We start from the raw sequence: 143,335 nt of genomic DNA, 5'->3' as shown, positions 1-143,335 counted from the left end.
TACGTTCTTATGTGTGGGGCAGTGATGCTCTGCATTCTTGGTGCTTGGGTGGGGGCACAGTGGAAGGGCTTCTAGACACACTGGTGGACCTCCTGATGGCACTTGGGTTTTTTGGCCACTGTGTGACACAGAGTGTTGGACTGGATGGGCCATTGGCCTGATCCAACATGGCTTCTCTTATGTAACACGGAGTGTTGGACTGGATGGGCCATTGGCCTGATCCAACATGGCTTCTCTTATGTTCTTATGTTCAAAGCAGAGCATCACTCGTGCCCCCAAAAGTCCCTCCCAGGCACACCAGGAACAGAAGATATGAAACAGATTTCCCCCTCTTTTGTTTCCACCTGTACTGTCATAATCCTAGGCAGGGCCAGTGTCGGCGAGGTAGGCAGTCATAAGAACATAAGAGAAGCCATGTTAGATCAGGCCAATGGCCCATCCAGTCCAACACTCTGCGTCACATAAGAACATAAGAGAAGCCCTGTTGGATCAGGCCAATGGCCCATCCAGTCCAACACTCTGTGTCACATAAGAACATAAAAGAAGCCCTGTTGGATCAGGCCAGTGGCCCATCCAGCCCAACACTCTGTGTCACATAAGAACAGAAGAGAAGCCTTGTTGGATCAGGCCAATGGCCCCTCCAATCCAACACTCTGTGTCACACAAGAACATAAGAGAAGCCCTGTTGAATCAGACCAATGGCCCTTCCAGTCCAACGCTCTGTGTCACATAAGAGAAGCCATGTTGGATCAGGCCAATGGCCCATCCAGTCCAACACTCTGGGTCACACAGTGGCAAAAAAAAAAATATATATATATATATATATATATATATATATATATATATATATATATACATACACACACACACACACACTGTGGCTAATAGCCACTGATGGACCTCTGCTCCATAAGTACTTCTTTCTCTACTTTCTCCATCCCATGCATTATCTTGTAAACTTCTATCATGTCACCCCTCAGTCGACGTTTCTCCAAGCTAAAGAGCCCTAAGCGTTTCAACCTTTCTTCATAGGGAAAGTGCTCCAGCCCTTTAATCATTCTAGTTGCCCTTTTCTGAACTTTCTCCAATGCTATAATATCCTTTTTGAGGTGTGGTGACCAGAACTGCACACAGTACTCCAAATGAGACCGCACCATCGATTTATACAGGGGCATTATGATACTGGCTGATTTGTTTTCAATTCCCTTCCTAATAATTGCCAGCTTGGCATCGGCCTTTTTTATTGCAAACGCACACTGGTCATCTGGGGCGCCACCTCACTGTGGGGTGCGGGTGGGCACCCCCTCCCTGCCCCACTTGCCCCGACACTTCCCCGTCCCTGCTGGCGCCACTTCCCTCCCCATCCCTGCTCATGCCACTTCAGATACTCCCTTTGAAGAGAGAGAGGGCTGGGCAAGGGGCAGGGAGGGGAGCGGCCTTGCTGGCTGGGCAGCTGCCGCCTGCATCCTTCTTCCTTCGGCCCAAATCGGCCTGAAGGAAGGACGCAGGCGGCAGCTGCTCGGCCAGCAAAGTGCGCCATCATGGTGATGTCACTTAAAGGTGATGTCATTGTGCCACGCACGCAAAGCACACATAATTAGAGGCGGGGGGTTCTGCCTGGCGCAGCAGAACCCCTGGCACCAGGTCTGATCCTAGGCCTCATGAGGCCTACAGGCTCTAAGGAAGCCTGTGTCAGAGATAGCTACAGGGCCTATATTTCCCAGGATCCCTCCAATCTGCTCACCCAACTGGGTGGGCAGAGGTTTAGGAGGGAAAACTTGCCCAGTGATGGACAGAGGTGTGGGACCTAGGAAGAAAGAATCAATCGGCCTGCCTGTAGAGGGAGGGAGGGTGTTCTCTCTGGAGAGGCTGCAGTCAGGAGGGTTCCCTCACCCAAGGGGTGGTGAGTCTATCAGCATTAGAGGAAGGGAACGTTTAGTTATTTGCATCAGGGCTGTTATTTCCTTTGCATCACCTTTACTGTTTCTACATTTCAGTGTTGCACTAATAATTAAAATCACTTGTTGTTTTGAGCACTTAGAATAAACTTATTCTTGTTATACTGCTTGGGTCCTCACGTCTCTTTGGTCATGGATAGGTGTTTTGTTGAGCAGGAAGACAGGGGTTGAATGGGAGCTCTGGGCTCTCCCAGACAGACTCGTGCGGGAGTGGTGGCAGCCGGCTGAAGGCCTCTCTAGGTCCCCTGCTTGTGACAAGAGCCCAATTCTACTCCTATCTTGAAAGCAGAGATTTGCCACACAACATTCCCCCCCCCCCCCCGACGCCTCCAGCAGGCAGCGTCCTCCCACAATTACTCACCTGACCAAAGAGAAAAGCTTCCAAATTCCAGCTTCTGCTTCACATCTTTGATCCCTGCCTTGTGGGTTCCAGACATCCCTGGTTGGGGGCTTGGAGGAACCACAGCGGAGGTTGCTGCCTTGATGCTCCCAGCAGCCTCTCCTGTGCTTATCTGCGCACTTGATCCTTCCTCCGAAGAAGAGACCGCTTTGTCCTCCCTTGTCGCAGCCTCCTGACTGACAGAGGCAAGGCCGAAGGGAGCCGCTGGAAAAGCAGCGGGAGGCAGGCTCATGCCTTTTTGGAGTCCGCCACCTGTCGCTCTGCTAGACTGGAGCACGTGATTGAGAATCCCCTTCCTTATATCTTCCAAAAATATGTCAAGGCCAGCATGAGTCAGATTAGCTTCATCAAGGTACAACCTGGGGTCCTCGGATATTATTCTAGTATGTCTAATCACATTGCCCCCCAGGTTTCTGATACAGTCCCCCATTGCTTCGCCTATGGTGATCCGCCGGAACTTTTCATATCTACGCCGAGAGTCCTCTGGACAATTCTCTCTGGAAGGGAGAGGCACTCCAGACTTCCCCACCTGTTTGTTCATTACTGTCTGTTTGACGTGTTTTTCTTGTCCATGCCTGGGGCTCTGAGGGATGAGCTCCGACCAGATCACTCTGACTCGGGGGAAAAGTTTTCTAAGCAAGAACAACTCTCTGTTTACTCTGTCGATTAAGCCAGCTTTGTAGGTGCGTGCTAAATCCTTCTCCCCCAGATGAATGATCAACACATTCGGGGCCTGACATCGAGTCACTAGATTCTGTAAGAAGGGCAGGAGTTGAATCCACTTCAGTTTTTCCTGCCCGTGCCACTCCAGAACGGCTCTATGTTCCAGGCCCAGCTGGGAGCCTGCAGCTGTGCAAGACGCCCGCTTCTGGGCCGAGACGACAATGGAGTCGCCACAGATCCATACTTGAGGCTTCCAGAGGCTTCCAGGATGATCAGAGCTGTGTCCAAAGCTTCCTGCAGAAAAATTAGGAAAGGGAAACGAGGGTAGTAAATCAGCAGCGACTGTAAACTCAAGGTTAAGATCTGCTTATCAGTTGTTTCTGAAGGCAACACACTGTCTCAGCCTGGGCCCCAAAACAGCACTTGCGCAGCCATCCTCAAAAACTGTGAAGCTTTTTTCCTCTTCCTGCCTTCAGTACAGCACTGGCTGAGACAAGGCTTACTTATTAAAACGTTTAATAAGCTGCCTTCCCTTGTGATTAAAAGAGCTTTTCAATAGTAGTTAAAAACACGTCCGCTTAAAACCAAAATAGCAAATCCAAAATCTCTCCCCGCTCCCACCTTAAAAGATGCCCACCAATTTGAACTCCCTCAAAAGTCCTGGCAACCTGAGAAATGCCCTTAGAATCATAGAGGTGGAAGGGACCTCCAGGGTCATCTAATCCAACCCGCTGCACAATGCAGAAACTCACAAACACCTCCCCCTAAATTCACAGGATCCTCATTGCTGTCAGATGGCCATCCAGCCTGTCTAAAAACCTCCAAGGGAGGAGAGCCCACCAACTCCCGAGGAAGCCTGTTCCACTGAGGAACCGCTCTAACGATCAGAAAGTTCTTCCTAATAGAATCCTAGCATTGGAAGGAACCTCCAGGGTCATCTAGTCCAACCCCCTGCACAATGCAGGAAACTCAAAAATCCCTCCCCCTAAATTCACAGGATCCTCATTACTGTCAGATGGCCATCTAGCCTCTGTTTAAAAACCTCCAAGGGAGGAGAGCCCACCACCTCCCGAGAAAGCCTGTTCCACTGAGGAACCGCTCTAATGGTCAGGAAGTTCTTCCTAATGTTGAGCCAGAAACTCTTCTGATTTAATTTCAACCCACTGATTTTGATCCTACCTTCTGGGGCCGCAGAAAACAATTCCACACCATCCTCAACATGACAGACCTTCAAGTACTCGAAGATGGTGATCATACCATCTTTCAGCCAACTCCTCTCGAGGCTAAACTTGCCCAGCTCCTTCAATCTTTCTTCCTAGGACTTGGTCTCCAGATCCCTCACCATCTTCGTCGCCCTCCTCTGGACTCTCAAAGAAATGCGTTGAGAGCCACGCAATACGTGTGAAAGAGCCAGACAGTGGCCCCCAAGTCACAGTTCGGTCTCCCCTCCTCTAATGTAACTATCAGTACCTTAGTTAAAATTTACAAATAAAAGTCTCCATCAAAAAAAAAAAAGAATATTATTAAAACAGCTGTTTTTTTTTAGAAATTCCCTTAATTAAATTATTCCAAATAGTTTTAAAATCTTTCTTTTTTCTCCCCTGAATTAATCTAGTCTTGTTTGTTAATTTCCCAGTGCTGCCATTTCCCTTCATTTAGTGCGCCACCTATGTAAGGAAATCTGTTCAGCATCCTTCCAAGAGTGGGTTGGTTGTGCACCTCATGCTGCTTGAGGGCACTTCACAGCCTCCCTTTGTGGGGAGGGGGGCTCACCTTGGCTGCTCAGAAGTTGGTCTTTTCTGAGCTGTTTGAGGAGCAGCTGGTGGAGTTTGCCATTGAAGTGATCCTGAGCCTGGACAGCTGATAAAAGCTGGACGCCGCACATCTTACACAGCTTCTTCTCCCACTTGGTGTGCTGCTCCGGTGGACATCCTAGGACGTAAGAAGAAAATGATGAGATTGGATTTATATCCCGCCCTATACTCTGAATCTCAGAGTCTCAGAGCAGCTCACAATCTCCTTTACCTCCCCCTCCCAACAGACACCCTGTGAGGTGAGTGGGGCTGAAAGAGCTCTTACAGCTGCTGTCCTTTCAAGGACAACTCCTACAATGAGAGCCAGTTTGGTGTCGTGGTTAAGTGCGCGGACTCTTATCTGGGAGAACCGGCTTCGATTCCCCACTCCTCCACTTGAATCTGCTGGAATGGACTCGGGTCAGCCATAGCTCTGGCACAGGTTGTCCTTGAAAGGGCAGCTGCTGTGAGAGCCCTCTCCTGCCCCACCCACCTCACAGGGTGTGTTGTGGGAGAGGAAGGTAAAGGAGATTGTGAGCTGCTCTGAGACTCTTCGGAGTGGAGGGCGGGATATAAATCCAATATCTTCTTCATCTTCTTCTATTATCTATTAATTATTCTGTTGCCCCTTGGTTGTCTAAGTAGGCGCAAGGGATCATAATCAGACTGTGTTGTTATTGTTTCACATTGTAAACATTTATAAAAAATAAAGATAATAGAATCATAGAGTTGGAAGGGACCTCCAGGGTCATCTAGTCCAACCCCCTGCACAATGCAGGAAACTTACAAACACCTCCCCCTAAATTCACAGGATTTGTATGTACCATGAAGGTGAAGCAGAAAGAAATGGGGTCTTTCTTCTTCCCTTTGTGTCTGCTCCTCAGAAACCCAAACACATCCCTAAGGCCTGGCCCAAAGACATCTAGCAAATCTTCTCCCTCTGGTGGAAAACAGAAGATGCTTACTCTCTGCGTGACATAAAAGCAATCCTTTCCCTCATATTCCAATAAAGTCTTCTGGCCTGCAAAGTTTGCAGGTGGAAGGGCACAGGGACGCAAAAAGGTGAACGACAAGTTCTCTGTGGCCTTACAAAAAAAATAGGTTGCTTATCTGTAACTGATGATCTTCAAGTGGTCATCTGTGCAGTCCCACGCATGGGTTTGTGCTCAGTCATGATCCCTATCTCGGAGACTCCAATAGCTAGCCGCAAGCTTTTTTGGCATGCTCTTCCCAACACTCTGTGGAGTAGGCTTTGACTGCACATGCCTGGAGCGAGGGAAAGGCGCTCCTCCCACCCATAAGAACATAAGAGAAGCCATGTTAGATCAGGCCAATGGCCCATCCAGTCCAACATTCTGTGTCACACAGTGGCCAAATATATACACACACACACACACACACACTGTGGCTAATAGCCACTGATGGACCTCTGCTCCATATTTTTATCTAAACCCCTCTTGAAGCTGGCCATGCTTGTGGCCGCCACCACCTCCTGTGGCAGTGAGTTCCATGTGTTAATCACCCTTTGGGTGAAGAAGTACTTCCTTTTATCCGTTTTAACATCTCTGCTCAGCAATTTCATCGAGTGCCCATGAGTTCTTGTATTGTGAGAAAGGGAGAAAAGTACTTCTTTCTCTACTTTCTCCATCCCATGCATTATCTTGTAAACCTCTATCATGTCACCCCGCAGTCGACGTTTCTGTTTGTGGCCTATGGTCACGTTTCGCAGTCGAAGCTAAAGAGCCACTGCTGCTGAATCCAGCAAGGATTACCAGGAAACAAGAGCCAGCTGTGGGGAAAGCTGGGTGGGCGTGTGTGATTGCACAGACGACCACTCGAAGATCATCAGTTACAGGTAAGCAGCCTGTTTATCTTCATTGTGATCTCTGTGCAGTCCCACACATGGGTGATTAACGAGCTGTAACATATGGATGGAGGGTGCTGGCAACCAAAGCGTATGTAGTACATTACCTGCCAGCACTTACCTGGACAGGGACAATGGAAGACAGAGAGAAGCACTGCCTGGCCAAAAGAGCCAGCTTCAAGAGGAGACTGGATAAACATCTGGAGCAGAAGTCCACCAGTGGCTATTAGCCACAGCATATTGTTGGAACTCTGTCTGGAGCAAGTGATGCTCTGTATTCTTGTGCTTGGGGCAACAGCGGGAGAGTTTTTAGTGTCCTAGCCCCACTAGTGGACCTCCTAATGGCACTTGGTTTTTTTGGCCACTCTGTGTCACAGAGTGTTGGACTGGGTGGGTCATTGGCCTGATCCAATATGGCTTCTCTTATGTTCTTAAGAGGCATCTCGTCTGGCACACACATCCAGTGCACAATGCAATACGAAGGTAGAAAGGGAGGACCAGGTGGCAACTAAGCAAATGCCCTCCAAAGAAACACCTTCTTAAAAAGCAGACAAGGTGGCAATCGCTCTCGTAGAATGAGCTTTGGAAACCATCGTTAGGGGTTGCTTGGCCAGTTTGTAGAGAAGTTGAATAGCTGAGGTGACCCACTCGGAGAAATGCCGGGTGGAAATTTGGAAGCCCTGTTGAAGTTGACCATAGGCCACAAACAGGTTAGGGTCCTTATGGAAGGGTTGTGTACGGGAGAGGTAAAAGGCAAGAACCTTTCCGATGTCTAAGTTGTGCAGGGCCTTCTGGTTCTGGAAAGAAAGTCAGGAGTGTGGTTGATTTGGAAATGAAAAGTAGAGATCACCTTCAGAAAAAAATGCAGGATCTGGTCAGAGGACGACTTTGTTCTTATGGGAAATCATGTAGGGTGGATCAAAGCATGAGGGACAAACTCCTGGAAGGAACAACCGGCACAGTGTGCCCATCCACTGGAGCATGGAATGCTAAAATGGCCAAGTCCAGAATCCTTGAAGACAGGATGTATTGGAGGATGTCCAGAAGCTGGATAGATTCTGGAGGGAGACAGTAGTGAGCAGCAGCATATATGGAGAAGAACTTCCACTTCAGTAGATAAGAACGGCGAGTGGGCAGCTTTCTGGCATTCAGCAGAACTTGTTGGACTGAAGGGGGTATAGTCATCAAAGGCTCCTTAGAAAGCTCGAGAGTCATGGAGTAAAAGGACAGGTCCTCTTGTGGATCAAAAACTGGCTAATTAATAGGAAGAAGAGAGTAAGTATAAATGGACAGTCTTCGCAGTGGAGGATGGTAAGCAGTGGAGTGCTGCAGGGCTCGGTACTGGGTCCCATGCTCTTTAACTTGTTCATAAATGATTTGGAGTTGAGAGTAAGCAGTGAAGTGGCCAAGTTTACGGATGACACTAAATTGTTCAGGGTGGTGAGAACCAGAGAGGATTGTGAGGAACTCCAAAGGGATCTGTTGAGGCTGGGTGAGTGGGCGTCAACGTGGCAGAAAAGGTTCAATGTGGCCAAGTGCAAAGTAATGCACATTGGGGCCAAGAATCCCAGCTGCAAATACAAGTTGATGGGGTGTGAACTGGCAGAGACTGACCAAGAGACAGATCTTTGGGTCGTGGTAGATAACGCACTGAAAATGTCAAGACAGTGTGCGATTGCAATAAAAAAGGCCAACGCCATGCTGGGAATAATTAGGAAGGGAATTGAAAACAAATCAGCCAGTATCATAATGCCCCTGTATAAATCGATGGTGCGGTCTCATTTGGAATACTGTGTGCAATTCTGGTCACCGCACCTCAAAAAGGATATTATAGCATTGGAAAAAGTGCAAAAAAGTGCAACTAGAATGATTACATGTTTGGAACACCTTCCCTATTAAGAAAGGTTAAAATGCTTGGGGTTCTTTAGCTTGGAGAAACGTCGACTGCGGGGTGTATGATAGAGGTTTAGAAGATTATGCATGGGATGGAGAAGGAAGAGAAAGAAGTCCTTTTCTCCCTTTCTCACAATACAAGAACTCGTGGGCATTCAATGAAATTGCTGAGCAGTTGGGTTAGAACGGATAAAAGGAGGTACTTCTTCACCCAAAGGGTGATTATATGTGGAATTCACTGCCACAGGAGGTGGTGGTAGCTACAAGCATAGCCAGCTTCAAGAGGGGGTTAGATAAAAATATGGAGCACAGGTCCATCAGTGGCTATTAGCCACAGTGTGTATGTGTGTGTGTGTGTGTGTGTGTGTGTGTGTGTGTGTAAATTTTTGGCCACTGTGTGATACAGAGTGTTGGACTGGATGGGCCTTTGGCCTGATCCAACATGGCTTCTCTTATGTTCTTATGGTCGAATTCACCAGGCTGTGAGGCCAAGCACAGTTGGACTGCGATGCCGTATTTCTCCCTGTGCTGTGTCAGGAGGTCTGTAGCTGAAGGCTACCAACGGTAGGTCTGATGAGACAGACGCAGGAGTGTGGGGAACGAAGGTTGCCTGGGTCACCAAGGTGTGATCAGTTCGTTCCATCTTGCGTTATCTTTCGGAGAAATCGGGTGATTAGAGATTGGTGGTGAAAGGCAGCGGAGAGGAACAGACCAGTGCTGGAGAAAGGCATCTTGTGGGCCCTGGCTGTAGAACAGCACACATTTGGAGATGTCTTTGGAGGCAAAGACATCTATTGAAGGGTTGCCGAAGGATGCAAAAATGCGACAGAGATGTGTAGGGTTGACAGACCACTCATGGTCATTCAGTGATGACCAGCTCATGGAGTCTGCCAATGTGTTTTCTACACCGGGAAGATGCACAGCTGTAAGGAAAATGCGAAGTCAGATACACCAGTCTCAGAGAGAGAGAGCCACATGACAGAAACGAGCAGAGACAGGGCCTCCCTGCTTGTTGACACAGAAGACTCTGGCCATGTTGTCAGAGGTGACCTGGACATGCTGGCCACAAAGCGAAGGGAGGAACTTGCAAAGCGCTCAGCACACTGCTATCAGTTCTAGGCAGTTGATGTGGAGAGTGCGCTCTGCAGCAGACCACTGATCCTGCATGATTAGGTTGTTGAAGAGGGCTTCCCAACCCCACTTGGAAGTGTCGGTGGCCAGAACCACTGTGGGCGATGAGAGGGTGAAAGGCATCCCTTGAAGGAGGCTGGACTGCACCGCTGAGGGTGAAATGTGAGGACAAACCAAAGCTGGAAGGAATGCATGTGCATACAGGAGAACCACGGAACTGCAATGGTAGCTGCTATCAAGCCCAGAAGTAGATAAATTACCAGAGCAGGCTGCCTGGGGAAGCTGACGGCAGCTGAAGTCAAGAGTCTGGATTTGAGCACACCTGTCAAGTGGAAGGAAAGCCATGTGTTGCCTGGTGCAAAGACGGGCACCTATGAACTGCAGGTCTTGTGTGGGTTCCAGCAGGGACTTGGGGAGATTGACACAAAGACCCAGGGATTCGAGAAGGATCAGAGTTGAATTGATGTCCACCCGAAGCTGCTCTAGGGAATGGGAAACAATCAACCAGTCATCTATGCACGAATAAATTGAAACGCGCCACAGACGGAAGGGTGCTGCGACAACTTCCATGCATTTTGTGACTACACGGGGTGCTGCGGACAGGCCAGATGGTGAGCCATGTTGGTTTCCCACAGTGAGGTGAAGAAACTCCCGATGCTGAGGATGGATGGTAATATGAAAACAGGGATCCTGGAGATCCAGGGTTGCTAGACGAGAGTCCTGCGGAATGAGGGGGAGCACGGACTGGACGGTGACCATTCTAAATTTTTTGTGAGGAATGTTTGTTTGTTCAGCTTGCGGAGGTCCATGATTGGCCGCTTGCCTCCATCCCTCTTTGGCACTATGAAGTATCAGGAGTAGAACCCTGTGTGATGATGATGAGGCAGAACTGCTCTCTTTTGGAGGAGAGACTGAGCCTCAGTCTTCAGAAAGAGGGATGGAGGAGTTACTACAAATCAATGGCGGTGTGGCACAGCAGCAAACTCTATGGCATATCCTACTCGAACGATGGTTAACACCCAAACGTCCGTTGTTGTTCTCTCCCAGGCTGGTAGGAAAGGAGATAGCCTCATGTCTGTAGAAGGCGTGAGGTGAGTTGGAGTCCGGCACAGAGGTTGAGGGTCAGAGTCAAAGAGACTGCTTAGATGATGGGGTGGGTTTTTTGGGAGGTTGAGAGCTAGGCTTCTGTTGGTGCCCTCGCTAGGAGGAAGAAGTCCTGTGTCACCAGTAATCTACTTGCTTTGCAGATCGTGGGCGCTTGGGAATAGGAAGGTCACCAAGGCTGAGAGCGGGTGGAGGACCGAGGGAGAGATTGCTTAACTCCCAGGCGCTTTGCCTGTTTTCGGCCATCATCAACTGATGTCAAGAGCTCAACAGTGGAGGTATGGAATAGGCCCTGACCATAAAATGGAAGGCCCTCAGCTTTTAGCTTAATGTCAGGCTGTAAGTTAGTGCAGCAGAGCCAAGCATGGCGACAGAGGGCTACAGATGTCGCAAGCGCCCTAGAAGACAGGAGACGGTGTGTCAAATGGAATTTATTTGTTGTTTACCGAGTCGAGCTAATTCAGATACTACGCTGGAAGCAGTCTTCCGAGAAGCATCGCGACGGCCTGAGTTTAACAGCATGAATCGGTTTGCTAAGTTGTAGGTATATTACAACACTGAGAAGCCACAGTTATACAATGATAAGTAAAGAACAATGCAAACCATGTAGCACAAGAAACGAGCTTATATTAACATATACAACATATAATAGTCCATTACTAATTCAGAAGGGGAAAAAATCCCATTTGCTGTAGACCTAATGGTTGTCAATTGCCGAGCAAACCTTCCTCTAAGGCGCCATTATAGTTTAATGAATCCAGTCCTAGTAATTGGCAAACAAGCCTTCTTCGTAAAATATCATTGTAGACCCAAAGAAGGAAAAAAACGGTACTGGTTTCAGTTTATCAGTCAAAAGTAATAATTCAACTTCTCATGGCTTCCTGCTGTTGAGAAAGATTCAACAGTAAAGAATATAACAACTCATCCCGACAGCAAAAAATTTCCATGACCAAACCCATACTCACCCAAGCTCTCAAACAGAATGATACATAAGCTCTCAAACAGAATAAACACGTTAATGGAAGCACCAGTTCTATCCCGTTCTGGGACTAACGTTCCATTATTTTATCACCAGTATATGCTTCTCCAAACATACCTTGTAGTCACTATTACATTTATTCTGCTGTAACACATCACACCTGGGGACTAATTAATTTTTAAAAGGGCACTGCTATATTAACTTAACATTTGTTTTTTAACATTTTTAATAGTTACTGAAATACATTTTACAGTAAACATTTATTTTTACACATTTTATAGAAGAAGAAGAAGTAGAATTGCAGATTTATACCCCGCCCTTCTCTCTGAAAGAGACTCAGAGCCGCTTACAATCTCTCATATCTTCTCCCCCCACAACAAACACCCTGTGAGGTGGGTGAGGCTGAGAGGGCTCTCACAGCAGCTGCCCTTTCAAGGACAACCTCTGCCAGAGCTAAGGCTGACCCAAGGCCATTCTAACAGGTGTAAGTGGAGAAGTGACAGTGAGGGATGGTGGCTCAGTGGTAGAGCATCTGCTTTCTAAACAGAAGGTTCCAGGTTCAATCCCTGGTATCTCCAACAAAAAAGGGTCCAGGCAAATAGGTGTGAAAAACCTCCGCTTGAGACCCTGGAGAGCTGCTGCCAGTCTCAATAGACAATACTGACTTTGATGGACCCAGGAGGGTCTGATTCAGTAGAAGGCAGCTTCATATGTTCAGACATCCATATATATATATATATGTTCAGAGTGGGGAATCAAACCCGGTTCTCCCAGATAAGAGAGCTCTGGCTGACACAAGGCCATTCCAGCAGGTGTAAGTGGAGGAATGGGGAATCAAACCCGGTTCTCCCAGATAAGAGAGCTATGGCTGACCCAAGGCCATTCCAGCAGGTGCAAGTGGAAGAGTGGGGAATCAAACCCGGTACTCCCAGATAAGAGAGCTCTGGCTGACCCAAGGCCATTCCAGCAGGTGCAAGTGGAGGAGTGGGGAATCAAACCCGGTTCTCCCAGATAAGAGAGCTCTGGCTGACCCAAGGCCATTCCAGCAGCTACAAGTGGAGGAGTGGGGAATCAAACCCGGTTCTCCCAGATAAGAGAGCTCTGGCTGACCCAAGGCCATTCCAGCAGCTGCAAGCGGAGGAGTGGGGAATCCAACCCGGTTCTCCCAGATAAGAGAGCTCTGGCTGACCCAAGGCCATTCTAGCAGATGTAAGTGGAGGAGTGTGGAATCCAACCCGGTTCTCCCAGATAAGAGTCCACACACTTAACCACTACACCAAACTGTCATAGAAACCTATTTTACAACATAACAACATGTTAAAAAACGTGTCATAAGAAGTTCCATAGCTTGATTCAAGCCTAACGGGGTCATGGTTTGAAGGGTGTGGGTCCAGTAACACGCAAAATGTAATAAATGCTTCTGGATATCTATCTGGACATATGGGTGAGCCTCAAATTTCTCCAAAACCAAAAATTTAAAATCGTTAGGTGAATGGTTTGCTTCCACAAAGTGCTGACTGAAAGGAACGTCAGCTTTTTGAGTTTTAAGGCGGAACCTATGTTCACAAATGTGTGCACATACTGTTCTAATAGACGAGCCTACGTAAAGCTTGGAACATCCACGTTTTATTAACTAAATTATCCGTTTAGTTCCACATGTTTTATTAACCAAATTATCCGTTTAGTTCCACGTGTCATAGTTGTAGCTATAAGCAGATAAATATGCCAGGTAATAATTTAAGAGTTCCTGGGGGCAAATCGGCTTGAACCAAGTCATGGACAACATCAGAGACCTTGGGAGAATCTGCCAGGAGAGTAAGATGGAGAGCTTCAGCCATGCTGGTAGTCAGGTCTACGTACACTTTAGAACCCTCTGATGGAAACAGTCTGACCGGCTTAGTAACATCGGAACCAGGTGATCCAGGAGGAGATGCTGTACGCTCGGTGTTGAAGTTGGAAGAGCTTGAACAATTCGGCTCTGATGAAGCACGACTTCGAGGAGGGGGTCATAGGGTGGTCAAAGCCTTCGAGAAGTTCGTCTCTAAGAGGTAGATCAGATTGAGCAGGAAGATGTGTGTGATCAACGGTGGGCATAACCACAGGAGTATACCAAGATAGAGGACAAGATCAAGAACCAATTATCTGCAAGGCAACAGAACCATGTGGCACATGCAAGCGCGGGTCCTGGAGGAGCGGAGAACGATCTCAGTACTGAGGTGAGGCAGGGGAGAATAGCAATCCCTATAATGAGGGTATTGATGACTTTCATAGGATGGAGACTTTGGGTATTGATAGTAATGGTGTCTATGATAGGTTCGAGGTGACAGAGATCTCGAAACCAAAGAGATGGTGTAATGGCATTGACAAGAATCATGTCGGGTTCAAGAGAAGGAGCAGTGCAAAGGCTGACAAGAAGCTTGTCTGATGTCTCAGAAAGTGTCAGGCCCCAAAGCGTCCTTCTCTCAGGTTTGAGGTTGGCAACCGTGTTCAATATGTGGGTCCAATTCAAGGATGTCGAACGGCAGGTAGCAGGTATTGAAGGTAATCTCAAGGGGAGTCTAACGACCTCAGATTGTTGAAGTGGTAAATTCGAAATGATGACCACAGGAGGAGTAAGTTCAGGAGGCGAGAAAGGCGCAGATGAAGCCGATGTCGACTCTGGTAGAGGTTTCCAAGTCGAAGCCAAGGGACCAGTTTGGTAGCTGGAGCGCTAGGTGTCGATTACGATACAGAAGGTCTCACACAGATCGAATCCGAGGAAACATGGTGCTTATTAAATCCGACAACTGATGAGTCAGAGTGGGGTCAAGATTTTTCAGCGGATTTTTTAGTCGAGTTGGACTTATGCTTCTTTGGAGCTGGAAAACTGATACAGCAGCTGACACAGTCGAGTCTCCCGCCTTGGGTGGGGGAGCTGGCGAAGGACGGGAAAATGATTTTTCTAACAGGTGACTCTAGAGCCTGGAAGTCCTGTTCTCGCGTGCCTGTGTCACAAAGCTTGCACAGTGGGCACAAGTATCAACATGATCAGCTAGATTATGCATGGGATGGAGAAAGTAGAGAAAGAAGTCCTTTTCTCTCTTTCTCACAATACAAGAACTCGTGGGCATTCAATGAAATTGCTGAGCAGTCGGGTTAGAACGGATAAAAGGAGGTACTTCTTCACCCAAAGGGTGATTAACACGTAGAATTCACTGCCACAGCGTATTGTTGGAACTTTCAGTCTGGGGCAGTGATGCTCTGTATTCTTGGTGCTTTGGGGGGGGGGCACAGTGGAAGGGGTTCTAGCCCCACTGATGGACCTCCTGATGGCACTTGGGGGGTTTTGGCCACTGTGTGACACAGAGTGTTGGACTGAATGGGCCATTGGCCTGATCCAACAGGGCTTCTCTTATGTGACACAGAGTGATGGACTGGATGGGCCATTGGCCTGATCCAACATGGCTTCTCTTATGTTCTTCTGTGACACAGAGTGTTGGACTGGATGGGCCATTGGCCTGATCCAACATGGCTTCTCTTATGTGTCACAGAGTGTTGGACTGGATGGGCCACTGGCCTGATCCAACAGGGCTTCTCTTATGTTCTTATGTGACACAGAGTGTTGGACTGGATGGGCCACTGGCCTGATCCAACACGGCTTCTCTTATGTTCTTATGTTCTAATAAAAGACAGTAGGAGTGCCCATCGGTAGAAGGAATCTTAGCCCGACACCTCTGACACTTTCTGAAAGTAGTTTTCCCTTCCATACGCTCCCAGCGGGGGGGGGGGGGGGAGAGGCTGGGGGGGGGGAAAGGCCAGGGAAGACTAAAAGTTAGAAAGTCTTTTTGTTGTTGTTTTTCAGCTGAAGGAAGAAGAAAAAGGATCGACTATAGCAGGAACGAGGACAAAGAGAAAACAGCGAGGCTGAGGAGAAAACAAAGGAGCAGGGCAACGAGGCATGCACTGAAAGAGCGGTGGTTGGGAAGAAACTGAGCGGGAGGAGCACCTTTCCCTCGCTCCAGCCATGCGCGGTCAAAGCCTGCTCCCCAGAGCGTTGGGGAAAGTGCACCAAAAAAGCTTGTGGCTAACTATTGGAGTCTTTGATGTAGGGATCCTGACTGAGCACAGACTCATGTGTGGGACTGCACAGGGACCACGATGTCGATCGTGGAAAGTCCACTGCTTTACTTGCCACTGGAGAAGCCAAACAAAATACTTTTCAGGCCTGCAAAAACGGGGCCACACCTACACACGAGAAAATCTAATTATGAGAATTAGTGTCAGTCTGGTCTTTGGTTATCTCCCTCAGCAGCCCATGATGGAAATCTCACCAGCCAAATTCAGGGACAGCGAGCACATAAACAACACCATTACGCAAATAAAGAAAAGAAAAAAAATCTCACTTGAATTGGAAGGAAGTGTTCCAAATATGTGTTTCTGCCCCATCATCTGCATCTTCTCCTCGTGGCTCAGATAAGAAGCCAGCTGGGAGCGCATAGCAGACGTTCCTGTGCTGCTTGGAATTACAGAAGTTTCCTCGGAAGACGACGACACCACGTGATCCCCTTGGATTTCAACCTCCCGGCTCTTGGAGGCCAGGCTCGTAAAGCTGGCTAAAGGGGCAAATGAAAAGATGTTTCTGCCTTCCTTGAGCCCGCCAGTGGCTGCTCCGCTAGACTGGAGCACATGGGCACAAATTGTGTTCTTTATGTCCTCCCAAAATAGGTCAAAGCCAAAATGAGACAAACCACTCCCATACACATTCAACACTGGGAAGGTGTTTGTAGCTTCCGCATGCTTGATCACCAAGCCCCCGAAGTCGGAGATAAAGCCCCCCACAACCGAGTTCGCCGCCCGCACCGCCTCCTTCGTTTTCCAAGCGTTTCTTTCTGCAGGGCGGATGTTCTGCGGCAGCATCTCTGACCACATCAGTCTGACTCTGGGGAAGACTTCTTTCAGTAAGGCCACTTCTTTCTTGATTATTCTACTCAACTCAGTCCACGGAGTGCCCAGGAACTCCCTCTCACCCAGATGAACGATCAACACGTCTGGAGCCTGACCCTGAGCTGCCAGCTTCTGTAAGGTGGGCACCAGCTGAGTCCAGGCCAGGCCTTCCTGCCCGTGCCACTCCAGAACGATGCTCTCCTGCAGCCAGTCCAATTGCCCCAGGCTCCTCTTCTGCAAGTCCCATTTCTGGGCAGAGACTACCAGAGAGTCTCCGCAAATCCACACTCGAGGCTTAGCAGCTTGCTCACAAGTCGCTGCAGAGAATTAAAGGGAGGGGGAAAAGATTAACTTCACACTGGGAGTCCAAGGGGCACAGACAGGCATGCGCCTGACTCGAGGCCTGCGGAGGCAAAGCGGAGCATCGCCTGGGCCCTCAAACAACCAGACGCAGGCAAAGTCAGGGAGTGAGAAAAGAAGGGGACAGTTTCTTTGTGGCACTAGATGGCCCAGGCGAGGAGCCCGATTCTGCCAGATACGGGGAGCTACGGAAGGTCAGTCCTGGTCAGGATATGGATGGGAGACGACCAAAGGACGAACAGGGTTGCTACGCAGAGGCACGGATCATCAACATGCCTTGAAAAGCCTCTGGAGTTGCCGCAAGCTGGCTGTGACTGGGCGGCATTCCCACCCTCGGTCTAACAGGCCTGACCTGGATCCCCCGTCTAGCTGAATCGCTTCAGTTTTGGGAAGCTAAAGAGGGCTAGTACTTGGATGGGAGACCACCAGGGAAGGCCAGAGGCAGGCAATGGCAAGCCACCTCTGCTGGCATCTCGCCTTCCAAACCCCACGAGGGGAAGCCAGAAGTCAGCTCCGACATCACCACCCCTGTTCAATCCAACGACAAGAAAGATGGCAAACTCGGTTAACGACGTTACTTCTACATCAGAATAGTAGGCGTGCCGCCCTCCACACCTGCAAAACCTATTAGGAGCTAGAAAAAAACACGACCAAGAGACTGTTCGGAATCTTTCTTAAGCATTTTAAAAGGGGAAAGGCAAACCTCCACATTCACACCCCTCTGCAGAACGTAGCTTCAGATTTGCACGAGGAACATGCACAGAATGCTAAACATATTTGCACTAATTCTAATTAAAGAGCATATACTGCACTAAATGTGGAACCTGCATTAACGTACATGAAATAGCACTTTTCTATGAGCCACAGGCCCACAGTGGTCTTAGCGTTAAGCCCTTCTGAACAAAGAAAGATCTAATTCTACTAAGGACATTACATATCACAAAGCCCTTTTTCTCTAGCCAAAGCCACATCCTGTTCTTTAAACAGCCTTTGAAAAGGAAAACATTCTCTCAACCTCCGGAGAGACCCCAGCCTGGGAGGCCATAACGAAGGCAGAGGTTCTGCTTTTTGCACATTTTCTAGAATTGGGCCAAATATCCACACAATAAACAAGATAGAAAACTGCAGATGCCAGATTTAGGGAAACAGGAATTGGGGGGTCCAGATCAAAAGACCCCAAAGGGAATTATTTCATCCTGGGTGATCTTTCATTTCTAAAATTGGAGATGGGGTTCATCTGACCAGCAGGCACAATGAAGGGCCAAAAGCAACAACTCTGAGGACAATCATCAGGCCGGCCTTTGTTAATAGAAATGTCTAGATATGATGGTTTTATGAAGATGGCTTTAAGGAACACTGGGGGGAAAGTTTGTCAGAAGAGAGATTGTTTTCCTTCCATATCGATACGAAAACAAATAAAGGAGCTGCAGAGCTTATCACTTAACACCCTAGTTGTTGCGTCTTTTAACTGGATCTGACGGGCTCTTTTGTCTTGTACGTCACCTCCATGAGGATATCCACAACTCCCCCCTCTACACAAACAACACAAAAAAGCATAGCAACAATTGATCACCTGGAGAAGGAGGAAGCTTTCCAGCTACCGGCTTCTGCTCTACATCCCGGTTCTTGGCCTTGCAGGGTCCAGATGTTCCTGCCTGGGGACTGGGACTGGCCCCAGCAGAGGTTTCTGCCTTGCTTCTCACAGGCTGGGAGCTCCCAGCAGCCTCTGCTGACAGGTGAATGAAATAGTGAGAAAAAGAACCAAAGAATTCCTTGGTGGCATTCAGTTCAACACTGACCAAGATGCTGAACCTGACTGACACTGTTAGGTGCAGATCAGAATTACACGGATGCTTTCTCCACGCCTGAACAGTCTACTCGGAGCTAGAAACATCAAGAGACTGCTGTGTATCTCCGTTAAGCATTTTATAAAGGGAAGGCAAATGATCAAAAGGATGAGTGCAAACCCCCACAAGCATATCCCCCTACAAATCCTCACATGCATATCCAGCTACAACTCTCCCCTCTATGCACAAACCACAAAAAACACACACATCAACAATTACTCACCTGGGCAAGCAGGAACCCTTCCAGCTGCTGGCTTCTGAGGTACATCCTGGTTCTTGCCCTTGCAGGGTCCAGATGCTGCTGCCTGGGGACTTGGCCTGACCCCATCAGAGGTTTCTGCCTTGCTGCTCACAGGCTGAGAGCTCCCAGCAGCCTCTCCTGGCAGGCAAACAAAAGAATGAACCAAGAATTCCTTTGCAGCATTCAGTTCAACGCTGATCAAGGCGCTAAATTTGCCTGACACTGTTAGCTGCAGATCAGAATTACAGGTATGCTCTCTCCACACCTGTAAAGTCTATTGAGAGTTAGAAACACCCAGCGACTGCTCTCTATCTCTGCTTAGCATTTTACAAGGCGACTGGGGATATAAGAAAGGGCCACAAGAACGAAGCACTGATGCAACCCTTCCTGCCCTCCTCATGATCTGCCGAAGTTCACAGAATCAGCATTGCTGTCAGATGGCCATGTAGTCTCTGCTTAAAACCTTCAAAGGAGAGTCCACCACCTCCCAAAGAAGCCTGTTCCACTGAGGAACCACTCTGTCAGAAAGTTCTTCCTAATGCTGAGTTGGAAACTCTTCTGATTTAATCTCAACCAGCTGGTTCTGGTCCAACCTTCTGGGCCAAGAGAAAACAACTCCGCACTATCCTCTACATCAGGGGTCCCCAAGCCCTGGGCCGGGGACTGGTAGTGGGCCGCCGCCTGTTGTCCACGGGCCACGCAACCTCGCCGCTCCCCCCATCCCACCCCGTGGGCCTCCTCCCTCCCGTTTCCTCCTCTCTCCTCCGCCCTCTGCACAGCCTCCCCGCCTCCTCCCCCATCCCACCGATCAGCTGATCGGCCGGGAAAGCCGCTGCAGCAGCTTCTAGCATGCTGCCCTTGCCTCCTCCTCAAGTGGGAAAGAGGCAAGGGCGGTGTCGCTCGCAGCTGCTGCTGGCCACCAGTCGCCCTTCCATTCCCTTCCTGTCCCTTTGCCACCCACCCCCCTGCGCTTGGCTCTTCAGCCACGGCGTGCCTGCCTCCTCCTCTGTCATCTCTTTCACTTCCCTTCCTGTTGCCTCCCCCCCAATCCGCCAGCCACAGTGTGTCTGCTTCCTCAGCTGCCATTGGCTGTGGCGGTTTTTCCCCTGCAGCTGTTTGGCGGGGGGGGGGGTTCCCTGGGAGGACTTCACCACCCCTTCTTCAGCCTTAAAATGGAGAAAACGGTGGGGGGAGGTGACGAGGCTGCATGGGGGGGCGAGGGAGGGAGGAGGAAAATGGGAGAGGAAAACAGGAGGGAGGAGGCGCCGCAGGGGAGGAGGCCGAATTGGGTCCCCCCACCCTGCCTGCTCTGGGCCGTGGTCAGCAGGCTGGCCCTAGGGCCAAAAAGGTTGGGGACCACTGCTCTACATGACAGCCCTTCAAGTGCGTGAAGATGATGATCACATGATCTCTGAGTCTTCTCCACCCCAGGCTATACATACTCAGCTCTTTCAACCTTTCCTTGGAAGACTTGGTCTCCAGACCCTTCACCATCTTCGTCGCCCTCCTTTGAATACGTTCCATCCTTTCTATATCCTTCCTAAATTGTGGTGCCCCAAACTAGGTGAAGTTTAACCAGAGCAGAGCAAAGCAATACTATCACTTTGCATGATCTGGACACTACGCATCTGTTGACACAGCCCAAAACTGTATTTGTCTTTCTTGCTGCTGCACCACACTGCTGAGTCATGTTCAGTGTTCTCATATTCTACTACGACTGCTAGATTAAGGACAGCAGTGGTTAAAAACCCGCGCATTGCATATCCGTCTATGTGCACATCTACAACCCACCCCTCTACACACACACCACAAAAACCCCCACATCAACATTTACTCACTTGGGCAAGGAGGAACCCTTCCAGCTGCCGGCTTCTGGGATACATCCCAGTTCTTGGTCTTGCAAGGCCCAGGTGTTCCTGGCTGGGGACTGGGACTGGCCACAGCAGAGCTTTTTGCCTTGATGCTCCCAGGCTGGGAACTCCCAGCAGCCTTTCCTGCAGTTGTCTGCATGCTTGATGCGTTCTTGGAAGATGAGACCACTTTGTCTTTCTGTGTTGCAACCTTATGGCCAGTGGGAGCTGCTGGAAAAGAAGATGGAGATAACTTCTTGGCTTTGTTGAGCTGGCCACTCGCTTTTCTGGCAGGCTGGCGAAGGTGAGCAAGAATCCCATCCTTTATATCTTCCAAAAATATGTCAAGTCCAGCATCCGACAGGTTCGCGTTATCAGTATACAACTCCGGGTCTTCAGATGAAAGTCTAGGGTGTTGAATTACACCACCTCCCTGGCTTTTCAAATACTCTCCTAAAACAGTGTTCAGCTTTTTCAGCTGCTTCTCTCTTTTTACCCCGTGCCAGATTCCCTGTGGTATCATCTCTGACCAAATCACTTTGACTTGGGGGGGAAACTCCCTAAGCAGCAGCAATATTCTCTTCACAGAACTAAATACTCCAAACTCCATGGTATGCATTAAATCATCTCCGCGCAGATGAAAGGCAAACACATCTGGGGCCTGACCCTGAGCTGCCAAATTCTGTATCACAGGCACAAGCATTGTCCAAGTCATGTTTTCTTGCCCATGCCACTCCAGAACTACTGATTTCTCCAAGCCCAGCTGCAAGCCTACTGTGGTGCTGGATGCCCGTTTCTCGGCTGACACCACCAGTGAGTCCCCATAAATACATACACGAGGCTTAGCAACTTGTCCAGGGGTGCCTGCAGAAAATTAAAAGGAAACAAAAGTTAATCTGGGTACCCTGACCAGGATAGCCCAGGCAAGCCCCATCTCGTCGTAAGAACATAAATGAAGCCATGTTGGATCAGGCCTGTGGCCCCTCCAGTCCAACACTCTGTGTCACGTAAGAACATAAGAGAAGCCATGTTGGATCAGGCCAATGGCCCCTCCAGTTCAACACTCTGTGTCACATAAGAACATAAGAGAAGCCCTGTTGGATCAGGCCAATGGCCCATCCAGTCCAACACTCTGTGTCACATAAGAACATAAGAGAAGCCCTGTTGGATCAGGCCAATGGCCCATCCAGTCCAACACTCTGTGTCACATAAGAGAAGCCATGTTGGATCAGGCCTCTGGCCCATCCAGTCCAACACTGTGTTACACAGTGGCCAAAAAACCCAGGTGCCATCAGGAGGTCCATTACTGGGGCCAGGACACTAGAAGCCCTCCCACTCTTGCCCCCCCACAAAGCACCAAGGATACAGAGCATCATTTGCCCCAGACAGACATCTACACCCTGTGGCTAATATCCCGTTAGACCTCCGCTCCATATGCTTATCCAATCGCCTCTTGAAGCTGCCTATGCTTGTAGCTCCCACCACCTCCTGATATTATCCACATCCTCAAGCTCCACAAGCCAAAAGATATCCATAAGAACGTAAGAGAAGCCCCGTTGGATCAGGCCAATGGCCCCTCCAGTCCAACACTCTGCGTCACATAAGAACATAAGAGAAGCCTTGCTGGATCAGGCCAATGGCCCATCCAGTCCAACACTCTGTGTCACATAAGAACATAAGAGAAGCCCTGCTGGATCAGGCCAATGGCCCATCCAGTCCAACACTCTGTGTCACACAGTGGCCAAAAACCCAGGTGCCATCAGGAGGTCCATCAGTGGGGCAAGGACACTAATAATAATAATAATAATAATAATATTTTATTTTTATATCCCGCCCTCCCCGCCAGGCGGGCTCAGGGCGGCTAACAGGCACGGGAATCCCATGATTCTTATTGGACAGTATAACAGACATGGGAGTCCCATGATTCATAAAACATAATAATTTGACATTAATTACAAATAGTTATTTAAAATACATAAAAACAAATAAAATATAATAAGATATATTAAGGTAGGTGCTAGAATGATGTAATCCAGATGTATTTAGGATGGCTAAATATCTGTTCATTCGTTGATCCGGTTCTATATCAATTCAATTACCACATGTTGTCTCAAATGCCAACTGAAAGAGAAATGTTTTGCAAGCCCTGCGGAATTGGTTCAGGTCCCGCAGGGCTCGCACCATCTCTGGTAGATCGTTCCACCAACGAGGGGCTATCACCGAGAAGGCCTGCTCCCTAGTGGCCTTCAACCTAACTTCTCTTGGCCCAGGGATTGTTAGTAAGTTCTGGGAACCAGATCTCAGTGCTCTCCGGGGTACATACGGGGAGAGGCGGTCCTTTAGGTAGGCAGGTCCTCGGCCATATAGGACTTTAAAGGTGATAACCAGCACCTTATATCGGACACGGTAGACAACCGGCAGCCAGTGCAAATTACGCAGCCCAGGCCGTGCAGGCTCCCACCGTGGTAGTCCCTCCAACAGCCTGGCCGCCGCGTTCTGGACTACCTGAAGCCTCCGTGTCCGGTACAAGGGCAGCCCCATGTAGAGGGCATTGCAGTAGTCTAACCTCGAAGTGACCGTTGCGTGGATCACAGTTGCTAGGTCGGCGCGCTCCAGGAAGGGAGCCAACTGCCTCGCCCTCTTAAGATGAAAGAAGGCGGATCTAGCAGTGGCAGCTACTTGGGCCTCCATTGATAGGGAGGACTCCAGTAGCACTCCCAGGCTCTTGACTTTGCGCACCGGTACCAGTGGCGCCCCGTCGAAGGCCGGTAGAATAGTCTCCCCTCCTGGCTCGCCACGGCCCATGCAAAGGACCTCAGTCTTCGCCGGATTCAACTTCAGCCCGCTCAGCCTGAGCCAGTCAGCCACGGCTCGTAGTGCCCGGTCCAGGTTTGCTGGGACATCACCAGTCCGGTCGTCCATCAATAGATAGAGCTGGGTGTCATCTGCATATTGATGGCAACCCAGCCCATTCCTCCGTGCAATCTGGGCAAGGGGACGCATAAAGATGTTAAACAGCATCGGGGAGAGAACTGCTCCCTGAGGCACTCCACAATGAAGTGGGTATCTCTGAGACAGCTCCCCCCCAATTGCCACCCTTTGTCCCCGACCTTCAAGAAAGGAGGAGAGCCACTGTAAGGCTAGCCCCCGAATTCCTGCGTCGGCGAGGCGACGGGTCAGCAGCCGGTGGTCGACCATATCGAACGCCGCCGATAGGTCTAACAGCAGCAATACTGCCGAGCCGCCTCGATCCAGTTGCCGTCGGAGGTCATCCATGAGGGCGACCAGGACTGTTTCTGTCCCATGGCCCGGGCGGAAGCCGGACTGGCATGGGTCTAGGACGGAAGCGTCCTCCAGGAATTCCTGCAACTGCGCTGCCACGGCCCTCTCAATAATCTTGCCCAAAAAAGGCAGATTTGAGACCGGCCGGTAGTGTGCCAATTCGGCCGGGTCTGATGACGGTTTTTTCAAGAGAGGGCGGACCAATGCCTCTTTCAGAGGTGTTGGAAAGGCACCTTCTGAAAGGGATCGATTTATAATATCCCGTATAGGATATCTTAGTTCCTCCTGGCAGGCCTTAATTAGCCAGGAGGGGCAAGGGTCCAGATCGCAAGTCGTGGAACGTGCAGTGGCAAGAATTCTGTCGACTTCGTCCAAGCTGAGCGGGTCGAAGCAATCCAGAGTTGAATCAGAAGACACGCATTGGGCTTCGAGTCCACTTACTGCCTCCAAATTGGCGGGGCAGTCCTGGCGGAGCGATTGGACCTTATCCGCAAAAAATTTCGCAAAAGCCTCACAGCCAATTTCCAATTCCTTAGCTTTAGAATTGCCTTGAGGCAATGTAGTCAAATTCTGAATTATTCTAAATAATTGGGCTGGGCGCGAATTTGCAGATGCAATCCTAGCTGCAAAGTATGTTTTCTTTGCAGCCTTGATTGCCATCTCATAGGATTTCATAAACTTCCTATAAGATGTTCTAGTCGCCTCGTCACGAGTGCGTCGCCATTGCCTCTCTAGCCGTCTAAGGCCTTGTTTCAGCTGGCGTAATTCCGGGGTGTACCACGGAGCCAGCTTAATCCGAGGTCGCAGAGGGCGCCGAGGTGCGATCTCCTCGATGGCCCCAGAGAGCCGGCTATTCCAGGTCTCTATCAGGCCATCAAGAGAGTCACCAGAGGGCCAGGAGTCCCGCAGGGCCATCTGGAACCGTTCCGGGTCCATTTGGCTCCGCGGGCGAGCCATAATCGGCTCCTCGCCTAAACAGGTTTGGGGGGGCATATTTACACGGGCCTTGAGGGCGAAGTGATCCGACCATGGCACAACCTCTGTGGTTATATCGCTCACTACAATCCCGGCCGCGAAGATCAGGTCTAACATGTGCCCGGCCTGGTGGGTGGGGGTTACAACAAATTGAGAGAGTCCCAGTGTCGCCATGGAAGACACTAGGTCCATCGCCTGGCTGGAGGACGGGTCATCGGCATGGACGTTGAAGTCACCCAGGATTATCAACCTTGGGTGCTCCAGCGCCCAGCCTGTCGCCGCCTCAAGCAGGGACGGCAAGGCGTTGGCCGGTGCGTTAGGCGTACGGTACACCAGCCAAATCGCCAACCCCTCTTCATCCCCCCACGCCAGTCCGGCACATTCAATGCCCTCAATCTTTGGGGCCGGGAGCGCCCTAAAGGAGTAAGCCTCCCGTGCAAATAATGCCACTCCTCCCCCCCGCCCGCTAGTCCGCGATTGATGGAAGACCGAGTAACCTGGGGGAGCTGTTTGCGAGAGGGCCACTGTATCGCCCTCCCGGATCCAGGTCTCGGTCACGCAAGCCAGGTCCGCATTCTGCTCGAGCATGAACTCTCGGAGAATTGAGGTCTTGTTATTAATGGACCTGGCGTTGCATAACACCAATGACGGAGGCGGGTTACTCCTGGTCCTGCTACCTGTCACCCTTGGGATGGGCCGCAGACTGGAGGGGGGCCGAGCACCGACTTGTCTCTGTCCACCTCCCTTATAATATCTGCTCCCACCGCCATACCTCCCCCTCCCCAGGAGCACCGGAATCCCTGAGCCAGCCATTCCTCGCTGGCAGCAGCTGCAATGAAACCGTTATCAGGCTGGCAGCCAATTACACACCTTCCTCACTCCGTCTAATTAGACCCCAATTCCAATTAACCCAAAATCCCCTCCAGTTCCCTATATATATTTGATAAAAACTTATTCTAAGAGCAATTAATTTACCCCTCCCCAATTCCTATCAATTTGCTAAATGTTTGTATAATCTAATTCAAATATATAATAATCAATCTATGAGTTAATTAGTAATAAATTACCAACTATTCAGTTCCGGAGTGGGTTGGCAGATCTTAAAGTGCAATGTGAGTGCAGTTTTGTGGGTTAGCAGCCACCGATAGATATACAGATCACAGTCAATAGTCGGCTAGTCAGTGCAGAGTAAAGTAAAGCGCGCAGTGCAAGGTCCAGGGCCAGATGTCCGTGGTTTGCCCAGTCATGTAGATGCGCCAGATATTTCTGAAAAAATTGCAGGCTCCGGGTGCACATAAGGTCTCGTGGTTGGGGCTTATTCGTTGTTTCTCGCGCCGGCTGGTGAGCCCGTGGTGGGTGGAAGCCCCCCCCGTACTCCCCGCCGCGCCTTAAAGCCCCTCCTGTGTGCCTATACGGCCAGTTATTGGTTTCAAGTAGCGGCACCCGGGTCACCCGCATCAAGGCGCTCTCTTGGGCGTCAGCCTCCTCGTCGCTTCGGGACTCCTCCCGCTGCTCCCGCTCTGCAAGCGTCAGGGGTCTCCCACTGCACGCGTCAGGGTCTCGTTGTACTCGCCCCGCTCTCCGCTCTCCACTCCACTCTGTCTGTCCGGCTCTCCCCGCACTCGTCTCCGCTCGGGCGCTCAGCCGCCGGGTCACCAGGCCCCTGGACCGCGATGTCGATTTTGACCTGGCCTGTGCGTCCTCGTCGCTGCCGCGAACCGCCGCAGTCCACTCCGCCGCCTCGGTTGTACTCGCGGTCAGGTAGGCCGCGCGGTCCGCGCTCGGTTTGTTGTTCTTGGGAGCGTCGGCGTCGGTAGCTCTCAGTAACCTCCAGTTTTCTGCAGTCTCTGATGTCTCCTTCCTCGCCAGCATCCAATATTAGCCGGCCAGGGATTTTTCGTAGTGGCTGGTGGATAGTAGAACCCGATACTCGGGAGCTCTAGCACCTGAGCTCCTTCCTAGGTCGCCATCTTAGTCAAGAACCATGACTTTACAATTAGGGGGAGGGATGACAATACAAAGGTTCTGGGAAAGAAAGGAGGTGGAATTATATTGCCACCCATCAGCTTGGGTACCCCTGGGGTTCAGCCACCCTGGGCAGCTGCCTAGGCACTAGAAGCCCTCCCACTGTTGCCTCCCAAACACCAAGAATACAGAGCATCACTGCCCCGGACATAAGAGAAGCCATGCTGGATCAGGCCAATGGCCCATCCAGTCCAACACTCTGCGTCACACAGTGGTCAAAAAACCCAGGTGCCATCAGGAGGTCCATCAGTGGGGCCAGGACACTAGAAGCCCTCCCACTGTTGCCTCCCAAGCACCAAGAACACAGAGCATCACTGCCCCAGACAGAGAGTTCCAGTGGCTAATAGCCATTGATGGACCTGTGCTCCATATTTTTATCTAAACCCTTCTTGAAGGTGGCTATACTTGGGGCCGCCACCACCTCTTGTGGCAGTGAATTCCACATGTTCATCACCCTTTGGGTGAAGAAGGACTTCCTTTTATCCGTTTTAACCTGTCTGCTCAGCAATTTCATCGAATGCCCACGAGTTCTTGTCTTGTGAGAAAGGGAGAAAAGCACTTCTTTCTCTACTTTCTCTGTCCCATGTAGAATCCTATAAACCTTGTCAGATCTCAGAAGCTAAGCAGGGTCGACTCTGACAAGTGCCTGGATGGGAAACCTCCTTGGAATACCAGAGGCAGGAGGGCAGGGGCAGACTTCATCCAGCCACCTCTGAATATTCTCCAGGCTCCCAGTAGGGAGGGGCTAGTCACCAGAAGTCACCATGAGTTCCAGGTGCAGACACACATTCAAGCAGACACAGAAACACATACGTGCACACACACACACACACACACTACAAAAACAAAAAAGGTTAAGCTGGGGGCAAAAGCTGAAGCTTCTGAAAGAGATGCCAAAATGCAGGCAAGTGATTCACAGCCTCTGACTGCCGAGCAGCGCACCACTCTGTGCCTACCTGCCTTTCGTCTGGTCTGCTACGTGTTGGTTTTCTTCCTGGCCACCTGGAAATCATGTTGCTTTTAAATCTGGAAAGTCTGCTCCCAGATATTTTGGGAGTATCGTCGTGTCGCAAAGTGTTGGACTCGACTGTGTGACTGAACAACAGCACCGTGTGTTAAACCACCTGCCCTGTGTTTGTATGCATTGTGGGGCAGATTAATTAAACCAACTGCATTTGACTACAAGTAGGGCAACCCCAGTAACTTCCTCCTGCAGAGCCCTGTGATACAACTAATAGTTCTTGGGAATGAAAGAAAAGCAACATCTGTATAAATGCAGGAAGCAGTCTTACAGCAAGTGACCACTGGTCTATCAAGGTCAGTATCATTTATTATGACAAAAATCACATGGGTATCTCATTTCCCCCCTCCTGTACTATTTTCCTTCCCTTTCCCTGAAAGTCCTCCACAGCCTCTCCTTCAGACTCCCTTCCCGAAAACAGGGGTTGTGGGGACAAGGGGACGTATCCCACACTTTCCACAGTGAACACAGAAGCAAAAAAGCTACTGAGCTAGTCTGCCGTCTCCCCATCTTCCTTTAGCAAGCCCTTTATTTACAGAAAAGAGCCCCGTGGCGCAGAGTGGTAAAGCTGCAGTACTGCAGTCGGAGCCCTCTGCTCACGACCTGAGTTCGATCTCATCGGAAGCTGGGTTCAGGTAGCTGGCTCGAGGTCGTCTCAGCCTTCCATCCTTCCGAGGTCAGTAAAATGAGTACCCAGCTTGCTGGGGGGAAAGTGTAGATGGCTGGGGAAGGCAATGGCAAGCCACCCCGTAAAAAGTCTGCCATGAAAACATTGTGAAAGCAACGTCACCCCAGAGTCGGAAACGACTGGTCCTTGCACAGGGGACGACCTTGACCTTTTTTACAGAAGAGCTGTGGCTGAGTTGCAGGGCATCTGCTTGGAATGTAGAAGATCCCAGGTATAATCCCTGGCATCTTCCATTAAATGATCTGCCAGCAGGTAATGTGAAAGACCTTTGCTTAAGGCCCTGGAGAGCTGCTGCCTGTCTGAGAAGACAATACTGATTTTGACGGACCGAGGGTCTGTTTCAGCAAGGCAGTTACGTGTGAATTCCTTTGGCACCCAAAAGCCCCACTGCTTCCCTGGGTGGCTTCCTGCTCCGGATATATTTTTAAAACTGTTGTTTGTCTCGATTCTCTTGGCAACCTACTCCTCAAAAATCTCTTTTTGCACACCTAATTATGGACTTGCATTTGTTTTGCCAGAGCCTGTGGTCCCTCCTGCTCAATGCATTGAGGCAGGCCTTGCACTTTTTACAGCTTCCTTGACTTGTGTTGTTACCTAAGCAGGCCTTCCTTTAGACCTGGCAGTGCCCTCCCTAACCTCTTTTGGGGCTTCAACCAGTGTGGTTTTAAATAACATCAACGGTGCATAATTTACCAGTCACCTGGGGGATCACAATCATCCCAAGGTCACTCCAAAAAAGTGCAGTCTTGCATGTGCTGTGGAACCTAGGGAGGTCTCACAAGACACACATGCCTTCAGGCAGCTGGTTCTACAAGACAGGGGCCCCTACAGCGAAGGTACTCGCTCCTGTTGACTCAAGGCAGACCACTTGAGAGCCTTCAATAAATTCCGAGATGATTGAAGATGGGGAGAATCGTGCTGGGAGAGGGCAGCCCCGAAGGTATGATGGTCCTAGGCTACAATATTTGATGAAGCTATTGACTGATAAAATGAAGAAGAAGAAGATATTGGATTTATATCCCGCCCTCCACTCCAAAGAGTCTCAGAGTGGTTCACAATCTCCTTTACCTTCCTCCCCCACAACAGACACCCTGTGAGGTGGGTGGGGCTGGAGAGGGCTCTCACAGCAGCTGCCCTTTCAAGGACAACCTCTGCCAGAGCAATGGCTGACCCAGGGCCATGCTAGCAGCTGCAAGTGGAGGAGTGGGGAATCCAACCCGGTTCTCCCAGATAAGAATCCGCACTCTTAACCACTACACCAAACTGGTTCTCCAGTAATGACAGTACTGAAAGACACTCCTATTGCAGAACAGTCTTCATTTACATGTACAAATATACCACCGTCTTGCAAAAAAAGGGGGGGGGGGACCCCCAGCTGCTCACCTGAGGAAGGAAGAACGCTCCCAGGGACCAGTTCCAGCTCAGCATCTTGGCTCCTTGCTTCGCTGCTTGGACCAGTGCCTTGCTGGGGGCTGGGAACCCCCAAGCTTTTGTCCTCTGCCTCACCACTCACAGCAGTGCCTGGGCTGGGGACAGGGTCTCCCACAGGCAGGCTCTCTGCCTCCCTGTTTCCAGCAGTGCCTTCTTCATCCAGGCTACAACTTGCCGCACCGTCGTTCTCCGACTTGCCACTCACAGCAGTGCCTTCCTCGGGGCAGGCAACCACCACACCTCGGTTCTCTGCTCCGCCGCTTGCAGCAGCGCCTTGGTGGGGGGGAAGAACCATCACACTGCCATTCCCTGCCTTGTTGCTTGATGCGACGCCTTGCTCAGGCGACTGGTCTGCTACGTGTTGGTTCTCTTCCTGGCCCATTGCAGCAGCACCCTGCTGGGCGGACGGACTCCCTGGACTTTCACCCTTAACCTTGCTGCTGTTAGCGGAGCCTTGCTGGTGACTTAGGCCCACCACACCTTGGTTCTCTGACTTGCCATTCACAGCAGTGCATTGGTGGGGGGAATTACTCAGCACACTGTCATTCGCTGCCTTGCTCCTTGATTCACTGTCTTGCTCAGGCGACTGGTCTGCTACATGAAGGTCCTCCTCCTGACCACTTGCAGCAGTGCCCTGGTGGACGCCTGGACTCGCCGCTCCTTCGTTCTTTCCCTTGCTGCACGAAGACTTGCTTTCCTTAGGGCACGGATCTGCCTTGTGTTTGTGCTTTGCTTTACGGCTCACAGAGGTGCTCTTCTTGGGACAAGAACTCCCCAGACGTTCATGCTTAGCCTTGGTGCTCTTAGCAGCGCCTTTCTGGTGACTTGGACCCGCCCCGCTTTGGAGCTTGGCCTTCCTGCTCACAGAATGAGCCTGCTGGAGGTTTGGATCTCTTGTGCTTGAGCTGTCTTGTGTTGTTGATGCTTCTCTGGAATCTAAGACAGCTGTAATGACCTGCGTTGCCACCCGCTGGATCATGGAGAGAAGGTCAGAAGACACAGCAGACGCGCTTGTCATGCCGGCAGCAATCTGTGCAGAGCTCTTTCCATCTCCTGCTCCTTCAGCCTGAAGCTGCGCCATGGCCTGAAGGACGCTTTTTTCTGTGAGGGAAGCCAATGCCGAGCGCCCAGGCTCTTCATGTGACCGTCCTTCCGGCACCAGCTTATCACACGTCTGCTTTTGGCTTTGTGTCCCATCAGCAGGCAGCTTCTGGTGTGGTGTATCTTTCCTTCTCTGCTCCAAATCGTCACGTCCCTTTTCCTGGCAGTCTGCACTACTGGGAGTCTGCTTTTGTTCATCATACCCTTTTCTGGAACAAGGTGACTTGGCATGTCGTTCCTCTGCAGGCAAAGCAAGGGTAGAATTAGAAAAACCCCAACCAACAGGTGGTTAACCTCGCCCAGAGCTCAACAGCGCAACCCAACACAGAGTTGCTCCGACCAATGGTTTTGATGGCAGCAACTCTGCATGTGGCAGAACTGCCAGTCACCTGCTCTCTACTGTGGAGGGAGACCCCTCTCCACAAAGCATGAGGAGGGAAAGGTCAGGCGTTCAGGATTTGAGGGATTGCGTGCTGCCACCTTTTCTTGCACCCCCCACTCAGGGTTTACATATTCCCTGGGTGGCTTTGATATTCTTATCAAACTTTTCAAGGCAGCTAGCCCACGAACTGTGGCCATGTTAAAGCCATCCATGTAAGAACATAAGAACATAAGAGAAGCCATGTTGGATCAGGCCAATGGCCCATCAAGTCCAACACTCTGTGTCACACAGTGGCAAAAAATTTTATATACACACACACTGTGGCTAATAGCCACTGATGGACCTGTGCTCCATATTTTTATCTAAACCCCTCTTGAAGGTGGCTATACTTGTGGCCGCCACCACCTCCTGTGGCAGTGAATTCCACATGTTAATCACCCTTTGGGTAAAGAAGTACTTCCTTTTATCCGTTTTAACCTTTCTGCTCAGCAATTTCATCGAATGCCCGTGAGTTCTTGTATTGTGAGAAAGGGAGAAAAGTACTCCTTTCTCTACTTTCTCCATCCCATGCATTATCTTGTAAACCTCTATCATGTCACCCCACAGTCGACGTTTCTCCAAGCTAAAGAGTCCCAAGCGTTTCAACCTTTCTTCATAGGGAAAGTGCTCCAGCCCTTTAATCATTCTAGTTGCCCTTCTCTGGACTTTCTCCAATGCTATAATATCCTTTTTGAGGTGTATGCCAACAGCACGCCAGGGAAGGGGCCAGTGGTTAGCCCCTGTAGTGTCCGAGCAGGGAAGGGGGGAAGACATGACTGCTGAGGAAAGCCTTTAAAAGTCAAAGCAGCAGAGGGTGCCTGAGCTCAATCTCCCGGGCAGAATGTGCCTGAGCACTGGCAGCAGGCAGAAAGAGAGAGAATTAGGGAGGAAGAAAAACCACCATGCTGTCAAGCGTGCATATTTCTAACTGCCAAGATGGGTTCTTAGCCTCTGGTATTTCCAGCCCTCTTCTTCTTTCTACAGTTGGGCAGACAATCTATCTAGCCCAAGGATGTTTACGCCTCAGCCTGGCCTGTTAAGCTGAGAGGTGCCTCTCCCCCAGATTCACACAGACAGTCCTTATCAGGCCACGGAGAAGTGTGAGAAAGGGAGATGTTTTTAATAACCTACGTTCCTTAGTAATAGAAAAGATATTGTGTAGTAACCTTTGAACCCGTGACTCAAATGGCATTTGCATACTATCCTTTGAAGTATTTCTATATAGAACATAAGAACAGTGAATTCCACATGTTAATCACCCTTTGGGTGAAGTACTTCCCTTTATCCGTTTTAACCTGTCTGCTCAGCAATTTCATCGAATGCCCACGAGTTCTTGTATTGTGAGAAAGGGAGAAAAGGACTTCTTTCTCTACTTTCTCCATCCCATGCATTATCTTGTAAACCTCTATCATGTAACCATGTATACCTCATTACTTCCAGGGCCTGTGTCCTTGCTAAAGCTTCTGAGTTCCTACAATAAAGCAACTTTTGATTTAACAACAAAAGCCTTTTTATTGAGAAATATCGATGCTTGACGCATGCTGGGTGGGACGCTGTAGGATTTTCTCATTCCCACATGGATAGGAAGGAGTACTTATGGGACCTGTTTCCCCCATGCCAATGAAAAGGCCCTCTGCGCCCGTTCGAATCGGCCGTTCACTCCAGAGGACTGGGCCAAGAGAGAGAAAGGACATGACCCAGCTGCCGCCGTACAGACAATCCTGAAAGGGCACCAGAAGGAGACAGCTGTCGGAGGAATATGGCTGGCGTGCGGGCCTATATCGAGAGATACAGTTCAATAAATACAAGGGTCTTAGGCCACACAAGGCTTTAAGGATAGTTACCCAACCATAGGCAGACATCTTCAATCAAAACCAATATACTCTTTTCGTCCCAAATATACTATGTTAGTCCCCAGGGGGCTGCGGCCCACCCTGATGCGGGGAGTGGGTGCCAAGGACAGACCTTGCCCCTACAGCCTCCTGCAAGCCACGATTTCATGCTGACAAAAAGCAGCAATAGAACCTCAACCGTTTGGTGGCTGGCTCTGTCCCCCGTGGCAGCCATTCTGTAGATGCACCCACCACCCTGTGTCAGTGTTCCCAAGGTGCCCACAGACACCAAAGGGTTGGGGAGGGACCCTGGCTTGGGACACAAAGCTGATTGGGCAGACAAGCTCCGGAATTTCAGCTAGTAAGTCACATCCATCCTGTTACCTGTAGATCTCGTTGAGCTCCCCAATCTTCTCTCCTTGCTGGAAGAACTTCGAGACCGTCTACTGGAATGCAAAGACTTCTGTGGAGACCTTGAGGGAGACCTTGACCAAGACCCTGACCAGTATCTGGGACTAAAACGGCCCCTTGGGCTTCGACTTCTTGGTCGGCTTGTCCTGCGATACCCAGGGCTCCTGGATCGTGACCGAGTCCAATGCCTGCCATGGCCAGAGCTTGAGCGTCTTGAACGTTTTGGGCTAGGACTGGCAGAACGCTGCCTTGATTCATGCCTCCTTCTCTCCTTGCTGGGAGACCATCTACTGGAATGCAAAGATTTCCGTGGAGACCTTGAGTGAGACCTTGACCAAGACCCTGACCAATGTCTGGGACTAGGAAGGTGCCTTGGGCTTCGACTTCTGGGTCGACGGGTCCTGCGATACCCGGGGCTCCTGGATCGTGACCGATGCCTGGAATGGCCAGAACCTGAGCATCTTGAACGTTTCGAGTAAGGACTGGCAGAACGCTGCCTTGATTTGTGTCCCTCCTCTCTGTCACCTTCGTGTCTGTGGAACAGGCAGATAACAAAATATTCTCAAATGTATTCACTATAAAACAAATAACCTGATCGGTCTTAAAAGACGGAAACAAGACTTTCTCCCTCAAGGGAAATAGAACTGGGAAGTCAATGTGCAAAGATAGAGGGAAAGGGATATTACTTTGCTGCAGACCCGATTATCAATGGTTGGACACAGCAAGCTCGAGAACTTATTGAACTCAATGTGACGTACTTGAGAGATTATGAATTGTTGGATAACTGCTCAGAAACAAATCTTGCAATATGAAGAATGAGCAGATCATTGGTTTACAACATTGCCATGGGAAATTTAATTATATGGCCGGAAATTCTTACATTGCAGACTCAAAAGAGAGGAATAAAATGGTTCTGTTGGAGTTGTATGAGTCTCACATATTGGGGCCTAATCCTCCCGGTGAGAATCTCAGAAATTGTATTTTATCTTTTAGTCTCAAGACAGAGAGGCCACAGGATGATGTCTACGTCTTCCTTTTTCTGATTGCCGTAACGTGTGCAATCAGAACATGATTCTTTCATATTTACTCATTTCAAGAGTTTAAATTTTACAAAAAAATCTTTAAAAGATAAACATTAGTGATCTTTATATTTTTGATGTCTCTTCAATGGGAGGACAGATAACCTTTGGAGTTTGGTTAACCCCCTCAAAAATAGCCCTGTGGTTTAGGGGTTAATATGTTGCTCAGGCAAAGAGGCTCTTTGCTTTCCATGCAGGCTCTTTTAAAAGGAATGCTTCTAGGGGGGGGGGGGGGGCACAATACACTGTTATAACTGCCTCCAGATCTGAGGCAGCGGAAGCCAGCAAGCAGAAAGACAAACTGCAGGCTGGTCAGGATTCACAGCCAACAGCTGCTACAGAACCATCTCCAGCCCTGTGTCAACAGGTGAAACTAAGCTGATCAGTCCCAGCCCTTTGAGCACCACAGAGAGGCTACAAGCAGAACTGCAGGAGAGACAACAGAGTGCTCACCCCCTGGCCCAATGCCAGCTGACTGAGTAGTTGCACCGTTGCTCCTGAGAAGCTGGCTGCAAATTTGACCCTTAGGCACATGCCTATAAAAACCAGCCAAGGGAGGCCGTTAGGCATGGAAGCAACAAGTCATTCTACCACTGACTTGGTGACCACAGCCTCAAAGCCGGCCTTGCTCGTGTGACCCTTGGACCAACTTCTGACTATGTGTTTTGGTCCTTTTATTTATTTATTCATTCATTCATTCATTCATTCGAGATTTATATCCCGCCCTTCCCACGAATGGCTCAGGGCGGCTTCCAACAATTGATCAAACATAAAATTTAAACAATTTTAAGTATAAAACAATTAAATATTTAAAACAGTTAAAACCTTAAAAACCAGTAACATTTCAATTTCATATAACAGATGGCTAGCCAGTTACATCAAGCTGTCATCCTAGCTAGGTATAGGCTAGCCGGAAGAGGGTCGTCTTACAGGCCCTGCGGAACTGAACCAAGTCCCGCAGGGCCCTCACCTCTTCTGGCAGCTGATTCCACCATATGGGGGCCATAATGGAGAAAGCCCTTTCTCTGGTGGCTTTCAAACGGGCTTCTTTTGGCCCGGGGATAGTGAGGAGATTTTGTGTTCCTGACCTCAGTGCTCTCTGGGGAACATGTGGGGAGAGACGGTCCTTCAGGTAGGCAGGTCCCAGGCCATATAGGGCTTTAAAGGTAATAACCAGCACCTTGTACCGGACTCGGTATATCACTGGAAGCCAGTGCAGAGTCCGAAGACCCGGCCGAATGTGTCCCCACTTTGGGAGACCCAATAACAGCCGGGCCGCAGCATTCTGCACCAGCTGCAATTTCCGGGACAGGGGCAGCCCCATGTAGAGGGCATTGCAGTAGTCCAACCTCGAGGTGACCGTAGCATGGATCACTGTTGCTAGGTTGTCGCGCTCCAGAAAGGGGGCCAGCTGCCTTGCCCGCCTAAGATGAAAAAATGTGGACTTGGCAGCGGCTGCTATCTGAGCCTCCATCTTTAAGGAAGGCTCCAACAGCACCCCCAAGCTCCTGACCCTGTCCGCCGCCGTCAGCGGCGCACCATCAAAAGCCGGCAGGGGGATCCCCCTCCCCGGGCCACGGCGACCCAAGCAAAGGACCTCTGTCTTTGTAGGATTTAGCTTCAGCCCACTCAGTCTGAGCCACTCAGCCACGGCCCGTAATGCCTGGTCAAGATTTTCCGGGGCGCAGACCGGCTGGCTGTCCATCAGTAGATAGAGCTGGGTGTCATCAGCATACTGGTGACACCCCAGCCCATACCTTCGGGCAATCTGGGCAAGAGGCCACATGTAGATGTTAAATAACATCGGGGAGAGAACCGCCCCTTGGGGCACACCACAATCGAGTGTGCGCCTCCGGGATAGCTCCCCCCCAATTGCGACCCTTTGTCCCCGACCTTCCAGGAAAGAGGAAAGCCACTGTAAGGCCAACCCCTGAATAGACTCCTGCTTGAGTAACCCTTGGGCTGCTTGACTACGTCTCTCGAACAACCCCTTGGTAATGGCTTGCTTGGCTCCGAAGTCTTGCACTGGACTTCTGACTGGTTTCTCTCGCTCAAACTCTGGCTGCCCCCCCAGGACCCCAAACTTGGCTCTGCCTGACCTGCAACAATCAGTCTTACATTATCAGCTAAATTGTGCCTCACAGTTAGTATTCTAGGCTATGCACCAGCTATCTAAGCATCTCCCAAGCATGGTCTGTTATAGCAGCCTTGCTTCCCAAAGGACTTATCTTACAACACTGGAAATATTCCTCCCTTGGTGGACCAGTGAGATCTTTGTCTATGGGAAAGAATCACATAAAGCAGATTTTAAAAACTCCATTTGGCAAGATTATCATCTCTGAGCAGTGAGACCTCCACTTCCTGCATTCCTTGCTCAGCTGGGTCCATAGTGCTGCCTCTCACCTCCCCCCTTTACATCTCAAATCAGCCCATGTGCGCTACTCTTCCTTCCTCCTTTCCCTTTCTCTTGTTCAAGGGCTTTGTTGGGGAAAAGGAAGGTTTAATGGGCTTGCTTCTTGTTATCGTAACCATTCTATGTGGTGGGGAGGGGGGGGAGGTAGTCGCTTGCGCAAACACCAGTCGCTTCCGACTCTGGGGTGACGTCGCATCATGACGTTTCCACAGCAGACTTTTTATGGGGTGGTTTGTCCTTGCCTTCCCCAGTCATCTACACTTTCCCCAGAGCAAGCTGGGTACTCATTTGACCGACATCGGAAGGATGGAAGGCTGAGTCAACCTTGAGCCGGCTACCTGAACCCAGCTTCCGCCGGAATCGAATTCAGGTCGTGAGCAGAGAGCTCAGACTGCAGTACTGCAGTTTTACCACTCTGCACCATGGGGCTCTTATTATGTGGAAAGCCAGTTTTTAAAAATCCCAATAAAAAAAGGAAAAGGACTGGGAATTCTGTGAGTGGAAGTGAATGGAATGCATGCAGCACTAACATTTCAATCCACGTGACAACAAAGCTCTCCATGGGACACTCCTGTGTTAGTATTCGTATTAGATTCTAGTCCAGCAGCACCCTTAAGAGACTGACAAGTTTTTCGGGGTACAAACATTCAAGAATCAAAGCAGAGCTCCCTGAAAACCACGTTGGTCTCTAAGGTGCTACTGGACGAGACTCTAGCTATTCTACTCCAGACCAGCATGGCATCCCTTTGAAACTAAACTGTATTCATTCTATAGTGCTGCTCCTAGCACATAGGAAAAGAAAGGAAAGGTCCCCTGTGCAAGCAGCAGTCGTTTCTGACTCTGGGGTGACGTTGCTTTCACAGCGTTTTCACAGCAGACTTTTTACGGGGTGGTTTGCCATGGCCTTCCCCAGTCATCTACGCTTTCCCCCCAGCAAGCTGGGTACTCATTTGACCGACCTCGGAAGGATGGAAGGTTGAGTCAACCTCAGGCCAGCTACCTGAACCAGCTTCCGCTGGGATCAAACTCAGGTCATGAGCAGAGGGCTCCGACTGCAGTGCTGCAACTTTACTGCTCTGTGCCACGGGGCTGCTAGAGAAGGAGGAAAGGAAAGGTCCCCTGTGCAAGCAGCAGTCGTTTCCAACTCTGGGGTGACGTTGCTTTCACAATGTTTTCACGGCAGACTTTATGAGGTGGTTCGCCATTGCCTTCCCTACACTTTCCCCCCAGCAAGCTGGGTACTCATTTTACCAGCCTCGGAAGGATGGAAGGCTGAGTCAACCTCGAGCCAGCTACCTGAAAACCCAGCTTCCGCCGGGGATCAAACTCAGGTCGTGAGCAGAGGGCTTGGACTGCAGAACTGCAGCTTTAACACTGCGCCACAGGGCTCTTCCTAGCACATAAGAGTAACTTAAATGCAAAAGAGACTGATGAAAGCCATATTTTCACATAGATGAGGCTCTGCGACTGACAGCTGAAGTGCAGCAGAGGGGCCTCAGAGGACATCTGCGGTGGATTCAAGAAAGCACCAGCCAAGCCTCCAATGTGCTGCAAGGCATGCCGTTTCCAGATGCAATTAATACAGGCTCAGTATTTTCTGCACCACAGACTCACACACTGATTCACTAGAACACAACTGCAGGATCAGAGAAGCTACTCTTTCACCTTAACTGTTAACAAGAAAAGTTAATCGTTTAAAAATTACCTTTTGGGTGAATAGAGGGTTTCAGGAGACCAGTCTGGACACCTGTTTCAAGAGCAGAAATGTCAGTAATGTGGCCAAATCAAATCAACCCAGCTAGATCAAATCAAGCCTGAATTCTTCCCAGAAGCAAAAATGACTCAACGGAGGCTACTGCACTTGGATCACATTACAAGAAGTCAAGCCTCACTAGAAAAGACAATCATGCTAGGGAAAGTTGAAGGCAGCAGGAAAGGAGGCTGACCCAACAGGAGTTGGATGGACTCAATAAAGGAATGGTAAGACGTGTTGGAGGACATTAATTCATAGGGATGCACTTTTCTAGCAACAGCCAGTATTGAAAAGCAGGGTATAAATCCGGCCTCCTCCTCCACTTCTTTAAACCTCTGAACTTCCTGAATAGCATTTAAGAAGTCCTTTACCTCTCATTCAATTTCTCCTGAAGCTAATCCACTCATTTTGAAAACTTCCCTCTCCAGAGACTGAATGCTGAATTTCCCAATCAATTTTCCACTTTGAGAAATACAATACTGTTCTATGCGCTGTTCCCAAGAGTTTCAGCAAGAGTCACATCTCCCGTCAAGACAATGGGCATACTTAATTATTACACACAAGAATCTTCCTCCTTCCAAAAAAAGTAGGACTAAATTTCAACGCTTTGGCAGACCCATGCATTCTCCATTGCTCCAAGGTTTGTTCTCTTCTCAGACCTTTATTTTTCAGAACAAAGTTTGAGTCCACTGGCACCTTTAAGACCAACAAAGCACAATTCCTCAGATACCTGCACACAAAAGCTTATACCTTCAATAAAACTTTGTTGCTCTTAAAGGTGACACTGTACTCCCTCCAAGGGAAGGGACGGTGGCTCAGTGACAGAGCATCTGCTTGGTAAGCAGAAAGTCCCAGGTTCAATCCCCGGCATCTCCAACTAAAAAGGGTCCAGGCAAGTAGGCGTGAAGAACCTCAGCTTGAGACCCTGGAGAGCCGCTGCCAGTCTGAGTAGACAAGACTGACTTTGATGGACCAAAGAGGGTCTGATTCAGTAGAAGGCAGCTTCATATGTTCTTATGTCTATTGGGGAGGGACAGTGGCTCAGTGGCAGAGCATCTGCTTGATAAGCAGAAGGTCCCAGGTTCAATCCCCGGCATCTCCAACTAAAAGGGTCCAGGCAAATAGGTGTGAAAAACCTCAGCTTGAGACCCTGGAGAGCCGCTGCCAGTCTGAGTAGACAAGACTAACTTTGATGGACCAAGGGTCTGATTCAGTAGAAGGCAGCTTCATATGTTCTTATGTCTATTGGGGAGGGACAGTGGCTCAGTGGCAGAGCATCTGCTTGGTAAGCAAATGGTCCCAGTTCAATCCTCCAACTAAAAGGGTCCAGGCAAATAGGCGTGAAAAACCTCAGCTTGAGACCCTGGAGAGCTGCTGCCAGTCTGAGTAGACAAGACTGACTTTGATGGACCAAAGAGGGTCTGATTCAGTAGAAGGCAGCTTCATATGTTCATATATGTTCAACTATGTTCTGCTGCAGACCAACATGGCTGCCCACACACTATCGCTATCCAGCCATCAGTCCTCCTTTCCTAACCATTTTCCCACCTGCATATTTCTTAGTCTTTTATACAAAGGTTCTTCCCCACCCCACCCCCACCACTCATCAAAGTTGACTCAGAAATCTCAGTAGGTCCATGTCTCTGGCTTAGATCTGTAAGAACCTGCTGAGCATGGACAATGTGGTGGCTACAAGCATAGACACCTTCAAGAGGGGACTGGATAAGCATATGGAGCAGAAATCCATCAGTGGCTATTAGCCACAGGGTATAGATGGAACTCTCTGTCCGGGCAGTGATGCTCTGTATTCTTGGTGCTTGGGGGGGCACAGTGGGAGGGCTTCTAGCCCCACTGGTGGACCTCCAGATGGCACTTGGGGGGGTTTTTTGGCCACCGTGTGACACAGAGTATTGGAGTGGATGGGCTGTTGGCCTGATCCAACATGGCTTCTCTAAGGTTTTCTCTTATGACAATGTGACAGACCACAGAACTCATCCTTTCTTTATGACCAGCCACTTGGGCATAGGAGGACAGCTCAAACCTTTTCACAGACACATCAGGAGACACATAGGAGGTTAGACAGAAGAGGTTAACTCTCTTCAGCTAAATAAAATACAGGCTGTTACATGACCACCAGAAGAAAGTATGGTAACCAGATAGTCTGTCATTTCAGTGTACAATTTAAATGAAAGTCCTTACTGTTGAAGAAGCCAGTGGCAGTTCCTACTGTGGAGAAGGGTTTCCTGGTGCTGAATCCAGTCCTACGAGAGAGAAAGACAGCCACAGATGCAAGAGGGTACCCCAAACTGACCTGAAGTCAACTCGCAGCAAACACCAGTTTTGCATTAACCCAGGCCTGTCCAGATCATGGCATGTAAACAAAAGGCCGCATGGCAGTGGGGAACAAAGGAGCTCACCTGCCTGCGCCCAACAAGACTCCCAAAGCATACTTTCCCCACTTTCCCCTTCCCATTGTGACTCAACAAAACACCCCGAATTGTGTTGCTAGGGATCTGTAGAAGCTCAGGTGCAGGACAGGGAGTAAAAGCAGGGGATCTGCAGCAAGTGGGACAAACTGGCAGAGATCGTTGTGCCTTCTCTGCAAGAGAGAGATCTTGGGTCGTGGTAGAGAACTCACTGAAAATGTCAAGACAGTGTGCGATTGCAATAAAAAAGGCCAACGCCATGCTCGGAATTATTAGGAAGGGAACTGAAAACAAATCAGCCAGTATCATAATGCCCCTGTATAAATTGATGGTGCGGTCTCATTTGGAATTCTGTGTGCAATTCTGGTCACCACACCTCAAAAAGGATATTACAGCATTGAAAAAAGTGCAGAAAAGGGCAACTAGAATGATTCAAGGGTTGGAACACTTTCCCTATGAAGAAAGGGGCTTGGGGCTCTTTAGCTTGGAGAAATGTGGGGTGATATGATAGAGGTTTATAAGATTATGCATGGGATGGAGAAACTAGAGAAAGAAGTGCTTTTCTCCCTTTCTCACAATACAAGAACTCATGGGCATTCAATGAAATTGCTGAGCAGTCGGGTTAGAACAGATAAAAGGAGGTACTTCTTCACCCAAAGGGTGATTAACATGTGGAATTCACTGCCACAGGAGGTGGTGGCGGCTACAAGCATAGCCAGCTTCAAGAGGGGGTTAGAAAAAAATATGGAGCAGAGGTCCATCAGTGGCTATTAGCCACATTGTGTATATATGTATATGTGTGTGTATATGTGTATATATATATATACACATACACAAACACACACACAAACACACACATATATATATATATATATACATATAAAAATTTGGCCACTGTGTGACAGTGTTGGACTGGATGGGCCATTGGCCTGATCCAACATGGCTTCTCTTATGTTCTTATGTGACACAGAGTGTTGGACTGGATGGGCCATTGGCCTGATCCAACAGGGCTTCTCTTATGTTCTTATGTGACACAGAGTGTTGGACTGGATGGGCCATTGGCTTGATCCAACATGGCTTCACTTATGTTCTTATGTGACACAGAGTGTTGGACTGGATGGGCCACTGGCCTGATCCAACAGGGCTTCTCTTATGTTCTTATGTGACACAGAGTGTTGGACTGGATGGGCCATTGGCCTGATCCAATACGGCTTCTCTTATGTTCTTATGCGACACAGAGTGTTGGACTGGATGGGCCATTGGCCTGATCCATCAGGGCTTCTCTTATGTTCTTATGCGACACAGAGTGTTGGACTGGATGGGCCATTGGCCTGATCCAACAGGGCTTCTCTTATGTTCTTATGTGACACAGAGTGTTGGACTGGATGGGCCATTGGCCTGATCCAATACGGCTTCTCTTATGTTCTTATGTGACACAGAGTGTTGGACTGGATGGGCCATTGGCCTGATCCAACAGGTCTCCTCTTATGTTCTTATGTGACACAGAGTGTTGGACTGGATGGGCCATTGGCCTGATCCAACAGGTCTCCTCTTATGTTCTTATGTGACACAGAGTGTTGGACTGGAGGGGCCACTGGCCTGATCCAACAGGGCTTCTCTTATGTTCTTATGCGACACAGAGTGTTGGACTGGATGGGCCATTGGCCTGATCCATCAGGGCTTCTCTTATGTTCTTATGTGACACAGAGTGTTGGACTGGATGGGCCATTGGCCTGATCCAATACGGCTTCTCTTATGTTCTTATGTGACACAGAGTGTTGGACTGGATGGGCCATTGGCCTGATCCAACAGGTCTCCTCTTATGTTCTTATGCGACACAGAGTGTTGGACTGGATGGGCCATTGGCCTGATCCATCAGGGCTTCTCTTATGTTCTTATGTGACACAGAGTGTTGGACTGGATGGGCCATTGGCCTGATCCAATACGGCTTCTCTTATGTTCTTATGTGACACAGAGTGTTGGACTGGATGGGCCATTGGCCTGATCCAACAGGTCTCCTCTTATGTTCTTATGTGACACAGAGTGTTGGACTGGAGGGGCCACTGGCCTGATCCAACAGGGCTTCTCTTATGTTCTTATGCGACACAGAGTGTTGGACTGGATGGGCCATTGGCCTGATCCATCAGGGCTTCTCTTATGTTCTTATGCGACACAGAGTGTTGGACTGGATGGGCCATTGGCCTGATCCAACAGGGCTTCTCTTATGTTCTTATGTGACACAGAGTGTTGGACTGGATGGGCCATTGGCCTGATCCAACAGGGCTTCTCTTATGTTCTTATGTGACACAGAGTGTTGGACTGGATGGGCCATTGGCCTGATCCAACAGGGCTTCTCTTATGTTCTTATGTGACACAGAGTGTTGGACTGGATGGGCCACTGGCCTGATCCAACAGGGCTTCTCTTATGTTCTTATGTGACACAGAGTGTTGGACTGGATGGGCCATTGGCCTGATCCAACAGGGCTTCTCTTATGTTCTTATGTGACACAGAGTGTTGGACTGGATGGGCCATTGGCCTGATCCAACAGGGCTTCTCTTATGTTCTTATGTGACACAGAGTGTTGGACTGGATGGGCCACTGGCCTGATCCAATACGGCTTCTCTTATGTTCTTATGTGACACAGAGTGTTGGACTGGATGGGCCATTGGCCTGATCCAACAGGTCTCCTCTTATGTTCTTATGCGACACAGAGTGTTGGACTGGATGGGCCATTGGCCTGATCCATCAGGGCTTCTCTTATGTTCTTATGTGACACAGAGTGTTGGACTGGATGGGCCATTGGCCTGATCCAATACGGCTTCTCTTATGTTCTTATGTGACACAGAGTGTTGGACTGGATGGGCCATTGGCCTGATCCAACAGGTCTCCTCTTATGTTCTTATGTGACACAGAGTGTTGGACTGGAGGGGCCACTGGCCTGATCCAACAGGGCTTCTCTTATGTTCTTATGCGACACAGAGTGTTGGACTGGATGGGCCATTGGCCTGATCCATCAGGGCTTCTCTTATGTTCTTATGCGACACAGAGTGTTGGACTGGATGGGCCATTGGCCTGATCCAACAGGGCTTCTCTTATGTTCTTATGTGACACAGAGTGTTGGACTGGATGGGCCATTGGCCTGATCCAACAGGGCTTCTCTTATGTTCTTATGTGACACAGAGTGTTGGACTGGATGGGCCATTGGCCTGATCCAACAGGGCTTCTCTTATGTTCTTATGTGACACAGAGTGTTGGACTGGATGGGCCACTGGCCTGATCCAACAGGGCTTCTCTTATGTTCTTATGTGACACAGAGTGTTGGACTGGATGGGCCATTGGCCTGATCCAACAGGGCTTCTCTTATGTTCTTATGTGACACAGAGTGTTGGACTGGATGGGCCATTGGCCTGATCCAACAGGGCTTCTCTTATGTTCTTATGTGACACAGAGTGTTGGACTGGATGGGCCACTGGCCTGATCCAACAGGGCTTCTCTTATGTTCTTATGTGACACAGAGTGTTGGACTGGATGGGCCATTGGCCTGATCCAACAGGGCTTCTCTTATGTTCTTATGTGACACAGAGTGTTGGACTGGATGGGCCATTGGCTTGATCCAACATGGCTTCTCTTATGATCTTAGGGAAGTGCTCAGTGTTGGCTCTTTGGAACGGCTCCACGTCTTACTCAGATGGACAGAAACACACCTGCCACAGAAAGAGCAGCAGAGGCAAGACAGCTGTCATGAGGCAGCCCTGCTCTCCCTGGATGGAAAGGCCAACAAGGAACTCTCTTTGAGGCCTGCCCAAACATTAGACAGTCTATCCCAGCATCGAGGGTAGTGCTGCAGAGATGAGACACCATCAGCACAGATGATGGAGCAGCAAGGACAAGCATGCTACAAACTGGATAGCTTGACCACAGTCCACAACTCCACAACCTGTTTCCACTTCTTGGTACGCAAGGAGTTACCAAAAAATGAATTCACTTGCTGAAACTTTGCATAGCTCTGTGTGAAAAGCTACACGAGAATAATGTGAACACATGAAGCTGCTTTATACCTTGGCCCATCAAAGTCAACTTTGCCTATTCAGACAAGCAACAGGGAGAGCTGCTGGGGATTGAACCTGGGATTTTCTGCTTGGCAAATAGGTGCTCTAACACTGGGCCTTCTTGATGCTCCATCAGTGAGCCACAGCCCCTCATGCTGTGCTGATCCACTGCCTTCCTACAGCTTCTGCGTCGTCCCCAAGTGACTTAACCCCTAACTTAAACATAAGCCCCCTAACTTAAGGCCTTCTCCTGAGAAGAACATCAGAAGAGTCAAGCTGAACCAGACCAGTGGTCCATCTTGTCCAGTCTCCTGTCTCACACTGTGGCCAATCAGTTCCTCTGGCGGGCCAGCAAGAGGGCAGAGAGGCTGAGGCCTTCCCCTGAGAAGAACACCAGAAGAGCCCTGCTGGGTCAGACCAGGGAGGGTCTATCTAGACCACCCTCCTGTCTCACACAGTGGCCAGCCAGTTCCTCTGGAGAGCCAACAGCAGGGCAGAGAGGCTTTCCCCTGAGGTTGTTTCCCAGCACTGAGATTCAGAGGCTCTGAACCTGGAGGTTTCCTTTAGTCACAATGGCCACTAGACAGTGACAGACCACTCCTCCATGTATCTGTCTAACCCTCTTTTAAATTCATCTCAAACCTCATCAATCAGGGCCAGTGCAGGAACTGTTTGTTCTGATGTTATATAGCATGGTAATCTGCATTTTGGTGTTTGTGCATCTAGGACCTCATCTGGGTCCCTCTGCAAAGAAACACAGCACACAAATCCCTAAAATAAATAACTGTAGCATTATGTCCGTAATATATTATGTACAAATGTATGGGGGGGGGGGGTTACACTCACCTTCTTATCTATACAATCTTCACTACACAGAGAACAAATGTGTGGAAATATTTTTGGAATCACAGCATAGTAATCATTCATCTGCGATGTGGTAGGCAGTTTCTTCTCCTGCTGCCTATCGGTTTGTGCAAAATCTGGAAGCCACGATGCGTTCACCATCCCAAACGGAGACTGAACAGGACCATCTGCTTCCTTCCAAAAACTCCTCTGGCCATCCATGGTCTGACGAAGAGGTGGGTCAGCCCTGTGGGCGTGCTCGTATCTGCCGTGGCTACTTGGGAACGCAACCGTTTCAGGAGCAAAAGGGGGCGGGCGCTGGTGCACAGCCGGCATGAAGTTGGACGGGGTGACCGGAGGCATCGCGGGCTGAGGCAAGGGTGGCACTGCTGGGGGCATCATGGGTGGGACTGCTGCAGGTTTAGCAAGTCCTGCTAAAGGCACTTTTTGGGCAGGACCCACATGGGGGAAAGCCTGAAGGTTTGGTGCACTTGCCTGAGACCCTGCCTGCCGTGTTAGTTCTCTGGTGGGGTTCTGAGATACCGTTTGCCGTATTAGTTTTTTAGGGGAGTCCTGAGACCCTGCCTGCTGTATTAGTTCTCTGGTGGGGTCCTGAGACCTAGCTAGTTGTATTAGTTCTTTAGTGGGGTTCTGAGACCCGGCCTGTTGTAATAGTTCTTTAGTGGGATTCTTTGGATTGCGAATTAAACTGGAGGCCGCAAGAGGCACAGACGCAGGCTGCTGGGTTTGAAATCCTTTCAAGCTCTCATGCCCTGCTGTGGACGAGGCTTTCGCTTCCACGGGGTCTTCGTTGTACCCATACTTGCTTTTATGCCCATAATCGATCACTTTTTTCTGTACTGTGGGACCACGCCCATCCGAGCTTGGAAGAGTTTCTTTTTCTGTGCTCTTTGAAGGTAAAGGAGGCTTCTTAGGCGCCGGTTTGCTCTTTCTGATAGACTGCAAGAGGACAGGCATGTTTTCAGGCGTCAGCTGACTGTCTGGGTACTGACTAAGTTCCTCCAAGTCTTTCAAGGATAAGCCAAAGCCCCTTAAGAGCTCCAGATATGAGGGCTTCAGGCCACAGTTCTGAGTGCTTGTACCATGATCCCCAGCCCTTCCTGAAGATGACTGGTTCTGACTGTTGCTTTCAATTGAAAGTGGATTATCCCACCTGGGAGAACAGCCCTCTCCCTTCTGCGCTTGATCCATATTTATCTTGATTCCCTTCTGTGCTGAGTGACCTAAGCATCGATACTTGAAAATCCTGCTCTGATTTCGCTTCCCATTAATCCCTAGAATAATCCATCAGGAGAGGGTTATCCTTGAAGACCAGTTGGTACTGACGCTAGAACTGGAAGCAGCTCGCATGAGATCCGATCGCTCGGTCCTGAAGTCATCTTCCCTCTAGCGTGGAACGCAGAAGTGTTCAGGCACATCTCATTATGCAAGCCATCTCATTATGCAAGCCATAAGACAACTACAGAATTCTGCAAAGCAAATGAAGACCCAATTCTGACTCGGTAGCAATAAAAGCTGGAAGGGAGGCGGTTCCAAGAAGTCCAAGAAGACTTGCTTTGGCAATGCCACTAGTTCAGAGAATCCACGAGCTGCACTTTATTTGCAAGAATAACGTAAAGCTGAAAATTAAAATACAAATATTAGGTTACCTTTTACAGAAACATTCAGTAAGGAAAAATCAATCTATTAACAAATTGTTTTTGGGACAAAGAATCTCAACTTCAAGTGTAGGCGAATGGGGTCTAAACTTGCTGAGACGGAAAGGGAAAACAATCTCAGGGTTGTGCCAGGTAACTCAATGAAAGCGTCAAGTCAGTTTGCTGGAGCGGTGAGAAAGGTAAGCTCTACATGAAGGATGATTAGGAAAGAGAATAAAATGGTTGGTATTGCAATGCCCCTGTATAGAATTGTGATGCAGCCTCATTTGAAACACTGTGGGCAGTTCTGGTCACCGTATCTCCAAAAAGATAGCTGGGAAAAGTGCAGAGGACAATCAAGATGAAGAGGGGGTGGGGCCCCTTCCCCTAGGAGGAAAGACTGTGGAATCTGGAACTTTTCCATTTAGAAAAGAGATGACTAAGGAGGGACAAGTTAAAAGGTTTATAAAATTATGCATGGGTGTAGTGGTTAAGTGTGCAGACTCTTATTTGGGAGAACCGGGTTTGATTCCCCACTCCTCCACTTGCACCTGCTAGAGTGACCTTCGGTCAGCCATAGCTTTTGCAGGAGTTGTCCTTGAAAGGGCAGCTTCTGGGAGAGCCCTCTCAGCCCCGCCCACCTTACCGGGTGTCTGTCGTGGGGGAAGAAGATAAAGGAGATTGTAAGCCGCTCTGAGACTCTGATTCAGAGGGAAGGGCGGGATATAAATCTGCAGGTCTTCTTCTAAAAGGGGATTAGGCAGATTCATGGAGAATAAGTCTATCAATGGCTGTTAGGCACTAAGCCTCTGAATCCCAGAGCCGGGAGGCAACCCCAGGGAAAGGTCCTGGCATCTCTGCCCTATTGCTGCTCTTCCAGGCTGGCCACTCTGCAAGGCTGATCCGGGGGCTAGAGAGAGAGAAGACCAAGTGCTCCCCCCTTCAGTCTGGCCACATGCACCAAAACAGACGTAGCAGAAATCACCTGCAGTTTACAACTGGTGGCTTTTGGTCAGTGACAGATCAGGCTGAGGCTGAATCAGGAAAACAGCTTTTCTTTATTCAGATACATGCATGTGTGGTTCAGACCTACGGCTCATGCCAATCGATGTGGGTCTGAACGACGATTCAAGGAAGGACACGAGGTTTTATACTTGCAAAAATGTTACATCAGCATGATCAGTCACAAGGGAAACACGCAGGCGAGGCAGGATTGGTGCTTTCAGGTGCTTTATTTATTTATTTAACTTATATCCCGCCCTCCCCACCGAAGGCAGGCTCAGGGCGGCTCACAGGTTAGGGTCGAAATGACCAACAAGATAAAAACATTGATAATACATGAAGCATAAGACAAAGCATAAAACAATATTAAAATATCAGTTAAAGCAATATAACAATGGATGCTGCTAGTACTATGGTTTATCGTGCAATTAAGTTCACCCATGGCATTACTTTCCATACATGGCATTATGATTTGCAAGCATACAGCAGTGTTTCATCACAATTTTCCGGTAAACAGTATCTTTGGGGCATCTCCAGGAGAAATCTCCCGGGTCGCTATACTTCTATTTGTTACCACAAGCATGTTGCAAGATCAGTGTGTTTTATACTAAGCTGGTCACTGAGCATTTCGCAGTAAGGTTTCAGCACATCCTGCCCTCAAGGCAGTTTTGTTTAGCAAGCCGCAAAAATAATTTCACATCGCATATTATGCCTGTTTAAAACTTTTTCTTTGGCTGAGCTTCTTTCACACACACACACACACACACACACACAATCACACCCCTCCAGGCCTTATAAGTCCGATTCCAATCACCTATTAATTCTTCTTTTGATCCTTTTTACCAGCTGCTACAGTTCTATATTTTAAAATGTCAGCTCACTTGGTGGCAATAAACCCAATACGTTGGATAGTAAAGGTAGCAAGGTGGGGCACGAATGTTGTAAGTAAATAAATAAATAAATCACTTTAAAAGCAGGTCAAACAGAGCTCCATTGGTGGTTACTAGCCATGGGGGCTGAGCTGACGCCACACTCAAGCACTAAAACTTCTGAATCCCAGAACAAATACAGACAGCTTCAAGAGGGGATTGGATCAACATCTGTAGCAGAGGTCCATCGGTGGCTATTAGCCACAGCGTATTGTTGGAACTCTCTGTCTTGGGCAGTGGTGTTCTATATTCCTATTAAGTCCTATGAAGAAAGGTTGAAGGAGCTGGGCATGTTTAGCCTGGAGACGAGGCGGCTGAGAGGTGACAGGATCACCATCTTCAGTCCTTGAAGGGCTGTCATATAGAGGATGGTGTGGAATTGTTTTCTGTGGCCCCAGAAGGTAGGACCAGAACCAATGGGTTGAAATGAAATCAAAAGAGTTTCTGGCTCAACATTAGGAAGAACTTCCAGACTGTGAGAGCGGTTCCTCAATGGAACAGGCTTCCTCGGGAGGTGGTGGGCTCTCCTTCTTTGGAGGTTTTTAAACAAAGGCTAGATGGCCATCTGACAGCAATGAGCATCCTGTGAATTTAGGGCGAGGTGTTTGTGAGATTCCAGCATTTTGCCGGAGGTTGGACTAAATGACCCTGGAGGTCCCTTCCAACTCTTGATTCTTGGAAGGCACACTGGGAGGGCTTCTAGTGTCCTGGTCCCACTGGTGGACCTACTGATGGCACCTGGTTTTTTGGCCCCTGTGTGACACAGAGTGTTGGACTGGAGGGGCCATTGGCCTGATCCAACAGGGCTTCTCTTATGTTCTTATGAGACACAGAGTGTTGGACTGGATGGGCCATTGGCCTGATCCAACATGGCTTCTCTTATGTTCTTAAGTGACAAAGAGTGTTGGACTGGATGGGCCACTGGCCTGATCCAACAGGGCTTCTCTTATGTTCTTATGTAACACAGAGTGTTGGACTGGATGGGCCACTGGCCTGCTCCAAGAGGGCTTCTCTTATGTTATGAGACACAGAGTGTTAGACTGGATGGACCACTGGCCTGATCCAACATGGCTTCTCTTATAACATAACATATGAAGCTGCCTTATACTGAATCAGACCTTTGGTCCATCAAAGTCAGTATTGTCTTCTCAGACTGGCAGCGGCTCTCCAGGGTCTCAAGCTGAGGTTTTTCACACCTATTTGCCTGGACCCTTTTTTGGAGATGCCAGGGATTGAACCTGGGACCTTCTGCTTCCCAAGCAGATGCTCTACCACTGAGCCACCGTCCCTCCCCTTCTGTTTGGGGCAGTGATGCTCTGTATTCTTGGTGCTTGGGGGGTGGTGCACAGTGGGACGGCTTCTAGTGTCCTGGTCCCACTGGTGGACCTCCTGATGGCACCTGGTTGTTTGGCCCCTGTGTGACACAGAGTGTTGCACTGGATGGGCCACTGGCCTGATCCAACAGGGCTTCTCTTATGTTCTTATGAGACACAGAGTGTTGGACTGGATGGGCCATTGGCCTGATCCAACAGGGCTTCTCTTATGTTCTTATGTGACACAAAGTGTTGGACTGGATGGACCACTGGCCTGATCCAACAGGGCTTCTCTTATATTCTTATGTGACACAGAGTGTTGGACTGGATGGGCCATTGGCCTGATCCAACAGGGCTTCTCTTATGTTCTTATGAGACACAGAGTGTTGGCCTGGATGGACCACTGGCCTGATCCAACATGCTTCTGTTTTGTTCTTATGAGACACAGAGTGTTGGACTGGATGGACCACTGGCCTGATCCAACAGGGCTTCTCTTATGTTCTTATGTGACACAGAGTGTTGGACTGGATGGACCACTGGCCTGATCCAACATGGCTTCTCTTATGTTCTTATGTGACACAGAGTGTTGGACTGGAGGGGCCACTGGCCTGATCCAACAGGGCTTCTCTTATGTGACACAGAGTGTTGGAGTGGATGGGCCACTGGCCTGATCCAACATGGCTTCTCTTATGTTCTTCTGTTTGGGGCAGTGATACTTTGTATTCTTGGTGCTTGGGGGGGGGCAAAGTGGGAGGGCTTCTGGTGTCCGGGCCCCACTGATGGACCTCCTGATGGCACTTGGTGTTTCTGGCCACTGTGTGACACAGAGTGTTAGGCTGGAGGGGCCATTGGCCTGATCCAAGATGGTTTCTCTTACGTCTGGGGCAGGGATGCTCTGTATTAATGGTGCTTGGGAGGCAGCAACGGGAGGGCTTAAGAACATAAGAGAAGCCATGTTAGATCAGGACAATGGCCCATCCAGTCCAACACTGTGTCACACAGTGGAAAAAAATTTATATATATATATATATATATATATATATATATATATATATATATATATATACACACACACACATACTGTGGCTAATAGCCACTGATGGACCTCTGCTCCATATTTTTATCTAAACCGCTCTTGAAGGTGGCTATACTTGTGGCCGCCACCACCTCCTGTGGCAGTGAATTCCACATGTTAATCACCCTTTGGGTGAAGAAGTACTTCCTTTTATCCGTTTTAACCTGTCTGCTCAGCAATTTCATCGAATGCCCACGAGTTCTTGTATTGTGAGAAAGGGAGAAAAGTACTCCTTTCTCTACAGCCCTTTAATCATTCTAGTTGCCTTCTCTGGACTTTCTCCAATGCTATAATATCCTTTTTGAGGTGCGGTGACCAGAACTGCACACAGTACTCCAAATGAGACCGCACCATCGATTTATACAGGGGCATTATGATACCGGCTGATTTGTTTTCAATTCCCTTCCTAATAATTCCCAGCATGGCGTTGGCCTTTTTTATTGCAGACGCACACTGTCTTGACATTTTCAGTGAGTTCTCTACCACGACCCAAGATCTCTTTCTTGGTCAGTCTCTGCCAGTTCACACCCCATCAACTTGTATTTGTAGCTGGGATTCTTGGCCCCAATGTGCATTACTTTGCACTTGGCCACACTGAACCGCATCTGCCACGTTGAAGCCCACTCACCCAGCCTCAACAGATCCCTTTGGAGTTCCTCACAATCCTCTCTGGTTCTCACCACCCTGAACTATTTAGTGTTATCCGCAAACTTGGCCACTTCACTGCTCACTCCCAACTCTAAATCATTTATGAACAAGTTAAAGAGCATGGGACCCAGTACTGAGCCCTGCGGCACCCCGCTGCTTACCGTCCTCCACTGCGAAGACTGCCCATTTATACTCACTCTCTGCTTCTTATTACTCAGCCAGTTTTTGATCCACAAGAGGACCTGTCCTTTTACTCCATGACTCTCAAGCTTTCTAAGGAGCCTTTGATGAGGAACTTTATCAAAAGCTTTCTGGAAGCCAAGGTAAACAACATCTATCGGGTCTCCTTTGTCCACATGTTTGTTCACCCCCTCAAAGAAATGTAACAGGTTAGTGAGGCAAGATCTTCCCTTGCGGAACCCATGCTGAGTATTCCTCAATAGCCCGTGTTCATCAATGTGCCTACTCATTCTGTCCTTGATAATGCTTTCTACAAACTTTCCCAGTATTGAAGTCAGACTGACTGGCCTGTTATTTCCCAGATCTCCTCTGGAAGCCTTTTTAAAGATGAGGGTGACATTAGCTACCTTCCAGTCCTCAGGAACGGAGGCAGATTTCAATGAAAGATTACAGATTTTTGTTAGAAGATCCACAAGTTCAACTTTGAGTTCTTTCAGAACTCTCGGATGTATGCCATCCGGACCCGGTGACTTATTAGTTTTTAATTTGTGTATCAGTTGTAGGACCTCCTCTTTTGTCACCTCAATCTGACTCAGGTCTTTCAACACCCCTTCCAAAATGAGTGGTTGTGGGGCGGGCAAAAAGTTCTCATTTTCGACAGTGAAGATGGAGGCAAAAAATTCATTCAGCTTCTCAGCCATTTCCCTATCCTCCTTCAGTAATCCTTTTACCCCATGGTCATCCAAGGGCCCCACTGCCTCCCTGGCTGGTTTCCTGCTTCTAATATATTTGAAGAAGTTTTTATTGTTGGTCTTTATGTTTTTTGCAATATGCTCCTCAGAGTCCCTTTTTGCCTGCCTGATCACAGTCTTGCATTTGATTTGCCGCAGCCTGTGTTCCCGTTTACTAATCTCACTCGGACTGGCTTTCCACCGCTTAAAGGAGTCCTTCTTACCTTTTACAGCTTCCATTACTTTGTTTGTTAACCACGCAGGCCTTTTCTTATGCCTGTTTGTGCCTTTCCTAACTTGTGGTATGTATTTTATCTGAGCTTCTAGGATTATAGTTTTAAATAGCGTCCAAGCTTCCCCAAGGGTTTTGACCGTATGTACCTTTCCTTTCAGTTTCCTCCTCACATGCCTCCTCATCTCAATAATATAATATAATATAATATATTTGAAGAAAGTTTTATTGTTCGTCTTTATGTTTTTTGCAATGTGCTCCTCATAGTCCCTTTTTGCCTGCCTGATCACAGTCTTGCATTTGATTTGCCACAGCCTGTGTTCCCGTTTACTAATCTCACTCGGACTAGCTTTCCACCGCTTAAAGGAGTCCTTCTTACCTTTTACAGCTTCCATTACTTTGTTTGTTAACCACGCAGGCCTTTTCTTATGCCTGTTTGTGCCTTTCCTAACTTGTGGTATGTATTTTATCTGAGCTTCTAGGATTATAGTTTTAAATAGCGTCCAAGCTTACCCAAGGGTTTTGACCGTATGTACCTTTCCTTTCAGTTTCCTCCTCACATGCCTCCTCATCTCAGTGTATTTACCCCTTTTAAAGTTAAACGTGGTTGTGGCGGTCTTTTTGGGCAACTCCCTATTCATACAGACGGTGAAATCAATAACATTATGGTCACTGCTCCCAAGTGGCGCAATCACTTTTACATCTCTCACCAAGTCTTGGGCATTACTTAGGACCAGATCCAGGATCGCCCCACCCCTGGTAGGTTCTGTGACCATCTGCTCCATAGCACAGTCACTGAGAGCATCAAGAAACTCAATCTCTTTCTCTCGACCAGAACACATATTGACCCAATCAATCTGCGGGTAGTTAAAATCACCTATTACGACACAGTTTTTACATTTAGCCGCTATCTTTAAGCCTTCCATCATATTATAATCGTCCTCTCTCTTTTGATTTGGTGGGCGATAACAAACTCCCATAGTTAAATTTCCTTTTGGGCATTACATAGGACCAAATCCAGGATCGCCCCACCCCTGGTAGGTTCAGAGACCATCTGCTCCATGGCACTTCTATGGCTGAGTGTCCTGGCCTCACTGATGGACCTCCTAACTGCGCCTGTTTTGGGGGCATTGTGTGGCCCGGTGCTGGACTGGGTGGGCCACTGGCCTGACCCAACAGGGCTTCACCTGCAGGCCCCCTCGGCCTCTCTGCCCTCCAGGGGGCCTGACCCAGCAGGCTCTTCTGAGGCCCTCGTGACCCCCCCCCCCCCCCGCGTTGCCATGGCCACCAACCGCCCGCCGCTCCCCCCTCCGGCCCGGCCGCCTCCCAACCTCCCCGCGGGGCAGGCGTCACCTCGGAGGCCTCCCTCGCCCGCCCGCCCGGTCCCCTGCCGCCAAGTACGCGAGGAACGCTTTACCTCAGGCCGCCGCGGAAACGAGCCGACGCACTCAACCGCTCTGCGCACGCGCGACGGCGGAGGACCGGAAAGGGCCGGGCGCCAGTCCCCAAGGCGCATGCGCGGTCCTTGCCGGAGGAAGTCCCTGGAGGTGGGAGGCCCGGAGTGCGCGCCTTGATAGATGACTTCCGGCTGCCAAGCGACGGCGGGTCCCCGGGGGGGTCTTCTCTGCGGCGCCTGAAACGCCAAGCGGGCCCCGCAAGGGATTCGACGGAGAGGAGCCGCTTTGGGGGCGAGGGCCGTGCGGAGGAGGCTGCAGCAACCCGGCTCTTGGGCAGAGGGAGCGGTGGGCAAAGCGGGAGGAGGACTGTAGGGGAAGGGCAAAGCGAGAGCCCAGAAGCGCTTTTAAGACCAACCGAGTTTTATTCAGAACAGCTATATCCAAGTAGGCAGCCGTGTTGGTCTGAAGTAGTAGAACGAGATAGGAGTCGCTTGCACCTTTAAGACCAGCTTGGGGTTTTTTCAGAACGCAAGCTGTCGGGTGCATGCATACTGAAGAAGTGTGCATGCACACGAAAGCTTACGTTCTGAATAAAACGAAGTTGGTCTTAAAGGTGCAAGCGACTCCTAGTTTGTTTTATTCCGAATGGAAGCTTTCGGGTTCTCGAAGCAGCCTTCCCCAGACAACAGTATGGAATGGCAAACAGTCCTAAATATAAAGAAAGTGGGCAGGGAGTTAGCATGCAGTCATGGAATTGTTTTTTAGATTAAAAGAGCCACAAGTTGGGGTCTGGTGTTTGTTAGCTTATGTTAATTGGGCACAATTAATTGGAGAGCCAGTTTGGTGTAGTGGTTAAGTGTGCGGACTCTTATCTGGGAGAACCGGGTTTGATTCCCCCACTCCTCCACTTGCAGCTGCTGGAATGGCCTTGGGTCAGCCATAGCTCTCTTATCTGGGAGAACCAGGTTTGATTCCCCACTCCTCCACTTGCAGCTGCTGGAATGGCCTTGGGTCAGCCAGAGCTCTCTTATCTGGGAGAACCAGATTGGATTCCCCACTCCTCCCCTTGCAGCTGCTGGAATGGCCTTGGGTCAGCCAGAGCTCTCTTATCTGGGAGAACCAGATTGGATTCCCCACTCCTCCACTTGCAGCTGCTGGAATGGCCTTGGGTCAGCCAGAGCTCTCTTATCTGGGAGAACCGGGTTGGATTCCCCCCTCCTCCACTTGCAGCTGCTGGAATGGCCTTGGGTCAGCCAGAGCTCTTTTATCTGGGAGAACCGGGTTGGATTCCCCACTCCTCCACTTGCAGCTGCTGGGATGGCCTTGGGTCAGCCAGAGCTCTCTTATCTGGGAGAACCGGGTTGGATTCCCCCCTCCTCCACTTGCAGCTGCTGGAATGGCCTTGGGTCAGCCATAGTTCTCTTATCTGGGAGAACCGGTTGGATTCCCCACTCCTCCACTTGCAGGTGCTGGAATGGCCTTGGGTCATCCAGAGCTCTCTTATCTGGGAGAACTGGGTTTGATTCCCCACTCCTCCACTTGCAGCTGCTGGAATGGCCTTGGGTCAGCCAGAGCTCTCTTATCTGGGAGAACCGGGTTGGATTCCCCCCTCCTCCACTTGCAGCTGCTGGAATGGCCTTGGGTCAGCCAGAGCTCTCTTATCTGGGAGAACCGGGTTTGATTTCCCACTCCTCCACTTGCACCTGCTGCAATGGCCTTGGGTCAGCCATAGCTCTCATCTGGGAGAACCGGGTTGGATTCCCCACTCCTCCACTTGCACCTGCTGGAATGGCCTTGGGTCAGCCAGAGCTCTGGCAGAGGTTGTCCTTGAAAGGGCAGCTGCTGTGGGAGCCCTCTCCAGCCCCACCCACCTCACAGGGTGTCTGTTGTGGGGGAGGAAGGTAAAGGAGATTGTGAGCCGCTCTGAGACTCTTCGGAGTGGAGGGCAGGATATAAATCCAATATCATCTTCTTCTTCTTCTTCTACAATTAAGTTGGAATAGCGGACTGATGTCCATGTACTAAACCCATTACGTATCCTGCGTGTGAAGTACAATAAATGAGTCTGTTGTAATGTTAAGAGCCCCGTGGCGCAGAGTGGTAAAGCTGCAGTACTGCACTCCTAAATTCTGCTCACAACGAGTTCAGGTAGCCGGCTCCAGGTTGACTCATCCTTCCGAAGTCAGTAAAACGAGTCCCCAGCTTGCTGGGGGGAAAGTGTAGATGACTGGGGAAGGCAATGGCAAACCACCGTGTAAAAATGTCTGCTGTGAAAATGTCGTGATGTGACGTCACCCCAGAGTCTGAAACAACTGGTGCTTGCGCAGGAGACTACATTTACCTTAAGAGTCCCATGGCGCAGAGTGTTAAAGCTGCAGTACTAAGCACTGCTCACGACCTGAGTTCAATCCCTGGCAGAAATGAGATTTTAAAAAAACCGATATCCCTGTTCAGTCTAGGGGAAGGGGACAGAAAGGGCACTGGCTGCCTTGGGGGTGCTGCAGCTGACAAGGCACGACTAAGACTGCAGCCAATCCTTTAGAAAGAGGGCAAAATAGTCTCTTTAGCCTGCTAAACCTACCCCCCACCCAGAGGTAGAGCTAGGTGGATCGTCGGGTTGGACTGAAGCGGCAGAACAAACTCTGAAGCCAGTCAGGCACTTGGAAGATCATTGAAGTGTTATTCCAGGTATTCCAGCTTTCCTGTGCATGCGCTCTTTGCCCAAAAGCTTAGGCCCAGAATTAAACTCGGCTGGCCTTAAAGTCACCTGACTGGACTCAGTCTTTCTTCTAACCACCAAGATGCAGGCCTGGACTTTAGCACCAGCTGTGGCAGGCAAAACACCCTTGGGAATGCAAAAATCTTGGGAATGCCTGGCAGAAAGGCAGGTACATCAATAAGAACATAAGAGAAGCCCTGTTGGATCAGGCCAGTGGCCCATCCAGTCCAAAACTGTGTGTCACACAGTGGCCAAAAAACCCCAGGTGCCATCTGGAGGTCCATCAGTGGGGCCAGGATACCAGAAGCCCTCCCCAAGTGCCATCAGGAGGTTCACAAGTGGAGCTAGAAGCCCTTCCACTTTGCCCCCCCAAAGCACCAAGAATCACTGACCCAGACAGTTCCAACAATATGCTGTGGCTAATAGGCACTGATGGACCTCTGCTCCATATTTTTATTCAATCCCCTCTTGAAGCTGGCTATGCTTGTAGCCACCGCCACTTTCCCCAATGCCATAATATCTTTTTTGAGGTGCAGCGACCAGAACTGCACACAGTACTCCAAATGAGACCGCACCATCGATTTATACAGGGGCATTATGATACTGGCTGATTTGTTTTCAATTCCCTTCCTAATTATACCCAGCATGGCGTTGGCCTTTTTTATTGCAATCACACACTGTCTCGATATTTTCAAAGAATTATCTACCACAACTCCAAGATCTCTCTCTTGGTCAGTCTCTGCCAGTTCACACCCCATCAACTTGTATTTGTAGCTGGGATTCTTGGCCCCAATGTGCATTACTTTGCACTTGGCCACATTGAACCTCATCTGCCACGTGGACGCCCACTCACCCAGCCTCAACAGATCCCTTTGGAGTGCCTCACAATCCTCTCTGGTTCCCACCACCCTGAACCATTTGGTGTCATCTGCAGAATATTGTAGAATATTATGAAAGACATCCAGAAAAGGAAGTAGCATTATTCTTTGCAGGCACAGAGAAAGCATTTGACAATTTAATTGGGATTTTATGTTTGCAGTAATGGAGAAAATGGAGCTGGGAGAAAGCTTTATAAGAATGATAAAAGCAATATATACTGAACCACGTGCAAGGCTATGTATAAATGCTGATCTTACAGAAGACATGATAATTAGTAAAGGTACAAGACAAGGTTGTCCACTTTCCCCATTGTTGTTTATAATGACTCTTGAAATATTACTGATGCAACTTCAAGAAGATAAAGAAATAGAAGGATTAAAAGTAAAAGGATTTACTTACAAATACAGAGCATTTGCAGACCATATAATCTTTATGAATGAAAACCCCATACAAGTCACACCTTTGTTGTTAGCCAAAATACAAGAATATGGGGAGTTGGCGGGACTTTGTATTAATAAAGAAAAATCAAAACTTCTATGTAAAATATGCAAATAAATAAGCAACAAGAATTGCAGAGACTAATGGGCTGTGAAGTTACCTCCAAGGTAAAATATTTGGGTGTGGAGATAACAATGAAGAATATTGATTTGTTCAAAAATAATTATGAGAAGCTATAGCGTAAAATGGATGCAGATATGTTAAAGTGGAATAAACTGAATTTGTCACTGTTGGGTAGAATAGCCACAATTAAAATGAATATTCTACCAAGAATAATGTATTTGTTTCAAACTATTCCGATTGTGAAAGAAAGTAAACAATTTAATAGATGGCAAAGAAAAATTTCAAAGTTTGTGTGGGCGGGGAAGAAACCAAGAATTAAAATGAAAATTTTAATAGATGCAAAAGAGAGAGGTGGATTTCATTTACCAGACTTAAAATTATATCATGAAGCAGTTTGCTTAGTATAGATAAAAGAATGGATAATGTTAAACAAAAAACTCTTCGCATTGGAAGGTCATGGAAATAAATTTGGCTGGCACACTTATATGTATTATAGGGGGAAAAAGATAGACGGATTTTTCTCTCACCATTATATAAGAAACAGCTTGCTAAATACATGGATGAAATATAAGAAATATGGAGATGAGAGAAAACCGTTATGGATAGTGCCAGCCGAAGTGATAAAAATAACAGCTGAGACGGGTGAAGAAAAGTGGTTGTCATATCTCTCGGCTTGGCTTCGCGAACGAAGATTTAAGAAGGGTGCAATAGTCCACGTCTGCTGCAGGCTCTCTGGTGACTGACAAGACCAATGCGGGACAGGCAGGTCCGGCCACAGTGGCTGTCATATAATCAACTATTAAAAATACAAAGTGGCAAAATAGAATTGAAAACTGCTGAAGAGCTGAATAATAAATATGATTGGTTTCAAATGCAACAAATAAAGAGCTTGGTGGAGAAGGACATTAAAACTGAAGAAATAAAAAAAGAGCAAACATAAATGGAAAAGTTCTGCTTGGAGACAACGTAAAATTAATTTCAAAATTATATAAATTACTTTTTAAATGGTCTACGGAAGATGAAGTAGTGAAATCTCAAATGATTAAGTGGGCAATTAATGTAAATAAAGAAATACAGATGGAAACTTGGGAATATTTGTGGAAAAACTCTATGAAGCTTTTGACGTGTCATAGTATTAAAGAGAACGGTTTTAAAATGATGTATAGATGGTATATGACTCCTAAGAAATTAGCAAAGATGAATAATAAGATGCCAGACAGATGTTGGAAATGTAAAAAACATGAAGGTTCTTTCTACCATATGTGGTGGACTTGTGAAAGAGCAAAAAAGCATTGGCAGATGATTCAACAAGAAATTTCTAGGATCTTGGGATATGAATTTAAGAAAGTTGCAGAGACTTTTCTGTTGGGATTACAAATAGAAAAATTTCCAAAAGAAGATAGAACTATAATTTGGTACTTCCTTTCAGCTGCTAGGACATTATATGCGCAGTTGTGGAAGCAAGAAAAAATACCAGAGAAATGGGATTGGATCCCACAAAGCTGAAGTGTTGATTTATGAAGCTCTAAATACTACAATCCCTCCCCACTCAGCTGGTCTTCTGCTCAAGAATGACATAACATAAGTAATCCTCACTTAGTTTAGCCTCACATTGGTTGCTTCACCTTCACTCAGGTGTCCCTCTGTGTTAAGGCCTCCTTGGGAGAGCCAGCAGTGGTAACCTGGCCTTGAAATGGGCAGTTGTATATATTATTCCACTTAATGAATCATCCCAGCCTGACTAGTATCAGGCTCTGGGTGATGTACAACCAAGGGATAAAAATACATATATTTAAATCAATCAAAACAAGTTAAATTAAAACAAATCAATGGCATCTCATTAAAGTGTTTTGTGTTCAGATTGTGTTCATCTCATTAAAGTGTTTTGTGCATCATGGGCAGGGGAGCCCCCCAAGTCAGACAAAGGAGAGAGGTGCCAGGATGGCAACCGTCACTGTCCTTATACGAAGGCTTGGCGGGACATCTCTGCCTTATAGGCCCTGTGAAACGAAAAGGCCCTGGTGCCTTCTGGCAGAGCATTCCACCAAGTCCTGGCCCTCCTTGAGGTCAGCCGGAGCTCTGTAGGACCAGGGATCACCAGTAATTTCCAACCAGCAGAGTGAAACACCCTTCCAGGGACATAGCAGAGGAGGCGGTCCCACAGATATGTCAGTCCAGGACAGCTCAAGCCCTTAAAAGTCATAACCAAAACCTTTTAGATTGTTTTAGATTATGTAAAATTTAATGGTAAATTGTAAATTTTATTGAATTGTATAACTGTTTTATTGTTTAATGGCTTTGCCATACCTGTAAGCCGCCCTGAGCCTGCCTTGGCGGGGAGGGCGGGGTATAAATAAAATTTTATTATTATTATTATTATTATTATTATTATTATTATTAAATCTCACGCGATACTCAACTGGAAGCCAGTTCAGCTGGCGCACCACAGGTTGAATATACACTCCTGACACAATCTACTCTGGAGCCAATGGACTCCAAATTTGGAATGAACGTCATGGCAAATCAAATGCAAGACTGTGATCAGGCAGGCAAAAAGGGGCTATGAGGAGCATATTGCAAAAAACATAAAGACCAATAATAAAAATTTCTTCAAATATATTAGAAGCAGGAAACCAGCCAGGGAGGCAGTGGGGCCCTTGGACGACCAAGGGGTAAAAGGATTACTGAAGGAGGATAGGGAAACGGCTGAGAAGCTGAATGCATTTTTTGCCTCCATCTTCACTGTGGAAGACTAGAAGTGTTTGCCCACTCCAGAACCGATAATTTTGGAAGGAGTGTTGAAAGACCTGAGTCAGACTGAGGTGACAAGAGAGGAGGTCCAACAACTGATAGACGAATTAAAAACTGGGTCCGGATGGCATACATCCATGAGTTCTGAAAGAACTCAAAGTTGAACTTGTGGATATCCTGACAAAAATATGTAATCTTTCATTGAAATCTGCCTCCATTCCTGAGGACTGGAAGTAGCAAATGTCACCCCCATCTTTAAAAAGGGTTCCAGAGGAGATCCGGGAAATTACAGGCCAGTCAGTCTGACTTCAATACCGGGAAAGTTGGTAGAAACCATTATCAAGGACAGAATGAGTAGGCACATTGACGAACACAAGTTATTGAGGAAGACTCAGCATGGTTTCTGTAAGGGAAGATCTTGCCTCACTAACCTGTTACAGTTCTTTGAGGGGGTGAACAAACATGTGGACAAAGGGGACCCAATAGATGTGTCAAGCATGCTCATTTCTGGATTGCATTTTACTATGTAGAGAGCATGTCATCAGCTCTCCAGCTCTTCCCCATTATTTACAACCCAAAGGGCACATAGCGAAAACATCTGGCCCTGGGATGTTTATAGTATAGACTGGCTGTTGGTACCTCAAAGCCCCCACCACCACCAGTTTCACAGAGACAACCCTGATCTCTTCACAGAGAAGTATGCCAAACACCTCCTAGTGAAACTAGAAAGCTGGGTGACAACAAACAACATATGAGGCCCAGAACAAATAGGGTTTCGCTATGGTAAATCCACCCTTGACCACTGTGTCGTTTTATCACACCTAGTTTCCAAATACAGTGGGAAATCTGGCAACAAACTCTTCGCTGCCTTTTTAGACCTCAAGGCAGCGTTTGACTCAGTTCCTAGAGAGTTGCTTTGGGTTAAGTTGGCCAGGATGAACATGGATCCCAGATTGCTTACCTTGATTAAAAAACTGTTTTGACAACCTTACAGGCAAGCCTCGGATTCAGTGGGAGCTCACTGGAGCGCAGCTCCTGAACCTTTCTGAGAGTTCCGCCTCCTTGTCCCTTGAATAGTAGGTGCAGCTGCATAACAATCCTTGGATGAGTGCCACCACCTATTTATCTACAAAATGACCCCTGGAAGGTAGCAAATGTCACCCCCATCTTTAAAAAGGGTTCCAGAGGAGATCCGGGAAATTACAGGCCAGTCAGTCTGACTTCAATACCGGGAAAGTTGGTAGAAACCATTATCAAGGACAGAATGAGTAGGCACATTGACGAACACAAGTTAGTTTAGTTTATTCGATTTATATCCCACCTTCCCTGACAAGTGGGCTCAGGCAAGAGGAGAAACCATCTTTATTTGGCCCAATTTGGTTTTAAAAATCTGAACGCTGAAAGAGTTAGGCGCAGTGTGTGTGTTGGGTGCCTTCAAGTCCCAGCCAGCTTAGGGCGACTCCCTGGGGTTTCCAAGGCAAGAGACACAGAGGTAATTAGTGATTGCCTGCCTCTGCAGAGCCCAGGAATGCCTAGGTGGTCTCCCACCCAAATACTAAGCATGGCCAACTCTGCTAGGTATCTGAGACGTGATGAGACTGGGCTAGCCTGGGCCATCCAGCTGAGGGCAAGAATTAAGTGCCATCGAGTCACAGCTGACGTATGGCAACACCACAGGAGTTTCCAGGGAGGAGATGAGCAGAGGTGCTTTGCCACTGCCTGCCTCTGCAGAGCAACCCTGGGCTTCCTTGGTTGTCTCCCATTCTTCAGGTGCTACCCAGGGGCAACCCTGATAGCTTCAGACATCTGAAGAGATCAGGCCAGCCTGAAGGGCTGATGAGACACGGAAATCCTTCCATACTCCAATATTTTCAAACTCTGCATTTATTAAACCAGTGTACGCATGGTTTTCTCAGTCTGAATCCTTGTGAGAAGAAGGGGTGGGGAAGCAACATTTTAAATAAAGGAACACTAAAGAGCGTAGCATTTTAGCAATGTTTGTTAGTCATCTCCTTGGAAAAGACTCACTTTCTGGATTCAGAAGCAGAATATAGAGCAATGTCAGGTGTAGCCTTTCCACAAACCAAAACAACCCCCATCAAATCAATCAAAACACACCACAAACGTTTTGTTTTGTCTATAGAGTAAGAACATTTATTTAAATGATGGCAGGAGCGTTACACACAGCTATCAAAAACCATCACACAATTCTTATCCTATACTGAGACGGGTATATACACAACACAAAAGTCTGGAAGTTGACAAAAGTAAACTAAACATACTACACAGACCTGACTGGCCCCCTAAAGAACACGTGTGGTGGCTCATCTCTTGATCATCACCTTGAACTCTCTTTGGCAGAGTCCCCGTCCCCTTCCTTTTTCTCCTCTTCTGTTTTCTTGTTCATGAACTTCTGCAGAAAAGACACATTCACAATTCTTGTGACAAAGGGAAACATTTGCTTTCGTACTGGGAAAAATTCTTTCTTGGTGGTCCTAGGGTGGAAAGATGCTCCTCCTGGAGGGAGGGGAGGCTGCTAAACTTTCAAGGGTCTTAAGCAAAATGGAAGATTGTGGTACAGTTTCTTTTCTTTTAGAAGATACCCTCTGATCATGACTGGCTTAATTTTTCAGATGTGGAGTTGGTTCTCAGTTCATTTACACTGCAGCAAAAATGGCTATAGCATCCAGCTGGAAGCAAGCAGTATCACCTTTCCAGAAGTGAACGGCTTAATAATATCTGGAGCCTGGCTTCATTGGGAAAACTGACATTTTACCAAAGAACAAAAAGGAGGCCCTTCCAGCATCCAGGAAAAAAAAAATTAACCAACACTAGGTGCTGTTTGTTATGTTTTGGAAAAAAGAAACTGTGACGGAACCGGCCCGATTCTGCCTTCAGACCCGGTCCCGTCAACTCCCTATTGAGTCGCCAACTCCGGGAGGGAGCTATTTCTCCTCCTGCCACTTGGGCTCGCTGCCACCACCTGCTCAGTCTAGAGGTTCAGATTGAGAGGAACAGGACTCCCAATCCCCCTCTCCAGCTATGAGGCCCGGCCTCAAGGTCCTCTGCCACCCTGTACTTGGGTTTCACAGAGACCTCAGCACTTCTTTGGGGCACCCCTGGAGGATTGGCACCTTACCCAACTGCATGCCTTCCCCCTTCCCCGGGGCCCCCTTTATAAAGCAGCGTGGTCTAAGGCGGTTGGGGATCTATGTGGTACAGAGTTTGACTGCCAGCATTCAAAACAGAAAAAATATTTATTTACAAGAGAAAAAGAAAGGGAAAGAAAAACAAAACAAAAACAGTTGCATATAAAAAGTTAGCACAGCACAGCACCCGCACAGCAAACAGCATGACAAAGGAAAGGTGTTATAAACGCATCCTACTGTCCCTGGTCTAAACTTGCCCCGCCTTGGGGATGACTTACTTGGTCTGACTGCCTGGGGACCTCACAGGAAGGAGCCCCCATGCTCACCACATGCTCCCTTGAGCGCCTGTTGCAAAACTGCCTTCTCTTCCTGCTAACTCCAATACAAAGAACAAAAGAACTTCCTGCCTCTCTAGGAGACTTTCCCCCCTAGAGTTGTTGGTTTGGCTATGGAAGGGAGGGGGGGGTTGGAGGGAGGGCTAGGCCAAAGCCTGCTTAGGAGTTTAATGATCCCTCACAATGAAGCACCAACATTGACTAAGATGGCGTTTCTCCACAGAAACAATAGATAAAAACTATCAGCTTATGTACGATTCATGAAACTTTTGTTGTTGTACTGCTCTGTAGTAGAATTTATTTTTTTAAAAAAACCTGAAGATTTTTCACTTAGGAGCCCCTGTTGTCAGTCACAGTATTCCAAACAAATAAAAAAAAAATCCTTCAACTTTAAGACAACAGAGATTATTTTTATGCATTCTCTGTAAATTCAAGTAGGAAGAAACACGTTTTATATACACACACTTCAGCACTAGCCCAATAAAATAGCAGCTGCTCAAATTGGTTGAAAAAGCCAAATATCGCAGCAGCATTTTTAAATAATAGTTTTGTTACTGCTGCGGTTAAGTCTGATAGTATTTGTAAGCGGCCCAGGACTCTGGATAAGCAGAAAGGTAAAGTGTCTTAAATAAAACAAAATGAAGATATTAAATGATCCAAATAAAAAAACTACTACCTTCTTATTTTGCAGGTGAAGTGCAGACTGGCAGTGGCTTTTCATAGACGCTTCATCCACACAGAAGCAGGAACAAATCTGACAGAAAAAGCCAGCTTTTGGGACAAGGAAGTCTAGATCTGAAAGCAAACGAAGTTAACGTGAGAACAAAGCAGTAGACAATTGCACCTTTAAGACCAACTAAGTTTTATTCAGAATGCAAGCTTTCGTATGCTCAGTCCTTTCCTTTTGCTAGGAAAGGACAGTGGGGGGAAATACAAGGGCAAAGGATCCTCATAGCAGTTCTCTACAACCTCAAGGATTCTCAGGTCTGTCTTTAAGGAGGTTCTTGGTGTCTCTCTGATGCAGTGATACACAACTTTTTAAAAAGGCTCGAACCTGGCACATCTCGAGGCCGAGAATCCAGTACAGAAATCGATCTGCCAAGAACTTTTCCAAGGAAAAAGTTTCTAGCAAAAGAGCCTGAGAGCTACTATTAGATGAAAGGAATACTTATGGAGACGTGCCCATCAGGGTGGGCGCTGGTGACTGTATGCCTCAATTCAAGCACTGATTATCATTCCAAGATGGCCCCGCAGTCCCCTGGGACCCCTGCCGACGTTCTTACTTCAGACTCTGCTGGTCACTGAAGGGCTGGGGCAGAAAAGTGCCCTGGGGAGGATTTCTGTGCTACACACAGCCCCATGGTGCTGAGACACTACTGCTGGCTCCTGGGGCCTTTCATCCCCTCTCCTACAGGATCTTGTCCACAGACCCCACTCTGAAATTAGAATTGTGCAGATATGCTTGGATTGTGCAAACGCTCATGCTCTGAGCATCCTTAGCGTCCTGAGCCTGTTCTACAGGAAGGGCGGGCTAAAAATTGAATAAAATAAATTTAAAAATAAATAAATAGCACCAAAGACTGAGCATGTGTCACGATCCCCAAGCCCCGACAGCACTGGCCTCCAATACAGCAAAAAAACCCAAAACCATGAGGCTCCTTTATGGTACAGACTACCTCATAACAGATTCTTTGGGGATAATGGCCCTCAACCTAACGGCCTCAGGACAAAGGGAAGGGGGCAGAGAGAGACAAGAATGCATGTTGTGTAAGCAGCAACACCACTTTTAAACGACATTTAGTCTCAAATGCGAGGACTGTTGAAAGCCACTGGCACAAACGACCTCCTCTAGTACCTAGACAAGCAAGGTGTGGATGGCAGGACCACTCAAAGGCTTTTGGCTTAGAACGTCAGGTGGACATCCCAGCTTTTACCTTCCACGTTATCCGGGGCCTCGGATTTCTCTGAGGGATCTTCCACTCTCCGTTCAGACTCCTGTTCTTCACGCTCTGGTCCAGCCACTTCTATTAAAAGACATTTTAATTCGTGAGCACACCTTATTTGACCACAGTAACAATGCCATGCCATGCCTGCTTATGTGAATGTGGTTTGGTTGCCACATCTTTAGTGCGAGACCTGGCCGCAGTGATCCGTGCTCCAATTACATCCGCACCAGATTACTGAAATGTACTTTGTGTGGGACTCTCTGCAAATCATCTAGAAGCTTAGCTCATCCAAAATCTGGCAGCCAGACGACAGTCAGGGACAAGAGACAGGGACTGAATCTACCCAGTGCCAGAAGATCTGCACCAGCTCTTCATCTGCTGCTGAGTACAATTCAAAGTTCATTTCTTCCACCAGCACAAGGGACAAGATGGGCGGAAAGAGGGTGATGACAGTAACGAATCTGCTACTGTCCTCATTTTCTCTGCAATGACTTGTGTTGTGTGGTTTTCTTTGTCCACAGGTGCTCCCAATTCCTAGCATCACTTTTTTTTAGCTACAGTAAAGGAAAAACAGGAAAGTTTTGCTATGCTGAGTCCTTCCCACTGACACAACTATAGGCTCCAACTCAATATATAACTGATAAGTTGATGGAAGATGCTGGCAGCAACTAGTACTATAGCCGTCTCCCAATTAAGGTAGAAGAAGATGATGATATTGGATTTATATCCCGCCCTCCACTCCGAAGAGTCTCAGAGCGGCTCACAATCTCCTTTACCTTCCTCCCCCACAGAAGACACCCTGTGAGGTGGGTGGGGCTGGAGAGGGCTCTCCCAGCAGCTGCCCTTTCAAGGACAACCTCTGCCAGAGCTATGGCTGACCCAAGGCCATGCTAGCAGCTGCAAGTCTCTCTCTCTCTCTCGGCTTGGCTTCGCGAACGAAGATTTAAGAAGGGTGCAATAGTCCACGTTTGCTGCAGGCTCGCTGGCAGCTGCAAGTGGAGGAGTGGGAAATCAAACTCAGTTCTCCCAGAGAAGAGAGCTATGGCTGACCCAAGGCCATGCCAGCAGCTGCAAGTGGAGGAGTGGGGAATCAAACTCGGTTTTCCCAGAGAAGAGAGCTACGGCTGACCCAAGGCCATGCCAGCAGCTGCAAGTGGAGGAGTGGGGAATCAAACCCGGTTCTCCCAGATAAAAGTTCACACACTTAACCACTACACCAAACTGAACATAAGAGAAACCATGTTGGATCAGGCCAATGGCCCATCCAGTCCAACACTCTGTGTCACGCAGTGGCCAAAAAAACCCAGGTGCTATTAGGAGGTCCACCAGTGGGGCTAGAAGCCCTTCCACTGTGCCCCCTCCCCCCAAGAATACAGAGAAACACTTCCCCAGACAAAGAGTTCCAACAATATGCTGTGGCTAATAGCCACTGACGGACCTCTGCTCCATACGCTTATCCAATCCCCTCTTGAAGCTGGCTATGCTTGTAGCCACCACCACCTCCTGTGGCAGTGAATTCCACATTAATCACCCTTTGGGTGAAGAAGTATCTTCTTTTTTTGAAATATGATGTCAATATTTTTGGTTGCTTGTGCTGCCTTATGTTGTTTGCTGCAAGTAACGAACGTTGTTTACGATTCTGAAGCGTGAAACCCTGAATAAGAGGCTGTGATCCCCCAGTAATTCTAAAGCCTCAGTGCTAAATATGACTGGTCTGTAGCCTTTACTGGAATTTTTACATGCAGCAGAATTTATTCGAGTTATTTATCTACCCTCAAATATGGATATGGTAAATAAAAAACACACTTGGTGTGCACTCTGCATCTTCCCTCTCTGGTAAAAATCAGCCAAACAACTTAAGATATATGATATTTATTCCTTGAGGACTTCAGGGACTTGGTGGCTACATCCATAAAATAAGACAAATAATAGATATGCACCACAAGAGACCGAAGAATTTCCCTACTCAGACGACAGCCTTCTTTCGTTGGGTGAAATCTCTTTGTCTAGCCAGGAGCTATTTCAGGATAAACTAGAGTCTGCTAAATGAAAATGTGGGTTGACTATAGCAGCTTAATATATGTGATGTTTCTGAGGAATTTCAGAACCCCAATTGCTAATTCCTGCCTTGACAGTTCTTTGCTTTCAAGATATGTCCCACTCAGCCTTCCTCAAACACAGAGACCACTGTTCACTATGTTTTGCGCTTTGTTTGGTCCATACAGTGCCCTATTTGCTTGCTATCTTTATAACAGATGACTTGTGGTGTCTAATACTGAAAAGACCTTTTCTTGTTGTTCTATTACACTGTGAGCCCACCTGTTCTCCCTTCCACACACACACACCCTCAAGTCCAAGACAAATGTGTCACTAACACACCGTGGATCGGGACAAATGTCCGTCGTTTGCAACGGCTGCCCATAGGAGCAAGATAGGAAGGACAGTGGCTCAGTGGCAGAGCATCTGCTTGGGAAGCAGAAGGTCCCAGGTTCAATCCCTGGCATCTCCAAAAAAGGGTCCAGGCAAATAGGTGTGAAAAACCTCAGCTGGAGACCCTGGAGAGCCGCTGCCAGTTTGAGGAGACAATACTGGCTTGGATGGACCAAGGGTCTGACTCAGTCGAAGGCAGCTCCATAGGTTCATAGGATGCTGATTGCTGTTCCTTGTCAGGGCGAAAAGAGCTCAACTAAACAAAGCTGCTTCTGGGGTGCGGCCACACCTCACATTAAAAGCGGGTGTGTAAGCGCTCAAATTCGAACCGCTGAACATTGATTCGATGCAGGGCTGTTCAGACGAGCATCCAAGAATGCGACTCATTCTGTTGTTGAGCGATCACACATCCTAAACTATCACACTCTTTTCTTGGAGCATGCGTGATCAGATGTTGATTTCTGGGAGGGGGGGGTCCATTGAACATGCGCCCAACTGTTTGGAGGCAGGAAATCAAACAATGCTTCAGAGGCAGGGGGGAAGGGGGGAAATTTCCGGAATTAACATTGTGGATTCAAACCAGGGAACTGCCAGGAATTAATTTCCTAGAAATTGGCAGTGACAATGATATCTTGAAATCCTCTGTTCTGAAACTGTTCTGAATAGTGGGATAAGGTTTCCCCCACCCCCCCCCCCCCTTCGATCCTGTGTTGATCAGAGAAGCAGAAGCGTCACCTCAGATTCCCGGATGATCTGGCAATGCGCATGTCTGCTGGGGCTTTTTTTAAAAAAAAAAAAAGGTGGGAGGGGCGGTAAACATTCCAAGGGGCAGTGTCGCGCGGGAGCTGTCCAAACAGGAAAAAGCCGATCTTGTGCCGCTGTTTTGAAAAAGGGCCGGACTTTCCGCGCTGCCAGATTAACGCGGCACTGGTCCGCAGCAAGTCGGAATGACCCTGGATGACGCTCGATTGCCAGATGTGGATGTCTGAACGAACACATTTAATCCGTCAGCGAGACGGCGCTGGGTCGCCACTAATGGTACGTCTGGCTGCACCCCTGCGCTAGAATTTGCAAGCTGGTTAATGGAGCCCATCTACATCCCTTCAAAATGGATTCCTACGACAGCTCCAGCCAGAAAATGACTGGCAACATGAAGTATGTATTTTTCGTACCATAAGGCACTCCAGACGATAGGACGCACCTTCCTCCTGGGGGGCGATCCGCTGCCTCCGATCCCGGCGCTTCCTCCGTGCCCGCCTGCCTGGCTCCAGCTCTGACACTTACAGCAAGCGCCAGGATCGCTCCCTCTGCCCTCCGATCCCGGCGCTTGCTGTAAACGTCAGAGCTGGAGCCAGGCAGACATGGAGGAAGCACCCGCCCCCCTCCGCAAACCCAGCGCTTTGCGAGCGCCGGCTGTGGAGGGGTCAGCGTGCTTCCTCCGTGCCTGCCTGCCTGGCTCCAGCTCTGACGCTTACAGCAAGCGCCGGGATCAGAGGGCAGAGGGAGCAATCCTAGCGCTTGCTGGAAGCGTCAGAGCTGGAGCCAGGCAGGCAGGCACGGAGGAAGCGCCGGGATCAGAGGCAGTGGATCGCACCCCCCCCCGGAAGGTAGGTACCGGTACCTTCGCTCCATAAGACGCACACACTAGTGGGGTAGAGCAGTGCCCACTGTGGTGAGGCTTCCTCTGGAGGTGGTGGGCTCTCCTTCCTTGGAGGTTTTCAAACAGAGGCCCCCTGACAGCAGTGCCGATTCTGCGAGCTGTGGCAGATCGTGAGAAGGAGAGACGAGGGCTGGCATCAGGACTCAAGTCTTGTGGCCCTTTTTTACACACCCAGGGAATGCTGTTCACCACTTTGGGGCCAGGTAACAATTTTTCTCCAGTTGTTGCCATCTTCTGGGTGTGGAGCAGGGTCACTGGGAGTGTGCGGGGGGGGGGGGGGGAGAGGCATCTGTGACTTTCCTGCAGGGGATTGGACTAGCTGACCCTGGAGATCCCTTCTCTGTGATTTGGTAGGAAACCCACAAAACTGCTGTCCTTTGCTATTGGCAGTGCTGTCCCTTCCTCACAAAGAAGCATTATTAAAAAGAGCCTTGTCCCCTCTGCACATTAGAAACGGAAGGAGACCAGTAAGAGAGGAGTCTGTTCTTCCATCTTATTTTCTGAGAAAAGAGCACAGGAAGACCTGCAAAATCCCCACTGCTGCACAGCAGGCACGACTGCACAGAACCCATCAGGTTTCGTTTAAACAGGCCTGCCTGTGGAGCAAGCTGGAGCAGCAGCCCTCACCATGACACCACCCCCCTCCACTGCCGAACAAATGCAGCCATTCCCCAGCAGCTCATGCCGCTGCTCGAGTAAATGCAGCGTAGCTCCAGCAAGGCAGAGAGCTCAGAATAAATCCCAAGTTTGCAACGGAGTCTGCCAGACGGAAGGAGGGTCCTGCTGACGGACAGCTTAGCTACAGCTTCTGGGTTCAGCAAAAAGCCGCTCAGGTGGTCTTACACAGGGCTTATTTTGAGCAGGAACACACAGGAACGCAATTCCAGCTGGCGGGGGGGAGGGGCCCTTATATGCAAATGAGTTCCTGCTGGGCTTCTTCTACAAAAGGCCTCCTGTGAAACAGTGGTGACATCAGGGGGTGTGGCCTAATAGGCAAAGGAGTTCTTACTGGTCTTTTTAAAAAAAAAAAAAAAAAAAAGCTGTGGTCTTACACGGACTGCAGCGTGTGCCAAATCAAAGCCTCTGCTGTAGGTGCCCAGCAAGGACAGATCCCCCCAAAGTGGCCTTACTTAAGACTCCATCAGCCTCCAAATGCTGAATGGCTTTGGAAGACCCTCTGTTTATTTCATTTAGGTTTTTCCAGTGGAATTCAAGATGGGTAGTTATGCTAGTCTGTCTGAAGCAGTAGGAAAAAAGCAAGAAAAGAGTTCCAGTCTCTTGGACTCTTGCTCTTTTCTCCAGTGGAGTTCACTAACTGCCAGTAGCTGCCCGGTGGTTCTTACCTTTCTCGGGCTTCTCAGGAGACTGCGAGGGGGCCAGCTCACTGCAGCTCTCCTCCTCTTTGACATCTGGAGCCTGGTCAAGCTGTTCAGATCCTGCCTCCGGATCCTCACCGCCCGCAGTCTGGTCCTCTCCAACAGAAGCCTCCGGGGGGGCTGGAGCAGGCGTCGCAACATCTCCCGTTTCCTCCTTGTCAGGGGCAGATTCTGAGCATCCCTCAACATCCATTTCTATTGCTTTGGCCTCTGTGTCCTCTTCATGGCTCTCCAACTCTGTTCCCACCAAAATGCGACAACTCCGTTAATGACTTCCCAGGTGTCAGTTTTAATTACGTGATTGAATTTGATTATTTAAGGTACGTCATTAAAAAGACACTCTATCTAGTCAATATCAAACACTGGCAGCATTAAGTACTTAAAATCGTCATTAAAGAAAGATTAGACTGCAAACCATGTTAACAGTCTTTTCTTTTGCACATTCCAGCTCACAAGCAGAGATGTAAAAACTGAAAAAGCCCTGAAAATGGAAACACTGAAAACATTGAACTGAAAACTCAACATTAAATGTCTATGTGACTGTTTATAGCAGAGGTCTCAAACTCATTTGTTAGGAGGACCAAATCTGACATAAATGAGACTTTGTAATGCCAGGTAGTGGAGAAATGAACTTTATAAATGTCACAGACAAACACAATAAAAGATTGTTTTTAAAATATGCTTAAAACTGGCACTCTTACAATATTTCATTTAAGTCTCTGATAACTGACACCTCTTGCTCTGAATTACTGCATCAGAATCTGGAGGCAATGTCTGTTTATTACAGAATCTCATGGTCAATGCTTTGAGCCTAAGACCCAGAGGAAAACATGAAACGGCTGGGCATTGGGAGCTTTTGTACGTAAGTTGCTTCATGTGCTGGCTAGCCAATGGAGAAAATAGAGGCTTTGCTCTATAGCTTTTGTGCAACTGAGCAAGCCTGGCAAACCCAACTGCGATGCAGAAGGAAGCAAGAGAGAGAGAAAGAAGCAGATGAGAGTGAGTTACTCAGAGGCCTGATAAGAGCCCTTCCAGGGGCCTGATCCGGCCCTCAGGCTGCATGTTTGACACTCCTGGTTTATATCCATTCTGAGCAATCTGAGAGAGCACAAATGCGACACTATGCAGGATCCAGTCCCCAAGGCACAGAGTCCGAACTGGGCTCCTTCTAGACCCTGTAACAGATCTCGTTGGATATTTCAAGCCCAAAGGTGATTACTGGACATGCATTTTATGGATGAGGATGTCACCATTCATGAAGCAGGAGCTTCAACAGGGATGTCTGCAGCACTGCTCACAACATCTACTCACATCTTTAATATTCCGAGCCATGTATTCTCATTTATACAAGTGGAAACGGATGTACGGTTGAGAAATTCCTGCAGTGGTCTGCAACAGGGACTGCATTTATAGATCATGCTTAGAATTATTCTAGAAAGCCCCCAGGAAGGCTAGAGGGGCTCCTGGTGCTCTAACCCTCTCAGAATAGCCACTGGATTCAGTGCCAATTAGGGACTCCAAACAGGTTTCAGGGGCAGCCAGTGCAAAAAACAGGGGAAAGAGAAAGGATTAAGTACCTAGGTTGTAAGGTTACTGGAGACAGGTATCAACAGACATACCCTTTGCATTTGTGACCCACAACTTACCTGAAGGCTGCTGATTGTCCTCCGTATCGCTTCCCTGCTTGTCTGGCTGCTCTTCCCTGCTTGTCTGGCTGCTTAATTCTGCAATTTGAAGACATGTAACTCACTTTTATGGTTCTGCTCAAAGAACTTCCACCTCATCCCAAGACTAATTCATGTCCTACCTGCTAAAGGCATCTCTCGCTGTGCTTCCGCTTCAGTCTCTTCCGTTAGGGCTTGTTCCAGTTCTTTCCCTCCTTCACCCTTCTCTGTTTCTACCAAGGTAGTTTCCTGTGTTTCTATTTCTGCAGCAACGCTCTCCTTTTCTGCATCTTCCATCTGAGCCTCATTTTCCTCAGGAAGAGGAACTTCCATCTGAGCCTCATTTTCCTCAGGAAGAGGAACTTCCACCTGAGCCTCATTTTCCTCAGGAAGAGGAACTTCCATCTGAGCCTCATTTTCCTCAGGAAGAGCCTCCCCAGGACTCGCTTTCTCTCTGCCGGGTGAGGCATCATCTCGAATCACTGTTTCTTCTTGCTTGGCAGCTGATGGTAAACCCTCTGTTGGTTCGGCAACTGCAGCTGCAATCTCTTCTTCTGGGACTGCTGTAGCATCCGGCTCCTCCATATCTGTGCTTGTCACGTCCTTTTCTTCTTCCTCATCCTCGCTGCCAACTTCATCCACAGTAACAAAGTTAAGCTCTCCTTCCAGGAAGTCATCATCTTCTTCCATCACTTCATCCAACGTCACCAGGGGCTGATCATCGCTGTCCTCATGGATCTCATCTACTGTGACCAAAGTGCTTGGGTCTTCCGGCATCTGGGAAGAAAGGAGATCTCCAGCATCTTCAAGCACCTCTTTTTCTTCCTGCCTGTCATTCAAGGTCTCAGTCTTAAAATGCAAAGGCTCATTCAGAGGTAGCTCTTCCACTTCTCCAATTTCATCCACCGTTACTAAGGGCTCTGCTTTAAGGTCTGGCTCACCGTCTGCTTCTTTAAGGTCTGGCTCACCATCTGCTTCTTTCACAGCCTCGTGAGCAGCAGAATCCTCTTGCTCGGTGATCTCATCCAAAGTAACAAGTGACTGTGGATCCTGGGCCACTTCGGAGATGAGTTCTTCCTCATCGTTCACTTCATCAACGGTGACCAACACCTGGGGATCTGGCATGGCTTCCAGATGTTCTGCCGCAGGGGCCGTCCCGCCTTCGTCCTCTCCAATCTCGTCCAACGTAACGAAGGAGAGCTCCTGCTCAGGAGCTCCACGAGCAACAGAGGTCTTGCCCTTCCTTCTCTTGGAGCTGGGCTCATGGGCGGCATCCTTCCTCTTACCCCTCAGAGGGTTCCATTTAGGCTGGGAGGGAGTCTCCACTTCATCTGTAACTTCATCCACAGTAACAAACTCATCCAAGTTAAATGGGAAAAGCTCTTCTTCCTACAAAACATTAAGCAATCAAGACAAGCTTTCAGTGGACAGGAGCGGTTCTCTGGAAGACAACAGTTTTGAATCAAGAGAGCTCCAGAGAGAAGCAACAGCTTTAAGATAGGCAGGATTCCATCTGTCCCTCTCTTTTCTTCCATTCATTTGGATGCCAAGATGAGCGATTCTCTCCCAGTCACACAAAAACCCCAAATGAAGTCTTGGACTATCTGTACAATGCAGGCTGAATGTCAGCAGGCAAAGGGTGACCACCCTGATCTCACACCATGGAGAGGTAAAGGCAGGACTAGAGAGAAAACTTCCTGGTCCCAAACAGTTAATCTAAGCCTCTAAGAAATTAATCAAACTGCACACTGCAACAACATTTCCAATAACGAAGACCTAGGCTCACGTCTGCATTCATGGTTTCTCTCTCACACACACACAAACATTCCCCTGGACGCAGGAAGTCCTGCCAATCAAGAGAACACACTTGCCCACTCACCAAGATGTGCCTCTCTCTTCCTCCAAGCCTGTGACAAAGGAAACTTTCGTCTAACATTCATGCCCAAGTCCTATAGCTGCAGCCAGAATCCATCTCCAAAACAAAGCCCTGAATCAAAGATTTCAGGTTTTCACGGCTGGTAACATCATTAGGGTTTGTAGAATCTTTCGGGATCAAGTGCCGTGTTCTACTGGGGAAAGTTTTCCTTCCAGACGTTTCGTTCTCAGCTGCGGGGAACATCCTCAGTGGCGTTGCAGCCACTGAGGATGTTCTCCGCAGCTGAGAACGAAACGTCTGGAAGGAAAACTTTCTCCAGTAGAAGATGGCACTTGATCCCAAAAGATTCTACAAACCCTAAAGCCCTGCATGTTCGTGAAACACACCTCAAGTCCCTGCCTGCCTTGCCATCACAAAGATCCTGCCTCCCCCACCCCACCCTGGATTTACAATCTTGGATTCCTGGTGCTCCTCAGCATTTGTACCACTGCTCAGAGATGCGGTGACAAGCCTCTAACTACACCCTCTTGCTCTATCTTTCAAGCTCCACCCTCCCTTCTCGAGTGAAGTAAGCTGTACAGAGTGCATACGGGGTGCCTGAAAATCTTAACACGGGCATTCTAGCTGTATGCCTGACAGCACCATAACTGCTTAAGTTATACTAGGCACTTTCAGATCACAATACTGCAATGCAGCGACTCCATTCCTTCCCATTCACTTAATCTATGTCTGAAGGAAAAAACCCTGGAGAACACAAACTGCCTGTTCCCTGTAAGAGTAAAGGAAGTCCTGTTCCCACTCCAGAATACCTTGAAACAGAACGCTGTTAAGAGTTGTAACTTGACAGTTGTGGGGCTATCTATTTACTTTGCTTCCTTACCTCTTTCGGCTTTGCACCATTGTTAGAACTTCTAGTGTTTCTCCCAGCGAATACCTGAAAAGTCAGAGAAAGCAAAAGAAAAGAACAAAACTCAAACAGTTGCCTTCCAAGAGCTCCAACACATAACTTTTGCCTTTAAACTGAGATGGCACTGATCACATCGCTAAGCAAGTTGAAACCATGCCAACCGCTGCTTATGTCCAGGAATTCCGTCCACCACCTACACTGCACGTACCATTTCTCCTCCACGTGGCCAGTGAGCGCAGTGGGGCATTTTAGGATTCAGCACTGGAAGTATCGCCTCAGAACGAGGAGACAGAACACAAACATGGCTTGCCCATTAAACCCAACCATCTACCTACGAGATGCTTCAGAAGTCTGTCAAGGAAAGCCTTCTCTAACTGTGTACCCCTGGTGCCAATGTGGTTCGCTAAAGGAAACATTGTACAGGAAGGGGGAAAGGGACTGGGCACAGACTACTGACTGCACCTCTGCTTCACAGCCTGGAAGAAGCACCAGCATTAGTTATCAGCCAGTCACGAGCCAGTGCTTTCGCCCTCCTCACCTTTTCTTTGTTGCCGTTGCGCTTCATGGTGGATGATCGAGCCTCTTGCTCTTGGGTCTGCTTTGAGCTACCCTTAGTTTCCACTGGGGAGTCCTTCTCTTGCTGCGATGAACTCTTCCCACTGCCTACCTTAACCACAAGAGAACTCAGCCTCAGTTTAGATTTGCTCTCTGGCAAGTTTGACCTGCCGCTCGCCGGTCTCTGCTGACTCGGTTCTTTTGGCACGGGCTTCTTCTCGGCGATTGTGCCGCTCCTGGTTCCGGGCTTGGCGGGGGACTTCTGCTCCTCCTTCCTTCGTGTCACAGTTCTTTTCTTTGCTACATTTGGAACAGACATCAAAGCCTTTAAGATGGTTTTGCTAACAGAAGTAGCTTCTGCGCTGAGTGCCGATTCCATAGCAAGCACATCAGCTTTACTAGATTCTTCAGGCTGGTCCCGTCCCGTTTCCTTACTTGGCTGTGACTCGGGCAAACTTTGCTCAGGACTTCCCTCATCTGCCTTCTTTTCAAGTTTCTCCTCCTGGGTTGACTTGTCATTTGGTATCAGCACTTCAGGCTGCTTTTCTACGGCTGCCTCAGTCTTGTCCATCTGTAGTTCAGGTTTCTTCGTTGCAGGTTCTGTAGTCTCAGGGACAGCTGTTGTCTCAGGTTCCACCTCCGTGCTGCTTTCAGTTGTGGACGGAGGATTCTCAGGCTCCTTGTTTGCCACCACCCCCTCCTCAGAGGCAGACATTTCAGGGAGGTTTCTTGATGTGTCGGCATGATCTGTTCCCGGAGGTTCCACACTGGTGCTTGGTTGTAGGTCTTCCCCTGACAGTTCCTCCACTGGAGCTTCTGTAGAGCCCAGGGGCACTGTCTCACAGATGGAAGCTGTCTCCACTCCTGGCTCTGTCTTGGCAGGACTTGCTCCTATCTCTCCCATTTCAGCTGTGCCCTTTGACTCTTCTGAGAGCTCACCGACAGGGTCAGTTAATTCTTCATCTTTGTCCCCTGCTGTGGACATAGATGTGTTCCCCAGTAATTCAGTGTTAGCCTTATCTGTAACCTCTTCTTCATTTCCCAGGCTGGATGCCAAAGCAGAGGCTTTTTCAGATTTTACTTCAGATGAACTCAAGTCAACTGGTTTGGTAGTCAACGCTGCCGACTTTTCTTCTGAACACACAGTCTTTGATGGCTCTGACGGAGCTTCACGTTCCATCTTCTCAGAACGTTCATTCTTCACTTCTGCCGTCGCAACCTTCAACTTAGAACTGGGCTCTTCCTTGGCTTCAGTGGGCTTTGCTGAAGGAACAGAAGCTGTGCGCACCGATCCTGAGCCTTCGGGATTTTTTTTCAAGACAGGGCTAAACGTATTTAAAAAAACAGAAGAAATCAAGCTATGTTGAGAACTCCACAGTAACAAATAACCTCTTGATGCCAGCGGTTGGAATTTTCTGATGCATTAGAGCTCAGCACTGGGGAAACTAACCTATCAGCTAAAGGAATTTTAACAGGGAGCCAAACACCAATATTTACATCGCTGGCTAAGCCACTTCAGCATGATTTCAGCATATGATTTTGAGACATGATTTCTCTGCAGGCGATGCTGTTTAAATGTGTGTGCCCTACGGACCCAGGAGAGGCAAGGCATTCTTAAACGTACCATTGTAGGAAGCCACACTGCACATATACACAAGAGAAAGAACCACCTTCCTCTAGTGCCTGTCCTGGAAACAGGGGCACTCAATAGGCTGCTTCCCATATACCTGAAATGAACCAGGGGAGTAACCACAGGAAGTGGAAATATCCATTCATACACACGCACTAGCAGAGCCTTTGTTCCCCAAAGTGACTGTTTTCCAGCCTTCTGACAGCTCCCAAGGCGGTATCACTGAAGTACTACAGTACTTCCACTTACAAGCAAGAAGGTGATCAGGGATGGAGAAGCAGCTTTTTTGGATCAACAGAGAGGGCGTCCCTCTCGTCCAAGATCCTGTTTCCAACCAGCGGCTGCAAGCAGGCCACGAAGGGAACGGCCCTCCGCAATCATCTATGGGAGGTGGTAAATTCTTTCAAAGCTGGAGATGTGATTCCCAACCCAAGAAAGGACGCTGAGATGCCAATGCTTCCAGGACAGAAGGAACTCAACAATACACAAGGATTGCACACGTATGTAAGTGACGAGCGGTTGTTTTGCTGGCAACAGTCCTGAGCAAAATAAAAGCAGTCGTCTAAGATTTCTTTTAAAGGAAGTGGGCGGAGGGCATGCGATTGCTAAAATCTGTCTTCGGTTCGAGAAACAATTAGGGTGGCTGGCCATGTGTTCTCACTGCCAAACCAATAAAATATGCAGAAGGGGGATGGTCTCTTAGCCAAAGATAAAATGGCCTCAATCCACAACCGGCAAAAGAGATGAATGCAGTTTCATGTAACACGAAACCAAAGGACAACGGTTTGGCCTCCAAAGGAAGTGACCACGCTCTGAAACACTTGCGTGGCTCACCAAACTGAAACAAAGCAATTAAAATCCTGAGCTTGCGTTGACGGGATAGAAATCCCATTAATGAATAATAAAAAGCTCTCCGCTTGGAAGGAACAATAAATAACTAGGATCTTGTGACTGCAATGCTGATAATACAGCTACAAATCTCGAGGAGAACGAAGCCCCTCCTTTTTCCATTTGAAAGAATGTTGTATGGAATTTAGCACATCGCAATATTGACAGCCATGCAAGAAACTGACTGCAATCCGCTGTGTTCTCTTTGAGACACACGATGCAGGAGCCTATTTTCAGGCAAATATGAATTTTCAGGCAAGTCCTCACATTCAGCCTTGTCCACAAATGGTGGAGCCTTGAACTGAAGACACAGACTCGCTGATCTCATCAGATCTCAGAAGCTAAAGAAGGTTAGTTCGGATCAGTACATAGATGGGAGACCACCAAAAGTCCAGGGTCACTACACAGAGGCAGCCAATGGCAGACCACCTCTCTTGCCTTGAAAACCCTACAGCGTTGCCAGCAATCAGCTATAACTTGGCAGCACTTTCCACCACCACAAAGAGCGGACGATGGTCAGAGATTACTCTGTGTTCCCTAGCAAACTGAAGAGTCTGGCTTTCTAAGAGGGAAGGTGGTAAGTGGATCTACCGTAAACAGGAAACGCTACTCAATGTGACACAGTGCATGAGTCGATAAATGCCTTCTGGCCAATAGATGAAGTACACACAGTGAATTCAACAGATTCAGGTGAGTAGCCCTGTTGGTCTCGGGAAGCTGCAGAACAAAGTTCGAGTCCAGCCGGGCACCTTTAAGACCAACAAAGTTTTATTCAAGGTATAAGCTTCTGTGTGCAGATATACTTCTTCAGATACAATGAAATGGAAATTACCAGTCCATATATATATACAGAATTGTTTTATATTTATATATTTGTATTTATTTTACATATTTTATATTTATTATGCATTACTATATATTTGTGGTACTGGAGAAGACTCTTGAGAGTCCCTTGGACTGCAAGAAGATCCAATCAGTCAGTCCTAACGGAAATCAACCCAGACTGTTCCCTGGAAGGTCAGATGCTGAAGCTGAAGCTCCAATACTTTGGCCACCCAATGAGAAAGGAGCACTCCCTGGAGAAAACCCTGATGCTGGGAAAGACAGAAGGCAAAAGAAGAAGAGGAAGGCAAAAGAGGAGACGACTGGACAGCTTTACTGATGTAACTAACACGAATTTGTGCAGACTTCAGAGGATGGTGGAAGACAGGAAGGCCTGGCGTGACTTGGTCCAGGAGGTCGCAAAGAGTCAGAATCAACTGTGCAACTGAACAACAAATATATATTTCTTATTTGGAGTAACAGATTTGAATAGTAGATTGCAATGCAATGTAATGAACAGTGGAATGTAACGTAATTTGGAAGGGCAGACTGCTCTGGTTTGGGGACAGGGGAGAAACCCTACACAGCGGAATGACCCACTTCAAAAATGCTGCTGTAAGGTCACTGCCATGCTTGAGAGGAGACAAACAGAGAGTAACAGAAGGGTCTCAGCTAATTACTCTCTGCATTCCACAGTTAAGGATACACCTGCCCATCAATCTCCAATTTACACATATTTCCTTCACTATGCTCCCCCCTACCCCCAGGAATTAAACCCAAACAAATGGGTTTAAACATAAACTAAGCTTATTATTCTTGTTTGGTCCTTGAATCTGTCAAACATCTTCCTTATGCTGTATGCTAATTTACTGCTCACCGGCTACCTATACGTATGGACTGGCAACTTCCTTTTCATTGTACATGAGGGTCATGTGCGCGCACATATCATGATCCTGGGCCTACTGAGACCTGTAGGCCCCAAGGAAGCCTGCTTAGGTGTATTGGGAAGAGCCTACATCTCCCAAGATCCCCTCTGTCCTTCTGATTGGGTAGCGAGAGTTTTGGAGGGAAACAGGTCCAGAGAGGGGTGGGGCCTGGGAAGAGAATATATGAAGGCAAAGCCCAGGAAGCGGGTGTTCTTTTCCTAGGAGGCAGAGCTGAGGAAGGCTGCTGCAAGGAAGAGACCCTCATCCTTAGAGGAAGGGTGAGTAGGCCCAGGTCTGAATGAGACAGTAGGGGCTGTATAGAGAGACATGTTAGGGCATTTGTTTATTTCTCCTTCATCCCTTTACTCTTCAACGCACCTTTGTTTGTTTATATTGCACTGAACTTCCCTCTTAAAATAAAACCTTTTTGTTGTTGTTCACTCTGCCTAGTCCTCACGCCTATTATTTGGCCTAAGCTACAAGAGGCCTGAAGGGCTTGGGAGGGAACTCTGGGCCTTCTCAAGGGGAACTGTTAACCCAGAGTGGGGGCAGCAACTGATAAGACCCCCCTGAGTCGTGACAGCACAAGAAAGCTCATGCCTGGAAAAAAACTTTGTTGGTCTCCAAGGTGTCCGATTAGACTTGAACTCTGTTCTGAATTCAACCGAGAATCCCAGGACAGGGGCTGACAAGACATGGTGGTCTGAGTTCTCCAGAAACCCAAAGTCATCTCATTAGTCAGAATTCATGGATGAAATAGAGTGCAAAGAGAGAGAACTATGCAAGGCCAGTGATAGTGATGGCAAAACCAAGAGGCTGTAGACAAGATGCAAGAAAAAGTTCTCCTAAGATATGAAGGTACAGCCACAGTGCCAAGCACGGAAAACATCTGTCTTGGGCACTCAAGGCAAAGTTCATTTCTGCACTCATGGCATAGGTAACCGTGGCAGCCTGGATTGTGCTTCAGAGTGCTGAGGAACCAAGCAGACACATCATGAACAGCAAACTGAGGCCTGCCATGTGTGTTTAGAGGGGAAAGGACCACAAACAGCCATGCTCCAATTCTTCTGTTCTTGAATGGATCTTCAGTTATTTATGTCTTGTTGCAGAAGAAGAAGAAGACTGCTGGAAATGGACGATCACCCACCTAAGGAGGTGACCATGGATATTCCATTGGAAGCAGCACCACCCCTCATCCAGAAGAGAGGATCAGGTTTAAGTAACTTTCTCATGCTAGCTAATCATCAAGTAGTCACGCAAATAAAGGTTCTGTGACTGTGATAAAGATCAAGTATCAAGATTTTGCTAAGTATTTCTGATCAGCCATGAAAACGAAAAAAAAACAGCGGGCCATTCAATTCTCAATATAGTAAGGCAAGAGAAGAATGGCACAAGTGGTGGGGGAAACAGACCCCCCCAAAGCTATCTTCTTTTTGTATTTTCGTGACAAACATTTTCTTCCAGGAATAAGACCTCCTATGCCACAGTGAGGAGCTCATGTCATAATGGAATGCAAGGATCAGATTAAAGAGAGAGATCACAAGAGCCAGTTTGGTGTAGTGGTTAAGTGCGCGGACTCTTATCTGGGAGAACCGGGTTGGATTCCCCACTCCTCCAATTGCAGCGGCTGGAATGGCCTTGGGTCAGCCATAGCTCTGGCAGAGTTGTCCTTGAAAGGGCAGCTGCTGGGAGAGCCCTCTCAGCCCCACCCACCTCAAAGGGTGTCTGTTGTGAGGGGAGAAGATATAGGAGATTGTAAGCCGCTCTCTCTGATTCAGAGAGAAGAGTGGGGTATAAATCTGCAGTCTTCTTCTAAAGGATTAAGAGAATTTGCAAATGCACAATTTAAAAGAAACCGCTCTCATTTATGACCACTCTATTAAGTAGAGTAGCTTATTCACAAATTCAGAAAATGTGCATGAAGCAGATCCATGCAGGAGCTGTTATAAGGTCTTCTTTGTAGCTTATGCAAAGACGTCTTTTAAGGACACAACTGGTTAATGTTGAATGCCTGGTGTTGGACATGCACCGTGCTGCATTCACGAGAGGAGAAATGTATTGTTTTGTTTCTGTTGCAAGAGTGTATTGTCAAAAACTCAGCATTCTGTGAGAAAAATCAGCACTGTGAAAAAGTAACATTTGAACAGTTATACATATAATGCTAAAAAACTTTAAGTTAGCATACCCCACAGTCGCAACCTGCAAGTGTGTTCCCGAAGACCGGCTGGTAAGTGAAACAACTCTGAAAGGTATTGAAAACACTGATTCTAATAGGGTTGCATTCAAGGTATTGCCATTCCTTAGTTAAGAGTGATCTACAGGGCAGCAACTGGGCAGTGGGGTGGGGAGACAGCTACCAATTGGTTGTTAGGCTTCCGTGCTAGAGTGTCCCAAGAAGTCTGTCTGTGTCACTTTCCACAGCAAGGTTTCCCTTCAGGTGAGCTGCAGTCACCTTTTCTGTCAGCCCCACAGCTCCTATTGAGCCCCCACCGGTCATCCACGAAGGTCTTTTATGGATCTCCTGTGTCACTGGGAGATGGGCATCCCAGCGACATCAGCACCCCACCACTTTTGGCCTAACTGTGTTCACCGATCATACTGCAGGGCCATTCATCCGCCCCGCTCCCACCATTCTATTTAAGAAAGAACTCCGTGTGGACAGTGTTAAATGGAACAACTGCAGAGGAGGCACTCGTTGGCTGAAATACATTTAATTACATCTGCAGGCTATACAGCTTTGCGAGCACCTAGAGAAATGAGATTTGCACTGCAAACGGCATTTTGAGAACAAAAGTATTTATTCCTCAACCACAGGACTGGGCCCTGTACATCCACTCTGCTGGCAGCACAGCCTTTCCCAGCAGAACACGCCTCCCGCCACCCCTTAATGGAAGAAGACACCCTGAGCTGATGAAGGCTGTGCATTAACAGAACTGTCTCACAGGACCCAAGGTACATAAAATAGCCCTCATCGTTTTATTTCAGTAGAGAACGGATGAGTAAGGCATTTCCAAATACAGTCAGTTAAATGCTCTGCACTTTCTACTTATTTAACTTGTCAATACCTGACGATGAGCACGGGACAGAGATCACACATGTGCCGTGACATTCTCAAAAGTGTTATTTCTGTTTGCAGGAGCTTTCTCTATTACATGCAAGCAACCAGACAGTCATAGCCAACCTCAGGACTCGGCCATGGACCACTTGGAAGTCTTGCTTGAAAACTGAGTCCCGGAATAAAAGATCTGAAAAAGACACTGATCCCGTGCCTGGAAAGATTGTGAAAGCACTGACGCTTGAAATAACCTCCTGGAAATGAATAATGCAAAGCTTCACAGCAGCATTCAGACTCAAGCGCACGTGCACACATGCACACAAAGCTGCCACCCATGCTAGTCACGCCACTGGTCCATCCATCTCAGTGCCATAGACTCTGACTGGCAGAAGCAGCTCTCCACGATCTCAGGGAGAGTCTGATTGACTGCTTGGTCCTTCCAACTGGCAATGCCGGGGACCAACTCGGGGGGGGGGGGCTGCATACCAAGCAGGTGCTCTGCCACTGGGCCACGGCATCACTCCAAGGGCCATTTCTTTGCCCTCATTTGAACCAGACACTTGAATGCTTCAGGCCCACAACCCGCTGAAAACAATGGCAACTGGTCTGGTGATGCTCACAGCTGAACTTCTCTCTCACACACACAAATGCACACACACACACACACACCCTTCTCTCTCAAACACACAAATACACACACACACCCTTCAGCAAGCAACTAATGCCTTCAGAAGCTATTGTAGCATGACAAATCCAAAACAGGACATGTGGAAGAGGAGAAAACAGGAAGTGTAAGCTGTTATACATGTTCATCCTCATTGCAAAGAGAACAGCATGCAGGAATCAACAGCAAAAGAGGAGGGGATTAACCACATACTTTGACCATGGCTTTCAATCTCTCTCTCTCACACACACACACACATATCCTACCTTTAGACATTAATAAATCATACCTCTCTTTGCTTGGCTCTTGTTTTCTCACCTCCTTCCTTGTGACTTCAACCTGCAACAAAACATCTGAGCTTTAAAGCGGTTTACAAGGTACAGCATTAAAAATACTCCTGATGCAAATCTAAGGCTATAAAGCAGGGAGCACACAAAATCTGTAGTGGAAGGTGGCCTCATCCACTCCAGCCCTCCATTTCCCCTTTCCAACCTTCTATGGCAGGGGTGGGGAACCTCCATCCCTAGGGCCGTATGCAGCCCTTGAGGTCACTTGGTGTGGCCCTCGGGGATTGCTGGACCGAATCGAGCCATGTGGCAGCCTCTCTGGGGCCTGGTTGGCCCACAAGGACTGTGGGGCCCAGCTGCACTGCGCAGCAGCCTCCCCAAGGCCAGGCGGGGATCACAGGGCCCAGATATACTGTGCGGCGGCCTCCCTGGAGCCTGTCTGGCCGGCCAGAATTACTGCAGGGCCTGGAAAAGTTACTGTCACAATTCAGTTTGCACTTGATTATCTGAGATGGTGTGGCCTAATATGCTAATATTAGGGGATTGGGTCTAATATACTACTGAGTTCCTGCTGGGCTTTTTCTACAAAAAAGCCCTGGACCTATGCATTTGCCTAGGGCAATGGGCCCGTTGTGTGTGTGTGTGCACACCAGATTAGGCTCTCCCCACATGACTTCAAATACAAAAACAATTATTTGCATTAATTTTGCTGGCCTGAATTGTTCTCCCTCGGCGGAGCACTGTTTTTGAAGCTGAAATCTTTGTATGCCCCGCGAATGATGTTATAAATGACCATATGGCCCTTGGCAGAAAAAAGGTTCCCCACCCCTGTTCTATGGCCTTCTTCCTCAATCCTCTTGCCACCAGACCCCCAAAAAAGCCTGGTGTCTGGAAACAGCACCTTCCACACTTTCTGCAGCAGACCTCTTGCTCGCTACCCACCTCCTGATGAGGTACAGTGTAGGCAGCAAAGCCTGTCCTGTCCTCCCCCCTCCCCCATCAGCAGGTGACAGAGCCCTGAAACAGGAAGAGCAGAGGGTGCAATTTCGGCTTCAACACCAGAGAAGAAGAAGAAGATAATGATATTGGATTTATATCCCGCCCTACACTCCAAAGAGTCTCAGAGCGGCTCACAATCTCCTTTACCTTCCTCCCCCACAACAGACACCCTGTGAGGTGGGTGGGGCTGAGAGGGCTCTCACATCAGCTGCCCTTTCAAGGACAACCTCTGCCAGAGCTATGGCTGACCCAGGGCCATTCCAGCAGGTGCAAGTGGAGGCGTGGGGAATCCAACCCGGTTCTCCCAAATAAGAGAGCTCTGGCTGACCCAAGGCCATTCCAGCATGTGCAAGTGGAGGAGTGGGGAATCCAACCCGGTTCTCCCAGATAAGAGAGCTCTGGCTGACCCAAGGCCATTCCAGCAGCTACAAGGGGAGGAGGGGGGAATCCAACCCGGTTCTCCCAGATCTCTGGCTGACCCAAGGCCATTCCAGCAGGTGCAAGTGGAGGAGTGGGGAATCCAACCCGGTTCTCCCAGATAAGAGAGCTCTGGCTGACCCAAGGCCATTCCAGCAGGTGCAAGTGGAGGCGTGGGGAATCCAACCCGGTTCTCCCAGATAAGAGAGCTCTGGCTGACCCAAGGCCATTCCAGCAGCTGCAAGTGGAGGAGTGGGGAATCCAACCCGGTTCTCCTAGATAAGAGAGCTCTGGCTGACCCAAGGCCATTCCAGCAGCTGCAAGTGGAGGAGTGGGGAATCCAACCCGGTTCTCCCAAATAAGAGAGCTCTGGCTGACCCAAGGCCATTCCAGCATGTGCAAGTGGAGGAGTGGGGAATCCAACCCGGTTCTCCCAGATAAGAGAGCTCTGGCTGACCCAAGGCCATTCCAGCAGGTGCAAGTGGAGGAGTGGGGAATCCAACCCGGTTCTCCCAGATAAGAGAGCTCTGGCTGACCCAAGGCCATTCCAGCAGCTACAAGGGGAGGAGTGGGGAATCCAACCCGGTTCTCCCAGATAAGAGAGCTCTGGCTGACCCAAGGCCATTCCAGCAGCTACAAGGGGAGGAGTGGGGAATCCAACCCGGTTCTCCCAGATAAGAGAGCTCTGGCTGACCCAAGGCCATTCCAGCAGCTACAAGGGGAGGAGGGGGGAATCCAACCCGGTTCTCCCAGATAAGAGTCAGCACACTTAACCACTACACCAAACTGGGAGCCCTCCCCTCCACCCCCTGCTTGCCCTCTTTTCCAACCAACCTTCTGGGCACAGGTTTATCTTAATCACTGGGTGACCACAGGTCAGCCACTCCCACTCAGCCTGACCTATCTCATGTGGTGGTTGTTGCAAGAATAAATGGAGAATAAGAAAATTAATATATATATCCACATTCTGGGACCATGTTCAGAACTGGGTATATATCAGTGTTTCGGCAACATCTTTTATTTCGGAAACCAAATTTTTAATGCAAGGTAACAGAATACAGAAGAGGAGGAGAAATACAAAAACTGTTGGGCACTCGGTGAAATGAATGAGCTTAGTGAAGCTTAGAACACACCAAAGAAAGCCCTTCTTCACCCAAAGAGTCGTTAACATGTGGAATTCACTGCTGCAGGGAGCAGTGATGGTTGCAAGCATTGACAGATTCAAGAGGGTATTGGAAGAACATCTGGAGCAGAGATCCATCAGGGCTATTAGTCACAAGGTATAGATGGAACATTCTTTCTAGGGCAGCGATGCTCTGTATTCATGGTGCGGGGGTGGGGGGCAACAGTGGGACAGCTTCTGGAGTTCTGGCCCTGCTGGTTGACCACCTGATGGCACCTCAGTTTTGGCCACTGTGTTACACAGAGCATCGGATTGGATGGGCCACTGGCCTAATCCAACATGGCTTCTCTTATGTTCTTACGAGGACAGGATGGCACAAGGCTGTCATGAGCCCTGACGAGGAGGAGCTGAAAGGGTTAACAGACCTGGAAGAGTTGCCAGCCAGTTCCTCAGCTGAACAAACAGCAGCTGGCTCATCAATCACTCTCCAGGCACCAGTGTCAGCTGTTGACAATCAATCTCCTCCAAGCTCTCCTCCTCCCATCTCAAGAGTTCGAAGCAGGCTCCGGAAAGAACTTTCAGAGCGAAGACATGAGGCACGCTGATGCTTCAGATCTCTCAGCTCTGAGTTCTAGCAGAGTCACTACCACCCAGGGAACAGACTGAGATTCCCATATAGCTCCCACCCAGGACCTGGTAACCTTGTGTAAGCAACAAGTCTATTCTCTGGCTTGGATCCACGCTCATTCCTGATCCTGACCTGCTTGATTTCTTTGGCACCCTGACCTTTTGGCTTTTGGACATTGACTTCTGATTCCGGTTTGTGATTCTGCATTGGTGACTTGGCTCCTGTTTGACTTCCTGGATTTTGACCTTGGACTCCTGCCTGCCCGCACCCTGAGAACGTGACAAAGGCAACCCTTTTGTGACAAAATTAGCCCTGAAAACATCACTGAACATGCACTCCACAAGTCACAGAATTCCAATTCCTACCGTCAGGTCTTGTCAGAATGGGCTGCAAACCCCTAAGCAGGAAAGCGGTTATGAACAGTGATAAAAAGCAGTGGAGAGGAGAGCCTGAGAAACCGAGGAGCATCAATGTCCACAGTTCAGGCTGTGTTTCAGTTGCCTCCGCTGAAACAGCAAAAAGGTACCAAAGAAAGTTTGCTTACTGGCAAAGGTTCGATCTTTGGTGATCGTGAGAACGTCAGTTGCGACTCTCCCAGTCTGTAAGGGTATCTTTTCAAAAAGCGACACATGGATGCAGCAGACTCTGCACTATCCAACTGAAGAATTGCCTGAAAGGGGGGTTTTTTTGAAGAAAAAAACAAAGGTATGTTAGCCTGGAAGTATTAATTTGCACAGACCATAATTTTAAATACATGGACCCGGCAGCAGCACCACCAAGAAGTTTCAACGGGCAGCCATGGTGGTCTGCAGGAGAACTGCTATTTTCGAATCCAGCTGCACAAGATTTTCAGAAGCTTTGACTCTGGAAAGCTAGCTGCACCATACAATAACAAATTATTCTATGGGTTGAACACGAAGACATCATTAAAAATCTCTGCCACCGTGAGCGCAGTTCTTTTTCTACCGAGCTGCCCCTTCCCCAGTGGGTGGTGTATTGTTACATGAGCACAGAAGGCGAAAGCAGCCTAAATGCGGGCTATTCACATCGTGATGTCCTGGAGAGGCTACATTAGGATCCATCTGCAAGAGAAGGGTTTTCTCTTCACCTTTTTCTTATTGCTTATCACCATGTAGTGATCCACTCGTCCAAATCGAAGCCCGACACACAGTATTTCGAGTTCGGAGTACCCTTGGTCAGGCAAGTTGCCAAGATGCACAAGCTGTGAATGCAGAGCTTCCACGTTTGCCTAATGAATAAAAATGCACATATGTTGGTCAGCAAATCCAAGGGGTAGAGGTTTTTGCAAAAGATTTAACGACCCACCCTCTGGGAGGGACTTTCACATCAGCCACAGCCCTCCAATGATGCAACTGTACAGCCGACACAGAATAGAGCCCCTCAGCCCTATTCTTTGTTGGAAGCAAACCAAAACCCTCTTGCTCCCTTATAACTCTGCAAATCTAACATCAAGACTGTTGTTCTTAAAATCAAGGTAAAGGTACAGCTGCAAAGGTACTGGGAATTCTGAAACCATATGGAAATCCACTCCCCGCCTCCTCCCGAAAAAAATGGAAATTTGGAGGGAACGTAAAATATACCATACCATAGACCTTTATTGGCATTAATACAAGAATACAGTATACTTTAAAACCAACAGTGACACTACAGAATGTAATAAAACCTTAAAAACCAGCAAAAGTTAAATGACATAAAATAGCAGTAGGCTATGCATGAGTAAAAGCCTCTCTGATTTGGATCGCAACCTGTAAAAAGCAAGCAACGTGAGTAGTGACAACTTAAAATATATATATAATACTTCCTTTCCTACTTAACCGAAACTTCTTTTATCGATTTAACAACATGAGATGCATTATTTATAACTTAGCATATAAAATTGTAATTGTTTACATTTAAAACAAAAAAATCTTGTCTATGTCTACAGAGAAGGAGACTTGTTTTTTTACCCTAACGCTCTCCCAAATTTTCGTCAGAAAAAATGTCCTCAGATTTTTTCATGTTGTGCATTTTGGAATGAGTGAAAAGCTTTGTGAGACATGGCTTTTCTCACTCAAAAGGAAACATTTAACTGGAGGTCCTCTCCCCAACACCACCACTTCCACAAATTGCCCTATTTTTCCACTGGAAAAAATGAAAAAGTCCCGAGACTTTTTCATACAAAACAAGTTCTAAGAAGCATTTTACTCATTATGAAAGAGAAAATATTCCACACAGGCATTTTTTTTTCCAGTGTTCCTCCAAATGCTCTGGTTTTTCCATCGGAACCACTCCCATTCCCAAGTTTTTCCCATTTTCCTCTGGGCCATTACATCTCCCTATGCTACTGCACTGAGCACAGTAGTTCAGTAGCGAAATAAGAATTTTCATAGCATTTCTTGTTTTTCAACATATAGACAAAATACAACTAATGACTGATATTGACCGGTGATTGCACAGAAATATCAAAGAAAAACCCTGAAAGTCCTAAACTTCCCAAATGAAAAGAAGAGCTTATTCCTTTCCCATCTAAGCCCTGAATGATCTAGATGGTTCACAAGTAAACATGAAAAACCCAAATGGTGCAACATGCCTCTTACTTACCTTTGGATTGGCATCTTTAATCATAGCAATAAATATAGCTTCCTAGAGAATGGAGCAGAAAAAATCAGTTAGTGAACTAAACCTTTTGTCTATTTTTACAGTATTTATGCATTTATTTATTTATGGACGGTAATAACTGGACAAAATCTCCAGTTTCAAAATTAAGAGAGAATCCATTTTACACTACAAAATTTCATAAGTAGATGGCCACCACTTTTTTATTTAATTGGAAAAATCTAAGCAGCAAACCCACAACGGCCTCCCCATATGCCCACATGGACATGCATACACATTAGACAGTATCATTCAGTAGTACTGCCTTCATTATGCTCTTTTGAAGAGAGATGTCTTAGCTGTTACAGCTGTTAACCAGCCTAGCAAGAATTTAAAAAACGGATAATTTCTGCTACTACGAATGGCCTCTGTTCTCTACGCACACAACACCTCTGCCTAGTAAGCACCTGTCGCATCAACCATCACCAGTGGTCTGACCTAGCCTCAGATCGCAAAGCATGGAGGCACACCATCCACCAGGCTGTCTCTTCCTTTGAGAACGCACGCATAGCTGGTCTTGAGGACAAAAGGAGATTGAGGAAGAATCGCACTGCTACAGCACCAACCCTAAATCAGACTTTTCCCTGCAGCCACTGTGGCCGGACCTGCCTGTCCTGCATTGGTCTTGTCAGCCACCAGCGAGCCTGCAGCAGACGTGGACTATTGCACCCTTCTTAAATCTTCGTTCGCGAAGCCAAGCCGAGAGTAAGCACCCACCACATGTATCAGATGTGACAGGTTCTATCCCATAATAATATATGCTGGAATAAAATCCTGTCAGTCTTTTAAGTGCGATGCAAAGACTGGAAAAGACAATAATGCAAGGAAAAGTGGAAGGCAGGAGGAAAAGAGGAAGACTCAGCATGGGATGGATTGACTGCCTCAATCAAGGAAGCCTCAAGGGCCCTCGAGTCTGCAAGACCTGAGCAAGGTTGTGAAGGAGAGGACCCTCCGGAGGCTATTAATGCATGGGGTTGCCATCAGTTGAAAACAACTTAAGGGCACTTCACACACACAGTTTTTAAAATGTCAAAGAATCATAGAGTTGGAAGGGACCTCCAGGGTCATCTAGTCCAACTCCCTGCACAATGCAGGGAGCTCACAAATACCTTCCCCTAAATTCACAGGAACTTCAGTGCTGTCAGATGACCATCTAGCCTCTGTTTAAAACCTCAAAGGAAGGAAAGCTCACCACCTCCCAAGGAGGAAGCCTGTTCCACTGAGGAATCGCTCTGTCAGGAAGTTCTTCCTAATGTTGAGCCGGAAACTCTTGATTTAATTTCAACCCACTGGTTCTAGACCTACCTTCTGGGACCACAGAAAACAATTTCACACCATCCTCTGTAGGACAGCCCTTCAAGTACTTGAAGATGGTGATCATATCACCTCTCAGTCACCTCCTCTCCAGGCTAAACATCCCCAGTTCCTTCAACCTTTCCTCATAGGATTTGGTCTCCAGACCCCTCACCATCTTTGTTGCCCTCCTCTGGACCCCTTCCACCTTGTCTATATCCTTCTTAAAATGTGGTGCCCAAAACTGAACACAATACTCCAGGTGAGGTCTTACCAGAGCAGAGTCACTGGACTCCTGCTGATTTTTGCTCCCCAAATGGAGCTTTTAGAATTACTCCTCCCCAGTATGGAAAAACAGTGAGCATTTTACTAGATAAGCCAGCAGGCAGAGACTCTGAGGTCACACTCTCAGGTCATCCCATCTGGCATTACTGCTTCGAGAGTTCAGGTAAAAGGTAAAGCACCAGTCGTTTCTGACTCTGGGGTGATGTTGCATCACGACATTTTCATGGCAGATTTTTTACGGGGTGGTTTTCCACTGCCTTCCCCAGTCATCTCCACTTCACCCCCAGCAAGCTGAGTACTCCTTTGACCGACCTCGGAAGGATGGAAGGATGAAGAAGAAGATACTGGATTTATATCCCGCCCTCCACTCCAAAGAGTCTCAGAGCGGCTCCTAATCTTCTTTACCTTCCCCACAACAGACACCCTGTGAGGTGGGTGGGGCTGGAGAGGGCTCTCACAGCAGCTGCCCTTTCAAGGACAACCTCTGCCAGAGTTCTGGCTGACCCGAGGCCATGCTAGCAGGTGCAAGTGGAGGAGTGGGGAATCGAACCTGGTTCTCCCAGATAAAAGTCCGCTCACTTAACCACTACACCAAACTGGCTCTCCAAGTCAACCTTGAGCTGACTATCGAACTCCGGTCATAAGCAGAGCTTGGACTGCAGTACTCCAGCTTACCGCTCTGCGCCACGGGTTAATGGAAAGACTAAGAGCTTGCTATAAGGCTGGGAGAGGAATCTGCAGGAGGAAAAATAAGAAAAAACAGCTCCAAACATATTTCAGTTGATATTCTTTAATCATTTCATTCACTTACCTGATCTTTTATATCCTTGAATTCGGGTGCCATACTAATGCACAGCTTGCTTGTTTCCACACACATTGGAAAGCAGGAGTAAAATTTCACCAAGGAGTCTGCAGATTTCTGAGTTATTTCTAAGTATGCCTTTTGAAAAATAAAAATATGCATAAACCGTCTGAAGAAGTCACCTGTGACTCACAAAAGCTCCTCCCCTGCCACAAATTTTGTTAGTCATTAAGGTGCTGCTGGACTCTTGCTCTTTTCTCCCACATCTGGAACCAGGTTATCGAAAGCAATATGCAGACTTTTGCGCGATTCATTTTTCTAAGAAGCATTAGGCAACGCCAAAGAAAAGAAAGAGGAACCATTCCCATTTTCCTGAAATGCCCGACGACAATCGCTCCAATACCTTTTTATGCGAAGACAGTATTAAAACATCTTTCAGTCCTCCAAAGGGCTTGGTTAGGTTGGAAATTTCATCCAGGGATAACCCTGCCTCGGGGAGATTAGAAACCACCACGACGCATGTCTCTTCTGCTTCCTGGAACAGCAAACAGGGTGAATCAAAAGCTGCACCTCACTCAGTAGGGGCCGCTGCCATTGTAGAGTCATTTATTCCAGCATCACATCCAGGGATGGTAGAGTCCTCCCAACGTTACAGTCAAAAATTAAACGCTTCAGTATACCCCAGAAGCTACATCCAAGACTGGTCCTAACTCTGCACAGTGGGTGCCAAAGATTTTATTTTCTGTAAGAAAATACTGAGAGAACTGCTAACTGCTGCACCCCATTGCTACCATGCACATAGATTTTTAAAAAAAAAAAAAAAAAATTGACACCTGGGAGGTAGAAAAAAAAACAGAAGTTGAAGGTAGAAAGCAAATTTGGTAGGAGATAAAAGGAAGTACACTATTTGGCAGAAACTCTCAATGCTTAGGACTACCAGCATTCTTGGCTATTAAGCTAAACTGGGACTCCCTGGAGCAATTTCAGATTTGGAAGAATCATAGAGTTGGAAGGGCTCTCCAGGGTCATCTAGTCCAACCACCCCTGCACAATGCAGGAAATTCACAAATACTGCCCCCCCGCTAAATTCACAGGATCCGCATTGCTGTCAGATAGCCATGTAGCCTCTGTTTAAAAACCTCCAAAGGAGGAGAGCCCACCACCTCCCTAGGAGGAAGCCTGTTCCACTGAGGAACCTCTCTCATGGTTAGGAAGTTTTTCCTAATGTTGAGCCAGAAACTGTTCTGATTTAATTTCTACCCAGTGATTCTTGTCCTACCTTCAGAAAACAATTCCAGACCATCTTCTAAAGGACAGCCCTTCAAGTACTTTAAGATGGGGATTGTATCACCTCTCAGCCACCTCCTCTCTAGGCTACTGGAGTGCAGTGGGAAGGCTCAACAGCCCTGCCCTGACCCATTCACAATCCTGACCTGAGTCAGGCCAGTGTAAATCTTATGGGGGGGGGGGGGAGGACACTATCCATCTTCTCTGTTTGAGCCAAATTAAAGGTTTTCTGGGGTAGCATTATTTAATAGGGGTTAGAAGGTACTGTCCTATTTAAGAAAAGCTCAGAATTTTCATTTCTCTATAACATGAATATCACCTTATGCTTCATTATAACCCCTGAATATAGATTTGAAATAACTCTCTCCCTTTTTTTTTATTAGGTGTAAAATTTACGAAATTACCTTATTGGCTGAGTCGCCAGCTTCTGTACTCTGCATAGCCTCTACAGTGCCTGTAATTGAAAAAGAGAAGAGTCTGACTGCAGAGCAACTCAGGAAATTTATGAAGTTAAGTTCCCAAGATCAGCAACTAGCAAGTCCAATTGTCAGCCTAAATCAGGCATTTTATTTCTGGAAAAACACACACATACACAAACATTAAGCCCCAATTTAAAAAAAAAACCCTTTCAAACTCCTCTCTCTCTCTAAAAGTACCTGGAGTATCTGTGGAGTTGTTAGTTTCTTTTGCCTTGGAGTCAGCGGGTTTCTTGGTGTCTGCGATCTTACTGGCAACTGCTGGCTTTTTGGCCTCTTCAGACTTCTTAGGATCTGCGGGTTTCTTTTGTTCCACAGGTGCCTTTTTACCCTTTGATTTCATTGGATCTTCTGCCTTCTTCTGTTCTACACCTGCCTTAGTCTCCCCGGCCTTTTGGGCCTCTCCAGGCTTCTTCTCACCAGGTTTTGCTGAATTTTTAAAAAAACCCACTTGTTTACACAATGCAACTCCACATGAATTCTGCATAACTAGAATGCCTGAGACACCAGGAAGACAGCTTCAGGTGGGCAGCCACATTGGCCTGAAGCCGGCAGACTCAAACTTTGCTCTATCGGGAGACCATGGCCAGATTAGCTTTGGAACGCCAGACATGCTCAGAATACAGAAATATTTAATTTAGTCCTTATAACAGAACATTTTCCATTGCACATTAAAACCCACAATGCTGATCAAAGGCATTGCATGTATAACCACAACACTGCAAAGTTTGCTGGCACTACTCATGTCTTCACTCGTACCTCTAATACGCAACCATCTTCAGAACATAAACTAAATTTCATTATCCAGAGGAGGAAAGAACCTCTCAAACCCTGTCCGGCCTCACTGTAACACCACTACTTAAAATCAAAGTCTGCTCTGCAACGTGTGCAGTGAACAAATAAATAGCTTGGATCATATTGTAAAACAAAACAGAGAAGCAGGCAACTCCCAATTTACTAAATCTTTTCAGTTGACTTCGAACAGACCCGTCTGAATTCCCAGCTACAATCTTCCCACACCTCTGGGGAAGTCCCATTCCTGCAATACAGGATACGAGCTAGTCCATGGTCATGGGAGAGGGCTGTGGCCTTGTGGTAGCATGTCTGCTGGGTCCCAGGTTCAATCCCCAGCATCTCCATATTAAAAAGGGTCAGGTTGGAGGCGATGTGGAAGATCTCCACCTGAGACCCTGGAGAGACTGATCTTGATGATGGTTGGATTCAGCGTAAGGTGCTCCGTGTGTGTTCGTGTTAAATGACAGGCAGCTCTTCCTATACAGCATGAACGTGCTTCTAAAATATGCCACTGTCACAGGTAGGAATGGGGCGAGTCATGGGCAAACTCAACATCTGCATCTGGGCACCCAGACAATTCCCTTTTCCACCCTTCTTTCGTCAGTTCACGGTAGGAGGAAAGTTTCCCACCCTGTCCAAACCTTGGCCTGAGGCTGAGAAATGGAAGTGCCTGTAGGTCTCCCTCACCCAGAGGCCTTGAGCCTTGCTGCCAACTCTTTGGAGCCCCAACTGCTGTTGAGGAAGCAGAGCGAGTTAAGACCCTGAACCAGAAGGGAAGGTGTTCAGTTCCCGAAGCAGAAGGGAGGGTGTTCAGTTCCTGAAGCAGGACTGCTTTTGATGGGTACGAATCCCTTTTCCCCAGATGTAGGACAAGCCTGACCTGCAAGAGTGCAAGTTTTCAAGTAGTGGCGAGAAGCAATAGAACAAAGCAGAAGACAAGTGCACCTTTAAGACCAACTAAGTTTTATGTGGTATGTAAATAAAACTTAGTTGGTCTTAAAGGTGCACTTGTCTTCTGCTTTGTTCTATTGCTTCATACCAACATGGCTGCCTACTGGTAAGAATCAAGAAAGACAGCAGGACTAGGGGACTTCACTGTTTTCCAGTCTGCTTCTCCTCTGTGTAAGTTTTTGCCTTTCTCCCAATGTGGCTCAAAAGCAGCTTATATCGCCTCTCCTCCTCCATTACATTCTTACAACAACCCCGTGAGGTAGGTGCGGCTGAGAACGTGTGACTGGCCAAAGGGCACAAGCTTCCATGGCAGAGTGGGGATTTGAACCTGGGTCTCCCAGATCCTAGTCCAACACTCTACCGTACTGACTTAACTGAAAAAAGTTTGAATCCAGTGGCACCTGTAAGACCAATGCAGTCGCATGCACGAGCACATGAAAGCTTATACCTTGAATAAAACAACGTTGGTCTTAAAGGTGTCCCTGGACTCAGACTTTGTTCTGCTGCTTCAGATCAACACAGCTACCCACATGAATCATATGGATAACTGTTACAGTATTTGGGAAACAGATTAGGTTTTCTTTTCTAGCATGGATTCTTCACACTTCGTAACAGTTTAAATAGCAGGGCATGCCCTGACCTAAAAGGGAAGAGGGAGCAAAGAGGGTGCTTTGGGCTTCCTCCAGCAAAGCCCCAGAACCAGAGTAGAGGCAGCCAGTTAAGGCCATTGCTGAAGGGGAAAAGAGGAATGCGTGGAAGTGAAGCACTCCCGGGAAGGGACACCCCTCCCTCCCACCCACACACAAACCCCCCTGTGATTGACCCTTCCTGCAACAGATGTATATGAGGTCTGCTGATTTTAATACAAACCAAACTAACAAGAAAGAATCAGAATTCAGTCTTATGTATTTTTAAATAGTAATCTGGACATAGTTGTGTGAAACTTTGCAGTTTCTGCTGCATTTTTCCCATCTGAAGATGGCTACTTTATTGTTCAGTTCACTCTTTTCTACCTAGTACCCATACCCATTTCTCTTCTGGATGAAAGACAACTGTACCAAAAGAAGCCCAGAAAACCTTCTATTGGATGTCTGTGCTCACATTCATGTTTGTATCCTGAATCATTACAGGAGGAAGAAGAAACACAGCATCTCAACTCTGTAGTGGAAGAAAAGGAAAATACCTAGAGAAAGCGACTGAAACTCACCAGCCGGGGTCGCAGCTGAAGCCGTTTGGGGTGTTTTAGCAGCAGAGCTGGTCTTATCTTTCCTAAAACATTAACAGACCACAGCACTTGGATTAGAACACCTTAAAAATAAAGTCCTGACCTGAAAGAAAAACAAAACCAATCTACATACATTTCCACAGGCAAAAAATTAAGGATGTTCAAACTTACTTTGTATTCACAGAAGGAGGAGGCGGTTTCTTGACATTCTGCACAGTTTTCTTCCCATTTCCTTTGTTCTGTGGCTGGAAAAATATTTAGTATTTGATTTCTGTCAAATAACAACTCATTTCTATGAATATGCCTTTCCACCACAGAATTAAGCAAAAAGAAAGCTACCCCCCCACACACACACATACCTACCCTTGAATCTGAGTTAATAGCGGCCCCTAAATTCCCAGCAAGGTATTACAGCAACTGTTCTCTAACTGAACATAAAAACACATGGAATTCACAGATAAGAACAAAAGAACATAAGAGAAGCCATGCTGGATCAGGCCAATGGCCCATCCAGCCCCAACACTCTGTGTCACACAGTGGCCAAAAAAAACCCCAAGTGCCATCAGGAGTTCCACCAGTGGGGCCAGGATCATAAGTCCAGTCCATAAATTCTTCTAATTAACCCATATAGGGATGTGTAAGTGCATCCGCACATGTGATTATTTACAATGCAGCAATTTTTAAAAAGGAAATGTAATAAAAACAGAAAAAGAAAATGTAAAACCGATGAACACATGAGAAACAGTACACATGAACGCAAGAAAAAAAATAAAGGAAATTGATGTGGAGAATAATAAGCCACGGTGATAAAAAATATAAACCATCTCAGCACAGAAGAGAAGGAATTGGGGTCTCCGCGAGACATTCATAACCCACATTTCTCGCCTCCATTTTATCCTCTCATATCCACCCTGGAAGGAAGGTTAGGCGGACTGTGTGTGACTGGACCAAGCAAGTCTTCCTGAGGCTTTGGGGCTGGGTCCACAGACCCCAGTCCAAGGTTCTAGCCCAAACACAGTGCCCCAAAGGTGCCACGGCACCCACCTATACTTCCCCTGGCACCTGCCAAGGCTTTCAGAAATCCCATGGGGCTTCTGCAAGGCAGGGATTGTTACTGGCTGCTCTCATCCAATGAAATGGTTCTCCATGGATGCGACTGCATAGCAGCCACTAGAGGAGCAGAAGAACTAGCAAGCAGCTAGGCTTGTAGTTCAATTCCGCTTTCACGCCTTCCTATTTCTTTATTTTAATTTTTTTATTTCTTTAAAGAACGCTTATTATACCTTCCAACTTCTTATTCTACCTTCTCTTTCTCATTTCCTCAATTCTTTTTATTCTGTTTTTGTGATTCTTTTCCAGCGTCTGCATTCACCACACCCACTCAAAATTCCCAGGGTGTTGCAGGCTGAAGAAGGTTAGGGATCTTCCAACGCTCTAACTATACTTGCTCTTGCTCTTAAGACATGAAAGTCACAATACTCTGACCATATAAAACAACTGCGGAAAGTGCTAGTACTCTAAGAGTAAAAAAACCCAACAGACCAGTTCAAAAGATGCTGAGGCATTTAGGTCCCAACCAGCCTCTAATTATCGCTGCTTACCTGGCTGGGAGGTGGTTTGGGCTTTTCTGCAATGCTTATTTTCACACGCCTTCCATTAACCAAAACTGGAACAGTTTCACCATATTTGACGGCTGCCATTACTGCTTCTTTATAATTCATTTCTACAAAGGCCTAACAAAACAGAGGAGAAAACTGCCTTTAAGATTCTGCTTTTGCGTGCTTACTTTGAATGAGGTACTGATGATGACCCATGGGATGGAATACTTGTCTTTCTGTACTTTTAAACTGCTTTTTTTCAGCGCAGCTGTAAGTAAACTAAATAAGCTCATTTCCAAATGGTTTTCTTACAAGCACGTGATTTGCGGATACCAGATATAAAGGCCTTGAAACTTTGTCTTCTGTCTCTAGGAAGACATCCTGGCAAGGCATATAACTTCTGCCAGGAACTAGGAGAAAAACTGTAATGATTCCAAGACCAAGGGCGGGAGGAATCAACTTTTCCCAGGTACAAAATCTTGAACATTCAAGAATATTGAAGGAGCTCCTCCTGAAATACACGTCCCCAAATTACATGAAGAAGCTGTCCCTGAAAGATGACAAATTATCAACATCGGAGAAACCTCCATTTATCATCATTTTGGGGGAATGAAGTTTGAGGAAAAGATGAGGAACCAAGGGCAAAAATCACCTTGCAACAAAACTCTGTAAAAGGACTCCATAATCAGAAGAGCCAAGATGGCACCGAAATTCTAAGGTATAATGCTCTAAAACCCAGTAACTGAGAAGACCAAACAAAAACTCAGCTAACCCTGCATTTGTATTCAGATGGAGTCTCAGAAGACCATAAATTATTGCTGTAAGATATTCAGCTATTAGTTACCACCACGACCGCCCCTCCCTCCATGTTATTTTCCAGAAATATCATGTTCAGAACTTAGGACGCTGCTTACCTCATTCTGAGAACGAATCACAACAAAGTCACTAACTTTTCCAAAGGGAAGAACAATTTTCTCAATATCTTGGTCTGTGTAGCCATCATCTGGTAGATCGGATATACAAAGGACTGAACCGCAACCCAAGACTTTGTCTGACAAAAGCTGCAAATTAAACATTGTTTAAACAAATTTAATCCATAAAATGATTTCTCTCTCTTGTGTACACACAGGTACAAGCTATGTAAGACGGTCTTATACCAGAGAAATAAGGGATAAAAATAATGTCACTGAAAACCCACTGAAATACCTACAGGAACAATCACTACCCCTCATAACGCTGAACTTGATGTCCACATGCTTATCGATGGGGCTGCAAAAGATGCCACCCACACAACATGATTTTCTCATGCATGCAAAAATACTCTTCAATACACATTTTTCAAAGGACAAAAGAGACCCACAACACGGATTCACTGTCCTCCAGAAGTTTTGGAAAACTGACAGCAGTGGAGTGTCAGGTGAAGGAGGAAAAAACCTCCCCAGAAAACAGAGGAAGACTGAAAAGTAGTGCTGGGGTTCTTGTACCATTCTGAAGAGGAGTCTGGAACCAAAGGATACATTAGCATAAAATGCACATCCTCTTCTTTCCACCTGCCAGTCAACAAGTCTATCAGTTTTTAAGGTCTTTGACTACTTGGAAGAACAGAATGAAGGTTGGAGGAAAACGAAACGGGGATTTTTCTTTTCATTGGTGGACTGAGAGGTATCCCTCTCCCACTTTGCCTGACAAGGCATATAAAAGTTAAATCCAGCTAGAGGCAGATGTCCCTCCCCACCCCTTCTGATTGGAATATGAAGACTCAGATCTCCACTCTGACTGGCATTTGATGAAGGAAGCCATGACTCTCAAAAGCTTATAGATCCAACCATACTGCTGGTCTCGAAGGGGCTACTGGACTCAAACCTAGCTCTGCTACTACAGACCAACATAGCCACCCTCTGAAACTGTTCACAATATAGATCTCTCAGCAGTGGCAAGAATTAGGAGTCACATCTGCCCAAACGCACAGGGCTAGGACCTCGAGAAAGTTACACGGAGTGACGGTGGGGGTAGGTTAGAAGAAGATATTGGATTTATATACCGCCCTCCACTCCGAAGAGTCTCAGAGCGGCTCACAATCTCCTTTACCTCCCCCCCTCCCTCACAGCAGACACCCTGTGAGGTCGGTGGGGCTGGAGAGGACTCTCACAGCAGCTGCCCTTTCAAGGACAACCTCTGACAGAGCTATGGCTGACCCAAGGCCATGCTAGCAGGTGCAAGTGGAGGAGTGTGGAATCCAACCCGGTTCTCCCAGATAAGAGCGCTCTGGCTGACCCAAGGCCAATCCAGCAGGTGAACATATGAACATATGAAGCTGCCCAATACTGAATCAGACCCTTGGTCCATCAAAGTCAGTATTGTCTTCTCAGACTGGCAGCGGCTCTCCAGGGTCTCAAGCTGAGGTTTTTCACACCTATTTGCCTGGACCCTTTTTTGGAGATGCCAGGGATTGAACCTGGGACCTTCTGCTTCCCAAGCAGATGCTCTACCACTGAGCCACTGTCCCTCCCCTTACAGGTGCAAGTGGAGGAGTGGGAAATCCAACCCGGTTCTCCCAGATAAGACAGCTCTGGCTGACCCAAGGCCATTCCAGCAGCTGCAAGTGGAGGAGTGGGGAATCCAACCCAGTTCTCCCAGATAAGAGAGCTCTGGCTGACCCAGGGCCATTCCAGCAGCTGCAAGTGGAGGAGTGGGGAATCCAACCCGGTTCTCCCAGATAAGAGAGCTCTGGCTGACCCAAGGCCATTCCAGCAGCTGCAAGTGGAGGAGTGGGGAATCCAACCCGGTTCTTCCAGATAAGAGAGCTCTGGCTGACCCAAGGCCATTCCAGCAGCTGCAAGTGGAGGAGTGGGGAATCCAACCCGATTCTCCCAGATAAGAGAGCTCTGGCTGACCCAAGGCCATTCCAGCAGCTGCAAGTGGAGGAGTGGGGAATCCAACCCGGTTCTCCCAGATAAGAGAGCTCTGGCGGACCCAAGGCCATTCCAGCAGCTGCAAGTGGAGGAGTGGGGAATCCAACCCGATTCTCCCAGATAAGAGAGCTCTGGCTGACCCAAGGCCATTGGAGTGGGGAATCCAACCCAGTTCTCCCAGATAAGAGAGCTCTGGCTGACCCAAGGCCATTCCAGCAGGTGCAAGTGGAGGAGTGGGGAATCCAACCCGGTTCTCCCAGATAAGAGTCCACACACTTAACTACTACACCAAACTGGCTAGAAGTATGAGCTCAGAACAACAGTGACACAGACAAAGCTTTTCACATTTCTGGTACCAAGAGCCCACACTCAGTCGCCTCAAAGAAGTTTACAAACCACAAAGAGGAAAAAAAGTTACTCACTCTGTGGAAAGGAAGAGGAGGGTGGGCAACACTTGTATCCTTTATTGGTGCACCCATGGGCAATTTCTTGGTCTTGCCTTCCACAGCCAATCCTCCTTTGTCTGGCATGCCACCAGCTTCAGGCAGCTTTGCTTTACCATCAGATGAGCCAAAATGAGAACCTGAATCCCTCCTGGTCGTCTTCTGAGGAACAGCAGGACTGTTCATGTTCCTCCTCACATTTCCAAGCGGCCTCCCAGGCTCAGGTGACATTCTCCTTGGTTCCAAGGCCCCTCGGCCTCCTCCTTGTTGCGATTTCTGTTTGTGGAACTGTTCCACAAACTGGGGCCCCAAACATTTCACTGCAGCTTCCAAAGCCTTGTCTGATAAGAGAAATGGAGATGGGGAAGAGGAAAATGTTACTGTCCCGCCCAGCCCGGGCAGGGACTGCGCGGAGGAGACCCCCCGGCGCCTGCCAGCCGCTCCAAGCCCCCGGCATCGCCCCAAGAGCCCTCCCCACCTCTCCAAGCCCCTGTGGAGGCCCCACCCCTCACCTCGACTGACGGGGCGAAAGCAGCCACCCGAGCGACGCCTCCCAGACGGCGAGCCCGGCTTCGAGTCCGTGAGGTCTGGCCGGGGCAAGACGCCGGAGAGCAAGAGGGAGAGCCATTCAGCTCGTCGCAGCCCGAGACGCTCCCTTGCAGCACGCCGCTGAGGGCTGGGACGCCCGAGGCACGCCCAGTCAGCCTGGCCCCGACGCACCTCTCCTGGGCGTCTGGGGCTTTGAAGGGGGGAGGAGCCAGAGAGGGGCAGGTCCTGGGAGGGGGGAGGATGGGTCGGGAAGCATAAAAGGAGGGAGGGAGGAGGTCGCTGAAGAGAGCTGGCTGATGCGCAAAGAGGCTGCCTCGCGAGAGAGAGGGACAGGAGCCATAGCACAGCCAGGAGGGAACGGGGGGCCTGCGGTGAAGTAACCCAGTGCCCACCCCCCTGTTTCTGAGACCTCCAGGGAACGCCCCAGAGTGCCCGGGTGGGGCAACGGCGACGCCGGGGGACCGGGAGGGGCACCAAAGACCTGACAACGTGGTGGAGGATGCGGGCACTCTCCCGAGCCTAGGACGACCGGCCCCGCCCGGGTGGCACTCAAGCCGAGTGGCGACCCCAACCATTGAGCCGGAGTCCAGCGAGTCGTCGACGGACGAGTCAAGTGAGGACTCCGTGATACACGTGGGGCGGACCGCCGCCATGGACACTAACCCCGCCCCCGTGGATTTGGCCCAGTTTGGGCAGTGGCTCGCAGACCACCAGGCGCAGCTCCTACGGGAGGTCACCCAGCAGCAGACGGCGGCCCAAGCCACCCTCGTGCGGGATCTTCACCAGGCGCTCCTCGCCCGCCCGGAGCCGGCGGGGCCAACACCATTCGGCGCCGGGAGGAGCCCCTGGCCCCCTCTAACAAAGCTGGGGGCGGAGGACGATGTCGAGGCATACCTGGAAGCGTTTGAGCGAGTGGCTGAGGCCGCTCATTGGCCCAGAGAGCAGTGGGCCTTTATTTTGGGACCCTACCTGACCGGGGAGGCCCAAGCTGCCATGAAGGCCCTGGAGCGGGCTCAGGCGGCGGACTATACAGCGCTCAAGGCAGCCATCCTGGACCGCCTGGAGATCACGCCTGAGGCCCACCGCCAGAAGCTGCGTTCCTGGCTGCCTACGGGGGAGACGCGACCACGCTCAGCAATAGCGACCCTCAAGGATGCCGCCACCCGGTGGCTCAACCCCACCACCAGCGACGGGCGGCGCATCGTGGAGCTGGTGGTAGTGGAGCAGCTGCTGCAGGTGCTGCCGCCGCGTACCCGCCATTGGGTGGCCTGCTGGAAGCCAACCCGTCTCAGCGAGGTCCAGGAGCTGTGGGAGAACTTTCAGGCCGCCGACCACCGCGGCCTGCCCTTCCGCGCAGAGGGCGGCAAGCCAGGGAAGGGCTTGCCCCCACCCGGCGGACGGGCCGCCCCAGGAGCGACACCCGGGAGGGCGCCCGGGACCGGAGACCGGGGGGGCCGGGCGCGGACGCCGCCGGCCCGTGCCACGCCGGGGTGGTGGAGGCCCGGAGCACGCCCGGCGCTACCCGGACTTGGTCTACGCCCCGGAGGCCGCGAGGGGGAGAAGGAGGGGCACCCGCCGCCGGAGGCCCGCCGTCCAGCAGGAGACATAGGGCCCTGCTTCACCTGTGGCCAGTGGGGCCATCTCAAACGCGAGTGCCCCCTGATGGAGTGCGACGTGAGCTGGGAAGAGTCCTGGCAGACGGCGGAGGCGGGGGCTCGCCCCCCCCCCCTGGACGATCCCGGTGTCCTTGGGAGGGCGGCAACTGCAGGCCATGGTCGACAACGGCAGCTCGCTGTCTATGATACGAGCCCACTTGGTGCCCGCCCCGCTGCCTGTCATCCGCACCGCCGCCATCCGGTGCGTCCATGGGCACATCGAAAGAAGCCCGGTGGTGTCCATCCCACTGAAATACTTAGGCCGCTACTGGAGCGTGCCGGTCGCCAAAGTAAGCAGCCTGCCCTACCCAATACTGCTCGGGCGGGACGCTCCGCGTTTTGGCGACGTAGTGGAAGCAGCCAACCCCGGCCGACCAGGCCAGCCTGCCGGGGCCGGTTATGATGACGCCGCCCCCGCTGGGGAGACAGAGGACAGCGACCCCGGGGAGGGCCCGTCCAACGCAGAACGTCCCGTGGCGGGTGGCCGAGAGGCGTGGCCGGCGGACCCGCAGTTCGTGGAGGCTCAGGCCGAAGACGAAGAATTGGAGGCGCTGCGGCGGCACGAAGCAGTCCGAGACGGGGTGGTTGTAGACGAGCGCCGGAGCCGGCGCCTCCCTCGAATCATCCGGGAAGAGGGCGTGTGGTTCAGAGAGGTAAAAGGGCGGCTGGGCCCCGGGAAGCAGCTGTTGGTCCCTCACAGGTACCGGCCCGAGGTCCTGAAGGGCGCCCACGACCACCAATGGGCGGGCCACCAGGGGGTGAAGAGTACTCTGACCCGGGTGCTAGCCAACTTCTTCTGGCCTTCCGTAGCCCGGGAGGTCCAGGCCTACTGTCGCTCCTGCGGTATCTGCCAACGCCTCGCGTCTAGGGCCGAGCCGCAAGCCCCCCTAGCCCCCTTGCCCATAGTGGGGGTCCCGTTCGAACGAGTGGCTATGGACTTTGTCGGGCCCCTACCCCGCACCCCTCGTGGGGCCCGCTACATCCTGGTCCTCATGGACTACGCCACCCGGTACCCGGAGGCTATCCCCCTGCCCACCATGAAGAGCGCGGGCGTGGCCAGGGCCTTGATGCACTATTTCGCACATGTGGGGTTGCCCCGGGAGATACTCACAGACCGAGGCACACCCTTCACGGCGAGCCTCATGCGGCAGGTGTGCCAGGCGCTGCACATCAAGCAGCTCTTCACCTCCGTCCACCACCCCCAGACTGACGGGCTGGTGGAGCGGATGAACCAGACCCTGAAGGCCATGCTGAGGAAGACAGCATATGACCACCCCACTGCCTGGGACCTCTATGTGGACCCGCTGGTCTTTGCCATCCGAGAGACGCCCCAGGCATCCCTGGGGTATTCCCCGTTCGAGCTGCTGTACGGGCGGCAACCCCGGGGCATCCTGGGCCTGCTCGGAGAGCAGTGGGTGCAAGGCAGAGCAGTGCCGGAAGAGGCCCCGGAGGAGTACGTCAGGCAGCTGCAGGGACGCCTAGAAGACGTGCGGCGGGAGGCCCGGGAGAACCTCGCACAGGCCCAGGAGGTCCAGAAGAGGCGTTATGACAAGGGCGCTAGGGCCCGCGGGTTCCAGGCGGGAGACGATGTCCTGGTCCACAGGGGAGCAATGGGCCAGAGCCAGGGGGACCCGTGGCGGGGACCCTTCCAAATCACCCGAGTCCTGGGTCCCCTGACGTACGAGGTCCAGTGCGGGCCTCGTGCTCGCCAAAGGAAGACCCTCCATGTGAACAGCCTAAAGGCCTGGGTGCGGCGGGAGGCGCGGCCGGAGCAGGGGCTCGTGGCCGAAGATCCGGGCGAGCTCCCGGACGGAACCCTGCCCTGGACGACCGCGGGGGGCGCCGGGGGAGGCCCGGTGTTGGACGCCGCTCTCACCCCCAGCCAGCGACAGGAGCTGCAGAAGGTCCTGGCCGAGTGCCCGACGGTATTCTCCGACCAGCCGGGCCTGACCACCCTGGTCAAGCACCGGGTAGTAACCCCTGCAGGCCAGGTGGCACGCGCCCGGTGGAGGCTCGTCCCACAGAAGCGCTGGGACGTGATCGCCCGGGAGGTAAGGGAGATGCTGCGCCTCGACGTCATCGAACCATCACAGAGTGAGTGGCGCAGCCCGGTGGTCCTGGTGCCAAAGCCCGACGGCAGCGTGCGCTTCTGTGTGGACTATCGGGAAGTGAACAAACTGGCCAAATTCGATGCCTACCCGATGCCGCGGGCCGATATCCTAATCGACCAGCTGGGGGAGGCCCGGTACCTCTCCGCCCTGGACCTCACCAAGGGCTATTGGCAGGTGCCCATGCACCCGGCCGACAGAGAAAAGACCGCTTTCGCCACCCCACAAGGCTTGTTCCAATTCAAGCGCATGCCCTTTGGCTTGAATGGGGCTGCGGCCACATTCCAGCGGCTGGTGGACAAGGCCCTAGCCCAATGCGAGGGTTTCGCTCGGGCCTATATCGACGACATCGTGGTGTGCAGTCCCACCTGGGAGGCCCACCTGCTCCACCTCCGCCAGGTACTCCACGCCCTGCAGGCCGCCGGGCTCCACGCTAACCCGCGGAAAAGCCGCCTCGGCTTCCAGGAGCTAAAATATCTAGGGTTCCTGGTAGGGAAAGGCCAACTCCGACCCCTGCCAGAGAAGGTCGTCACCCTGGAGCGGCAGCCCCGCCCGCGCACCAAGAAGCAGCTACGGCGCTTCTTGGGATTCGCGGGCTATTACAGCAAATTTATCCCCAACTTTGCGGCAGTGGCCACCCCGTTGACGGACTGCCTGCGGAAGGCGTGCCCGAACGTCCTCCAGTGGGGGCCAGCCCAAGACGCAGCGTTTGAGGCACTGCGTACGAGCCTCTCCCGAGACCCCGTGCTGAGAAACCCGGACTTCTCCCAGCCCTTTGTGTTGCACACAGATGCTTCGGGGACCGGTATCGGGGCAGCCCTGCTCCAGGGGGGCCCTGGGGACGAACGCCCGGTCCTATTCATCAGCCGCAAGCTCCTGCCCGCCGAGCGGGCGTACTCCACCGTAGAAAAGGAGGCCCTGGCGGTCAAGTGGGCCGTCGGGGCGTTGAAATTCTACCTCACCAACAACCCTTTCCGGTTGGTGGTGGACCACGCCCCCCTGCTGTGGATGTCGAGGATGAAGGACTCCAATGACCGAGTCCTTCGCTGGTATATGTCTCTTCTCCCCTTTTCTTTCACAGTGCACCATCAAGCCGGGGCCGACCACCGCGTGGCCGACTACCTCTCCCGGGTCTTCGAGGAGGAAGCGGAGAAGCAAGGGACACGGGGGGGGGTGTGTCCCGCCCAGCCCGGGCAGGGACTGCGCGGAGGAGACCCCCCGGCGCCTGCCAGCCGCTCCAAGCCCCCGGCATCGCCCCAAGAGCCCTCCCCACCTCTCCAAGCCCCTGTGGAGGCCCCACCCCTCACCTCGACTGACGGGGCGAAAGCAGCCACCCGAGCGACGCCTCCCAGACGGCGAGCCCGGCTTCGAGTCCGTGAGGTCTGGCCGGGGCAAGACGCCGGAGAGCAAGAGGGAGAGCCATTCAGCTCGTCGCAGCCCGAGACGCTCCCTTGCAGCACGCCGCTGAGGGCTGGGACGCCCGAGGCACGCCCAGTCAGCCTGGCCCCGACGCACCTCTCCTGGGCGTCTGGGGCTTTGAAGGGGGGAGGAGCCAGAGAGGGGCAGGTCCTGGGAGGGGGGAGGATGGGTCGGGAAGCATAAAAGGAGGGAGGGAGGAGGTCGCTGAAGAGAGCTGGCTGATGCGCAAAGAGGCTGCCTCGCGAGAGAGAGGGACAGGAGCCATAGCACAGCCAGGAGGGAACGGGGGCCTGCGGTGAAGTAACCCAGTGCCCACCCCCCTGTTTCTGAGACCTCCGGGGAACGCCCCAGAGTGCCCGGGTGGGGCAACGGCGACGCGGGGGACCGGGAGGGGCACCAAAGACCTGACAGTTACTAATTAATTTTCCCCAAGAATATAGTTCCCATAATTCCCTGCTCTGGTACGAAACAGTCACTAGGGAATGCAGAGAAAGGGCTCAAATAGCAAGTTAATGCTTTAAACAAAGCTACCTCAAGGAGAATTGCAATGGAAACTCAACCTTCCTGTATCTGTTGTCAAACAAGGAGCAAACAATTGCATGAAAAGTGTTTTTTAATCAGATAAGTGTCACACAAATTAATTCTCTCCCTACTCCTCTAGCATTTGTCACACCATGCGCATCTGTCCCTTAGCCTTCTGTGCCACCCACATTCTTACCTGCAGATCTAGTGGATCTTTCTGATCCTCTTTCCTTGCTGGAAGATCTTGTAGACTGTGCACCAGAATTCCGAGATCTCCGTGGAGACCTTGACCTGTGTCTGGGACTAGGAAGACGCCTTGGGCTTCGACTTCTTGGTCGACCGGTCCTGCGATAGCCAGGGCTCCTGGAACGTGACCGGTGCCTGGCATGGCCAGAGCTCGAGAGTCTTGACCGTTTGGGGCTAGGACTGGCTGAATGTCTCCTTGGTGAATGAGTGCCCTGTCTGTCACGTTCATTCCTGTGTGCGAGAAGCCTGAATCATTCCCAGCTTGTTTAATATGAAAAACACCAGCCTTAAATTGACATAAGATTTCTCTTTCAATGAAAATAAAATTAGTCGCTTACACAAACTATGAAAAGTGGGTAAGAATCAATGAACCGAAAATACTGTTTCAGTATTTTGTTCCTTAAATTTACATAGGAATATGCAGGACCACTAAAAGAACTATTGGCCACAGGACTTCTACCTGAAGCTTTACCAAAATAGGCCTCATAATGAACCTCCCCAGCTCCTTTCAGTACAATGAAAGAATACACTGCAGAATGGGAATCCTGCTTATCCCAAATGATGTGAATCGGTATGTCTGAAAAGGACCAAATTGCGTGCAGATAACTCTGCTGTATTTTTTTAAAAGAGGGAACCAAACATACACAGACACTCTAATAGTGAAGTGACTGGATCATGAAGGAGAGAAAATCTCTGCGTAATAGGGTGACCCTCTAGATATCCAGAATACCAGCGTCCCTCTTGACCCCACAGAGTGAGGAGAAAAACAGGGCTAAAGGCTGTATCTGTGCACAGTGAAATGCTGCCGAAGGAAATAAACAGTGTTAATAATAATAATAATAATAATATTAATAAATTTATTTTTGTATCCCGCCCTCCCCTGCCAAAGGCAGGCTCAGGGCGGCTCACAGGACATGGTATAACCATGATTTCAATAAAATACAATCAGTATAATAAAACAGATTAAAATACAGTTGAATTACATTTATAAATTAAGTCAAAATTAGATAAAACAGTTAGCCATTATAAGTTATTAATTAAGGTGCTACAATGTGTTAGGAGAAAACATGGGAACAAGCCCTCCCAGAAGGAATTTCCATTTGGCCAACTTATGTTGAGCCCTGTCTTGGATAGTCCAGGCTAGCCAGGTCTCAGACGCTAAGCAGGCTCAGTCTTGATTAGTACCTGGAAGGGTTGTTCAGGGTTGCTACCCGAAGGCAGGCCATGGCAAACCACCTCTGAACATCTTTTGCCTTGAAAGCCCTACCTACAGGGTCACCGTACGTCAGCTGCAACTTGAGAGCAGGCAAAAAAAGCTTGTGCCATTGAGCTAAATAGGTGAGCACACTCGAGTCTGCCCCCATTCTTCCCGTTATGAGCAAGGATAAGTTTGCCGACATGGCTGATGATGCTCATCACCAGCTACTAAGGACCCAAAGTAAAGTTTCCACAAATTCTGAAGTGTAGAAAAAGCCTATTTTTCTCCTGTTTTCTCAGAAAAAAAGAAAAATGTTTCAAAAATCTGAAATGTATAGAGTACTTTTCTAACAAACCTAAACTTCTTTTACAATCTACTGGACCTTATTATTGCATCACCGATCCTTATAGCAAGACTCTGATTTGAAAGGCACTTAAGAGCTTCAGAGAAAGAAGCTAAAACTGAATGCATCATCTGACAGCACAATTCCTGCAAAGCCATCAGTGGGGCACAGGTGCACACAGCACACCCTACAAGGTCTGTATCCATGCCGGTGCTGTGTCCAGTGCATAAGGGTAACTTCAGTGCCAAACAGACTGCAAAGCCGTATTTCCACACAGATGATGCTCTGCAACTGAGACGGGGGGAGCCACAGAAGACACTTGCTGTGGATTCAGTGCAGCGGCCCAGCCTCTGAGAACCAACGTGCTGCAAGGTGTCAGCTGCTGTTCCCAGATGCAAATGACACCCGCTCGTCGTTTCTTTACCACAGCACCATGCACTGATTCACTGTAACGTATAAGTAAGAAGGGGGAAGACTACTGCACAACGATCAGTATCGCACAAAACTGTAAGAGAACATAATTGAGAAGTTACCTTTTGGATGAAGAGTGAGACTCCGGATTCCAGTCTGGGTACCTGTTTTGAGAATAAAAATGCCCATTGAAAGAAAACGACTGTCTACTGTACTATTTTAACATTAAGTATATTGCCCCATGGTGCAGACTGGTAAAGCTGCAGTACTGCAGTCAAAGCTCTCTGCTCACGACCTGAGTTTGATCCCCGGAGGAACCTGGGTTTTCAGGTAGCCGGCCTGAAGTTGACTCAGCCTTCCATTCTTCTGAGGTCGGTCAAATGAGTACCCAGCTTGCTGGGGGTGAAGTGGAAATGACTGGGGAAGGAAGTGGCAAACCACCCCCGTAAAAAGTCTGCTGTGAAAATGCTGTGATGTGATGTCACCCCAGAATCAGAAACAGCTAGTCCTTGCACAGGGGACTACCTTTATATTTACTTTATATTGTTATAACTATAAGTAGGAACTGTCTCCCTTCCTTTTGTACGTCCTTCAACTACCAAGTAGAGAGGGGGTTGTGGCTCCATGGAAGAGCCTCCACTTTGTGTACAAAAGGCCTCAAGTTCAACCCCTGGTATTTCCAATTAAAAGGACCAGGCAGGAAGTAATGTCAAACACCTCAGTCTGAGACCTTGGAGAGCCGCTGCCAGCCTGAGTAAGCAATACTGTCCCCTGACGGACCAAGGATTTGATTCTGTCTACAACAGCTTCCCATGTACCACCCCAGTACTACCACCGCTCCAACTGATTTTCAATGTTAAGCCAAACACATCTAAGGAAGATTAATTCCTTAGAAAAAAAAATTAAAAGGGACAAGGATCCCATTGCAACTGAAAGGCAAGCAGACTGTTAGCTCACCTTATGTCTCTAGCATATGTGATGCTCTCTTGCAGAAAGGCAGCTCCCTTTCCTCAGATTTGCCCCAGTCTTGCTTTTCCACACAGCCAAGTCATTTGCCAGGGAGCATTTAGGTCCCCCCTTCTCAGGCTCACCTTCAAAACACCCCAGGATGAAATGACACTTCACCCAAATACCAGTTATGAACTGTTTGCTCTGCTTTTTGAATGATGAGTTTGAGCTCTGTAAATGCTCAGGGGTGAATCCCAAAATACCTTTACAGGCAGGCTGTAGCCAGCTCCGCCCCCCCCACACCGCTCCCCCCAGCAAGTTCCAAGCTGCAGAGTCTGGTGGCTGCAAATCTATTAGTTTGCTAAAGAAGGTAACTCAAGAGACAGGATGAGCGTGGGTATGCTATGGTGACAAAATGCTTCTAGCCTTTTTCTCCCCTCCTTGGTCACAAGGGAGTCATCTGCGTGGCTGGTAGGTAGAGAAAAGCACTCCCTGGAGGGAAGCAGCCATTTCTGATGTAGAACAGACATACTAAGGACTTCAAAAGGACTCCTAAGAGACACACATCAGCACAGGATCTGCAGAGAAGTGATGAACCAGATGGATGAAGCAGCTAAAACTGAGATTAATGAAGCCTGAGTAACAGACCTGGAACCATGCAGACATTTCTGCCTATTGCTTTAGCATCACAGATACATGCCTAAACCTAGCAAAAGAGGACATGTGTATTTGTAGCCTTTCACTTTTCAAAGGTATACTGTGTCTTGTCTTCACTTATTGCTTATATCTATACAGACAATTCCTTTTTGAAATCTGATCTTTGCAACCATGGAGAAAGTTTCCTGCTCCGGCTCATATTTATCAAAAAAGGGAGAAGCAGGAAGTGTTAAGAATATCTCTGATTTTTTTCTAGAGGGTCTGATAGCCAGTTGTCAAGTTGAAATTCTACTAATGGCCTGCCTCCTGGTGGTAGTGGCGAGTAAAACGGAACAAATGGGCTAAAACTGAAGAACTAAGTTAGAATCCAGTGGCACCTTCAAGACCAGTTTGATGTAGTGGTTAAGTGCGTGGACTCTTATCTGGGAGAACTGGGTTTGATTCCCCACTCCTCCGCTTTCAGCTGCTGGAATGGCCTTGGGTCAACCAGAGCTCTCTTATCTGGGAGAACCGGGTTTGATTCCCCACTCCTCCACTTGCAGCTGCTGGAACGGCCTTGGATTAACCATAGCTCTCGTAGGAGTTGTCCTTGAAAGGGCAGCTTCTCGGGGACCTCTCTCAGCCCCACCCACATCACAGGGAGTCTGTTATGGGGGAAGGAGATAAAGGAGATTGTGAGCCACTCTGAGACTCTGATCCAGAGAGAAGGGCGGGGTATGAATCTGCAGTCTTCTTCTACCTTCAAGACCAAAATGCTTTACTCAAAGTATGAGCTTTCATGTGAATGCACAAAGCTCATACCTTGAATAAAACTTAGTTGGTCTTAAAGGTGCCACTGGACTCTAACTTTGTTCTGCTGCTTGAGACCAACACAGCTGCCCACCTGAATGTATCTTCATGGGATGCAACAGCATAGTTGAGCTCCTCACTGAGGGCTAGCTACTTGGGATTTGTGGCAGCTGAGCGAATCCTGCATTTCCCGTGATAAGGACAAGGGTCAAATTAACCCAAACCTCCTCTGATCATTTGGACACCGTCATGGATTACAGCATATTCCAATCATGCACTACTGTAAATTAATGGTAATTATTACTGTAAAGCTGCAATTTTAGCTATGATATTACGTTGTAATCCGCCCTGAGCCCTGCTGCGCAGAGGACAGGATAATAAATAAACATATAATCTGCCCTAGAGCAATCATAGTCCCTTAAAAGGACAGCTCTAACAAGCTCCCCTCTGATATGGTGCAAGACATGCAGAGGCTCAAACAAAAAACAGAACACCAAAAAGCTTTAGATTAGAACTACAATCCATACTCCACTGATCTCAAACTGTTCACTTCAGGTACGTAAAATGCAGGCCAATAAATGACCACATGAAGTATAATAACAAGACACGGCACCATAACAGCACACAAATTATAAGGAAATCCTTACTGCTGGCGTAGCTGACGACAGCTTTCAATATGGGCAGCAGCATTCTGATGCTGAATCCAGTCCTACAAGAGAAAGAGACGGCCACAAATCATGGATTAGACGAGCATTTCCTAACCTGTAAGTCCTGACCCCAGGCTTCTGCAAGTTTATTGATTTGTGCATGCTCTGTTTTTTGAGGGTCACCATACCAAGTAAATTTGGACTTGTGGGACACCATACCAAAAAGGCTGGTATGAATGCAACTAAATTCAAATCTGGCCAGGAGGCCAACATTCAAAAAAGCAGTCCTCAGCTTTAGTCCAGGAAAACAATAACACACTAGACTAGTTTCATTTTAGGCAAGTCCTAGTTTCCCATTCATTCAAGCCTGTCAAATCCAGAGCACTTGGAACAACAGAGGATTAATATGTTCACTCACATACAGCTCCAGGTTCATAAACAGAAGCACCACATTCATTGGCAGGAGCACCACAACCGGTGCAGAGCATTACTGAACAAATACCACCATTGCAGTGTTTCTCCCTGGACGGAAAGGTCAATAGCACAGCTACTCTGGCTGTTTGCCCAGGAATAAGAGATTCTATACCAACCCTGGGGCTACAGAAGATTATGAGACAATAGCAGTGGGGAGGTGACAGAGATGCAAGTGCAAGGAGGGCCACAGACATGTTGTAAACTGTACAGCTCCATAGCTTCAGAGTACAGAAATGTGCACTTTTACACATTTGTATGAAGAAAGTTATAAAAATACACCGTGTATTTGTAAAAGAAAAAAGGTCACATATTCGCACATTTTAATAATATAAGAGATCTGAAAGGCTAGTTTAGCAATAAACTGGGCTGCTAGGAGAATGCTGTATAAGGTTGCCAAAAGACTGCTACTTCTTTCTCTGCTGCAGGGTGACCATAAGAAGGAAATATGCCTTGCCTACGGTATCATTTGGGAACCTATTCACATGGCAACGGCATGGATAAAAGCATTCTTTGAAGCATCTCCAAAATGGCAGAACATACTTTTCTGATAAATGCTTTAAATGCAGAACAGTTTTCCTGAAGTTACAAAAATCAAAAGAATTCTTCCCAAAAAAGAAAAGAAAAAGCCTTCCCATGTTGTTCTTTGCTAGTCAGGGCTCAAACTCATAGGATGTCATTATTTCAAGGGCCAGTTTCTGACCAGGTATCTGTTTGACAACAGGTTGAAGACTGAAGGCTGTGCATCTTAGACCTTCTAAATACATGGAGCGTACGTTTAAACAAAATTTAGAAAGCAATTTGTATGAAAAAATACATGAAAGCCAATTTGAACAAAAAAGATATAAACTGCAATTGTTTTAACAAAAATAATTTTGTTTAAAAAACATGAAAAAAAAATCTGGACATGATGGATTCACTTAAAATGGACAAATGCTATTTTGCTACAAAGATTCCTAACCCTGAACAACCTTAACAGTTAAAGATCTCAAGATTGAAAGCAGCTATAAACTCAAGGAGTGATTTTTTTTTCCTAGGCTTAATTCTCCTGAAAAATATTGTGGATCATTTAATATACCAATTACAAAACTACAATGGTTTTATGTTGATCAATAAGCACAATTTATATTGTTTATTGAAAATCTGAGCCTCCAAATTGAGGCTCCACCTAAAATTAGAAAGAGGGCAGAATGTAAGAATGTAGTACTTTCTAGGAGGACAGGTATGGCACGGAAGAATGAGGTAGTCTGTAAAAACTAAGCAGTTCTGTAAGGATGAAAGTATATAGTTGAGATATTTCGCAATGTATTTAATCTTCTGGTTGTGACTGTACAAAGGTGCGTCCACAATACACTACTGAGAAATGTTCAGAGGAAAAATTTTACAAAATAACACAAATGCACAAGTCCTGATAATAATGTCATGCCAGATCTATTTTGAAAATATTTCTAAGACAAAAACGTACACAATGAAGTTTGGAAATAAGAATCCAATTGATATTGCAAGTATCTCGACTTGCCTAAGAGCCGATTTCCCCTTCTCAGAAGGATTTCTGACACTACAATTCTGGCATCATAGACCTTTCCACACGGGCATCTGGGCCTCTATCAAGAATTCTCACAAGTCCTAGTGTGTTGGAGGTGTATTTCGCTTTCGCTCTCTTGGCCTGCTAAGTGTTCCATTTAGTGGGGGTACTTGTAACTGAACAGAAGGCACCCGTGGCATAAAGCAGAGCCGCTCAAGGGATGGGGAGCCACAACTGTTCAAATTCTCGCATTCCACTGAATGCTGCTATGTTGGCCCTACAGAAACAGCCAGTCATAACTGAAGAGTGTTGCCCAGACAAGTTATCTCTAAGTCTCCATTCTTCATATTTTAGCGCAGGGGTCCCCAACGTGATGCCAGTGGTTGCCACGGCACCCGCTGACCCCTTGCCCGGTGCCCCCCAAGTGTCTTTAGAAAGTCAATGGGGCTGGGTGGGGCTTCTGTTGGCCAGTGCAGATTTGATGGGTTGTGCATTTGATGGGTTGTGCCCCCACAGCACAAGGGCCTTCCTTATGGGACTGGAGGGAAGCTCTAGCTGCAACCATTCCGTGACTGGCTCTGCCTCCCGGGGCAGCCATTTTGTGACCTTGCCCCACCCTGCGGTGCCAGAAAGCCAAAGGGCCTCAGAGGCTCTAAAAGGCTGGGGGACCCTTGTCTTAGAGGAAGACACTCTATAAACCAGGAGTGTCAAAATTATTTGTTATGAGGGCCAAATCTGACATAAATGAGACTTTGTCAAGCTGAGTCATGTGTCATAAAATGTAATGCCAGACAGCAGAAACATAAACTTTATAAAGGACACGGATAAACACAATTAAAGGCTGTTTAAAAACTTAAAATAAAACATGCTTAAAGCGTTAGCACGTTGGTCTTAAAGGTGCTTTCTTTGTATCTCTCCCATGGGACCCAGTGAGCTGGGCAAAGGAAGCTCTGGCTCTTTCCTTCCTTCCCCAGGGTACCATGAGGGAGAGGAGCCTCAGACAACAGAAGGAAGAGGGGCTTGGTTCAGTAGCTCTGCTGTGTAACTGAGAGAGCCTGGCAAAGCAAGCTATCTCTCCCCCCCCCTTCCTCCCCAAGGGAGGAACCTCAGCAAATGGAGAAAATAAGAAGCTTTGCTCTGTAGCTCCCGTGCGATTGAGCAAGCCTGGCAAAGCAAGCTGTGATACAGGAAGAAGTAAGGGGGAGGGATAAGGAAGCAGACAAGAGGCAGTTGCTTGGGGGCCTGATAGGGTCCTGGGGCCACATGTCTGAAACTCCTGCTAAACATTTTCCATAACCCCAATGAAGTGCGTGGAGAACATGTGCAGCATATGCATTCTTGTGGTAGAGGGAGGGGAGAGGAAACAAAAAAAAATTCACTCACCTTCAAATGTCTACACTCTACATTACACAGAGAACACATATGTGGAAATATTCTTGGAGACGCAGCGTAGTAATCGTTCATCATAGAGGGAGTAGGCAGCCTCTTCAACTTCTGTGCATCCGCCTGTGAAAAAACTGGAAGCCAAGAGGCTTTCACCACCCCAAAGGGGGACTCGATAGGGCTTTCAGCCATTTTCTGGAAATTCTTCTGATCGCCTGTAGGTCGAGGGGGGGCACTGGGAGGCTTACCCCTAGGCTCATGCTGAATCCTGTCGTGCCTGTTGACAGTCTCGAGCATTTCAGGAACAAAATGGTGTGGTGGTGGCTGGTTCATAGTGGGCATCATGGGCGGTGCAATAGGGGGTGGAGGTAAAGACTGCACAGGAGGCATCATGGGTGGAGGCATGGAAGACACCATAGGGGGCATCATGACTGGGGCTGAGGGGGCTGTTGCAGGTACCCCAGGTCCTGCCGGAGGCAGGCACAATCCAGGCATTTTGTTCGCACCATCCATGACAAAGAAGTTCTGGGGATTTGGTGTACTTCTCTGAAACCCCATCTGTCGAATCAGTGCTTCTACGACGTTGATTGGATTGTCTACAGTCGAGGGTGCAGTCGGCACAGTCTGCTGAGCCTGAAACCCTTTCATGGTCTCTTCAGTCGAGATGCCGGAATCGTACACTTTGACTTCAAGGGGACCTTCGGAATATCCATACTTGCTTTCGTGCCCATAATCAATCACTTTGCTCTTTACCACAGAACCACGGCCTTCATCGCCGTGGAAGGCTTCTTTTTCCCTGCTCTGGGTGGGCAAACCAGGCAACTGAGGAGTCATCTTGCGCATTCGGATATCCCGCAAGATTAAAGGCATGTTTTCAGGTGTGAGCTGATCATCTGGATAGCGGCTAAGTTCCTCCAAGTCTTCATTAGATAAGCCAAAGCTTGCCAAGATGCTTGAGGCACTCTCATTTGTGTAACGGCTCTGAATAGTTGCAGTGGAGCCTGAAGCAGGCTGGCTCTGGCTACTATTGCCATGGGGAAACTGATTATCATCCCAGTGTGTGTTATGGCCTCCTCCTCCTCCTCCTTCCTTCTGCTGGTTTCTCTGTTCCCTTGCTTGTCTTGGATCCATTCTATGTTGAGTGACCTGGACATCTGGCCTTGAAAATCCTGCCCCCATTTCTCTTCCCATGAATTGCTGGGGCACTCCATGACGAGGGCCAGAGGAGCGCTGTCCTTGAAAACTAGATTGTCTTGACCCCCGAAAAGGCTCACGTGGGATTGAGTCAGATGTATTAGGTCCCCTTGGCCGTGAATGCATGTTTCCTCGAGGGTTAAACATGGCAGTCTTCAGGAATGCCTCATTTAACAAGGCATAAGACACTACAGAGTTATGTGAGGCAACAGAGTTCAACTGGTGAAGAGCCAACTGCGTCTTAATCTGAGCAAGCTGTAAAGGGCCCAACAGAAATGGGCTGACAATGCCAAGATTCAGAGAATTCACAAGGGGTGCAAAACTTTCCAAGAACACCACAAAGCTGAAAGTTAAAACACAAATATTAGATGACATTTGTCTTTAAATTCATTTCCTACAGTGGGCTCTGCCAGTAAGCAAGCTGTTTTGGGGAAAGCTCAATTTTCTTTTTTCAATTAACTATTTTAACAAAAGGCTTCATTTATTTTGTCCACTGCCAAACCCATCATATAAAACAAACTTCGCTGACATAATTAGGCACTTTTGATTTTTACTCTAAACAGGCACGTTTTCATATTCTGATCAATATCAACAGCAAAATTGCTGTGATTTTAGTACAAGAGTCCATCTGTGGCTCACATAGCGCACATTTTTATACAGTAGGTAACAGCCGTATTAGTCTTGCAATGTGCTATCTGAGCAAAAATAGAGGCATTTGGTAATTTACTTTAAAAAAGATTACGCAACAATTTCAAATAAATTTGCTTCCACCATGTCAAACAGAAGATAATTAAAGATAAACCAGAACAGATGTGCAGGAAAGATCACAGCAGTGCAGCACGGAGTCCATTAATGGACTACCTAACCTAGTCTGTCCTCCTCCTTTGTTACAAGGCTCAGATTACCTAAATTAGCCTGCCACAACAGCTCTTCATAATTGGTTAAGCAAGTCATATACACTTCAGTACCTGCAGAACGCCTTGATGACTAACGTAGGTTCCTGTTCATAGCCTTTTATTGCAATGTGTTTTTTCACTGTACCACAAAGCACTAAGTTAATATAAGGGCTCCCCTGACCCAACCTTGCAATGAGGATTGCAGTTTCTACTAATGGAACCTTCAAAAAGCTATGCATGCCGCCCTGAGCCCGCCTCAGTGGGGAGGGCGGGGTATAAATCGAATTAAACATAAACATGCCTATAAATCATATACACAGGTGGTTTGTAAATAGAGATGTGCAAGTAAGTGGAGGTGGATATATTCTCTGAGACAAACTGTGAGAGAACTTTTACGTAATGTAAATATATGAGTTCTCATGCATTACTTTAAAATTACTGTAACACAGAACTGACTTTTACTTAACTCATCTTTGTAACTAGGCACTCGCCTAGCAGCTGTGACCACTGTATAGGAGGGGATGGGAAGGCAATGGATGAATTACCCCCATGTTTCCCAGCTGGAATAACCCAGTACCATGCTGTGGCAGCTGCACCCAGTGACAGAGAGGGAGAAGCAACATTAGATACACAGACTTGCTACAATGCTCCTTGGTCTCACTCCATTTTTGAGTGCCCATGCGCATACCCAGAACAGTGGTCATTTCATTCTTGTCTTTTCTGTTCTCTTTCTGCCAAAAGATCAAACTGCACGACAAAATCAGGAGCTGCCTTGTATTACTGCACAGACTCCCAGATTTCAGGATAGCTCTGAAAACAAAGAGAAGTTCTCACTATGTAACCACACCGTAGAACCATTAACTGTGTAGAAGAAAATCAGCAGTCTTGCAGAAGATTTTTCCCTTGGGGTTTTCCCCCAGTTTTTTCAAAGACGTTTTAAAAACAATTAAAAACTGCAGCAGAAAGCATTTATGGTTGGATTTCTGTAATTTTGCTATTTGTCAACTCAAATATCCACTGTTAAAGCATAATAAGAAAGAAGGGGGAAAAAACAAACAAACACTGCTCTTTGTGAACATACGTTTATTAATACAAATACAAATCCAAGACTAGCAGTGTACCGTGAACCTCAAAACGGCAAGTACCCATAAAGGTCAAACTTTAACCACTTCTAAGAAAGTTCCATGAGCTTTCAAAAAAAAAGTAAACCAGAGGGTTCATCAACTTACACCAGTAACAGACATGACAGAAATCCAATAATGTGGCAAGAGACCTTTACACGGCCCATCAGTTCAGTGTTTATTACCACACAGCTCTCAAATCAGTAAACAGTTATTACTAAAAATGAATTCACTTGCATGCTCTCCAGCAGCACAGTATTCTAATTCTGTACTCTTCTACACTATCAGCTCAATGGGGACTTCCACCAAGCAGGCAGGAAGGACAGTAAAACAGTGATTATTTCGCTGCTGAAGAAGTATCAAAATGTTTTTTTTAAAGCACACATCCAGGAAAGATGCATTTGAAAAACAGCTTCAAAATGGAGTTTGATTTTTTTTACTCCAAGCTAACTATTTTGCTCTACGATCTGTAACCCCATCTGCACACGTGCAGGAGAAAGAGGGAGGTGCTAGAATGGACTGCATTGTTAAAGGTGGAAACTGCTGTTTTGAAAGCCCCTTTACATTAAAAATGAAACAGAAACCAGAACAGGTGTAGAGATGTAAAACGTCTGGAATTTTGAATCCATGGGCGAGGGGAATGGGGGTTCCCAGTAGTTCAAGACAAAAAATTAATTTTTTTTGGAGAGGGGGGGAATGAAATATATGCAATACTTATTTTCCTATCAAACCTAATCTAATTTTATTGCTTTAACAATATAAAATATTGTTTGTAACTTACTGAACATATAAAATTGCAGCATTTCACGTATTTATGGCCTTTTAAATGATATAAATGCGTTTTTATCAGCAAAATTGCACATCTACCCAATACTTGAGAAAGCTGCAAGCTAATGCGCTCTATGCTAACCCAGCACATAAACCTTAAATTTCTGCTCTTTGGTTCAAGAGAGCTCAGTTGCCAATGAAGCTGTCATACTTTTCCTCTGAGGCTTCAGCGCAATTTCTGCCCTACCTCCTCTTGCCTTTTTCCTTCCAACAAGGCATGGCAAGAAGTTACTTATTACCCAACCTGTGAGAATGTGTAACAGTGGTTTGAGGAAGAGGTGAAAAGATCAACTACATCAGGTCAAAACAACAACAAAAGATGTACAACATCTGAAAAGCAACAAAAGCTCTACATGCTCCCCTTGTAAGATTAGGTATCCTTCTAGGTGCAGAAATACATTGTGGGTTTTAAGAGAACTGTATATGTGTACATCATCTCATGGGTCAGTAACGACTCGGTGCTTACACAGAGGACTACCTTTACCTTTAACTATATGTTACAAGATACCTACTCTGTCTTTGAAAGTATTTCATTCATCCTAAAAGAAAAAATATTTCATAAGAGGTTTTTTTCCCCCCAGGACTGGGGGGGACACAAGTTTTTCCAAATTTTTCCTGTTTTTTTCCAAGCCTCCACATCTCTAAAAAGGTGTAATGTTTCTACACACACACACAGACGGTAAGCTGAAGGGAGTTTTCAGTGCATTAAATATTTCAACTTGCAATCCTTCACCTGTACTCGTGCAGTGCAATCCTTTCTAATAGTATTTTACATCAGTCCCACCTCATTCTTTTCCATGGGTAAATGAATTCTAAAATAAACCATGAAAGAAAAATGAGTTAAGGGCAGAGCTGAAACAGGTAAGTTAATACCAGATATTATTTATCTGGTAAGTAAATACCAGATATGAAACAACCTTGACTTCAAACATATAAGCAATAATGACAATCCAGTCGATATTTTCAAATGTTACAAACTACTAATCATAAGTGTTTGTCAGGAGCAAGAAGTGTGGCGTCTCTCCTTAAGAGCCAAACAGAACGATATAGCTACAGGAGATGGCTCCACAGAAGTACTTTTTTCTGTAGGAAATGTTGGATTGGCTGTTTAATGCTGTTCTGCTTTAGTCTACTAAAACTATGAGAAACTCTGAAGGAAGAAAGAGTCTCTGGAATAGACACGGTTGGCACTGAACGTTCAATGGATCTGAACAAACAAGAAAGGAGGTAATGGGGGGTTAGTACAACCGCATCACAATGAAAATGAAGATATGTGGGGTCTGTGAGGCAAACATTCACATGCTGCTGAGGCTGCTAAGAGCAGTGCCATTTTTAAGGACAACAGACGCAGATGTAGCAAGTAGCAAGAAGTCCAAAGATGCATCCTTAAACTATTAAAGGAACAGCCATAAATTCCACAGCATAAGAGTGGAGCTTAGGCTGTAAAAACAAGAATGTTTTCTCCAAGGAAGAAGCAGAAGAGAACAATGCCCTGTAGCTTGGCAGGATACTGATAGGGCAGATAAGTGATTCTGTTTAAGGAGAGCCGAAGTGTTTGGGAATGTACATTAAAGTAACTGTTCCAGAAATGACTTGACTGGAGTGCCCTCTTTGGTCCATGTGTTTGTTTTAACTGTTTCATACGTGAGTTTTTAACTTGTTTTAATGTTCTTATTGCTGGACTCCTTGGCAACCCTAATTTGGGTGGAAAGGCAGACAAGAAACAGCTAGATCAGGAGTATCAAACATGCAGCCCAGGGGCTGGATCAGGCCCCCAGAGGGCTCCTATCAGGCCTGTGAGCAACTTCTGGCTGTCAGCTGATTCCTTCTCTCTCTCGCTCGCTTCCTTCTGTGCCAAAACTTGCTTTTAAGTTTTTAAAAAAATCTTTAATTGTGTTTGTCTGTGCCCTTTATAAAGTTTATCCCCACTACCTGTCATTACATTTCATGACACATATGGCCTGGCCCAATGAGGTCTCATTTATGTCAGATCCAGCCCTCGTAACAAGAGTTCTACACCCCCGAGCTAGACGTCGTTTTTTTATGAAGGGGAGGGGTCATATGTCTGTAGAAAAAGAAAAGGCCTAGCTCAAAATCCAGTGAGAAATGCTACTGTTGCTGCAGAAGAATTCAGAGAAGGTGCTCCTTCATTCTCTCAAAGGCTACATGGCAGCATTCCTCTCAAAGTGGCCCTTTCCCTAGTCACATCCTCTGGGTAACCCATCCTTGCTGCCTAACCATATTTATGTGAAAGGAAGTGTGTGTTTTAAATGCTGCCAAGTTGCTTCAGACTTACGGTGACCCCATAAATTAACAGCCCCATTCACATCTTGCAAACTGAGGGCCACTGTGGCTTCCTATATACATCTCAGCTTAGGTCTTCATCTTCTCCTGTTGTCTTCAACTTCTAAGCAGTACCGTCTTTTTCTGTCTTCTCATAATGCGATTGAAATATGACAGTTTCGGTTTAGTCATCTTAGCTTCTATGAAGAGATCAGGTTTGATTTGCTCTAGAACCCACTTACTTGTCTCTTCAGCAGAATGCGGGATCTATAAAACTCGCCAACACTCTCTCTCTCTCTCTCGGCTTGACTTCGCGAACAAAGATTTAAGAAGGGTGCAGTAGTCCACGTCTGCTGCAGGCTCGCTGGTGGCTGACAAGACCAATGCGGGACAGGCAGATCCGTCCACAGTGGCTGCAGGGAAAAGTCTGATTTGGGGTTGGTGCTGTAGCAGCGCGATTCTTCCTCAATCTCCTTTTGTCTTCAAGACCAGCTATGCGGGCATTCTCAAAGGAAGAGACAGCCTGGTGGATGGTGTGCCTCCATGCTTTGCGATCTGAGGCTAGGTCAGACCACTGGTGATGGTTGATGCGACAGGTGCCAAGGGATTTCTTCAAGGAGACCTTGTACCTCTTCTTTGGTGCCCCTCTATTTCGATGGCTGGTGGAAAGTTCGCCATACAGAGCAATCTTGGGAAGGCGGTGGTTTTCCATCCTAGAAATATGCCCTGCCCAGCGCAGCTGCGTCTTCAACAGCAGTGCCTCGATGCTTGTAACCTCCGCCCGCTTGAGGACTTCAGTGTTGGTCACAAAGTCACTCCAGTGGATGTTGAGGATGGTGCAAAGGCAGCGCTGATGAAAGCGCTCAAGGAGTCGCAGGTGATGACGGTATAAAACCCACGATTCGGAGCCGTAGATGAGGGTTGTCATCACAACCGCTTTGTAAACATTGATCTTTGTGCCTTTTTTCAGATGCTTGTTGCTCCACACTCTTTTGTGCAGTCGGCCAAATGCACGGTTTGCCTTTGCCAGTCTGTTGTCAATCTCCTTGTCGATCTTGGCATCTGAGGAGATGATGCACCCCAGGTAGCTGAACTGCTGGACTGTCTTCAGAACTGATTCACCCACAGTGATGCAGGGAGGGTGATAATCTTCCTGGGGTGCAGGCTGGTGGAGAACTTCTGTCTTCTTCAGGCTAACTTCTAGGCCGAATAGCTTGGCAGCCTCTGCAAAGCAGGACGTCATATGCTGCAGAGCTGATACCGAGTGGGAGACGAGTGCAGCATCATCAGCAAATAGTAGCTCTCGGATGAGTTTTTCCATTGTCTTGGAGTAAGCCTTTAGTCGCCTCAGGTTGAACAGGCTGCCATCAGTGCGATAGCGGATGTAGACACCATCGTCATCATCTAGATCTACTGCAGCTCTTTGAAGCATCATGCTAAAGAAGATCGTAAAGAGAGTTGGCGCGAGAACGCAGCCTTGCTTTACACCTGTGCCTATTGGGAAGGGCTCCGAGAGGTCGTTGCAGTGTCTGACTTGGCCTCGCTGGTCTTCATGTAGCTGGATGATCATACTGAGGAACCTTGGGGGACATCCTAAACGTTCCAAGATTTGCCACAGGTCTTTCCTGCTAACGGTATCGAAAGCTTTGGTAAGGTCGACAAAAGTCACATATAGACCCTTGTTCTGTTCCCTGCATTTCTCTTGGAGCTGCCTGAGAACAAATACCATGTCGGTGGTGCTCCTGTTAGCTCTGAAGCCGCACTGGCTCTCTGGGAGGAGTTCTTCTGCAATGGTGGGCACCAGTCTGTTCAGGAGTATTCTGGCAAGGATTTTGCCTGCGATGGAGAGCAGGGTTATCCCCCGGTAGTTGGAGCAGTCTGACTTTTCTCCTTTGTTCTTGTGTAGAGTGATGATGATTGCATCGCGAAAGTCCTGTGGTAGTTTGCCTTGTTCCCAGCAGGTGACAAGTACTTTGTGAAGTGTGCTATGTAGTACTGTGCCCCCATGCTTCCAGATCTCTGGTGGGATTCCATCAACTCCCGCTGCCTTGCCACTTTTCAGTTGCTTGATGGCTTTAACAGTCTCTTCTAGGGTGGGGATCTCATCCAACTCTGTTTTCACTGGTTGAAGTGGGGTGAGGTGGATTGCTGAATCTTGAACTACGCGGTTGGCACTGAAGAGAGCCTGAAAATACTCCGACCACCGGTTCAGTATGGATGCCTTGTCTGTAAGGAGCACTTGGCCGTCTGCACTACACAAGGGACTCTGAGCCTGATATGATGGGCCATATACTGCCTTCAGGGCTTTGTAGAACCCTCTTAAATCACCAGTGTCTGCACACAGCTGGGTTCTCTCTGCAAGCTTGGTCCACCACTCATTCTGAATGTCTCGAAGCTTGCACTGGAGGTTGCTACATGCAGCGCGAAAGATTGTTTTTTTCCCGGGACAGGAGGGCTGAGCAAGATGTGCTTGGTAGGCAGCTCTTTTTCGCTAGTAATTCTTGGATCTCTTGATTGTTCTCGTCAAACCAGTCCTTGTTCTTCCTTGTGGAGAACCCGAGGACTTCTTCAGAGATCAACAGGATGGTAGTTTTTAGGTGTTCCCAGAGTGCTTCTGGAGAAGGGTCTGTGGGGCAACTGGGGTCCTCAATTCTTGACTGGAGTTTTGCCTGGAAGGCAGCTTTAACTTCGGCTGGCTGAAGGCTGCCAACCTGAAGCTTCCTCCGAGGGATACCTCCTCTCCTGGGTGTGGGTTTAAAGTGAAGACGGAGATTGCAGCGTGCAAGACGATGATCCGTATGACATTCCGCACTGGGCATTACTCGGGTGTGTAAGACATCTCGAAGGTCTCTCTGGCGCACCAGAATGTAGTCGATAAGGTGCCAGTGCTTGGACCGTGGGTGCATCCAGGTTGTCTTCAGGCTGTTCTTCTGCTGAAAGATAGTGTTGGTGAGGGTGAGCTGGTGCCCCGTGCAGAATTCTAGCAGGAGGCGCCCATTATCATTGCAATTGCCAATGCCGTGTTTGCCAAGTACTCCTTTCCAGGCTTCCAAGTCTTTACCTACTCTGGCATTGAAGTCGCCAAGGATGATCACCTTGTCCTCTGTAGGGGTCTTCCGTACGAGGTTGCGTAGATCAGCATAGAACTTGTTATTTTCTGCAGGATCTGCTTGAAGGTTTGGGGCACACACTGAAGAGTGTTGCATGCTGCTTGTTTTGAAGTGGGAGGCGCATGGACATGATGCGATCTGAGTGACCTGTTGGCAGGTTTTTGAGTTTGGAGGCAATGGAGCTCCTGACCATGAAGCCAACGCTTCATGCGCCCTCTTGCCCAGATTGCCCGGAGATATGGGCTGGGCTGTCACCAGTATGCAGATGACACCCAGCTCTATCTACTTATGGACGGCCGGCCTGCCTGTGTCCCAGAAAACCTGGACCTGGCATTGCAGGCTGTATCTAGATGGCTCAGGCTGAGCGGGCTGAAGTTAAATCCATCGAAGACAGAGGTCCTCTGCCTGGGTCGCCGTGGTCCGGGGAGGGAGATTCCCTTACCGGCCCTTGATGGTGTGCCTCTGTCAGCGGCGCACAGGGTTAGGAGCCTGGGGGTGCTATTGGAGCCTACCTTAACTATGGAGGCCCAGATAGCGGCCACTGCCAAGTCCGCATTTTTTCATCTTAGGTGGGCAAGGCAGTTGGCTCCTTTCCTGGAGGACGACGACCTGGCAACAGTGGTCCATGCAACGGTCACCTCGAGGTTAGACTACTGCAATGCCCTCTACATGGGGCTGCCCCTGTGCCGAACCCGGAAGTTGCAGCTAGTGCAGAATGCCGCTGCCCGGCTGTTATTAGGGCTCCCTAGATGGGAGCACATTCAGCCGGGGCTTCGGGGACTGCACTGGCTGCCGATAACATATCGAGTTCGCTACAAGGTGCTGGTTATGACCTTTAAAGCCCTTTATGGCCTGGGACCTGCCTACCTTAGGGACCGTCTCTCCCCACATGTTCCCCAGAGAGTGCTGAGATCGGGGTTCCAAAACCTCCTTACAATCCCTGGGCCAAAGGAGGCCCGTCTGAAAGTGACCAGAGACAGGGCCTTCTCGATTGCAGCTCCCTGTTGGTGGAATCAGCTCCCGGAAGAGGTGAGGGCCCTGCGGAGCCTTGAACAGTTCCGCAGGGCCTGCAAAACAGTCCTCTTCCGGCTGGCATATAATTAATTGCTATCAGAATGCCTGAACACTCCAATCTATAACACCAGATTATTTAATACTGGAATACTGAAGAATTGATTTAAGGAAGGTTAGCATAGTACATATTGTAGTAAGTTTTATGTGTTTTTATGTACTTTATATGTATTTTATATATTTTATTGTATAATTATAATTATTAATCTATCATGAATGTATTTAAATGGATTCTGTTGGTTTTTATGTTGTAAGCCGCCCTGAGCCCACCTCGGTGGGGTAGGGCGGGATATAAATCGAATAAAATAAAAAATAAAAAAAATAAACGCCAGAAAGGCGCTCTCAGCCTTTGACTTACCCGACCAGTAGAGGGTATAGCCGGCACCATGTTCTTGAAGACTACCTTCCTCAGGGAAACGGACCTCGCTGAGAGCTGCTATGTCAATATTCAACCTGAGAAGTTCGTGGGCAACTAGAGCAGAGCGTCGTTCAGGGCGACCACTGTCTACTGTGTCAAGCATGGTTCTGATGTTCCAACACGCAAGCTTAAGTCTTTGCACACTTTGTGAGGCAGGTGCATGCCTTTTCTTTGTTATTTTTTGACCGCAAGTAAGGATGCCCGTTGACCGCGGCTAGCCAACTGGGGTGGGGGAGACGAGCTTTGTTTAGGCCACCTTTTCTAGGCCCCTCTCCGTGTGGAGCAAGCAGTGCTGTCCCTAGATAAGGCTGCTTGGTCGTTCAGGGTGCTGCCGAAAGATGCTTTCGTCTCCGGGTCAGCATCAGGCGACCAATACCCTGAACCGCCTACATGCAGGATCGGGACAGCAGCTTCCAGTGGCATTTTCCACCTGCCGTTTCGCCCCTTGCCCATCGCTGCAGGACTTGGTGTGTTGTGGGTTGTGGATGTGGATATGCCCTTCAGGCCTGCGCAGAGGAATTTTTAGGTGAAGCACAGTGTGCGCAGTACTGGCTCCACCCTTTCACCTTGGGGTCATCTGCCATGGCCCAATAAGCCGGGACGCCGGCAGCGAGTCCTCCAGGTGGTAGGTGTTACATTAACAAGCTCTATCTGCCCGGGTTTGATGTTAGAGTTTTCCTTCTCTTGGCTGGCGAGGTTGGTGAGCCCAGCCTGCCCATCCGGTTATACCGCCGGACATTCGGTCGCACCATGACGTGGCAAACTCTGTGAGAAACGGGGGGGACCAGCGTGAACGTGTTGCAACGGATGCAGTAATGCAGGAGAGGCCATTGCAGTGACCATCTGCCAGGCATAGCCGGACAGTGACCACGCGGCGTTCACTACACCGGGAAGGAGAGGCTATGTATTGCGCATACACTTTCCCTGGGGGGGCAGGATACCCAAGAGGGAGCCCACCGCTCCCCCCTCGCCAACACTACATTTCAAATAAATGAACTTTCCTGTTGGTTTTTCTCATTGTGAAATACTATGGCATAAATTTTAACAACCTCCCTGAAATGTTTCACGGGCACTAAAATGCATTACTGGGCAATAACTGCAACTTGTACACAAATGTAAAAATAACCCTTTCTTTTTGATGGTATACTGGGGGGGGGGGGATTTGTATTTAAATACTGAAACTTCCATGTAGTCACAGACCATCTGAATTTCAAAAGCTGATTGGGTACCTGTGTTATAGTCTGTTAGACGCCTTCCAACAGAGGCCACACAGATCAAAAATTCCTTCTGCCATCAGAATTCATCACACCAAGAATGAGTGGGATTGGGGGGAGACTAAATAATTAGCAATCTTTGGGGCCATAGCAATGTCAAAGCATCAAGTCTGCCAGGGGAAACATTATCTGTGTCACTGCTAACGGCAATATTATTTCCGGAGAAAGAAAAACAAAATTATCACGCCCATGGTCATCTCAAGTGAAAAAAAGGTACTGGGATGAGAGCACGGCAGTTTTTTCCAGGTTGGTTAGCAACCCAAACTGGTGCAGAGAGGAATGTACGGCACGGACATCCTCAAACATGCTCTACATAGCAAAAGGCAGTCTGAACAGGAATGGATCACCTTGATTCTCAGGTGAATGATGAGCAAGACTATAATCTTTGCAAACACCCCTGGTTCCAAAGCTAACCTGAATGTGATGGCTCAAAAGTGATAGCTGACATCCTAGTGGGCAAACTGGAGGAACTTGTGATGTTAGAGAACATATAGGACAAGCAGGCTTCCAAGTGATCCACTGTCCATTCGTAACTCCTCCGTAACAGATCAAAGTATGCCCCTTTCAGAAAGATTTTTTCCTTTGCCTTATTGCTTCTAATACCAAGGCTGTACACCAATGGGAGTTCGGATTTTATGAAGAGCTCCTTTTTGGAAGGCATACGGGTTTCCTGCCAAACCCAGCCCACACTTATTACAAGATGGTTTTCATTCCACTTCAAAGAATTCAGGATGTAGAATAACGTTTCAAGCGGTCTGGCTCCTGGAGAAAACAGCCTTTTTGGATTAGAATGAGGCTGACCCATGGGAGCCCTATGACCTTCAGGAGCCTTGATGGCCTCAGCTAACTATATTTGAAAAATTTCCTGCACGCAAGGGTTGTTGTTCAATACCCAGTATCTCATTCTCTGAATGAGCAATGTGATGTCTCAGATGCAGAAACAGCTATTTAAATGTCCTCCTTTAGATCCTTCACCCATCTGGGGACTAGCCGCCTTTCCCCTTCTCCACCCACTTCAGCTCACAATGAGGCTCTGCAGCTGAGATTAGCAATCTCTGCACCTGGAGGTAGAAAAGTATAAAAGTTTGGCTGTTTCTGCCTGTAGCCAAGAGTAGGTAGCCAAGGCATGACTTCAATATTCACCTGTGTCAGTGAAATCAAATACAAAAGAAGGGGTCTACTAGTACGAAACAACTTGATGTACTACCATTTAATCCAATTAACATATGTTCAAGCATCTGACTGCTAAACACCAATGAAAGAGTTCAGACTGGGGAAGTCATGGTCTCCTCGAGGCTTACCTCCCAGCAGGTGATCATGCCTCTTATCTACAGAATGGCTATCTGGTTGATGGTGTGTGTCTGACATTCCGGCCATTTTCTAAGCCAGAGCCCTGCCCTGCCAGCTACGGCACTGCATTTTCCCATCTGCCAAACTGAGTGCCCTGGGGCTCATCCATGACATCTTCTTCCAGATGCTGATCAGTGGCCTCTCCCTAGCTCTTCGTCAAGCGAATAAGCAGCCCTGAAACCTCTTCCTGATGTGTGGCCTTTCCAGTGCCTCAGTCTAAGGAACTTCCCAGCACTGTCCCTACCAGTAGAAAAAGCAATTTTAAAAAAACAAAACAAAAACAGCCCTCACACAGTGGGAATGGAGAAAAATGACAAAAGGCAGACCTAGGACTATGAAGGGTCCTTCTACATTTACTCTTGAGGAAAGAAAATCCTGAAGAAATGATCTCCCATCCAGGCAAGGTAGGCCACTGGAGAACTGTCCTACCACCAAACGTCAGTGGGGGAGAAAACTCTTTCACTTTCAAATCCCACTTTCAAGAGATCAGCTACAGGTCGCAATGGTTTTCCACTGCAGCACCAAGGCTGCCTGAAGATGCATACCTTTTTCTTTTTTTTTAAAGGGAAGACTACGAGTAATGTTTGCTTTGTGTGATTAACCCTATTTTAATGGGCATGAATCTTGTTTTACACAGCAGTAATGTTTCAGCACACCACTAATGTTTCCAGCAAAGGTTCGGTGGAATATTTGACTGCAAGGGTCAAGAAACCCCTGTGTCAAAGATAAAGCTGAAGCAAGGACTTAGGTGGAGTACTGAAAGCTTGCATTGTGACTGCTGGAAAATATATTCAGAGGAGCTCTCACCCAATTTAATTAGTGTTAATATGGCATCAACATATTTTTAAAGAAAAATATTTTTATTGAAGAATAAGAGATTGCTGATATTAGAAGGGGCAGATCTAATAAGGGGGGTGGCATTCCTATATCTGGTACCAACCCCCCCAAAAAAGAATAGTGTATTTTTTAGACACGAAATAAGAAAGTCAATCTATAAAATGTGGATAGGAGTAAAAGCCCAATTTTACAGGTACACGCCTGTATGGCTATCTCCGGTAGAAGCATCAACTCACCCTAACCTTTACCAGTGGGAGCACAATCTTAATTATGGGACCGTATTAGATGATAAAGGCGATTTACAACTTGATGAAAAATCCCTAGATTGGTGGATTAAACTACAGATTAGATCAAGATACAAAGCAGACAAAGAAATAGGTTTTCTTAAGAAATTCAATTAATTTGATACTTTAATTTTAAGTACTGATCAGAAATTGATTTCTAAAGTCTATAATTGGCTTTTAGAGGTAAGAATGCAGGATGAAGTAGTTAAAGAAACTGGGGTAAGATGGATGCAGGATTTTGGTTATAACATAGAATTAGTGGAATGGGAAAACATTTGGAAAGAGAATCTCAAATTAACTAAATCGGTCACATTTAAAGAACACATCTACAAGATAGTATATCGTTGGTACTTCACACCTGAGCAATTAGCTAAAATTTATCCTAACAAATGCTGGAAATGTAATAGGACAAGGGGAACTCTGTACCATTGTTGGTGGCAATGTGAAAAAGCCAAAAAATACTGGGCCCAGATCCACGCGTGGGCCCAAAAAATATTGAAAATAACCATACAGCATACACCTGAATTCTATTTGTTAAATATATGTAAGAACTCTATCCTGAAATTAACGAGCAAACTTTTATTGTATATAGTAACTGTGGCTAGATTAATATATGCTAGATACTGGAAAATTCAGCAAGTACCAGGGAAAGAGGAATTTCTGCAAAAGTTATATGAAGTAGCAGAAATGGACTTTTTAACGACTAAACAGAGAAGGGAATATAGAGAAATGTAAAGAAACTTGGAAACTGTTATATGATTGGGCAAAAGTGTATGATAACTGAAATGATGGAAAATGACATATATTGACGCAAACCTTAAGCTCCTTTTTTTGTTATATGTTGTGTTAGTTTATTATTCTTATGTTGTCTTTTTGTCTATTGTTATTTTTGCTATGTAAAAAATAAAATATATGTCACATGTAAAAAACAAACATATTTTTAAAGAAACACATGCACAAAACTTACCACAACTGCCATTTCAGAAGGCCTCCGTCCGGGGAGAGCAAAAAGGAATGCTTCCTCCAATATGAAAAATACCACCAACTGTTCCTACTGGTATTGGTGACTGGTTAACATCATTTGTAAAAGCATGCCCTCTGGAAAGTAAATGCCAGCCTCAGCCTACCACCTGACACAGCAGAGCAGAAGTCCAACAGGCACTGTGTGAATCTCTTGCCACAATATGCCACTTACTTGTTATGTCCCCACCTGTGTGTACAGAGGATCCTCAAGTATTAGAGCAGAGACATGGGTTCAAGTCTCAAAGTAGCAGGGTACCTTGGGCCAGTAACTTTATCTCAACATAAAAGTATCTCACAGGGTGATGGAAAGAAATAAGGACAAGAGTCCTCTTTGGAGAACCAATGCAGAATGCCAGAGAAGAGAGCCACATGAATGACAGAGCAAAAGAACAAAAAACAGTGGGCCTGTGGCTCAGTGTTAACATCTCTGCATGGCATGCAAATGGTCCCAAGTTCAATCCCTAGCATCTCCAGTTAAAAGGATCAGGTAGCAAATAAAGGTGAAAGACCCTGAGACCTTGGACAGCTGCTGCCAGAAAAAGTAGAGTAAATACCAACCGCGATGGATCAAAAGGCCTGAGACATTATAAAATGAACCCATTTTCATTTTATGTATTCTTGTTTTCTAATGGCAGACTAGAATGATGTTTATAATGTATAGATTGATGCTGGTAAGTAAATTAGGTAGCCTACAACTAGGAAATACATGTCCTTTTGTGATTTGCAAAAACATCAATCGGCAGGGAACTTTATAACCTTTTATGGCTATCCAGACCAAATAGCCAAGCCACACTGTTTTATCATATGACCACAGCCAGTTTGCACTCTTAAACAACAAACTGCATGTATTTCAGCCCACAATACCTGATCCCCTCGTCTGATGAAGTGTGCTTAGAGAGCACACGAAAGCTTACGTTCTGAACAAAACTTGGTTGGTCTTAAAGGTGAAACTTGACTCCTGCTTTGTTCAACTGCTTCAGACCAAAACGGCTGCCCTCTTGGATCTACCAGTATAAAGCAGTTTCATGTGTGTCCAATGCTGCAAATAGTTTTATTCTACCATATAATACTGACATGGATGGTCTGATTCAGCTTCGTGTACAGAAACATTCTGGGAAGGGGCTGTGATTGTGGTAAAAGATCTATTTGACATGCAGAAGACCCCAGGTTCAATCTCCAGCATCTCCAGTTGAATAAACCAGGCAGTAGGGGATGGGAAAGACCTCCGCCTGAGTTCTTGAAAAGCTGCTGCCAGTCTAAGTAACAATAGTGAGTGACTTCAATGAAGCATTATGGGATCTATATAAGGCAGCTTCATATGTTCATATCCTGTGTGTTGCACCAGTGCTTAGTTCTTGTGGCCTTTTCTTACATGCCCACGGTAACGCTGATTGACACTTTGGGGTCAGTGAGCAATTTTTCTCTAGGCCAGTTTGGCGAGGGATCCTGGAGACTTTCCCCATCTTCTGGGCATGGAGCAGGGGTCATGGGGGATGTGTGCGGGGGGTGGGGGGAGGGGTTTGTGAATTCCCTGCCTTGTGCAAGGGGTTGGCTAGATGACACTGGAGATCCCTTCCAACTCTATGATTCTATGGATTGTCGGAGGATCTGTGGCTCAATGGCTGAACATCTGCTTGGCACGTGGAAGGACCTGGGTTCAGTCCCCAGCATCTCCACTTAAAAGGCTTCAAGCAAAAAGATTTTATTGCATATTCTGGTTTTTTTTTTAATATTCTATGCTGGACCTGGACAACAGACCATGTCTGTGAGGCAGAATTTGCCATTTTAGTATCTATTGTTACTCTGTAATTTTAGATATTTTAAATTGTTGTGGGTTTTTTTACTGTTGATTGTTTTTATGATGTAACCCGCCCAGAGCCTGTTCTATGGGAAGAGTGGGCTAAAATATGATTAAAATAAACATAAATAAATAACCATTTTAAACTGTTGTTAGTTGCCCTGAGCCCACCAGGGGAGGCTGGGATATAAATCTGATTAGAAGATAAATAGATGAGAGATAGGAGCTATTAACCCATACATGTAATCTATTGATAGAAAGTAGATAGATAGATGATAGATGATCTATTAACCCATACATGTAATCTATCGAAAAAAGATAGACAGAAGATAAGATATATAATTTATTAACCCATACATGTAATCTATCGATAGATAGAAGATAAATAGATAATGATCTATTAACCCATACATGTAATCTATCGATAGATAGAAAGAAGATAATGATCTATTAACCCATACATGTAATCTATCGATAGAAAGAAGATAATGATCTATTAACCCATGCATGTAATCTATCGATAGATAGAAAGAAGATAATGATTTATTAACCCATACATGTAATCTATCGATAGATAGAAAGAAGATAATGATCTATTAACCCATACATGTAATCTATCGATAGATAGAAAGAAGATAATGATCTATTAACCCATACATGTAATCTATCGATAGATAGAAAGAAGATAATGATCTATTAACCCATACATGTAATCTATCGATAGATAGAAAGAAGATAATGATTTATTAACCCATACATGTAATCTATTGAAATAAAGAAGACAGGTAGATGATAGATATGTGATTTATTAACCCATACATGTAATCTATCGATAAAAGAAGATAGACAGAAAATAGATATATGATTTATTAATCCATACATGTAATGTATCGATAGATAGAAAGAAGATAGATGATAGCTAGATGATTTACTAACCCATACATGTAATCTATCGATGATAGAAAGAAGATAGAGATATGATTTATTAACCCATACATGTAATCTATCGATAAAAGATAGACAGAAGGTGGATATATGATTTATTAACCCATACATGTAATCTATTGATAGATAGAAAGAAAATAGATATATGATTTATTAACCCATACATGTAATCTATCAATAAAAGAATATTGATAGATGATTTATTAACCCATACATGTAATCTGCAGATGACTGATAGGCATAAGGTTGCCAAGTCCAATTCAAGAAATATCTGGGGACTTCGGGGGTGGAGCCAGGAGACATTAGAGGTGGAGCCAAGATCAAGGCTGTGACAAGCATAATTGAACTCCAAAGGGAGTTCTGGCCATCACATTTAAAGGGACCGCACACCTTTTCAATGCCTTCCTTCCATAGGAAATAATGAAGGATAGGGGCACCTTCTTTTGGGGCTCATAGAATTGGACCCCCTGGTCCAATCTTTTTGAAACTTGGGGGGTATTTTGGGGAGAGGCACTAGATGCTATACTGAAACTTTGGTGCCTCTACCCCAAAAAACAGCCCCCCCCAGAGCCCCAGATACCCGCGGATCAATTCTCCATTATTTTCTATGGGAATAAATCTCCATAGGGAATAACAGAGTTCCCAGAAGACATTTCCCTCCCCTCCCCCCGCTTTCTGACGACCCTGAAGGGGGGAGGGCCTCCAAGCCGGGGGATCCCCTGCCCCCACCTGGGGATTGGCAACCCTAGACAGGCAGTTGATGTAAGCAGAGCGCCCGGCCTTCTGGGCCCAGGAGAGCGGCTGCCGTGCTTGAGGGCGCCCCAGGCCCGGTTCCCGCAGAGCGGCTGCACGTGCTGCCCCCCCGCCCTCCTCCCGCAGCCCCGCCGCCATCTTGCGCCCGTTTACCTCAGGCCGCCGCTCCCCTCTGGGCGCCGGGCCTGCCTCGGCCTCTTCCCTCCGCCGCAACAAAGGCCTCGCGGCGCGCTCCAGCGGCGTCGCTACGACCAGGGCCCAGCCAGGCAGGCTTCGGCGCATGCGCCTGTGCAGGGGCGGAGCCGCGGAGAGGAACTTCAGGGGCGGGGGAGGGGAGCGGAGCGCGCCGAAGGCGGGAAAAAGAAGCGGGGAGAGAGAGAGACAGAGAGACGCTGACGGGCCCTGCGACGCGCCAGCCGCCACGCATGCGCAGATCCCCCGTCGGAGGACTGACGCGGCGTTCCAAGAGGGAGGGGAGGAACAGTGTGGGCGCACGCACGACTTGGGGGAAACCAGCGAAGGTCGCCATTGGCGTGGAGGGAAGACAAGGTGGACGATGTTCCCCCCTAAGCTGCAGAGTCTTGTAGGCGAAAATTCCACGTTATGAGCTACTGGCGTTAAAGTGGTGAGCTAAATACATAAATTAATCCAAGCGGGCAGCCGTGCTGGTCTGAACCAGTCGAACAAAGCAGGAGTCTAGTGGCAACTTTAAGACCAAGCAATTTTTATTTAGGACGTAAGCTTTCGTGTGCTTCTAAGCACACTTCCTCAGAGGAGGAATCCGGCACAGGGAGCAAAGCCATACAAAGCTCATGCTACTCAGATCAAAGGTTTGCTCAATTTATTCTACTATTCTGTCATTGTACCATTTTACCTTCTAAACCACTGCCTACCAGATAAGTTTACTCCACTGTCATTGGTTCTTAAATCTGTACCATGTTGCATTCTGGGCCACTGCCTACCAGCTCTGGATGGCTCTGCTCAGCTCTGGGAGGGGCTGAGAGGACTCTCACAGCAGCTGCCCTTTCAAGGACAACCTCTGCCAAAGCTACGGCTGACCCAAGGCCATTCCAGCAGCTGCAAGCGGAGGAGTGGGGAATCCAACCCGGTTCTCCCAGATAAGAGAGCTCTGCCTGACCCAAGGCCATTCCAGCAGCTGCAAGCGGAGGAGTGGGGAATCAAACCTGGTTCTCCCAGATAAGAGAGCTCTGGCTGACCCAAGGCCATTCCAGCAGTTGCAAGTGGAGGAGTGGGGAATCCAACCCGGTTCTCCCAGATAAGAGAGCTCTGGCTGACCCAAGGCCGTTCCAGCAGCTGCAAGTGGAGGAGTGGGGAATCCAACCCGGTTCTCCCAGATAAGAGAGCTCTGGCTGACCCAAGGCCATTCCAGCAGCTGCAAGTGGAGGAGTGGGGAATCAAACCTGGTTCTCCCAGATAAGAGAGCTCTGGCTGACCCAAGGCCGTTCCAGCAGCTGCAAGTGGAGGAGTGGGGAATCAAACCTGGTTCTCCCAGATAAGAGAGCTCTGGCTGACCCAAGGCCGTTCCAGCAGCTGCAAGTGGAGGAGTGGGGAATCAAACCCGGTTCTCCCAGATAAGAGAGCTCTGGCTGACCCAAGGCCATTCCAGCAGCTGCAAGTGGAGGAGTGGGGAATCAAACCTGGTTCTCCCAGATAAGAGAGCTCTGGCTGACCCAAGGCCATTCCAACAGCTGCAAGTGGAGGAAGAAGAAGAAAAAGATATTGGATTTATATCCCGCCCTCCACTCCAAAGAGTCTCAGAGCGGCTCACAATCTCCTTTACCTTCCTCCCCCACAACAGACACCCTGTGAGGTGGGTGGGGCTGGAGAGGGCTCTCACAGCAGCTGCCCTTTCAAGGACAACCTCTGCCAGAGCTATGGCTGACCCAAGGCCATGCCAGCAGGTGCAAGTGGAGGAATGGGGAATCAAACCTGGTTCTCCCAGATAAGAGTCCACACACTTAACCACTACACCAAACTGGCTCTCCAGCAGCTGCATGTGGAGGAGTGGGGAATCTAAATGGAAGGCCATTCCAGCAGCTGCAAGTGGAGGAGTGGGGAATCTAACCCGGTTCTCCCAGATAAGAGAGCTCTGGCTGACCCAAGGCCATTCCAGCAGCTGCAAGTGGAGGAGTGGGGAATCCAACCTGGTTGTCCCAGATAAGAGAGCTCTGGCTGACCCAAGGCCATTCCAGCAACTGCAAGTGGAGGAGTGGGGAATCCAACCCGGTTCTCCCAGATAAGAATCCACACACTTAACCACTACACCAAACTGGGTCTCCAAGGCTGCAATGAAGAGGGAATTCTGTCATGAACCTTTCTATAGTCTCAGGGTGGAGGGGGAGGCAACAAAAAGAGTAGGAGTGAATCCCACCAACTCCCCCTCCTCCTGCTATTATTTTGACACCTTATTTATTTATTTATTTATTTGATTTATATCCCACCCTACCCCACCAAAGCGGGCTCAATACAGAGATTCTAACATAGAATTCAAATTTTAAATATAGTAGCAGTTTACATAGTTAAGAAATTAAAACATTAAAAACAGTGCATCAGTCCAACAACATACAATCTGTACACTTCCTTTGGTATTTTGGTAGTTTGGTGGCTTGGGACCGGTCAGTTATAGGCCAACCGGAAGAGGACTGTCTTACGGGCCCTGCGGAATTGTCCAATATCCCGCAGGGCCCTGACCTCTTCCGGTAACTGGTTCCATCAGCAAGGGGCTGTTATTGAGAAGGCCCTGTCCCTGGTTGACTTCAACCGGGCCTCCTTTGGCCCAGGGATTACGAGCAGATTTTGGGAGCCAGATCGCAGAGCTCTCTGGGGAACATATGGGAAGAGATGCACCTTCAAAGGGGCAAGAGGGAAGGTCCAGATGGCCTGACACCACTGTGCTGTGTCAATTTTCAAATGATTCAATTCGCCTTGCCCTGATCTGGATAGCCCAGATCTGGCTCGAGCTTGTCAGATCTCAGAAGCTAAGCAGAGTTGCTCCTGGTTAGTAGCTGGATTGGGAGACACGAAGGAAGCCCAGAGTTGGGACGCAGCAGCAGGCACGGGCAAACCACCTCTGCGCATCTCTTGCCTTGAAAACCCCGTGAAGGGTCCCCATAAGTCAGCTGTGATTTGACAATACTCTCTGCTGGAATAAGCAACCAAGTGCGCCTGGAAGTGAAAGGGGGTCACTACATCACTCTAAGAGCGCAGAGAAAGGGCATATCTGTGTTGCCACAGTCATTTGATTGCTGACGTGCTTTGGAACTGAGGTTGAGGATCCGCTGGGCGGTCTGCACAAGCCGTGCTATAAAGAGACACGTAGGAGGCACAGGCCGCAGGAGGCCGCTGCTGGGACTGTGTGGTATCGCGTGGCATTATGCCAGCCACCATTTCCTGAGGGACTAGGAAAGGTCAGGCTAGCGGCGACTGGCGAGGCTTGTGATAGGAGCGGTCCGTGTTTGTTTGTTCTCCGATGGGGAGGAGTCAGAAGAGACTCACGCCCCGCCCTCCATGACCAGGGGTCGTTTTGTAGAAAAATAGATGGCGGAGCTCATTAGCATAACTCATTCGCATATGCTGCCCCTCCCTCCCCCAGCCAAAAGCAACCCGATGCAAGAAAGGAGATCCATGGGCAAGCGAGGCCTGCTTGAGCTGACTAGAGATCCAGCCAGCCCAAGCAGGCTTCGCTCACCTGGGGCTCTCCTTGACCGCTCCCTCCCCTAGTCAAAAGGACCTTTGACGTTGTTGTAAACTCTTTCCACCCTGAATTTATTTCCCTTTCTTCCAGTGGTCGTTTTGTAGAAAAATAGGTGGTGGAGCTCATTAGCATAACTCATTAGTATATGCTGCCCCCCCCCGCCAAAAGGAGATCCATGGGCAAGCGAGGCCTGCTTGAGCTGACTAGAGATCCAGCCAGCCCAAGCAGGCTTCGCTCACCTGGGGCTCTCCTTGACCGCAAGAAAGGAGATCCCCGGGCAATTGAGGCCTGCTTGGGCTGGCTAGAGATCCAAACAGCCAATGCAGGCCTCACTCTCCTGGGCCACCCCCCTCCATGGTCAAAAGGCCAGCAAGCCACCCGCTGCCCAAAATGACTTAAAAAGTGGAGAAAGGGTGGTGCAGGCTTCTCCAGAGGTTAATGAGGGCTGCTGGGGGAGTGGCAAAGCCCCTGGTGGCTGGCCGGCTGCCCGCTCTCCTAAACCAGGGATTGTTATGCAGCTGCACCTCCTATTCAATGGACAAGGTAGGTGGGGAAGAAGAGGGGGGGCCCTCAGAAAGGTTCAGAAGCTGCGTTCCTGTGAGCTCCTGCTGAATCTGAGACCTGCCCATCACTAATGTCACTCTCTACCCTTCAGCACTGTTTCCTACCCCAT

General features: G+C 48.2%; 2 protein-coding genes, 1 long non-coding RNA gene and 1 other non-coding gene across 4 annotated transcripts; 1 reads left to right on the top strand and 3 right to left on the bottom strand.

Moving 5' to 3' along the window:
• Positions 1–12,290: 12,290 nt before the first annotated feature.
• TRNAR-UCU (transfer RNA arginine (anticodon UCU)) lies at positions 12,291–12,363 on the top strand. The gene has a single exon. It is a non-coding gene; the product is annotated as a tRNA-Arg (tRNA).
• Positions 12,364–31,022: 18,659 nt separating this feature from the next.
• On the bottom strand, positions 31,023–56,008 carry LOC132577649 (zinc finger protein 638-like). The gene is made up of 7 exons (XM_060247439.1): positions 55,943–56,008; positions 46,761–48,397; positions 41,638–41,699; positions 39,391–39,432; positions 34,167–34,726; positions 31,294–31,769; positions 31,023–31,139 (listed from the first exon to the last, which is right to left on the bottom strand). The coding sequence occupies exons 2-7, from the start codon at positions 47,967–47,969 to the stop codon at positions 31,023–31,025; spliced, it is 2,466 nt and encodes an 821-aa protein (XP_060103422.1). The 5' UTR covers positions 47,970–48,397; positions 55,943–56,008.
• Positions 56,009–64,958: 8,950 nt separating this feature from the next.
• On the bottom strand, positions 64,959–139,476 carry ZNF638 (zinc finger protein 638). The gene is made up of 28 exons (XM_060247438.1): positions 139,345–139,476; positions 139,101–139,192; positions 119,763–121,299; positions 116,384–116,445; positions 113,465–113,506; positions 111,341–111,621; positions 104,871–105,232; positions 102,451–102,597; positions 101,540–101,671; positions 100,110–100,183; positions 99,921–99,982; positions 99,354–99,443; positions 97,148–97,396; positions 96,896–96,945; positions 95,608–95,739; positions 95,214–95,342; positions 92,771–92,812; positions 91,278–91,418; positions 90,714–90,839; positions 87,005–87,054; positions 78,714–80,055; positions 78,149–78,202; positions 75,536–76,781; positions 75,375–75,452; positions 73,696–73,965; positions 68,251–68,340; positions 66,993–67,111; positions 64,959–65,245 (listed from the first exon to the last, which is right to left on the bottom strand). Exons 1-28 carry the CDS (start codon positions 139,474–139,476, stop codon positions 65,171–65,173), a joined length of 7,206 nt encoding a protein of 2,401 aa, XP_060103421.1. The 3' UTR covers positions 64,959–65,170.
• On the bottom strand, positions 97,220–99,978 carry LOC132577440 (uncharacterized). Its single transcript, XR_009555830.1, has 2 exons — positions 99,921–99,978; positions 97,220–97,396 (listed from the first exon to the last, which is right to left on the bottom strand). It is a non-coding gene; the product is annotated as an uncharacterized LOC132577440 (long non-coding RNA).
• Positions 139,477–143,335: the final 3,859 nt, after the last annotated feature.

Source organism: Heteronotia binoei, chromosome 9, assembly GCF_032191835.1.
Source record: "Heteronotia binoei isolate CCM8104 ecotype False Entrance Well chromosome 9, APGP_CSIRO_Hbin_v1, whole genome shotgun sequence".
Lineage (NCBI taxonomy): Eukaryota > Metazoa > Chordata > Lepidosauria > Squamata > Gekkonidae > Heteronotia > Heteronotia binoei.
This window is presented reverse-complemented; position numbering and strand designations above follow the sequence as displayed.

What these genes read in the sequence shown, in the direction of transcription:
- LOC132577649 (XM_060247439.1), bottom strand. Translation starts at nt 47,969, where the DNA reads ATGGATCAAGCGCAGAAGGGAGAGGGCTGTTCTCCCAGGTGGGATAAT. An exon ending in GAGCTCAACGAGATCTACAG is followed by an intron (nt 31,770 to 34,166) that starts GTAACAGGATGG and finishes CTTTGCCTGCAG; the next exon opens with AGGAACGACATGCCAAGTCA. An exon ending in ACCTCCAGCAGGCTCATTCT is followed by an intron (nt 31,140 to 31,293) that starts GTGAGCAGGAAG and finishes AACACAAGGCAG; the next exon opens with ATCCGTGCCCTAAGGAAAGC.
- ZNF638 (XM_060247438.1), bottom strand. Translation starts at nt 139,476, where the DNA reads ATGGCGACCTTCGCTGGTTTCCCCCAAGTCGTGCGTGCGCCCACACTG. An exon ending in TAGAGTGTAGACATTTGAAG is followed by an intron (nt 116,446 to 119,762) that starts GTGAGTGAATTT and finishes TTTCTCTTGTAG; the next exon opens with GACTGGATTCAGCATCAGAA. An exon ending in CCAAACCACCTCCCAGCCAG is followed by an intron (nt 100,184 to 101,539) that starts GTAAGCAGCGAT and finishes ATATTTTTCCAG; the next exon opens with CCACAGAACAAAGGAAATGG.